General features: G+C 31.6%; 3 protein-coding genes across 5 annotated transcripts; 2 read left to right on the top strand and 1 right to left on the bottom strand.

The window, feature by feature from the left end:
- Positions 1 to 2,391: 2,391 nt before the first annotated feature.
- On the top strand, positions 2,392 to 43,172 carry LOC143076444 (transcription elongation factor SPT6-like). 2 transcript variants are annotated; one of them, XM_076252222.1, is made up of 38 exons: positions 2,392 to 2,458; positions 9,967 to 10,174; positions 11,295 to 11,476; positions 11,832 to 12,024; positions 13,030 to 13,114; positions 13,415 to 13,511; positions 14,230 to 14,313; positions 15,086 to 15,274; positions 15,838 to 15,930; positions 16,639 to 16,728; positions 17,941 to 18,080; positions 18,711 to 18,940; positions 19,512 to 19,641; positions 20,054 to 20,204; positions 20,545 to 20,640; positions 21,008 to 21,106; positions 26,881 to 27,024; positions 27,624 to 27,738; positions 28,003 to 28,018; positions 29,115 to 29,244; positions 29,649 to 29,725; positions 30,849 to 30,984; positions 31,569 to 31,706; positions 32,262 to 32,429; positions 32,927 to 33,054; positions 33,587 to 33,794; positions 34,472 to 34,619; positions 34,906 to 35,054; positions 35,960 to 36,100; positions 36,578 to 36,684; positions 37,082 to 37,170; positions 37,895 to 38,010; positions 38,576 to 38,698; positions 39,096 to 39,256; positions 39,979 to 40,169; positions 40,725 to 40,793; positions 41,528 to 41,703; positions 42,315 to 43,172. In XM_076252222.1, exons 2-38 carry the CDS (start codon positions 9,979 to 9,981, stop codon positions 42,648 to 42,650), a joined length of 5,121 nt encoding a protein of 1,706 aa, XP_076108337.1. In that variant the 5' UTR covers positions 2,392 to 2,458; positions 9,967 to 9,978; the 3' UTR covers positions 42,651 to 43,172. The 2 variants fall into 2 exon arrangements, with proteins under 2 accessions (XP_076108337.1, XP_076108336.1); XM_076252221.1 differs by lacking the exon at positions 28,003 to 28,018 and having other exon boundaries at positions 27,624 to 27,754.
- Positions 43,173 to 60,647: 17,475 nt separating this feature from the next.
- Positions 60,648 to 63,274, bottom strand: LOC143076443 (ras-like protein family member 10B). The gene has a single exon (XM_076252219.1). The coding sequence runs from the start codon at positions 61,433 to 61,435 to the stop codon at positions 60,809 to 60,811; it is 627 nt and encodes a 208-aa protein (XP_076108334.1). The 5' UTR covers positions 61,436 to 63,274; the 3' UTR covers positions 60,648 to 60,808.
- Positions 63,275 to 68,056: 4,782 nt separating this feature from the next.
- Positions 68,057 to 93,173, top strand: LOC143076445 (acyl-CoA dehydrogenase family member 11-like). Of its 2 annotated transcripts, none has more exons than XM_076252224.1 (13): positions 68,057 to 68,332; positions 71,903 to 72,135; positions 73,545 to 73,644; positions 75,528 to 75,648; positions 76,259 to 76,401; positions 80,849 to 80,998; positions 81,347 to 81,441; positions 85,829 to 85,928; positions 87,012 to 87,152; positions 88,927 to 89,019; positions 89,722 to 89,992; positions 91,680 to 91,746; positions 92,722 to 93,173. In XM_076252224.1, exons 1-13 carry the CDS (start codon positions 68,099 to 68,101, stop codon positions 92,810 to 92,812), a joined length of 1,839 nt encoding a protein of 612 aa, XP_076108339.1. In that variant the 5' UTR covers positions 68,057 to 68,098; the 3' UTR covers positions 92,813 to 93,173. The 2 variants fall into 2 exon arrangements, with proteins under 2 accessions (XP_076108339.1, XP_076108338.1); XM_076252223.1 differs by lacking the exon at positions 81,347 to 81,441 and adding an exon at positions 83,750 to 83,844.
- Positions 93,174 to 144,179: the final 51,006 nt, after the last annotated feature.

Here is a 144,179-nt window from a genome sequence, read left to right on the forward strand (position 1 = left end):
TGTTCATATACAACTTGTTTATAATACGGAGTTGCATGCAGTTGACCTGTCCAATAAATGAATTATATAATATATTGAATATAAAGAATTACATATTAACATCAGGTTTTTTTGTGCTGTGTTTGATGTTCCTAGTATATGGTTTTTGCTTTAATAATGTTGATTTTCGTGTTGCTTGTTTCATATGTTATATGCAATTTATTTTGTGCATGGTTGGGTTTTTTTTTTTTTTGGGGGGGGGGGGGGGGGGGTTGCATTTGTTTGTGTTGGTTTTTTTTTTTTATTTTGTTGTGTAATTGTTGTTTTTGTCCTTCACTCAATGGTTACAATTCAACAGATTATGGCTATTTCATTCAAATGAAGGCAAATCCCGAATAATGTCAAGCCGTTTAGCAATTAGCATTAACATTGAACCTGATTGCTCATTGCTCTGGTATTTCTGCAACACTATACTAAAATTGAAAAAGTACAGGAAAGAGCACCGACGCTTCATTTACGAGGATTTCAACAGAATATATGTTATTATTTACTTTTGAAATCACAAATGCCATTTCTAAAAGTAAAATGCATAAGAACCAAGGCGATAAAGGTATTTAGAACAGTAAATAAAGAAAAACCAATACATATTCATAATCGTATACTGGCCGTGTAACGTACCTCTTCAGAATCAGATTCAGTGAGTGCCAAACCACTTAAGAACTGAAACATCTTAATAAACGCATAGCATTGCAATTAATGTGCTTATAGTATTTATTTTATGTGATATGTTACAGCCTTGAAACATAGTAGTGATGTTCATATTTTGTTGGTGCTTTATTCATTGTTATTTGCTTAGACTAGTGTGGTTTTTGTTTTATTTGAATTCGCTGTGCTCATGTGTTTATGTTGCTGCTTTAACATGTGTAATGCATCTTTTAGCATGTTGTTCATGCATACAAGTAGTATTGATATACATGTAGTATTTAAAAGGGTAGGAATGCCCTTTAACGTCAGGCGTCAAACGTTAATTTTCGGCTACTGTTTGGTTAAAATTTACTAATCCTGATTCGTCAGAGGTCTCCAATTAATGATCTTTTTGGGGAAAATAACGTGATTCGTCAAAAACTGTCTTTTCTATCGTCTAAAAGACAAAGAAAGTGAACATTTTATCGTCATGCACCTAAAATAACCGTTCAAGTGGTTCATTTGGCACAAATGTTTACCGATATTCGTCATGAAGGTGTCCCCATTAAGACCCTTATTTTACTTAGTATTTAGTTTTTTATGTTGTGTCTTGTATACTATTATTTTTCTGTTTGCCAGTCTTTTTATTTTTTAGCCATGGCGTTGACGGTCAGTTGGGATTTTCGATCATTTAGTTAAGCTTCTAATCACATAACGATCAGTGTCTTTTCCTGTATAGCCAATAAAAAAATTGTCATTTTGTCACAACCTGTAGCTTTAGGAAATGCGCGGTGACCTATCATCGTTATCATACTGTTGAACATATATCAATATATATATATACTACCTCTTGGCGAGGTAGAAACAAATTCAATCATTTTTATTTTAAACGTCAAATGAATATACTAACTTAATATCAGTATCATTTTTATTACAAATTCAATCATTTTTATTTTAAACGTCAATATACTAACTCGGGCCTATTCGAAGTTTCTATCAGAAGTGCCGGATTTTTTGGGTTATTTCATTCTTTAAAGAAAATGAATCAAATTGGTCGGAAAAAAATAGGGGGTCACGGACCATTTAAGCTCAAAATTTTACTTTTAAACAGGTATGTAAAAGAGACCATTTTCAATGAAATGATAGGGAAAATACAGGTGTTGACATATTTTTATCGGAATATCAAAAAAACGTTCTATGACAATTTGTCCAAAACTGTAATATGAAAAGCTGGAATATAGCTTCAAAGAATGAGCCAATAAAAAACATAGGTCACCGATAAGGAAAAAAAATGATTTTGCCTTAAAACCCAAATTTTGGCGGGAAAATGGTGAAAATGGAAGAAATGTCATTTTGACCCTTTAACAAATACGGATAATAACGAAAATATTCTTTTAGTCACATAACTACAATGATTTAACCTTTCTAATCAATCAAAATATTTAAAAAAATTATATCGAATTTACGACAAATACTTTTGTAATTCATGCGTGAAATTATGCGCAGTCGAATAGTCCCGAGCCACCTTAATATCAGTATTATGGATGTATATTGTGTTTGTTGGTTATAAAAGCTCAAAGAATTTTTATTTATTGTGTCGTGAGATGCCGGCTTAAAAAAAAGCTTCTTTGATTTGGTACAGCGTTGTATAAAAACATGTTTTTTATTAGTTGGTATTAAGTCGCACTTCCAGTTTTTTATTACGACCAATCGAAATCACGAAATTAATCACTTCGCAGTTACATTTCTTTACTTCCCGTCGAAGCTTTTTTATTTTCAAGAAACGCATTTTTAGGTATATTTAAACCCTTTTAACTAAAAATCCAAACATAACTCTTAAAACATATCGAAATAACATTGTTTTAGAATAAGATTTAGTCAGCTTAACTTTCTAAAACGTCTTGAAAGTATCTTCGAAACAAATATAAAACAGGGCAAACAAAATAGTATACCAAATCAAATGCCAGAACATACACACGTTTTAAATTGAACATTCGACTGATAAATCTGTATTTATCATAGACTGACATGCCATGTGGCAAAATTGGTCAGTCAAAGCTCATTTAAAACAAAAAAAACATCGAACAAATGTTTTTTTAGACTTAAGTAATGACACGAATGACATATAAATATATATGGCATTTTGATGCAACAAAACTACAAAATGCAATATGTCCTAGTCATATATTTTAATGTTTTTACATGTGTCATCAAGTAAATTTTTCTGTTTTTTTTTCTTTTAAAAATGTCATGTACTGAAAATATTTGAAATTTGAATGTGTACTGTTATATAAATTTAATAATAATTATGTTCATGTCAGAAGAATAGACCATTGAAAAAAAGGCAGGGTAATTTGGGTAACATTATTATCCGAATAACACTTAAAATTTTAATATTAGCACATATTGGTGACTTTTAAACATTGATTAATAAACATGATAAATGATAATATATATATTATAAGTGTATTTGATAACTTAAAAATGATTTACAGCAAGCAGATAATTTCATAAAGATCGTTATAAATATATTGTCAATAAGTGTGTATATATATGAAACATGGCAACCCTATCAAATGGTATATGGACCATAATTTGGTATTCGGCCTTTGGTTTCTTTTTGTATCCTTTTTTATAAGTTCTAAAATTTTAACTTTTATTTTGTGGGTTGTGTTGGTGTTAGAATAGTATGAATGGAACAATTGAGTTTTTCGAGAAAAAATTAATACATTTTGATTCACCGTTTACGTGACAGGAAACCAAACAGGAAACCAATCTTTATTTTCTTTATTTTGCACAATATAATTCAAAAGGCATAAATAAACACCATTACTAGTGTTACTTGCTTCATGTTAATATTTAAAATCTATTTTCAATGATATATTAAAGTTTTTTTTAAACGTGACAGGAAACCATAAGAAACCGAAAGCATTTTTTTAGTTTTATTTTATTGCAAAATCTGCTTAAAATAATCTGAACAGTATACTTTTTCTTAAAATCCATCTTAAATGTAACAGTATTATAAAACTCCTAAATATGTGCTTGTTTTGAAAACAATTAGTACAATTTATTCAGAATTTTCCATATTTTCTTCATTGATACAGGATACCATAATCGTTGTATCTTGATGTTTTGGCCAAAAAAATATATTTATATTTGGTTTTGAAATTCCAGTTATATAAAATTTATTCCAAATCATTGGCAATGTAAAATTCTTTCAATCCAGTAAAGAAAAAAACTTTTAACTTGGAATTAAAATCTTTAAAATAGGCACCATGTGATATTTGTGACCTGTACACCATCTACATGGTTTCCACATTTTAACCTACTTTAGTGGGCTAAAATCAATAAAGTACTTCCTTTCAAGTCATGCCTGGTAAAAGTTTACTTTTTCTTTGACAAGTTTATTGCGTTTCTGAAAAGCGTTTGCAGAACATGAATAAAAAAAAATAATTAAAAATTGTGACAAAGTTACCAACTTTGTACATTCCTAGTGTAACGGTATATTAACATGCATTTTTCATTTAATTATCTTTATTCACCTGAAGTATCCAGTAATATTTACTGCTGAAGCAAAATCAATCCAACGAACATCGGCACCATGATAAGAGACGTAATTTCGATTGAATTTTCCAAGGACCCTTTACATCGTTATTGGGAAACGTAGTGTGTTTAAACGTCGGTCAAATTTGAAATCGATTTTGTCAAGTCATTGGGCATTTATTTTCACACAAGATTGTATGTAACATTATGCACATAGGAATAATAATAGACCCCCCGGCGCAATCTCTTTGAAAATTGTATTTTCCTTTTTTAAACAAGTCGAAACAAGTCTACAGATTATGTTTGCTAACATCCCGTTGGAAACAAAAACAATGTTTAGAACTAGTATATCGTATGTCCGGCTGTAAGGGCGTGATCACATGTTAGTCACATGTTTCACGTATGACCGGAAATGATTAGAACTTATGGACAAAAACAATTTTAATAAATAACTGGACTTCTGTTTCGTGTGAAATGTAACGCATAACGATAACGTCATTTTCTTACTTAATTATTACGAAGATCAAAACAAGAATGTAAATCATCTCTGATTTACCTGTTTGAACATCTCGCGAGAGTTCATATTTGCATATTGTTTTTAAAGGCAGTGCTTTAAGGCCTGACTTTCAAGTCATGAGGTTCATCTTTCCTTACGCAAATCTTTGCTGGGGGTCATTTTGCAAGAAATAGATCCGGAAATGTTTAAATTTCTCCTCTACTTTTTGTGGTATGTATTGGTTTTTGTTCCTTTCATTTACTTTGGGAAATAAAGAAACGATCAGTGTGTATTGTTCGTTTTAAAAATATGTTTATTAATGTGTCTTTTGCATTATAAGCAGTCAATCTGATTACAAACTATCATTATTCGAATTCCGTGTGGAAAGAGGTCCGTTCAATTTCGAGTACTATTTGCGATCTAAAGATATTTTAAAATCATTTCACTCGTTGATATAACATGATATTATAATTAAATGTCGACTGACCGTGAATTATATTGCATAAGATACAATTTAAAGTATTTCTGTACGTGAAGCCGTATGACGTTATAGTTATTTCGGTCTCAGTTATGTAAAATATGAAATTATCGTTCCTGAATAGGGTTCCACTAATTTAAGACAAGAAGCGTCAAAAAGTGATAAGAAGCGACAATAAAATTAAAATAGCGATAAGAAGCGACAATATAATTAATTTAGCGAGAAGAAGCGTCAAGAAGACTATATAGCGACTATACATAAATAAAATAAATGTCATTGCAACAACTTATTCCCCATAGATATTAAAAAAAACATGCATTATTTTTTATTATAGGGGCGGTTATAAAACATTTTTTATATTACTGTACATTGATAGATAAAAATATGTTTTTATTAAGAAGAAAGGGAATAGTTTTTATTAGATATAAAAAAAATATATATATTATGCACACGCCAAAAATTGGCCATCAAAACAAAAAAATTTCAATTTCCTTTTAAAGAATTTATTGAATCAAAACCATGCAATATCATTTCCTTTCTAACAGTGAAATTCTTCTTTTTCATAGGGACATATTTGATAGGTGTAGCTTCACCCTATCACATCAAATGAGAATAGCCTCGTGAGAGAATTACGATTCGCTTGTCCCTTGTTAGTTATTGTCACTTCGTCACTAAATTAAACTTCTTGTCGCTGTTTGTCTCTAAAATTCTTCTTGTCTCTTATTAGTGAGACCAGTCAGTTCCGTCCTTAACTTCCGTTTTTGCACTGAAAACAATCACACAATTAACGATGTCTAGTCCTTGTTGGTGTGTACCTGAGTGTCATTTAAGAGGAGGACTTGCATTTCTAAATGACTTAATAAGAAGGAAAAGTTGGATCAACGCCATGGCTCAAACGTAGATTGTCATGTGCGATGCAATCGTAGAACCCATATCAATCAGCTGTTGTTTGCAAGGCACATTTTACTGAAAACGACTACGTTCAGGAAACTATTCATGGTAAAACTTTATTTTCTTTAAGAAATATATACTGTTATTTATATAATCGCCATGCAAGTAAACCAAAGTCTGTTTGCAACCGCAATTATCGTTTTAGAATAAAAAGGGGGGTGAATTCTAGACGTCATAACTTTTGGGATTACGATTCAATATCATCTGTTTGACATTTTTTGGTTAATACTACAATTGTATGGTTTTTCTACAAGAGATATATTATACTGATAATTATTTTAGCAGTAATTATGTAAATTTCGGTTGTAATGACAAGAATTCATGAGCTATGCCTCGGGCTTTCTTGAAAAATATCAATGACAATGTAAACAGGAACAAAACATTGACATGAATGATGCTCTCCACCTATGTTATAGTTATTTAGGTATGTGTGTTGCACAAGTCTTTCACAAGTTTCAAAAAAGCTAATGTTATAAAACTTTTTTCAGGGCACATGACCACTTTATAGAGACTTGTCTACTGCCATGCATTCCCATCCTATTTTCATGCACCATTTGTAAGCAAGAGACTGAATGGTTTACAAAATTAAAAATCAGGACGGTGTCCCGTTAAACCAAAAGAACTAAACTGGATGAATATTGTAGGAGAAATCTAGAGGAAAGTTTTGATTTGTGATATTGGTTTTCCTGAACAGATGTACATTCATCCTGCAGGAAAGATTTATAACTGTCCACCACCAACTGACGAGCTAATGTTGAGCTTCACAGATGGAATTACTCAAACACCATAAATGCTTTGTTTTCAGCACAGATTTCACAAATCATGACACAGCTGTGCATTTTTATGCCCCACCTACGATAGTAGGGGGGCATTATGTTTTCTGGTCTGTGCGTCTGTTCGTCCGTCCGTCTGTCCCTCTTCAGGTTAAAGTTTTTGGTCAATGTAGTTTTTGATGAAGTTGAAGTCCAATCGACTTCAAACTTGGTACACATGTTCCCTATGATATGATCTTTTTAATTTTAATGCCAAATTAGAGTTTTTACCCCAATGTCACGGTCCACTGAACATGGAAAATGATAGTGCGAGTGGGGCATTCGTGTACTGGGGACACATTCTTGTTTATACCTGTTAACAGTCGAAAACTAAATATTATTTTTATATAAATAAACATATATTGTGTCATTTTAGAACTTATATTTTTCCAAAGGATGCATGAATGAAAGTAGTGAAATTCATTTTGCTTTGATATATAGATTTGAATTACAATTGTTCATGTTATTGTAATGCATATAAAAATAAGGAGATGTGGCACAATGTAAATATATGATATTCTGTGAGTTTATCAAACTAAAGGGGATAAGAAATGGGTATAAGCAGTTACAGGACTGTACTACTGTACAATCTCCAACAATGAGAAAAACTCATACTGTAAAGAGAATTTCATATTTACAAGTAAGTTTTATTTTTGCATTGAATAATTTTCTTCTATTGTCTTAAAAGCAAATATGGGAAGTGGTTAAAATGCTAATGAGACAGCTTTTATGGCCACCAGATGTCATTGTTACCTTGATTAAAAACTCCTTTTTAGCTCACCTGACCTGACTCATCACTTGGTTTCGTCGTCCATAAACTTTTACAAAAAATCTTCTCTGAAACTACTGTGCCAAATTTAACCAAACTTAGCCAAAATCATCATTGCGGTATCTAATTTTAAAAATGTGTGGTTAGACCCGGTCAACCAACCGAGATGGCCACTATGGCCAAAAATAGAACATACAGGTAAAATGTAGATTTTGGCTTATAACTCTGAAACCAAAGCATTTAGAGCAAATCTGACATAGGGTGAAATTGTCTCTTCAGTGAAGATCTATCTGCCCAGGCATTTTCAGACAAATCTGACAACCCGTTGATGGATTGCTGCCCCCAAATTAGTAATTTGAAGGAAATTTTGCAGAGTTTGGTTATTATCTTAAATATTATTATAGATAGAGATAAACTGTAAACAGCAATAATGTTCTGCAAAGTAAGATCTACAAATAAGTCAATATGACCAAAATTTTTAAGTTGACCCCTTAAAGAGTTATTGCCCTTTATAGTCAATTTTTAACAATTTTCATAAATTTTTGTATTTTTTGTTAATTTTTAAAAAATATTTTCAACTGTAAATACTGGGCCATGTTTATTATAGATAGAGATAATTGTAGCACCAAGAATGTTCAGTAAAGAAAGATCTACAAACACATCCCCATCATCAAAAACACAATTTTGTCATTTTATATGTGTCCGTTGTTTAATATGCACATAGACCGTCCAAGGTGAGCGACACAGGCTCTTGAGAGTCTCTAGGTCATTAATACAGGTAGATAACTTTATCATGTTTATACTGAAAAATAATTTTGCTTGGAGGGAGAATTTTAAAAAAGTTCTGTCTTCAAAAGAGTTGACATGTTACTATGTACATTAACTATTATGTTACTTGATGTTCTAGCAATACACACAGAACGGAGACTAGTCAATCTTTGTGAATTATTTTTCATAGAATAGGAGTAATTGAATATGTGTATATAATCAATAATTAAAAATAGTTTCATTTACATTAAAAAGGAAAAGTTCTTATGTCTTAAAAATGCATTTCATGGCGAGGTACAGAAAATATACTGTAAACAGTAGACTATAGATATAGGTGAACTAGGTACAAGAGAACTCTAAATCTTAAATACTACAAACCACCTCTGTTCTATGGAAGATAATGATATAACTGGACTAGAAATACACACAACCTGTAATTAACTGCCTTTACAGCGCTTTCGCGCTTTGATTAAGAATTCTATTACAACAAAGCAGATTACATCATCTAAAATTTGCGTTACGAAATCGGACACAAAAATCACGCCACTGTTCTTACATCTGCTACATAAATACTTATAGTTCTCGGCATTTTCTTTTCACTATTCTTATTGGTCGATGTTCTTTGTTATTTGAAAGCAAAAGTTACGAATTTGCCGGTGACGATTATCTATAAATCAGTCAGCATTATGCTCTTCGGAAGCAAAAAGTAACGCGAGAAACGACACAAAAATATGGTTGTAGAATCTTTGAAATTCGTATATTTCAATTTTTTTTCTAGGGAAGAGTAGCATACACTTGTATGTTAATAAAAATAATGGCATCTTTAGATGTAGTTACAACTTTTCTTACAGTAATTCAAATTTTATCACTTTTCTATAGTTATAGGAAACGGAGCCCAATAGCAAATTATGGTCCATATATGCGTTATCCTTTGTCTCCATGTTGAATGTAATCACTATATTTATATTGATCTTTAAGAACTTACCTGCTTTTTATATATCATTTTTAAGTTATAAAAACCTTATAATATACTATTATTCAATAATCAATGTTTAAAAGTCACTTAATTAGTAAAATGTGCTAATATTTAAATTTCAAATGATATTCTGTCATATCAAGTGTTAGTCAGATAATAACGGTCTCACTCTGGAAAGTAAGTACAGTTCAAATGATGAATGTGGGGGTTTTTTTAAGAAAAAAAAATCCTCAGATATCCTTTTCCTGTCCTACATGATTTTGAATGAAGAATATACAGTAACCTGAAATAAGTAAATAAAATGCTAGTTTTCATTTTTTCAAAACCTATCCTGGCCTAATTTTAGTAACAATTAAAAACATCACTTTAATTTCTGAAATTAAGGTGTCAGGATGCATCTGTTGAGGTATTATTGACCGTTTTAAAGAAGTCATGGAAGTTTCATTGTTAGATTGCTGACAGTTTTGTGTACAAATTTGTAACAACTACCAAATTTTTGTGTGTTCACAGAAAATATAGAATATGGACTTCCTTGAGGAAGAGGCGGAGGTAGAGGAAGAGTCAAGTTTGTCATCGGAGGGAGAGAAAGTTGTAGAATCAGGGGAAGACGACTCAGATGCTGTAGAGGGAAGGAAAAAGAAAAAGGTGAAAAAGAAGAAAAAACAAAGAATTATAGATGATGATGATTCTGATGAAGAAGAGGACGAAGATGAGGATGGTAAGAGATTTAAAGAAAAGAAGGAAAAAAGGAAGTTTACATTCTCCTGCTAATACTTTCAGTTCTAATCACAAAGAATTCAAAAAAATAAAAAGTATTGCATACACTTTTATATGCATGATATGAGTCTCAAAACAATATTGCACTACAGAAAGTAAAGAGATACTGAGGATTCTTTTCTTTTCTTTGGCATCAATTTTCATGGATTGAGAAAAACTTCAATATTTAATTTCATGGTTTTGCAGAAGTCTGCATAAGAGCCTATAGAAAACTTTTCATTTGTTGAACTTGTTTATTTGTCATGTTTGTTGTTCACCTATATCATGCATACCCACGAAATCCATTAAAATTGGTTTCTAGTGAATAATAATGAATGCACAGTATTTTTTATTATTTTATTTCTTTATTTCTTTATCTTCTTCATTTTATTTAAAGTCATATGAAACGAGTGAGTGGTGAAAAAAAATGTTTATCCAATTCTTTTACCAATGCATGTACATGATGTATATATCATAAACTTAGTCCTCTGTGCACGATTTTCTCATTTTTTACGCAAATATAACGTATAATCGTCAATTTTTTCTCTCTGTCTGTTATGATTTAACAAATATGGCTGCTCATTAAATGCCGTGTTTTGAAGCCAAAGTTTACCGATTGTCACCTTATAGTAAACAAATAACAAAAAGCATGGGTATTGAGCACGTGTTTAACATGTACAATCAGTGAATTGTTTATTTTAATGACAGATTCATGCGTATTGCGACCACCTGATTTTTACGAGGAGGGTTACCCTCTGACAGGTCACTATGCATACAGAAAATATGACAGCGAATTGCTTCCTGGAAGCAATTAAAAATAAGAATACTTCTTCTTAATGTGGACAAATTAAAGGATTTTCCTCAGAAAAAAGTATATGTACATAAGTTCATTGATAATGAAAACTATCCATTTAGTTATGAAAAACATATGCATCATTTTTTTTTAATTTGAGGTTTCTTATGACTTTAATAGCCTCATGTATGCATTAAATGCACTGTTCAATCTATTAGATGCTCAGATTTAAGAAGAAATGAAAGATTTTATTTAAGACATAAAATGTACTTTTTATTAAATCTTGTAGATGCTCAGATTCAAGAAGAAATGAAAGATTTTATTAAGGACGATGTAGAGGAAGAAGCTGAAGAAGAAAGTGGAGATGAAGGAGGGAAGAGGAAACACGAGGACTCAGATATAGATGATCGACTAGAAGATGAAGATTACGATCTTATAGAGGAAAATCTGGGTATCAAAGTCAAAAGAAAGGTAGGATTACTATCTTATAGAGGAAAATCTGGGTATCAAAGTCAAAAGAAATGACATATATTTATTTAAGATTTAAGACTTTTCCAGAATTAATTGTATGTGGTAGCTAAAAGTCACCCAATATTGATTATATGAGGATAGTCTGGTTCAAAACTTTTTTACACAATAATACATAAAGGTCTTTAAACAAAAAAAGAAGAAAGATATGTTATTAGATCATTATAAGCAAAGCATATGTTAACCTGTATTTCAGTCATTTTGTATAACATGTATTTCATTATTAATTTGGAGGGTCCCTTCTTTAAGGTATTTTTTGCAAGAAAGACTTCACCAAATTATGTAAATTTTATTTCAGCCAAAACATAAACGTATCCGAGTTTTATCAGAGGATGAAGACAGTGACAGAGGTGAAGAAGAAGGCGATAAAGGCAGGGAAGCTGTCGCTGAACAACTAGGGTTTGATTCTGATGTTGGTGAAGGGGAGGAGCCATCACAGCCTGCTGAGACCGATTATCAAAACTTGGTGGAGTCGGAGGAAGAAGAAGATGGTATGTAGAAACACAACCAAGATCCCAGGCTAATAATTTGTAACACCAGGCATGCGTTTCATCTACTTAAAACTATCAGTGGATAAAAAGAACAGCAAAATCACACTCAAAATATAAAATAATTGGAAGTTAAACAAAATTTGATTATTTAAGGTGGTTCCTAACACTACAGGGAGATAACTCTGTAAAATCAGCTAAACGTTTTAATTACGTTGTGTTGTTAAAGGAATACTAAGCTTCTCAATGATCAAAATTAGTGTTTGTCAAACTGCTATATAACCAGTGTAATTTTTCTGATAAAATGATTGGTTCAAATTTTTGGAAATTTTTATATTTTTGTCATAGGGTCAAAGTAAATCATTTGTCAAAATTTTATGACAATTAAACGAGCCAAATAAATTTCAGTGAATGTGTTGGGTACCACCTTAAGAGGATAAAATCAATTCAATAAATCAGCATTTTAATGAAGGTGTTTAAAAAAATGTTAATGAGGCAGCAAAGCTACAACACATTATATAAATAAGGAGATGTGGTGGGAGTGCCAATGAGACAGAAAAGCTCGTATGCAATGTATGAATAAGGAGATGTGGTGGGAGTGCCAATGAGACAGAAAAGCTCGTATGCAATGTATGAATAAGGAGATGTGGTGGGAGTGCCAATGAGACAGAAAAGCTTCTATGCAGTATGAATAAGGAGATGTGGTGGGAGTGCCAATGAGACAGAAAAGCTTCTATGCAATGTATGAATAAGGAGATGTGAGTGATAATGAGACAACAACCTTAAATTAAACAAAAGGGTAAGAAAGATCATAACTACAGGTTCGTATAGCTTGTCTGCTGTTACATGAAATATTAATTGGTATAACAGCAAAGTTTCAATGGAGAAACTGATATATATTATATTTACTAATTCACTTTTTGATATTTGTATCATATTTATTTCGCTATGTTTAATAGCAACATTAAATTTACTATATGAATACACTGATGCATTCTTGCAATTTAGAAATGGCAGGTTTTATTGTTGATGAGGATGGTGAACCTATTCATGGCCAGAAAAAGAAGAAAAAACACATCATTCATTCAGATTCGTAAGTAATCAGTGTTATTTGGATTCTTGTTAAAGGTCAGTCATTCCTTTTCTTAGAATTTATATGCAAAGGAAAATTGTGTCTTTATTGAATTAATCATATTTGCTGAATTATGCTTGCCATGAGTACTAAAAGTTGTGGTTTCAATTTTATGTCAAATTGAAAACTTCAGAAATAGATGATTTTAATATATTTATATAATTTACAAACTGCTTTAAAATTAGAAATTCTTTAAAATGTTTTAAAGTTTCTATTAACTATTTCAAAGAATAATGTGATTAAAATATTTTTTTTCTACAGTGCTCTACAAGAGGCCCAAGAGATTTTTGGTGTGGACTTTGACCCTGGTGAATTCGAAGACTTTGGACCTGAAGAAGAGGAAGATTTTGAAGATGAGGTATAAGAGAAAGAGACAATTTCAGAAAATATACTTTTGTTAACTAAATTATCTCCCTTTGTCAATATTTCAATTATACATATAGGTTTAGAAAACAAGATAGAAGATTCTTGTCTAATTTTCATCAATGACAATAGATAGGAGACATCTAGAAAGCTTTTCAAGTTAATGCCATATGCTATCTATTTATAGCTACATGTAATTTCCTAGGCAAGGTTAAAGATATTAATCACATAGAAAGATCAAAGGAAGGTTTAAGGAATTTAAAACCAATTTGATTTCTACTGCTGCATTGAATTTGAGTTAGATAAGATAATTTTCTCTAGAGAGTAAAACTTTTAAATTTAAAGGATTAGAAGGCTTGTCACATATTGATTAATTAAAAAAAGAGGGACGTAAAGGGGGGTATCTGCACGGAAGAACTCGAAATAACATTGCCATTTCATGATGAATGAACAATTAAAAATGTCTTGCACATTCTTCTTTTTACTGATTTCATGACAAACAGTGAATAATAAACCTTTTTCACGGCTGCATGTGAAATAAAAATGGCAAAACATGTTGCACGTTAACCCTTTACCACACTAAAAAAAATCAACTGGTCAGGAGAAGCAGAAATCAGCTTAGTATAAACTGTTATATTACTTGCTATACATCACTATATATACATAAATATTTCCTGTAATAAGATTTGTACCATTCTGTTGCATTATTGTAGTATGCTGATGAAGATGATGAAGACATGGAAGGAAAAAGAAAGAAAGATAGAAGGAAGAAAAGATCAAAAATGGGTATATATGATGTAAGTAATAGAAAAAGAGAGATTTGTTGTATCAATACATTACACAAAATCCCAACAAACACCTGACAAAACCCATAGTATTAAAAAGTATTAAACAAATTAAAATACTGAATTGTTCAAAGATTGATAGTTTTAATTTGCAAACATGAGGACCTCTATTTGTTTCTAGGCTCATTCTAAAGCAGTATACTTGATTTATTATCCTCCCATTCATTTTATAATACAATGATCTGTCTTTCCTAACCTCAGATACATATTATTCATCTTCAATAATAAAAAAAAAAGATCAATCTCCAGGAGAGTCATTTCCTGTTTGATGATACCTTGAATTTTTATTTTACCTGACTTTGAAGTTTTGTCATTGTTTAATTAGTTATCAAAGGTACCAGGATTATAATTTTGTACGCCAGACGCGCGTTTCGTCTACATAAGACTCATCAGTGACGCTCATATCAAAATATTTATAAAGCCAAACAAGTACAAAGTTGAAGAGCATTGAGGATCCAAAATTCCAAAAAGTTGTGCCAAATACGGCTAAGGTAATTTAAAACATTTATACGTTTAAACATTTAAATAAGGATTATTCCAGAAAAACAAAAACATACCGGGGTTTGACAGGTTTTGTTGTGATTTTGTAATATTCTGGATTCATGCATATTGGAAATTTAAACTTCGTTAATTGATTGAATGTTTGGTTCACCCCAAAAATCCACAAATATTGGTATCCCAGGAAATAATAAATCAACTGTATAAATTTATATCTTTATTACAGGTTTATGAACCCACTGAGTTAGAAAGAGGATTTTTCACAGATAAAGATCAGGAGATAAGAAGTGCTGACATTCCTGAAAGATTTCAGTTACGACAGATTCCAGTCAAACCAACAGAGGAAGGGGAGCTGGAGGAGGAGGCAGAATGGATATATAAACAGGCATTTGTCACAACTACAGTCACGCAACAGGTACATAACCTGGAATGGTGATACATTCTATTGTAAACCACTGACTATTGGACAAAACAGTATAAAATATACAAGGTTGGCAGTAAAAAAATGTGATGGGCAGATTTAATAGGATTTAGTTGATTGGCTAATTTTCAAAATTTTAGATTTTTTGCCAAGGGAAAAAACAAGGTAGAACATACAGTGGTTTCGATCTTTAAAAAGGCTTCAAGTGCCTTGAGCATGATTTATTGTGATATTTAAAAAAAATGTTGGTAAGTAAGGATTGCAAATGTGGTGATTATGGAAGGGAAAAAAAATGAAAATTGATGTCTAAGGATGCAAGGGAAGTACAGAAAATATGAATAATTTATTTATTCTCTCTATAAAGAAGCAGATCTTTGGGAGCCAAGCTTTTCTTCCTGTTTTGAAAGTTTGTACAAATGACCTATTTTTTTGACAATTTTCTTGAAAACTCCTGCATGGGGAAGTATTAGGTTTTCTCTATGAAATGCTAATACATATGTATACATTTCATGCATTTTAAAAGAATTAACATGTTATATTTGACTTTTTATAACCAGGGTTTTATGGAACAAGATAACCATGGTAGAAATCACAGTACAGTCAATAAAATCAGGGAAGCTATTAACTTCATGAGAAACCAACAGTTTGAGGTAAAATATTATATAAAATGGCTCTATTGGGTAATATGACACACAATTATCACTAGTTCATTAGCATGATAGGGTTTTTATACTTAAACTTTATAAACAAAGTATGTAGAATGTTCACAAATTTAAATGAAAAGATTCAATTTGAAAAATTAGTGAAATGAATTTGTTCCTTAAAGAAAATGAGGATAAAGAATATCTCGGTTCTTAATGTTGCTTATCAGTTATAGCATTTTGTTTTGGTATACTCCAGAGAAGAAAAAATGCAGTTTTAGACCAAATGACTCATTATCTTATAAACAGACTTACTTGAATATTATTTTTTTGTTTAATAATGAATTTCAAGGACTGAATTTTCGGCTTTCCCTTAACAATATTTGCAAATATGGTCTTGAGGACACGATGATACTGTAAACCAACTTATTTTCGCGAGCGATTTATTTTCGCGACATTCGCGAGTAGAAAAATAACACGAATATAAATCATTGCAAATATGTATAACTTGGATCTTTACTTATCAAACTACATCAAGTAGATAAGAAAATCGCAAAATTAAATAGCCGCGAAGTGGACTAGAAATCGTAAAACGTGAAATAAAGTATCCGCGAAAATAAGTTGGTTTACAGTAGTCCATAACTGAATAGTGGATATTTTTTAAAGACCATCATTATGCAACATGTGCACGTAAAATATATTTTGTTTTAATTGTAGGTTCCATTCATTGCCTTCTACAGAAAAGAATATGTTGAACCAGATTTACACATCAATGATTTATGGAAAGTTTGGCACTGGGATGAAAAGGTAGGAATTATAAGTATTCTAATATTCAATACTTCCCACCAAACTATGGATAAGCTTGTTAAACATTGTCCTTACCTAGTTTCTCTGTCTTATACAAAAAAAGTTGATATTTTTCTGACCCTGACCTTATATTTTATATACTGAAAAAGCAGAAATTTTCGTGGAGGATTTAATTTTAGTTAATTTCGTGGAAATAATATATCAACGAAATTAAACCCCCACGAAAATTGAACCTCCATAAAATACCACTTACATTTAAGGAAACCACGAAATTAAATTCTCATGAAATCTTAAAGAGAGACAAAACCATGAAGTTTTAACCCCCCAAAAATTAATGTTTCTACAGTACATTGTAATTAAGTGTATGAATATTAACTCACCACTCATATGCTCAAGAAATATCACACCAATTATAAGACCACTAAAACTATGGTCTCATTTGACAGTGATTTTGAATGAAATTTTACTTTAATTCATTTTACAAATGTGGTGAAACTCAGCATAAGAAACTATGAATGTGAAGTTACAATGAATTTGATCTGTTAGTAAAAACTATTTTTTTAATTTTCATATAAAAAAAAACATATTACTTATTCAACTTAGTATAGCATGATTTCAGTGGCTGTTATAAACAAAAAGTGATTTAGGTATCGAAACATATTACTGTGAATTCATTTATTTTTGTGGATATCAATTTTTCGTGGATTGAGGAAAACTTGCATTTTCAGGGATACTTGATTGCTGACCTCTTAAAACAAACCCTTTTTGTAATTTGTTGAACATTTAAATTATGGTTCACCTGTACCCACGAAACCCACGAAAATTTGTATCCAACGACTAATAATGAATCCACAATAACCTGGAATTACCCACTGGTAGTAGGACCCATGATTAGGGAACATCTTTTTGACTGTGCTGGATGTACTGGTATGCAGCAAAGTCTTAAAAATAGAGATACAACAAATCTTTGAAGGGTCCCTAAACTGTATGTTGCAGGGAATTTGAAAAAGTAGGTGTCCTTATACCTTCAAATTCAAACTACATATTTATATATTCTGCACACCAAACACAATGGATTATACTGCCTGACAGAAAAGTTACAAGTATTTAAAAATTTATATACCCCCAGTTAACACTTGGCGTAATGTAAAATTGAAGTTAATGATGATTAACAGAAACTTGGGTCTAATCTTGATTTCTTTTATATTGTAGTGGACCCAGTTAAGATCAAGAAAAGAGAATCTCATTGTATTATTTGAGAAGATGCAGAATTATCAGTTTGATATGAACTCTGACCCTGACCAGGTCCTAGCTTCCAATGTGAGGCCTCTAACAGATGAAGATGTTGATAGGTAATTATCAAAGATCAAAATGTACTATCAGAACACAAGATACTTCAGTTAAACAGATTAACATTGTATTAAGGAAGGGCATATCTACCATTTTCAACTTTGGTAGTAATTTGACAAATGAGACAACTATCCCCCATCAAAGGATGAGAATTCAAACAATAAAGGGTCACTGTACAGCCTTCAACAATTAGAAAACAAAATATACCATGTACTTGGCTATAAAAATGGAGGGGGGGGGGGTTGTTGTTTACAAAGCAAGAAAAGTTTTGTATAGCTGTTATTATTCAATAGTAAGTTGACTTCTTGATGTAAGAGGATTCCAATATATGAATAATTATGTCAACACATGTTTGAAGGCAGCAGTGATTAACAATTATATTTAAGAACAGAATTTTCTTACAAATTATGTTAACCCAGTTACTTTTGAGAATTGTGCATTGGATTTGGATGCAACTGAGTGCAATGATAAGAATAGAAATAACAGAGAAAATTGCTATCAACCAGTTAAAAATGACCACTAATTACTAACTATATGACTATAAAGTAAAATCTTTAAATGTGATTGAAAAAACTAATTATTGTCAAACTTGAACATTTTTACATTAAATGGTGTTTCATTTTGAATTTCAGAGTGAGACAGGTTCAGACTTTAGAAGAGTTGAGAGATGTATACCAGCACTTCCTGTTATATTACGGCACAGATCTACCTAAAATGAGGAATGCAGAAAAGAAAAAAGCCAAAGAAACATCAGAAAGTCAAGAAGGAGAAGAACATGAGAAAAAAGATGACGATATTCATGATTCAATGAAACAAGCTTCAAGAAAGAATGGTTATACCATCTGTACCAGAAATAAATTAGGTCAGGAATTGTATGAATTGTTGTCAATTTTTAAGGGACGAGCAACAAAATGCTAAAGAAACATGAAAAATAAAATATGTAGAAAGCATTATATGTGTCGACACCCCAGATATAAAAGAAAGTACAAAAAATGACAATCCCTTCATTATATTTAGATAAGTTGTAAATAAAAGAAAGAATATGATGCATTGATTCTATATCTAAAAATTCTACATCGACTTGAAAAAACTAAAAACAAATAGATTTTATTACAATTTTGACTCTGTCTCTCAGTCTGACATCATTCTCTTGACCAGTATAATAATCATAGTGAAATGTTTATCATGCAATTGATTAGTTTGGGCCATTAAAAACATATTTGCTCTTGAAATATATGAAACAAAACAATTACTGTCTTTTGTTTTGGTAAATATGTGTTGCCTCACTGAATAGCACTTTTTAAAAAGTCAATATTACCACATAATTTACCTCATCAAAAGACAATAATTGCATAATATCATGAATATAAACTGTAGACATATTTTATTGATTAAAAATTACCCATTTTGAAGTTTTTCCATTGTTGTTTTAGATGAAATAGCTATGAAGTTTGGTCTTACCCCAGAACAGTTTGGAGAAAACATCCGGGATAATTATCAAAGAAACGAGGTGGAACAATTCCCAATAGAACCTTTAGAATTAGCAAAAGATTTTATCAGCAAGTATGTATTTCATTATATAATAATCTCAAGATATATATTTGTGAAGATGTGAATTTAATATCAAGGAGAAATTTAGTTTATTAAAAAGAAATAAATCATTCATAATCCAATGGAAATTGAAATTGTTTAAAACTAAAAGGATTTGTAAAAAGAATAATTTTATTTTCATTTTTTTTAAATGTGTTGTATTTCGTCAAAAGTGTTACATAGACATGATAGAGTAACACACTCTCTCAGTCTTTAAGAAAATTGAAATATGATCATTCGGAACACCATATATAGGAATATTTCATTGGAAAAGGCCATACCACAAATGTTGCAAAGTTCCCAATTTAATAGGCAAGCAAAGGGCTGATATTGATAATTTTAATTATATAAAATATATTGAATAATGTTATTTTAATATTTTCAGTCAGTTTCCGACAGAAGAAGATGTGATGTTAGGTGCTAGACATATGGTTGCCATGCAGATTGCCCATGATCCACTAGTCAGACAAAGTGTGAGACAGACATATTTTGAACGAGCCAAGATTAAAGTTACACCAACAAGGAAAGGCATTAAGGTAAAGTTGTTTTGTACAAAATTTTGAAATGAGTTTATCATACCATATTTTCTATTGTTTTGTTATTGTACCAAACTTTTAATTGTTTTTATTGTACCAAATTTTCAATTGTTTGTATTATACCAAATTTTCTTTGTTTTTATTGTACCAAATTTTCTATTGTTTTTATTGTACTAAATTTTTTAATGGTTTGTGTTTGTACCAAATTTTGAATTATTTTTATTGCACCCAATTTTCAATTGTTTTTCCAACCATCATCAACTGAAAATAAGTAAAAACTAATAAATGTTAAATTAAATATTTCCATAGCAAGTACACGTAATTATATTTTTTTTAACAGGAAATTGATGAAGAAAAACCAACATATAGCATGAAGTACTTAAAGAATAAACCAATCAGAGATCTGAAAGATGACCAGTTCTTGAAGCTGACACAGGTATATTAATCAGTCACTTGTGACTCGCTGGGAGACAAAATGATGTACATATATAAATTAATGTTTTACATAATCACCATTCATTATTCTATTTTACTTGTATAGGGAAGGACTTATATAAGCAGAGTCTATTCAATTGCTTTGTTTGAATGTAATTAATTACATTAATTTAATTAATTAAATGTTTGCATGAAAGAAAATAGTTGTTATCATCAGCTATTGATTTCTAACAGAAATTCATATTTACCATTGAAGCTTTTTTTTTACTAAGACCAAACATAACTCAATTATTCATTATGGCACAAATGTTTTTGGTTATTAAAGCAGACAATTTTGATATTGAACTAGTTTTTGTATTCTTAATCAGGCAGAAGATGATAATTTATTAACAATAGAGATGTACATAGATGAACAAGTTGAAGGTCGACAGACATACTTTGAAGAAATTAGACAACTTTACTACAGGGTAAGATATGCTTTTTATTGAGATAAACATATGATAATTCTTGTAATGAAACTCAAGAATAAGAACAGGAAATGTGCCAAAGAGAAAACATCCAGATCAAAGAGCAGAAAAACAAACCAAGGTCACCAATGGGTCTTCAACACATGAAGAAAATCCAGCACCTGGGGGCAGGCATCAGCTGGTCCCTGTACAAAATTGTGTAATAGTTCAGCGAAAATGGAAGTCACACAAAACTCCAAAACATATAAATGAACCAAAATTTAAAAAACATACATGACTAACAAAGGTTAAAATGAAAAGTGCTCTTGAACCTGTTGAATACTGTTAATTAAGAAGAATTGTGAGGTTTTATTATTGCGAAAAACTCGACAGAGTTGTAAACACAAGAAATTAAACTCGCATTTTGAAATAAAATTAAACAGGATTTTTCTCAAAACTGTAAAAATTAAAATCGCATTTAAAATCATAAGAAACCTGAAATTAAAAAAAAAATGCATATGTTTTTTTATAACTCAATGGATAGTTTTCATTATAAAACTTATGTACATATCTTTTTTTCTGAAGAAAATTCTTTAATTTGTTCATATCGATGGGTTAATGCAACAAACTCGTATCTAGAAAGTTGTGACTTTTCAGAAACCGACATTCAAAGTTTGACTGTAAATGTAAATTCTATTTTACTACAGAAATGTATCAAATTAACATAGATTGCTAAAATAGACATAGTTACTATCCTTTTATAATTTGATGCTAATTGGTTGTCAGATAAAAGATATAATTGCACTTGAAACGTTTAACGGATATATGCATTCCATAATGATTAAACAGTAATACAGATGTTTGTGTCACAAGGTCATTACTAGTGATAACATATTTAAGCTTGTGTGGTATATCAAATTCTAAATGTTGTTTGGTAAGCATCATTGCATTTGCAAGTGATAAGAGATTGTTGAATTTGAAAAACGAATTAATATAACTAATTATTTTTTATTTGTTTTGAATTATATACTGTGAATAAATTCAAAATAACACTTGATATAATTAAAAAGATGATATAAATACAGGGAAAACTATACACAAAGTAATCACAGAAAGTGAATTAAAAATAATATATAATTATTCATAAACAACTTTATTTTTTTTTGACGAATTATTTTCCAATCATTTTTTGTTTTTTTTTTTTGTTTTAAAAGGTTACATTATTTTAAAGAATTTATGGTAAAGGATCCTTTTTATTTTTATAATAAATATTATTATTTTCTGAAACACATGATGAAATTATATACACATAAAGAAATTGAATTTATTAATGTATTGTTTGAAGTAGTGCACTGAATCTTAAAGAAGAAAAGACAAAAATTCCAATAAAGAAAGATCGAATGTTGTTAATAAAACAAAATATAGTAATTTCAAAATTGAAATAATAATGGAGGAATAAAGACTTATTTAAACTGTCCCTTTAGAATATTCATTTTATTCCAAAATTAAAAACTTTCTTATGTTTCCTTTATTTGATATAAGTGACAATTAGACTAAAATAATTCCATGTACTTGATCACAATCAAATATAACACAGCAACAATCAATGAGTTTCCTAAGGTTACGTGAATGGAAAATGAAATGCATAATTCACTATATCAGTTAATGTTATAAATGTCGCAATTGTTCTTCTTCCTAATATCCCTTAAGTTGTATTAATATAACTGATAAACCAAGATTGTTAGATTGTATTTGTTTGGAAGACAACTGATGCAGTTTCCAGTCTTAATCATTATTCTTTTTCGGAGTCAATTTCATCCTCCTCAACATCCGGATCTGGGAGTATATTTGGTGTTTTGTCGTCAGATTTTAATCCTTTGTAGAGGCTGTGGTACTCTCTTGGAATAACACCAGTTTTACAAAGATTCAGTAAATCTTTCTTTTTAGCAGCATATCTCTTCAGTATCTCCATTACATTAACGGGACGACCTTTTCTCGTCTGTTCTTTCACTCTCGTTGACATCAGACTGTTTAATAGTTGATTCTGTATCAGGGTTTACAGTGACATTAGCCTGTTGAATAGTTGATTCCGTATCAGGGTTTACAGTGACATCAGTCCGTTGGATAGTTGATTCCGTATTAGGGTTTACAGTGATATCAGCATGTTGGATAGTTGATTCCGTATCAGCATTTACAGTGACATCAGCCTGTTGGATAGTTGATTCTGTATCAGGCTTTACAGTGACATTAGCCTGTTGAATAGTTGATTCCGTATCAGCATTTACAGTGACATCAGCCTGTTGGATAGTTGATTCTGTATCAGGCTTTACAGTGACATTAGCCTGTTGAATAGTTGATTCCGTATCAGGGTTTACAGTGACATCAGCTCGTTGGATAGTTGATTCCGTATTAGGGTTTACAGTGATATCAGCCTGTTGGATAGTTGATTCCGTAGCAGGGTTTACAGTGACATCAGCCTGTTGGATAGTTGATTTCGTATCAGGGTTTACAGTGACATCAGCCTGTTGGATAGTTGATTTCGTATCTGGGTTTACAGTGACATCAGCCTGTTGGATAGTTGATTCCGTATCAGGATTTACAGTGACATCAGCCTGTTGGATAGTTTATTCCATATCAGGGTTTACAGTGACATCGGCCTGTTGGATAGTTTATTCCGTATCAAAGTTTCCTCCAAGTTATCATCTGGGGACCACTATATGTCTGCCATATTCTTTTTTTATATCTACAACAGATACGAAATGTAATGCAGATATTTTCTTTCAAACATTTTTCCTTAAAACATATATAATCTAGTATTATTATATTAAATGTTACATAATTTTTGTATATATGAAATAAGCGTGTACAAGTGTTTTGTATTTGAAATGCTTAAAATAGTAAATAGATATATATTTTCTTACATACTTATGCAGCTTATTTATCTTTTAAAAAGTCATATGTTACGATTTATTTTTTGCATTTAAAAAATATATACTTAATTTGTATGTTTCATTAAAAAATTGATTCATTTTTCAATATACTACTTTTTCCGTATAAACTTACCAAATAATATCTGTAGGCATACATTTTTTTCTTTTTCTTTTTTCTCTTGTCTCAAATAATATAGATGCGACTGCAAAAACAAAACAAAAAACATGCGCTTATTGTTACTAATGAAATTTACAAAGATACAAACATCTTTAATTTATTATCTTTTTAAATATTTTTCTTTAAGAAACAGCTAGGTTTAATAAATTGTACGGTAAATAATTATGTTATGTTATAATTTCAATTTAAAAACGTAAATTAAAATGTAAAGGTTATTAAAGTATAATTGAATTAAAAATTAATTATCTATCTTAGTATGCATTATTTTTAAACAAAATATACAAACCTTTTTTTTTAATTTGCAGCTTTTTTGCTGAATATCAAAATTCCATTTCTAAACCCATCATCAATCAAAACAATTACTTGGTTTAATCTCAATTGATGTTTATATTATCTAATATGAGGTCATGCCAGTAACACTTAATTGACCTTGCTTGTTTGATAACCTGCTGATATTCACATTTCTTTAACAGCTGCAATACATTATCTGATGTTGTGGGGGAAATGGTTTTAGGTGTTGAAATAAATAAATCAAAATGTCAATTGCAATATGAAGGTAGTACTTGTTACAGTGTTGAGGCATATGCATTTTCATACATTGTTTGTTAATAGGAATGCAACACACCTTATAGTTAGATATTTTGTTGAGGCGCTTGGTGCAAGCTATTTAATTTTAAGAATAAATCGTTCATTCTTATAGTAATACGAGATCAGTCGTTCATGTTGGCATACTTTCGTTATCAAACTTATAATAGATTGATGAACATGTCAATTAAAAATTTGTTTTATGACCAATTGCTCTAAAAAATTTCGGGAATATTATATCATACTTTTGTCTTTAAAAAATCATATAATCTCAAAACTGCAAAATTTTGAGTTAAGAGGTTGATGCATTTACCCCTCGATATTTAGAAAAAGTTTACTTTATTTTAATTGCTTCCAGGAAGCAATTCCCCGACATATTTTCCATATGTAAAGTAACCTCATTGTGACCCATCTCGTAAAAATCTGGTGATCGCAATACGCATGGATGTCCTTAAAATAAACTTTTATCTGATTGTACATGTTAAACACGTGCTCAATGTCCATGCTTTTTATGCCCCACCTACGTAAGTAGAGGGGCATTATGTTTTCTGGTCTGTGCCTCCGTCCGTCCGTTCCGTCAGGTTTAAGTTTTTGGTCAAGGTAGTTTTTGAAGAAGTTGAAGTCAAATCAACTTGAAACTTAGTACACATGTTCCCCATGATATGATATTTCTAATTTTAATGCCAAATTATAGTTTTGACCCCAATTTCATGGTCCACTGAACATAGAAAATGATAGTGTGAAGTTCAAGTTAAAGATTTTGGTCAAGGTAGTTTTTGATGAAGTTAAAGTTCCATCAACTTGAAACTTAGTACACATCTTCCCTATGATATGATCTTTCTAATTATAATTCCAAATTATAGTTTTGACCCCAATTTCACAGTCCACTAAACATAGAAAATGATAGTGCTAGTGGGGCATCCGTGTACTATGGACACATTCTTGTTTGCTGATTGTTGACGAACAGGTGACAATCGTTAAACTTCGGCTTCAAAACACGAACTTTAATTACCTGCAATATTTTCACAACAACACTGAACGATTGAAAAAAAATTGACGATAATACGAATTTTATGCGAAAAAAATGATAAAATTGTGCACAGAAGACTAAGTTTATGATGTTTGTATGCATTGGTTCAAGAATTGGAATAACATTATTTTTCACCAGTCACTCGTTTCATATGACTTTAAGTCTAAAATGACAAAATCGCAATAATAAATGAATTTAAGGTAGTCTTGTTACTTTCATATTTGTCCAGATATACAGGATGTAAGCAAAATAAAAATAGGTATATTGAAAATAGCAGGTTTTATATTCTTTCTACCAATTAGGACTGGAATTAATTCACTTATAACTGACAATTGATTATTAAAGATTCACAACCTTTTTCGGGGAAAAGAGCACCACTTTGAAGAACTACAATTTGTTTTTGCATTTTTGAAGAATCTGCAAATTTTAGCATGGCTAATGAAATCAACAATTTTAGACAGCTAACAGTGTTGCAAAAGAAGAAATCACATTATTACATAGGTTGCAATGATTTCCTTGGAAAAAAAATAACCAATATTTTCAAACCAATGATATAAAAATAAGAAAGATGTGTAATTGCCAATGAGAAAACTCTCTACCAGAGATCAAATGACATAAATTTTAACACTATTGGTTACTGTACTTCCTTCAACAAAGAGCAAAACCCATACTGCATAGTCAGCTAGCCTATAAAAGTCTCTGAAATGAAAATTGTAAAACAATTCAAATGAGAAGACTAACTGATGTCATACAGTCATGTGACAGTAGCTAATGTCAATACATTGTCATTGATGTTACATGAAGGCAAATTAGGAATTAAAAAAAATATTAGTTCCTTGAATTTTCTATTTTATATCTATGAAAAATTGCGCTGACAGTGTCAAAAGATTAAACATTCCAAGATTATGAATATAAAAAAATGTTCAATTCAGTTAACTGATGGGCTATGCCAATTCATGTATTTGATACTGTGTTGTGTGGTCACTTGTGAAATGATTTTTTTTAATGTGACTTCTTAGATAAGTTATTGTTTTATTCTGATCAAAATCACATGCCAGTTTTTGTATTACAGGATGAGTTCAGTCACTTGGTACAGCAATGGAACTCTCAGAGAAGTGAGGCTCTAGAGAGAGCTTTAACAAAGATCTTATATCCTCAAATGGAGAAAGAACTGAGAGCTAAAATGTTGGGAGAATCTAAAGAAGGCATTGTAAAGGTATGTTAATGTTTGGCTATACAGAATATAACCTGGGTGAGAGATGGCTAGGGCTGTTCCAGAAAACATTATGTTCCCACCAGGGACGTCACTTTTTATTTAACCCCCACCACCCACAGAAATGAAAAAAATAAATTAGAACAAAACTCCCTTGCATTTTGGAATTTTAAAAACAACCTTTCTTTTTAAAGGCCCTTTGTAAATTAAGTAACCTTAAGGGACAAATTTAGAATGCCACTTCAATTTCATAATACAAAACAATATTTGACAATCACCTATAATAAAATTAGGAATGAAAATGGGGAAAATGTCAAAGAGACAACAACCGACCAAAGAGCAGACTAGAACAGAAGGCCACCAATGGGTCTTCAACTAGCAAGAGAATCCTGCATAGGGATGTTCCATGTATCCCAAATATGACTTCATAAACCAGCGCTTTCATTCTTTAAAAAATGTGTCACCATTTTGTGAAGGAAGGTAATTCAATATTTATGATTGCTTTTCGTATGATTAAATGGCTTTGAAATAAATAACAGCAGTTTCAAATATCTACATGTATGTCATGTTCCTTAATTTACTTACATTTTCTCTTATTGTAGGCCTGTTGTAGAAAGTTATACAATTGGTTAAAGGTTGCCCCATACCAAGCTGATCAACAGTTATATGAAGATAATGACTATGATGAAAAAGATGGCATCCGTGTGCTAGGCATAGGTTTCTCTACTGACCAGTAAGATAACATTTATATTATATAAGATGGCATCTGTGTGCTAGGCATAGGTTTCTCTACTGACCAGTAAGATAACATTTATATTATATAAGATGGCATCCGTGTGCTAGGCATAGGTTTCTCTACTGACCAGTAAGATAACATTTATATTATATAAGATGGCATCCGTGTGCTAGGCATAGGTTTCTCTACTGACCAGTAAGATAACATTTATATTATATAAGATGGCATCTGTGTGCTAGGCATAGGTTTCTCGACTGACCAGTAAGAAGTAAGATTACATTTTATACAATGCTATTTAATTTGTTTATTTGAGTTACTTTCTTTTATTATAGTTTTTCAAAGTAAAAAAAAAGACTTAGGTATGCTGTTTCAGGCAGGGAAGGCATAATCTATGTTTTAATTTGTGATTTAGTCAGTTTTGAGGGGAATCATTTTTGGTATGTCGATGATATGTAGCCATTGTATAGGAATAGACGACTTTCGATTTTGCCCTTCACTGGAAAAAACTCTTCAAATATACACGCCTTTATGACATCATTTACTAGATAGAGGGGATCGTCTGTATCCCTGCACTATTAACATTCATCAAGCATCTTAGTGATCATCATTGTGCAGGATAAACCAGAAATAATGTTTGTTCTGTAGGTACTTAATCACAATTCTCTAATGACACCATTCAAAAATTTAATTTACTGAATTATTTGAAAAAAATATCGCATCATAGTTTTCCAACCACTCGTTCAACATGGGAATGGAAGTAACGATGCCCCAAAAGACATGAATGATGTTCACTGAAACCAAAATTTTTATTGGAAATGCTATTAATTCGAAAGTTATTTATTGGATCATCTAATTGACATGAAGACTGTTTGGCATCACCTCTACAGTCATGATTCATTTTGCTTATTTACATATTAAGGTTTGAATTAGTTAGTTTAAGGGGGAATAACTAGCAGTAGGTCAATGGTATTTGGTATGCAATTGTATAAGGGCTATTCCAGAAAAAAATGTATGGGGGGGTTGGAAGGCACATTATATTAATAATACATGGGTGATGGGTATCAGAGCAACTTTTCACACTATAATGCACTATAATTTTCAATTACAATTGTCTGGGTGGCGGGTGCTGACAAAAACTGCCTTCCAACCCCCCAACCCCCCCACACATTTTTTTTCTGGAATAGCCCTAAGCATTTGCTCATCTCATTTCCAAGGAGCTTATTTTTCCTACATTTTCAGTCAGGATACAATGACAATGAATTTTGTTATTTAAAAAAAAAACAATTGTCATACAAAATTTTCCTAAAAAGCTGATTTAAATTATGCTGCTGTCTGAAAGCTTTTTAATTCCTTACAGCGATAGAGATGTTGATACTGCTTCTTTTGGTGCTTTAATTGATGGAGAAGGACAAGTCACAGATTTCATTAAACTTGTTAGTTTGATAAAGAGCAATCGTGCCTGGAGAGCAGTAGATAGGGAAGGAAAAGTAAGAATATACCTTTTTAAAATATTTATTCTTTTATGGAATTTGTTTTTTTTTATAGAAACAATGAATTTTGGTTCATAACCCATAGTTATTTCTGTAAGGCATAAATAATAATGATTATGGAATTTTTACTTTTCTTTAGCACACATTTTAATTTGGAACTGTTTGCAGGTTGGGCATTTTTATTAAAATGGCAAATTTAAAAAAAAAAGATTTGGTTGGGATTGTAATCAGAGTGTTTATTAGGATTCAAAATTAGGGAGTTAATTACTTGAATATGACCATACATTTTTGGTGTTAGCCTCTTGTTAATTGTAAGGTTTTGTAAATGTTTTGTCTCTTGAAATATCACTTTCAATTATATTCACTCATTGTACGTAATGTGAATATGTTTCTGTTTATAGGCAAATGATTTGAAGAGACTGAAAGAATTTATTGCAGATAAGAAACCACATGTTGTAGCAGTCACTGCAGAATCAAGGTCAGTAGTTATAAAGATCATTTATCACTATTTTACAAAGTATTCTTTTGATCTTACTGACTGATAATTTCCTTTCTCAGCACATTAGAGTGATATGAAAAATTCTCGCTAGAAACAAAAGGTGCACATGCCATTGTCAATGTAATCATCAATGCTTCATAGCCAAAAAAGGAATAAACAGATTATCATTGGTCATCCCAACTTGTACCGGCTCAAGCGTGAAAATCAAATTCATTGAGATGATAATCTGTTTATTGAAATCAATTATTTAAGGTGTCCAAGAAGAATTTTGATTCAGTTTAATTTTGAGTTTAAAATTCAGTGTGAATTCTTTGAATAATATGAATTAATTATGTTGTGAAGTTATATGCAACTAATTGACACCAAAAATAAATGTATACAGAAGTAAACATGCAGTTTTCAACTGTAGATTCATTTCTAAATAAAATCACTCTGAGAAACTTTTTGTTGAATAACTGATCAAAACAGCATCGCCCCCTTAAAGGAATATAAACATGCATAATTAAAGAATTTTGTTGATGAAAGACATACACTTGAAGATTTATTGTTGAATGTCTCGCATCAACGGATAAATATAGATTCTTACATTGATACCAGTGGATTATCAGATTTATCCAATCAAGATAGTTAAATTATCAATTTTAAAGTCCGAGCCTCGTGGATTATCAGATTTATCCAATCGAGTTGGTTATATTATCAATTTTAAAGTCTGAGCATCTGTGAGGACTTTAAAATTTTAATTTAACTATCGAGATTGGATAAATCCGATAATCCATGAGTAACTATGTAAGAATCTGTTTCTCTAATGATTAAAAAATAAATTTTCTTTTTTTGTTAAGCGAAAATCCCCTTCGAGTGCCCTTTACATTCCACGAAGTTGTCAATTTCATTAACATCTGTTGACATATTTTGATTCATTCAATTAGCTAAAGAGGTTATGACCCTTAAAATCATTTAATCATCTTTTGAGATCACCAGCAACCACACGTTAATTAAATTTTTTTATACAATGGGTTCGGAAAGGGATAAATTTCCATAGAATTAGAGAAATATAAATATCAAGACAAATGAAATCTTTAAATAACTAATGTTTATCTTGCAGGGATGCTTTGTCGATTATAGAAGATATAAAGAAAATAATAGATGATTTGTGTCAGGAACAGGCCATAGCTCCCATCAATGTGGAACTGGTTGATAATGAAGTAGCTATGATTTATGAGAATAGCAATAAAGGAAAGGTAAATTATTTTGGTTAAGGTTTATTGACATGTTAGCCTTACAGGGGTCTCGATAACTTTCATGTCTTTGGGGCAAGTTTTTGTTGCCAGAGATTTAGATGAAATTGTAGATGTCACAAACTTTGAAAAAGCCTCATGCAGAAATTTTTGACCTTCTCTTCCTATAGTGATTTGTTGAATGATATTTGGATAAGTAACTGACAAAGCGTTTTCAATTCCATTTGATGGAGCCCTTGTGTTATCTTTGCAAACAACAGAAAGCTTAAGTAATTTGTACAATCTGGTATTGAATAGGTATCTTAATTATCCTGTCACAAAGGCTTCCCTAAAGCTAATTCAGAATTAATTTTTTTGTGCAAATGATATTTGATATATACACATATATTTAGTAATTCATTTGACATTTCTTTGAATGGAAATAAAAATGTATTGCCAGTTCCCCCAAGAAACTTTAATATGGCAGTTATTTTTCAAGTATTAGAAATGTTTGAAAAATTAAAAACAATGTTATATTCAATAAAAATAAAACATATTTTAAGTGTTCTTTCTTTTGAAAATACTTTGAATTACTGTTTTGTTTGTAGAGTGATTTCAGAGAGTACCCAGTAGTATTACGACATGCTGTCTCCATAGCCAGACGTTTACAGGACCCTTTGATAGAGTTTGCACAGCTATGTAACCCTGATGAGGATATATTATGTCTCAAGTACCATCCAATGCAGGTTAGTTCATAACTTCTTGGTCTTTAGCTTAATCAATTTCTCTTTCATGTGTAATCGTTGATCGAGAATTTTAAAACTACTGTATTGCCTATTTTTCGAAGAAAAAAAAAGAGCAGGCTTATGCCTCTACAAGGCACGTCTGGCACCAGCAAAGTGGAAAGGGATTAATATAAGTTGTAATTACTTGTTTCCCAATCCACTATGAATAAATATATTTAAACTAAAGTGCCTATTTTTAATAGGTATTTGGCAGGTTCCAGGTAATTTGTGAGCATATGGTGATTTTGGTGATTGCACAATAAATGACATACATACAAGAGAACCGGTAGTCATATTGTATTTTAATAGGATTATTTAATTATGTATTTCTTGAAATCACAAAAATTAATCTTAATATTTTTGTCCATTTTTTTAACATTCACAATTATAAATGCCGGCAGAAATTTTTGAATTGACAATGAATTGTATGTGTTTATATTTGAAAGAGGAGAACATCAACTTAGAAAAAGACTTATGGTGGAGAATTAATATTCTTTTTTTTTTATTTATGTATAGGACTGTGTAACAAAGGATGAACTACAGAATGCCTTGACCCTTGAGTTTGTGAACCGTGTGAATGAAGTGGGTGTAGATGTGAACAGAGCGCTGGACTATCCACATACATCTCTACTCTTACAGTTTGTCTGTGGACTGGGACCAAGAAAAGGGAGCAATCTCCTCAGGGTTTGTACTCGATAACATTGCGTCTATCATGTTTGCAGAACCCTACATTTACTTTTGGTATTTTTGTTTTCTTTTCAAATGTTTGCTGCTTTACAGCAAAACACTGTGGATTTAATGTGAACAGGGGAACCATGAATTTAAGTGTTCAACACATTTTCTAAAAGCATGTATATAGACCTTGCCAAAAAAACACAAAATTAGATATCCACAAACATGCAAGTTTTCCTCAATTAACAAACATTGGTACCCACCAAAATAAATGAATTCACAGTAGTTCATTATTCAGTTCTGAAACTTTTTATACATCTTTGTGATGAAGTGACATTAAATCGTTTATAGTCACATAATTTGAAGAATGTTTCAATGTCTGAAAATTCACTGTATTCATGAATGAAGTTTTAGATAAAAAATACTTGACATGTTATATATGTATGATAGTTCATATTTCAGATTATTTTACTTATTTGTGATGATAACATGTTTTTTTTTAACTGCAGATATTAAAACAGACGAATCAGAAGCTAGAGAACAGAACACAGCTTGTCACACATTGTCATATAGGACCTAAAGTATTCATTAACTGTGCTGGATTTATCAAGATAGATACTCTTAAGTTCTCAGATTCGTAAGTTTATTTACAAAAATGTTCATTTTTGTAATTCCTTATAGAAAATGGCATAATATTCTAGCTTTATTTTACAACTTAAAGTTCTAAGACCCTTATAAAATTTAAAGTAATAGGGCCATAATCAAGATGGTGGTCTTGATGATTTAAAAAAAGTAAATGAAATCAGACTATAAGTCAATAACTTTATTAAGACTCATTCAATGTTCCTTTAAAATGAAGGCAGTGTGACTGGCCTTAACCACAAATCTTTAGGACTGATGGTTGAGTTAACTTGAGGGAAAATTGGGGGAAATTGATGTATCAGTTGTTAATATAGTGGAATTTTGAGGCGATTCTTTTTCAAACAGGTTTCTTGCTTTGGCATGTTTGCTATAGATCAGTTTTACTGCACTTAATACCCTGGTCTGATTTCAAAGAATATTTACTTCCAAATCATTTTTTTAATTTTTGAATATTTAGATCTTTGCCAAAGTAATATAAATTCAGCAACTAACAGCTATATATAATCCTACAATCCTATATTTAACAGTACAGACAGTTATATTGAAGTGTTAGACGGATCTCGTGTACATCCTGAGACATATGAATGGGCACGTAAGATGGCTGTAGATGCTCTAGAGTATGATGACACGGCTGAAGGAGCTAATCCTGCTGGAGCTCTGGAAGAAATTCTAGAAAGTCCTGAAAGACTCAAAGATCTCGATTTGGATGCCTTTGCTGAAGAATTGGAAAGACAGGTATGGTCCGGTGGTCAACAAATTCTGCTTTAAGGTGGTACATAACTCTGTAAAAATCAGTTGAATGTTTAAATCACGTTATATTGTGGAGGAAATATTAAGCTTCTTTATGATCAAAATAAGTGTTTGTCAAAGGGCTTCATATCCAATGAAATTTTAGTTAAAGTGGGTAGTTCAAGTTTTTTGAAATTTTTATATTTTTGTCAACGTAGATATTTTGTCAGATTTTTATGAAAATTAAACCAGCCAAATTAATTTTAATAAAGGTGTTTGGTACCACTAGAATACCTGTGTACAATAATCAATTCGTTGTTGTTGATATTGATTTGATAATCTCTGTTAAATTTTTTCACAACTTTTCTATACTCTTTAGGTTTAGAGCTTGACTATATTCTTTCTGACTATGCCTGTTGGCAAAGTATTAAGCAGGGTTCAGATTCATATCGCATCAACAATTGTTCATCCTAATATGCATTGGATATTTGCCACTGGTCATTAAACACCAAACCATCAACTAAAAATGAACAAAAGTATAATTGTGTTGCTTATGTATTGAATCAGGCAAAAAGATTACCTATAACATAAAATGTGGTGTTGCAACATTCTGCTCCTGTAAGTTAAAGGGTAAAAGAAAATAATTATTTATTTATCATAAATGTTTTATTTTTTACTTTCAGGGTTATGGGGATAAACACATCACACTCTATGACACAAGGGCAGAATTAAATCATCGGTACAAAGATCTGAGAACACCATATCGATCTCCCTTGAATGAAGAAATATTCAATATGATTACAAAAGAAACACCAGAAACATTTTACGTTGGTAAGAATTTCTGAAATATTTACATCGATTAAAAATCTATCAATCTTCTTTTGCCAAAATATTACTCTTAACATGTTACAAAGATAAAAATTCTATCAGAGAGCTAGCTTTTATTTTTCATTTCAATGCATCCATTTTTGGTGAATTTAATTGTATTAACAAGTTGTTCATTGTGTTATCCTGTTATCCAACTAGTTATTGAAATATAAGTGTGTAAAAATTTACACAGGACTTGAAATATCATAAATTTTAAACTTCCTGTTAAAACTTAAAACTTTTTCTGTAGGTAAATTAGTGCTAGCTAGAGTTGCAGGTATTGCCTACAGACGACCTCGTGGGGAGCAGTTAGACCAGGCTAATCCAGTCAGAGATGAGGAGACAGGGTTATGGCAGTGTCCTTTCTGTAACAGAAATGATTTTCCAGAACTTAGTGAGGTACATTGTTATGTTGTATTTTAAAGTATTTTTTATCTAATTTTGGTATTTCAGTATTCATTTGAGATAGATATAAGGAAAAATCCTTTAGCTTTTAAAGCTCTTGTCCGACCAAAATTAGAGTACTGCTCAACAATCTGGGATCCACATCAAAAACAGCAAATTACACAAATCGAAAAAGTTCAGATTAGAGCAGCACGCTTCTCATTCAACCGCTTCCTTAAAACCAGCTCAGTTACTGAAATGATGACAGACCTAAATTGGTACCCACTCGAAATTAGGCATTTACGTTACAGACTTGTTTTCTTTTACAAAATTATTTATGAAATTGTTGCAGTCCCTACACATAACCTTTTGATCCCACTAGACAATAGAACCAGATATAGCAATCCGCACTCATTTAGGCAAATACAAACATCTCTTTGCAATTATTTACAATTATTACATTGATTGTAATGAATTACATTGATTCCCAGTTAAATAAAAACCGATAATTTCACATGTGAAATAAACCTGGTTATTTCACTCTCTGACTTCATACAACAATAGGCGTTGTCAAGACGTTGATAATGGCAGATCTAAACAAGTTGTGAATGTGTAGAAAAAAGATATAGTTACTTACATGTTTTGCATTAATTTCTTTAAAAAAAGCCATTTGCCAATGTAATAAAAAGAATAACTAATTAAAGAATTCAAATATCGAAAAATATTCAACTCGTGACCAAACAACACTGATAATTAACTCATGCGCTACACGCATTCGTGAATTAATGTGTTGTTTGGTCACTCGTTGAATAATTTTCTCTATTTGAATTCTTCGATTAGTTATTCTATAATTATTTATTCCCAATTTTTTACAGGTATTTATTCCCCAATTCTTTACATTTATTTATTCCATGTTTTAGGTATGGAGTCATTTTGATGCAGGAAGTTGTCCTGGTTCAGCGGTCGGTGTGAAGTGTCGACTAGATAATTCTGTCAATGGTTTTGTTCATACCAAAAATATCAGTGACAAAAAAGTAAAGAACCCTGCTGACAGAGTACAGGTTAGTTTAGAAACAAAGTCAACAGATCAGTATTCAATAAATGGAGATTTTCTTAGTTTAAGTTGTCGAAGGCGTTTCATTTTACAAAGATATTTTCTTTTTAATATTTTTAATTGAACATTTATTACCTAATTTAAGCTCCCCCTTCAGCATGGGAAAAAAACTTATCAATGCTTTGTCATAAATATTTGTTTGCCATGTTTTCTGTTTGAAATCTTTATTTTCACATTTTATGTCAGTGTATACAAAGCTTAAATTGTTATTCTTGTCCCTCTGTCCCAAAATGGGTCTCTGTTCTCTAGCTTTAGTTTGCCTCAAACAAATGGTTGGGGGGGGGGGGGGGTCATCTGTGCCCCATGGACTCATTCTCCATTTCTTTCAATTTAATTACAGTAAAACAATAAGGTTATTTAAATGTATGAAATTTAACTGCTGATGTGATTCTAGATAACAGAAAATGTATTGATTTCTTTCTAGATTGGTATGACTATTCACTGTAGAATAACTAAGATTGATATAGACAGGTTCCAGGTGGATATGACGTGTAAATCATCTGATCTGTTGGACAAGGAAAACCAGTGGAGGTAAGGAGTGCAAACTTGGAAAATAATGCAATATTTTTTTATTGCAAAAAATTGCAATGAGATGGGTGTGTCTCAAAAATGAAACTTAAATTTGATAGAATTATTTGTACCTGGATTTTTTTTAAATATCAATAATTTAAACTCAACAATTGAAATAGATGCAGACAATAAATTCTGAATTTACAAGATTCATTTATCTATTGCATTTATATATTGTACACCAATTAATTTAATTTTTCATGACCAAGTAGAAAAGTAACCTGAAAATTAATTGTCATGAAAAATGTCTAATTTGAATATTTTCTTTAACAAATATATCACTTTTTTTTCTCTTTTCACTAAGTATTGTTTGCTATAATTGAATATTTAAATGACAATACATATTTGTTATATTTAGGCCTCAGAAAGATCTATACTATGATGCAGATCGAGAAACAGCTGATAAAACAAAGGAAGAAACAAAGAAAAAACAGCAAGCTAGACAATGTAAGATTTAGAGAAAGATTTCTTAGTGAAGCTTTAAAATTTGACACTTTTCCTGTTTTTTGAGAAAAAAGTCGATGATTGAAGTACAAATCAGTTGATTTTAGAGGGGGTATGTGACGGTGTCATCCTGAATTCCTGATGATAATTATCATTAATTCCTCAGCTCTGATAAGTTCCAACAAAATAACAACCTTAATCTGACATTCCACAAATTGTCTTTCAGCACCTCATGTCTTATATATAATTAAATTTGTAAAAAAACAAACTTTTATATCATGTTTTACACATTGGAAAGGTCAAAGTACAGAATAAAAGGGGCAACACATAGAGAAGGAATCAACATTTTATAAGCTACTTTATGAATTGTCAAAATGCTGAAGAAAGGATGACCTAGGAAGGAGGGCAGGGTATAGAGTGACGCACGTGTCTATCTGCCCATTTACTCCCAGTCACACTTGGTTCAAGCTGATTAACTTGTGTCATTGTTTGGCATTTGTCTTTTACTGTCGTCATCATCCTCTGTTCATTAACTTTTACAGAGAGCATCTCCATAGAAACTACACAGCCACAATCATCAAAGAAATATCCAGTTAAAAAATATGCCTGATCCCACCCCCCCCCCCCCCCCCCCCCCCCCTCCTGCCTACAAACATGACAGATATAGCTAATTGTTACCTTGATCAAAACTCTCATTACATAAAACTGGATTGTTTGTCTATTTCAGCATATGTTAAGCGTGTCATTGCTCATCCTTCCTTCCACAATATTGGTTATAAAGAATGTGAGAAAATCTTGGCAAACATGGACCAAGGGGAGGCAATCATCAGACCAAGTAGTAAGGTTGGTATATAATTTAGAATTTTTGGGCTTGCTTCACTTGAAATAAAAAATACCTCAACTAATTCACAGAGTGGCTCATACTTTAAAGGATGAGGCTAAAATACCTGAGGGACATACAAACTCATAGATTGACATCAAACTGACAAGGCCATGGCTTAAAAAATGTGGATTATTGTTTGCTTTGTGTATTGGCTGAAAAAGAAAAAAGACAAACAATAGTACACAACACACTTCATAGAAAACTGAAGACTAATCAACAAGAACCCCATTAAAAACTGGGGGTTATCTCAGATGCTCCAGAAGTGTAAGCAGATACTGCTTTACATGTGGCACCCTTTTAAAGCCTTTTTTTTTGGCAAATAAGTAGCAAATTAAAGAAGTAAATAATATAGAAGATTAGGTATGATCAGCCAGGAATAAACTTAAGTTTTGTTTAAGCATTATTATTCATTGGTTACTAATTTTTGTTATAAATTTCATGTGCATACATTACATGTAACCATGAATTTTATATCTTTCATGAAGTACTAATATCAACATTATAAATATTTGATTTATATTATAGGGAGCTGATCATTTGACTGTTTCATGGAAGATAGCAGACGACATTATACAACATATTGATATCAAAGAAGAAGGCAAAGAGAATGCTTTCAGTCTGGGATCATCATTATGGATAGGAGGAGAGGTATGCAATTCAATGGTATAGTTTATGAAATCTATAAATTGTTTGTAGTTACATTCATGCCATTATATCACAAAACAGGGACCACCGCAGGCTATTTATAGGTGAAGTACCTCCACCCTAAAATTTCCATGACCGACCTTGGAATATCATATAGAATAGACATTTATATTTTATCATCTATTTTATCAGCTCCATCGTCCTCTCAAAATAAATTCTTTATTGGTTGTATTGTCTGTTCTACATCTCACTAAGTAATAGAAGTAAAATGTCAGGAAACAAGATCATATTGTGAAAATACAACTAGTAAAATAAGCAATATCAGTTGAATTCATGTTTATATTAAAAACATATTAGTACTTGTGTTGGTATATGTAAATTTTATTGTTAATTTTTGTAGGAATTTGAAGATTTGGATGAAATATTGGCCCGATTCATTCAGCCAATGGCAGCCTATGCACGAGATATTTTAAACTTTAAATACTACAGAATGGCAGAGAATGGTAAAAGAGAACTGCTGGACAAAGTATTACATGAAGAGAAAAAGAAGGCACCATCAAAGTTAGTGTTTAATAATTGTTAAATCAAAAACGTTTGATAGTATTATGGAAATAAGGAGATGCTGTATGATTGCCAATGATACTTTCCACCAAAGTTTAAATGAAATGGATGCAAGCAATGATATAAATCCATACAGCCTTCAACAAAGAAAAAAACTATATCTTATAGAGGGTGATAAATGGCCAGACATGAAAATATGAAACAAATCAAGAAAAAACCAACTGCATCATTTATAACAGAATAATTTACGAAAAACAAATATGACAGACATGAACCAAGAACAACCACTAAACTACTGGCTCGTGATTTGGGACATGCACATTCAGAATGATTTAAGTGCTCAACACTCCCCTAACCTAGGACAGCAGTGTAGTATCACAACATTAGAACTAACTATACAAATCAGTTGAAAACAACTATTTTATCATTTTATTGTATGTCATACAAGAAAGATGTTTAGCTAGCTATAAAACCAGGTTTTTAATCACCATTTTCTACATAAGGAAACGCCCATACCAAGTCAAGAATATGACAGTTGTTTTCCACTTGTTAGATGTGTTTGAGCATTTGATTTTTCCATTTGATAAGGGACTTTCCATTTAATTTTCCTTGGAATTTTTGTTATTTTACGTTTAAGTACAAACCATTTGGGTTCATCTGTACTCTGTTAGAAATATTTATAAACATGAAAAGGAGTAAGATTTTTCTTCTTTATTTTTCAGGATTCCCTACTTTTGCAGTTTGTCTAAGCAGTACCCAGGAAAGTTTCTGGTATCGTACATGCCAAGAACAAAACCAAGACATGAATATGCCACACTCTCATCCGAGGGAATCAGATACAGGAACCAAATGTTCCATTCACTTAATTCTATGATGAGATGGTTTAAAGAACACTTCAGAGATCCAATACCAGGTATGCACAGAGAAAGAGATTGTAAGGCCCAATTCTGTCTATTTTTAAAATTGTTAGCAAATTTTAGCTCACCTTGGCCAGAGGTCCAAGTGATATTTTCTCATCACGGGCAGTCTGTCGTCTGCTGTTGTCGTTATCATCGTCTGTTAACATTTACAAAAACTTTTTTCTGTAAAACTACTGGGCCAAATTTAAGCAAATTTTGCCACAATCATCATTTTGGTACCTAAGTTTGAAAATTTGTTGGATGGCCACGCCTGCCAACCAACATGGCTGCCATGGCTAAAACTGATCAGCAAGACAAGATGTTCAAAAATCAAATGGTTGAAATCACCAGTAGACATTTTTGGTGATCCTGCAACTTGTCACAAAATCAAGACAGCAATCTTAATCACACTGAAGATAACATCAAAAGTAGCCAAGACACTGAGTTTCGATGAACCCTTAGGAATTTTATTTTTGATTAGTTTCTTTCTATAAATATGTGAAATATTTGTCAGTTGACATGCTAGATAACAATGAATCAGTTACTTATGATTTCCAACTATCATTTAGGTACTCCTGCAAGTAGAACTCCAGGCATGGCATCATCAACATATGCTACACCCAGTATTAATTTACAAGGTTAGTATATTAAGTTAATGAATAATATTATGCATTTAAGACTTTTTCAGAATTAAATACAGAATTTTATAAGTTTGAATGAAAATGAGTGCACACAATTTATCTTTGGAGCAGATCTGCTGTATCAGGTTTGCATAATGTAGATGAGCCATGTAACCATGGTAACATTTTGTGGAATCAGTATACGTCTTGCTGTTAAATTATTAAAATGTCTGTTCCTTTGAGAAAACTGTTCTGAAAAAGTAAGAAGCTTTTATGTCACCCTTCATTGATATTTTTATGCTTCATGGCAGTCTTCATGCTTTACCACATGTCTAATGCCCAAGGCTTTTGGGTCTGTAAATCCATTTAATTGGCTTGTAATTGCCAATTTGGGCTTCATGCCTTTAGATTTAAAAGTTATCTTGACAACCGCCATGGTCTGCTTTTGTTTATAGTATCAAAGACAAATAGCAATGCTATGTAATTTTTATTTTACGAAAGAACAGTTTTACTGTATTTGGTATAGTGTATCTGCATTTTGTAAATGCTGTTCCCTGGGGTCCCCATCTATAGAAACAAATTAAAATTTCACCTACATTTCCACCATGCAAAAACACACCCTTCCATAGTTGAGAATTGGTAGTGCCTTCCCTGGGTCCCATGTATGTTTCTTAGGTACAGCCATAAGGCAGAATACCATGCATTTTAAGTATAATTGACATCATATAAATCCAATATTTGTCTTATTTCAGGTGTGGATGCTGCCACCATACAGAGAGCAGCTGCTGGGTTACCTAATAATATCTATAACACCCTGGCACAGGTGGCTGGAGCCACACCACGAGTGGCCACCCCTAGAGTGGCTAGAATGACACCTGGAGCCACACCACAACAGTTCCCTCCTGTGGCTGGGTTCAGTGGAGGCTTTGTAAGTTTGAACTATTTAATACAAATGCAAACTTTAACAATTAACAAGATTTTCATGAATGCAATGAAATCTTGGGTTTTTTTAAAATACATTTTTGAATGTAGAAGAAAACTTTTTTTTTTTTAATCCTTCACATGTTATAATTTCCCAGCCTCATCATATAATTTTTTTTAACTACAGTCATATCTGTCATAAAGATCCCCACTGTTCAGCAAAAATGTATTGTCTGTTTTAATAGCATCTTTTAGTACATGTTTGCATTTTAAACTTCAAGTTAAAAGTTACCTCCCTTATAAGGTATGTTTTGTCTGATTGTAAGGGTGATTTTTTTTTCAGGTACGACTATATAACTGATTTCTTTGAATTCAGATATTTCTTATAACCCCATGCCATATATCAAATATATGCTTTTCATGTCATTAAAAAAAGAATTGTGTTTAAAATAGTTAAAGAATAAAAAAAAAAATCCATCCATATTTTAAAAATCCTTAGATTTATTTGCATTTGGTAGAATACCCTTATCGTTTATTCATGACATTTAAATGTTCCAGGTTACAAGATTTCCAATTAACATGTAAATAATTTTCATATGAAGTTTATTTTTATTTCAGGGTCTTGGAGCCACCCCTATGATGACCCCAATGATGACTCCCTCTCATCACATCACAACACCAGCTGGACACCCTACCCCATCATACAACCCCACCCCCAGACAGCCACACACACCAGCTTGGCCTGGACACACACCAAGGGCCACACCACGAACACCATCACATCCACCATCACAGAGAGCCATGGGACCCACAGCTGGAACAGACTGGGCCAAAGCTGCAGAAATGTGGGCTAAAGGTAGACCTAGTAAGTCAACTCCTAGGGCTAGCCCAGCTGTTCACAGAAATAGTCCAATGCCTACTGGAGATTCTACGCCGTTGTTTGACGAGCGGTGATACACACTGGATAGTGACAGTTAAACGTATAAGGACTTCTGTTTGAAGCCAATATTATCGCAGATTATTTTGATATCTGCTAATAGGCTTCTTTCATATGTTTGAAGCCAATGTAATTGCAGATTGTTTTGGTATCTGCTTATACATGTTATAGGCTTCCATTGTGGAAAGTATTGACTGAAACCAGACAAAGGCATTTGTTGTAACTGCTATGAACAAGTGCTTCTCCACATTAAGGGGTCATGTCATGTCTATGTTGTGTACATCATGTGTATTTATAAGTCTTCAGCGCCTGTACATATATTGTGTACATCATGTGTATTTATAAGTATTCAGGGCCAGAGCATTATAGAAAGTCATCAGATATCTGTATTTTGTATAGTTCATGTAAGGCACAGTGTACAAGTCATCTGATATCGGTATTTTGTATAGTTCATGTAAGGCACAGTGTACAAGTCATCTGATATCGGTATTTTGTATAGTTCATGTAAGGTACAGTGTACAAGTCATCTGATATCGGTATTTTGTATAGTTCATGTAAGGTACAGTGTACAAGTCATCTGATATCTGTATTTTGTATAGTTCATGTAAGGTACAGTGTACAAGTCATCTCATATCTGCATCAAGTTTGCCATCTTATTAAAGTATCATTACAATACAGTTATAAAGTTGACACAGTGACCATCAAAACTTGGAATTTTCAATGAAGGATAAGTGGTTGATTATATTACGAATACATTAGGATATATGAGTGCTTTAATTTATTTTAGATGTAAGTAACATTGAGAAATATTCAATTATTCTTTAAATGTGTTTTATGATAACAAACCGTTCAGACCAGTATTAAAACTTTTTTTTCATTTTTTATACTGTTTCACTTAAACTTTACAATATTAATGGTAAATTGTCAAAACAATCTCTGTAGATGCATTTAGAACCTTTTTTGTTAATAATAAATCTTTCTTCATAGATTGAGAAATTTATGTATAATGTTACAGTGGTACCATACTATGTTTGTTAAAGGATTTAAGGATTGGTTGTAAAAACATGTCTTCCAAAAAAATTCAAATGTAAGTTTCATCATTTAAAATTGACTTTTCTTAATTGTATTTTAACACAAATTGCACCCAATTAATTTCAATACAAACTGGAGTCCATTAAAGACAGAACAATGTAGTAGATTGCATGGTATTTGTTGATTGTGGGCTGTACATTTCTTTGTTAACATTTTATTATACTATCTGTTACTTGTATTATTATAAGAAGTTTAAGGTAAACTTTACAGTTGTGTATTAACTTAAGGTGGTACCTAACACTACAGGGAGATAACTCTGTAAAGTCAGCTAAACGTTTTAATTACAATGTGTTGTAAAAGGAATATTAAGCTTCTCAATTATCAAAATTGATGTTTGTCAAACTGCTATATAACCAGTGTAATTTTTCTGATAAAATGGTTGGTTCAAAATTTTTGAAATTTTTATATTTTTGTTAAAGGGTCAAAGTAAATACTTTGTCAAAATTTAATGAAAATTGAACGAGCCAAATTAATTTTAGTGAAAGTGTTGGGTACAACCTTAAGTATGAATAGAAATTCTTCAAACATTTGTTTATTTCTATCCAAACTATTAAGGATTTCCTCACATTGGTCCTGAACATTTTGATACATATAACATCAGTTGAAGTGATGATTTTTGAAAAGAATAAAGTAATAACTTTTTATTGTATATACATGTACAAGTTATAATGTGTTTGGCCATGCTTATTCATTGTATAAACATGTACAAGTTGAGATGTGTTTTACCTTGCTAAATCATTGTAAAACAACATTATGAGGAAATTTACCTCAATAAAAATATGAAAAAAATGTGTTTATAAGTTTTTGTCTGGCCATGAAGGCAAGGTAGTGATGGTCTGTGAAATCATTATGATATGTGTCGAAAGACAAATCTGATTTCAGACAGTAACTTTAGTTAAAGTGAAATTTTACAAGAAAGTTCAATACCTCAAATGCAGGTTGGGATTGATTTTAGGAGTTATGGTACCAACAGTTTAAGAATTAGGGGCCAAAAACAAGCATTTTTTGTACTTTCATGACAATAAGGATGGGAGCCAAACATGAAGGAATAAGGGGGCAAAAAATGGACCAAAAACAAGCATGTTTCTAGTTTCTAGACAATAACTTAATTGTTTAATTATATGAATCTCTCTAAAATTGTACATCAAGGTTCCATACCACAAAGGGATCACTGGGATTGAATTTAGGGGTTATTGCACCAACCGTTTAGGAATTAGGGGCCAAAAACAAGCATTTTTTGTAGTTTCTGGACTCGAACTTGTGTGAAATTGTACCACAAGGTTCCATATAACAAATTTCAAGTTCTTTGACTACATTTATTCTGTGTCAGACATTTATTCTGTGTCAGACACCTATAATCGACTACATTTATTCTGTGTCAGACACCTATAATCGACTACATTTATTCTGTGTCAGACACCTATAATCGACTACATTTATTCTGTGTCAGACACCTATAATCGACTACATTTATTCTGTGTCAGACACCTATAATCGACTACATTTATTCTGTGTCAGACACCTATAATCGACTACATTTATTCTGTGTCAGACACCTATAATCGAAGTGCACAAGAGGACATGTGAACAGAATGTGAGCTATCCTTGAAATCAAATTACCTCTAAAACATAAGTTTTACCCAATCCATAAAAGTCAGTTTCCAGGAAAATAAATAAATCAACAGTATTCATTTCAATCGCCAGGGACTATAACATAAACTGTTAATATAAAGTAATTTAATTTAGAGCTAAACGGAGAAAGGAAATCCTTTCCTTGAACACAATAGCTTTATCATTAGAAGATTCTGTGTATCAGACTGTTGTCTTTAAATTACCATATGTATTCTTAGTACGAAATATGTACTCAAACTTGATCTTGGACCACACAAAGCAACATCTCCAAGCCCACAAGCAAATATTATACTACAGCGAACAACAACACTTGGTCCAGAGAGACGATTTTGGTACTTTCACACAATTTTGTACTAATAAAATTGAGAATGGAAATGGGAAATGTGTCAAAGAGACAACAACCCGACCAAATAAAAAACAACAGCAGAGGGTCACCAACAGGTCTTCAATGTAGCGAGAAATTCCCGCACCCGGAGGCGTCCTTCAGCTGGCCCCCAAACAAATATATACTAGTCCAGTGATAATGAACGCCATACTAATTTCCAAATTGTACACAAGCGACTAAAATTAAAATAATACAAGACTAACAAAGGCCAGAGGCTCCTGACTTGGGACAGGCGCAAAAATGCGGCGGGGTTAAACATGTTTGTGAGATCTCAACCCTCCCCCTATACCTCTAACCAATGTAGAAAAGTAAACGTATAACAATACGCACAATAAAATTCAGTTCAAGAGAAGTGCGAGTCTGATAATCCAGTTTGAAGCATACACAGACATATAAACCATTTGTGAGGGGGGGGCAAGGGGTTTAGCTGTTATGCTGTTATGGGACATTTTAATTCTTTGTTATCTGTTATTCTGAAAATATATTTGCTGTTAGCTGTTATTGTCTTATTCTTTGTTAGCTGTTATTGGGCTGTTAACTGTTATTGAAAATTGGAATGTTAGCATTTTTTTGACAGCCAAAATTCGGTAGAAATTGAAGATCATTTGACAATAGAGTCTACCACTACTAATATGTTGGTCCCGTATCCGGAGAAGGATTCCATTAACATATATCCAGAAAAATTCCAGTATATCTGATGATTGTCCTTTGTAATATATTCCATTTTTTTTAACATTTATTTAGAATTATCCCGTACGAACATATCAAATTAGAACAATTCTTAATATGACAAAAAGGGAAACATATGGCCAGGAATTTCTGACAAGGATTTCAATTAAGGACTATATCTTCTTCTTCTTCTTTATATACAGAAAAACATCAACTGGTTGATGATTACTTTCCGGCGCATGCCTGGTTTAACAATATTGTTAATGATTAAAAATATATATTTTTGGTTTCTTAATAATTTTTCAATTTTTATGATACAAATGTATATGTAAGTAATATTTTTCAATTTTTATTTTTTAATTTTTGGTATAAGATAAAAACAAGATACATATTATACATGTAGGTGTTTGTAAGTGTCAAGGAGCATCTCTCTAGTGAGTTTCTCCTTGAAGCACTCAGTAGTGGTGCTGCAGGCTATTGGTTCTGGTAATTTGTTCCAGTCTTTTATAGTTTGGCAGAAAAATGAAAATTTGTAACTGTCTTTGCTGCATCGAATTTGTCGGTATGTTTGTTCGTGGCTAGACCTGGTGTTTGATTGGCTTTTAATTAATATGTCAGTATGTGGTATGGCAATTTTGTTGTTTGTTATTCTATGGAACATATTTAATCTGCTTTTGAGTCTCCTTTCTTGTAATGTTGGCCAGTGGAGTGTGTTAATCATGTTTGTTACACTTTCAGTATATTTGTAGTTTGAGCATACATATCTCGCTGCACGTCTTTGAACTTTTTCTATGGAGTTAATGTTCTCTGTTGTGTAGGGGTCCCAGACAGTGCAGCAGTATTCAAGTTTTGGTCTAATAAGGGCTTGGTATGCTCGGTCTTTGATGGTTACTGAGTTTATTTTTAAGTTTCTTCTGATGAATCCAAGGGTCTTATTTGCTTTAGATGTCATGTTCTGAATGTGTTTGTTCCATTTTAAATTTGATGAAATGGTTATACCTAAATATTTTGCATTTTCAACTGACTCAAGAATGTGACCGTGCATGTTGTAATAAAAATGGATAGGTGTTTTCTTTGTGGTCACTCTAAGTATGTTGCATTTATCAGGGTGGAACTGCATTAGCCAGTCTTGTTCCCATTTGATTGCTCCTTCTAGGTCTTCCTGGAGTTTAAGGCAATCTGATGGTGATTTTATCTGTCGGTAAATGATGCTATCGTCAGCAAAGAGCCTGATTTGACTATGATGTAAGTAGTCAGGTAAGTCATTGATATATATCAAAAATAGTATTGGACCTAATACAGTGCCCTGAGGAACACCTGATGTAACTGGTATGTTATCAGAGGAATGGTTTTCTAGCATAACTGTTTGTGTACGGTTTGAAAGGAAAGATTTTATCCAGTTTGCGGCTTGATCTGATACACCGAAAAATTTAAGTTTATATAGTAAACGGTTGTGTGGAACTTTGTCAAAGGCTTTTGCGAAATCCATGATGATAAGATCGGTTTGTATATTTTTGTCGTTATTTGAACATAGTTGGTGAATTAGTGATATTATTTGGGATTCGCATGATCTATTTGCCCTGAAGCCGTGTTGCAAGTCATAAAGTATGTTGTTGGATTCAAGGTGTTTCATAATGTTGCTTGCAATTATGTGCTCTAGTAATTTGCATGAAATACATGTAAGTGAAATTGGACGATAGTTACCAGGATGATGTTTGTCTCCTTTTTTGAAAACAGGTGTTACATTTGCGTGGTTCCAATCGTGAGGTACTTTTCCTGTTTGCATTGATTTTGCAAAAATTAGAGTGAGTATGTCTGTGCATGTGTTGATGTTTTCTTTAAGCACTATTCCAGTGATGTTATCAGGTCCTGTTGCCTTTTTTGGGTTTATATTTTTAATTAATTTATAGATGCCTTCTCTGTTTATGTCTATGTCGTCCATTATTGGATGTGTTGATGGACCTTTGTCAGGGATAACTGTATTGGTCTCAGATGTAAAAGCTGATTTAAATTGTTCATTCAATATGTTAGCTTTTTTCAAGGGATCTGTATGAAGTAGACCTTCACTCCTAAGAGGTGCAATACCAGTGTTTTCATTGTTTTGGCCTTTTATGTATGAAAAGAGTTTTTTAGGTTGTTTGTTAAATCTCGAATTTTCAGGCTCTTGTATTTCAATGTCAAAAATCATGTTTTCGATATAATTCCAATAGGCATTTCTCATCTCTTTCTGTAATTGTGTTTTAATTTGTTTAAATTTTTTAGTATGTTTGCTATCATGTTTTTTCTTTTTATAAAATTTGTTTTTCTTATTTATCAGTTTTTTCAATTTTGAGTCTATCCATGGTAGGTGGGTTTTATTTCCTATTAGCTTAGTTGGTATATGCTTTTGGATACTTTCTGTTGTTCACACACCTCATTAAATGGGCATATAAAAAAGTCAGAATGTGAATATATATATATATATCTAGGTCCTTACAACCAGTTAACCTTTTACATAGACTCAGCTCTTTTCAAAGCAGTACAATCAAAAACCTGATAAAAAATTGTTCAAATAAGGCCTTTGAAAATAGTGAAATAAATTACTTTTGGAGTGTCAAAATTGGTTCGAGGTACTTGACAAATTGCATGCTTATAATTGGTGCTTTTGATTTTTCTACCCTATATCATCATGACAACTTTTCCTCATAGTCTTATTCAGAAAAAATCCCACACCTCATTAAATGGGCATTTAAAAAAGTCGGAATGTGAATATATATATTCAAACTCTTTTAGGTCATTTTTAAGTAGCAACAAACACAAGAACTATGTCAATTAAGCCTACTTTGATACCGTAACTGCCCTTGAATTTTTACAAGATATTATTTTTGTCTCTTTGACATATTCCTCATTTCCATTCTTAATTTTATTACACACTATTTAATTACAAGCATGTGTGAGTTTCAATAACTGTACAAAAATAAATGCTGAAAAAAGTATTCTATAACAAATTAACAGCTACGCCATGAGCGCATGATACGCCCGTCATATTTTTGAAATATTCGATAACTTCTCAATGCCATATCAGATATTTATAAAAATCAGTCAATATATATTATGTATATAAACAATACATCAAAGTTTCATGAGAACTGCTGAAAACATTTTTGAGTTATTGTCCGAAAACTGGAGAATACCATCTTTTTTAATGAATAAACCCCTTAACTGAATAACATAAAATCGAAAATTAATAAAAATCGAAAGGGCGCTTACAACAGTAGAAATTAAAAATTCAGCAAAGTTCCAGGAGAACTGCTGAAAACGTTTTTGTGTAAATGTCCGAAAACTAGAAAATCCCCCCTTTTTAGCCCACCTGGCCCAAAGGGCCAAGTGAGCTTTTTCCATCACTTTGCGTCCGGCGTCCGGCGTCGTCCGGCGTCGTTAACTTGTACAAAAATCATCTCCTCTGAAACTACTGGGCCAAATTAAACCAAACTTGGCCACAATCATCATTGAGGTATTTAGTTTAAAAAATGTGTCCGGTGACCCGGCCAACTAACCAAGATGGCCGCCACGTCTAAAAATAGAACATAGGGGCAAAATGCAGTTTTTGGATTAGAACTCAAAAACCAAAGTATTTAGAGCAAATCTGACAGGGTGTAAAATTGTTTATCAGGTCAAGATCTATCTGCCCTGAAATTTTCAGATGAATCGGACAACCCGTTGATAGGTTGCTGCCCCTGAATTGGTAATTTTAAGGAAATTTTGCTGTTTTTGGTTATTATCTTGAACATTATTATAGATAGAGATAAACTTTAAACAGCAATAATGTTCAGCAAAGTAAGATTTTCAAATAAGTCAGCATGACCGAAATTGTCAGTTGACCCCTTTAGGAGTTATTGCCCTTTATAGTCAATTTTTAACCATGTTTCGTAAATCTTAGTAATCTTTTACAAAAATCTTCTTCTCTGAAACTACTGGGCCAAATTAATCCAAACTTGGCCACAATCATCTTTGGGATATCTAGTTTAAAAAATGTGTCCGGTGACTCGGCCTACCAACCAAGATGCCCGCCATGGCTAAAAATAGAACATAGCGGTAAAATGCAGTTTTTGGGTTATAACTTAAAAACCAAAGCATTTAGAGCAAATCTGACATGTTGCAAAATTGATATTCAGGTCAAGATCTATCTGCCCTGAAATTTACAGACCAACCAGACAACCCTTTGTTGGGTTGCTGCCTCTGAATTGGTAATTTTAAGGAAATTTTGCTGTTTTTGGTTATTATCTTGAACATTATTATAGATAGAGATAAACTGTAAACAGCAATAATGTTCAGCAAAGTAAGACCTAAAAAGAAGTCAACATGACCAAAATGGTCAATTAACCCCCTAAGGAGTTATTGCCCTTTATATAGTCATTTTTTAACAATTTTCACAAAATTTGTAAAATTTTACTAACATTTTCCACTGTAACTACTGGGCCAAGTTCATTATAGATAGAGATAATTGTAAACAGCAAGAATGTTCAGTAAAGTAAGATCTACAAACACATCACCATCACCAAACCACAATTTTGTCTTGAATCCATCTGTGTCCTTTGTTTAATATTCACATAGACCAAGGTGAGCGACACAGGCTCTTGAGAGCCTCTAGTTAATTAATAAAACCCCTAAACTCGGAACCTTAAAATCTAAAATTTATAAAAATTGAAAGGGAGCTCATGTCAATAGATATAGTAAACAATTCACCAAAATTCTTTGCAAATTCGTGAAAGGATTTTTGAGATATCAGAAAACTGAAAAAAAAAAACACCCAACATTTTTATTGAATAAAAACCCCATTACTTGAAGAAACTTGAAATCTAAAATTTATAAAAAAAACAAACTATAGGGAGCTCATGTCAATAGATGTAAATAATTTCCCAAAGTTTTATCTAAATTGGTTAAAGAGTGTTTGAGTTAATGTCCGACATATTGACGACTGACAGACAAGAATATACCAAATACATATCTAGATACATAATTCTAAAAACCATATTCATAGAAAATGGAATTTATTACAAAGGATTATACCCGTAATAAGAAATACTGGATTTTGTCAAGGACCCGACTTATTTTAATGTTTCATTTACTGTTATCTGTTTTTGTCCATTTTAATTCCTTGTTATCTGTTATAAGCCAAATCAATTTGCTGTTTTGCTGTTATTGGGACCCTCCTTGCCCCCCCCTCATTTGTCATAAGAGAAAAGCACACAATAATATGTCTGATGGTCTGCATTGCTCATTAAGGAGGCTCGCGGGTATAAGATTTTCAGAAAAAAATTAAACATTTATTTTTCATTACAAATTTTTTTAATTACCTTTAGTAGTTGTTACTTTATCATATGGTACAAAATTCTTCCAAAAAATCAATTGGTGTTGACCCCAGGTGACTTTTAAAATGTAGATATCATTGAAAAAGCTCCAAATTATCTCCCTTTGGTGCAAAAATGCCATTTTTGTCGAGCCTGCAACTTTTGTTGCAGAAAGCTCGACATAGGGATAGTGATCCGGCGGCGGCGGTGTTAGCTCACTTCTTAAAAGCTTTATAATTTAGAAGGTGGAAGACCTGGATGCTTCATACTTTGTATATAGATGCCTCATGTTACGAAGTTTCCGTCAGTCACTTGTCCAATGTCCTTGACCTCATTTTCATGGTTCAGTGACCACTTGAAAAAAAAGTTCAGATTTTTTGTAATGTTGAATTCTCTCTTATTATAAGTAATAGGATATCTATATTTGGTATGTTCGTACCTTGCAAGGTCCTCATGCCCGTCAGACAGTTTTCACTTGACCTCGACCTCATTTCATGGCTCAGTGAACAAGGTTAAGTTTTGGTGGTCAAGTCCATATCTCAGATACTATAAGCAATAGGGCTAGTATATTCGGTGTATGGAAGGACTGTAAGGTGTACATGTCCAACTGGCAGGTGTCATCTGACCTTGACCTCATTTTCATGGTTCAGTGGTTATAGTTAAGTTTTTGTGTTTTGGTCTGTTTTTCTCATACTTAATGCAATAGGTCTACTATATTTGTTGTATGGAATGATTGTAAGGTGAACATGTCTAGCGGACAGATGTCATTTGACCTTGACCTCATTTTCATGGTTCAGTGGTCAAAGTTAAGTTTTTTCAGTTTTGGTCTTTTTATCTGATACTATACGCCATAGGTCAACTATATTTAGTGTATGGAAATATTTTATGATTTAAATATTAGTCGCGCAGGTTTTATTTGACCTTGACCTCATTTTCACGGTTCATTGCTCAGTGTTAAGTTTTTGTGTTTTGGTCTATTTTTCTTAAACTATAAGTATTAGGTCAACTATATTTGTTTTATGGAAGCATTGTTAGAAGTACATGTCAGCCTGGCATGGTTCATCTGACCTTGACCTCATTTTCATGGTTCATTGGTCTTTGTTTAGTTATCTTGGTTAATGTAACGTTTATGTGACAGTTGTAATAAAGCTTTATACTTAGGACTATCAACATAATATCAATGATTAGTAAAGAAGGCGAGACATTTCAGTGTGTGCACTCTTGTTTGGCATTAAAATTGAAATATCTTTTTTAACTCAACGGTGACCTATATTTTTAGCTCACCTGGCCCGAAGGGCCAAGTGAGCTTTTCCCATCACTTTGCGTCCGTCGTCCGTCGCCGTCGTCCGTCGTCGTCCGTCGTCGTTGTTAACTTTTACAAAAATCTTCTCCTCTGAAACTGCTGGGCCAAATTAAACCAAACTTGTCCACAATCATCATTAGGGTATCTAGTTTAAAAAATGTGTCCGGTGACCTGGCCAACTAACCAAGATGGCCGCCATGGCTAAAAATAGAACATAGGGGTAAAATGCAGTTTTTGGCTTATAACTCAAAAACCAAAGCATTAAGAGCAAATCTGACAGGGTGTAAAATTGTTTATCAGGTCAAGATCTATCTGCCCTGAAATTTTCAGATGAATCGGACATTCCGTTGTTGGGTTGCTGCCCCTGAAATGGTAATTTTAAGGAAATTTTGCTGTTTTTGGTTATTATCTTGAATATTATTATAGATAGAGATAAACTGTAAACAGCAATAATGTTCAGCAAAGTAAGATCTACAAATAAGTCAACATGACCAAAATGGTCAGCTGACCACTTTAGGAGTTATTGCTCTTATAGTCAATTTTTAACCATTTTCCGTAAATCTTAGTTATCTTTTAAAAAAATTTTCTTCTCTGAAACTACCCGACCAAATTAAACCAAACTTGGCCACAATCTTCATTCAGGTATCTAGTTTAAAAATTGTGTCTGGTGACCCGGCCAACCAACCAAGATGGCCGCCATGGCTAAAAATAGAACATAGGAATAAAATGCAGTTTTTGGCTTATCACTCAAAAACCAAACCATTTAGAGCAAATCTGACCTTTGGTAAAATTGTTTATCAGGTCAAGATCTATCTGCCCTGAAATTTTGAGATGAATCGGACAACCCGTTGATAGGTTGCTGCCCCTGAATTGGTAATTTTAAGGAAATTTTGCTGTTTTTGGTTATTATCTTGAATATTATTATAGATAGAGATAAACTGTAAACAGCAAAAATGTTCAGCAAAGTAAGATCTACAAATAAGTCAACATGACCAAAATGGTCTGTTGACCCCTTTAGGAGTTATTGCCCTTTATAGTCAATTTTTAACCATTTTTCGTAAATCTTAGTTATCTTTTACAAAAATCTTCTCCTCTGAAACTAATAGGCCAAATTAAACCAAACTTGGCCACAATCATCATTCGGGTATCTAGTTTAAAATTTGTGTCCGGTGACCTGGCCAACCAACCAAGATGGCCGCCATGGCTAAAAATAGAACATAGGGGTAAAATGCAGTTTTTGGCTTATCACTCAAAAACCAAAGCATTTAGAGCAAATCTGACATGGGGTAAACTTGTTTATCAGGTCAAGATCTATCTGCCCTGAAACTTTGAGATGAATCGGACAACCCGTTGATAGGTTGCTGCCCCTGAATTGGTAATTTTAAGGAAATGTTGCTGTTTTTGGTTATTATCTTGCGCAACAACAAAACAACTTCACAACTTTCTCATTACTTTGCATTTCTTGTTAGATAAATTTTACAAAATTCTCCCCTGAAACAACTGTCAAATTTAAACAAACTTGGTTTAAATCACCACTAGGATATCCAGGGACCACTGTGTATGATGACCCTGCCTGCCCACACGGCTGAAATAAAACATAGGTTTCAAACGCACTTTTCAGTATTATATCTCTGAAACTAAACGACAGTACAACAGTTGCATTTATCATGCATCAATTGTAAATAAAAATATCAGGTGAGCGACACAGGGTCCTTGGACCCTCTAGTTTTTTTCGATATTACCGCTATTTCTCCTATTAGTTCAACAGAAAAAAAGGACATTAACAAAAATGTATGCTTCTTTCGAAGGCAGATTGTGAGCGTAAATGAACGGTGACCCCAATTTTTTATTTCATTTTTCTATTAAGAATAAGATAAAGTTCATTTATAGAAAAATATAGCGAAATCTTATATTAAATAAAAAAATTGATTTAGACCCACGAGCCCCCTTAAGCATACATCCCTTCCAGTGACCTCATACCTCATTGATTGTCTATCTCGCCTATATAAGTTTGTTTTTCCCTCAACAACATGAAAGGACAAGACTGGCTGTTTCCTGCAGTGGTTGCATCATTGGCTTGATGTAAACAATTTGTTAAGCTTGTGATTTTGTTTTGAAGGGGAACCTTTGATGGAAATTCAATGATATTTGGTATGCAGCTGTATGAGCATTGGCTCATTTCATTTCATTTAGATTTGGTCTAGGCGCCTCACACAGAGTCTATAACACTTAGTTTAAATGCTAATTATTGTGATTAAGTTAGTTGAAGCAAAATCATTTATGGTAAACCAATGACATTTGGTATGTAGTTGTGTCAGATTTGGCACATTTCACTAATATTGGTATGCTGTCTGTATTCTTTTGGTTCAATCAAGGCAGCTCACATATCAAGATTCTACACATTTTTTTTAGATGAGTGGGTTTTTTCTGCATGAACAGTTTTTTGGGTAAAGATTGTATAAAATGCAATAAAAATCCTGTTACTGATTTGATATCTATATCTTCTAACAAGTAATCACTACTGTTAATTCAGAAATTATTGCGATGATTTTATTAATGCGAAAAATTTGACTGAGTTATAATCGCAATAATTTAAACTTGCATTTAAATAACATTAATATGAATTAAACAGGATTTTTTACCTATTATATATTAATCGCAAAAATTAAAATTGCATTCTAGTCTAAAATGACAAAATCGTGAAAATAAATGCACCCAACAATTTCTTAATTTTCAGTACCTTTTTGATACACAAAATATAGAACATTGATCATAAAATTCTATACATCTTATCCATGAACATTTTCGGAAATTTATCATTGTAATATAAGCTCAGATATTCAAGTCACAAAACAATGTTACACCTGTCAAGAAAGTCATCTGTTAAAATTGGAGTTATCTCCCATTGTCCAGAATTGAAATTGAATCAATTTATCGACAATGCAATATTTGATTGGTCAATTAACTGTTATGTTAGGACTTTGGGACAGGAACATAAAGAATGGTTAAGCATGTTTATGAAAACTCAATCCTCCCCCTTATTTGGAACAGTGGTGTAACAGCACATCAACGCAACAAAAGAAGTAACTAAATAACAGGCTTGACTCATTAAACCATTACTAAGCACACACTCAAAATTAGCAAAAAGACAAAAAAACAAGGTGTCCATCTAATAACACTAATAATAGCTTGAAAGTAGTTCAAAAACATTGCCAACTATTAGATAAACAGTCTGATAAGTCAAACTTTTGAAAATCTTGGGTATGCTGATACGGTTCAAATATTCTTTTGTTTGCTTGAAAAATTCATATCCTGTTGTCACTCATATTAAGTACCAAATTTTGGTTTAGTTTGTGTTACAAGACATAATTTCAATTTAAAAGGCCCTTTTTACACATCTAATATGTAATAGAGGGTCTGGGTTGGGTTTGTAGAACAGATCTAGAGACAAGAACAAAAAGAATAAAGAAAAATGGTCTAAGCAACTTAAGAATCAAGAAATGAAATATGTATGCATATTTACGTAGATCCCTATGTTCTTCGAACACCCCTCGTGAGCTGAGAGGGTACCGTGGAATCCGTGTACACTCTCGATTGGGATTAATGGAGATGTGTTTCTAATTTATTTACATTTCTTAATTTGCAACAGTGCAAGTCGACAGTTGGACGTCTGAGAATAGCAACTTGTAATTCAAAATTTTTATTCTTGTCTTCAGTTCTTTGCATTGTAATTCAAAATTTTTATTCTTGTCTTCAGTTCTTTGCATTTGTGATACATATGCGCTTGTAATTTTGTTATCATGTTATCTGTGCTGATATCTAAATTCAATTTTATGATTAGAAAGTTCTAATACGTTAATTGCCCGCTTGCATTTATGTTATCTGAAAATCGACATTTAGCTGACGTGTATAAACCGGCAATATTAGTATATCGATCGTTGTGTTATACCAGTTTGATTCCACGCTAGAAAATGCCCATTTAGTATATAAGAATACTTCACGTATAAAACCAAACCTTCAGAAAGTGATGCAAAAAAATAATGTTGCTGAAGGCCGTAACATGGTAGCTGGCTTTGACTTGCGACGGACCAATGCATAAAGCCGACCAATAAGTCAATACAAAAATGTGTAAGGGTTTCGCGGAACCCAGTGTCTCGCCTACGTTTGCTGTTTATCGCAGACTCAACTAAAATAAGGTAAAAAATCAATAAATATATTCCTCTCCATACTATCTTTTGATTGTAAGAAGCTTCTGTCCAAGTTTGATAAATCTCCAGGATAGTTTATGAATCTAATAAATGTTTTTAAAACTGCAGACTGTATGTAATATTAACTGGAAGAAAAATTAAGTTTATTTATAAGAATAATACAGATAAACAGGTACAAAATTTTGACAAAATTTCCTTTTGGATACTATCTTATGATCATAAACAAGCTTCTGTCCAAGTTTGGTACAAATCTAGGATAGTAAAAGTTATTAAAATTTCAAAAACTTTAACCACAGAGTGAATATTTGTGACGCTGTCGCCGCCGACGCCGACAGAATGTGGGATCGCTATGTCTCGCTTTTTCGACTAAAGTCGAAAGCTCGACAAAAAGCCAATGATTGTATATATTACTTTAAGATAGATTTTTATGTGGAACCTATATATATGTAGGATCCTGGCCGATCCTGGATAACAAATCAGACGAATTTCAAACAATGCAAAGATTTAGAGCTATTTTCCTAATGCATGTAGTTTAAAGGTTTAATTGGCTTCGCTGCTTTATTTGTATAAATGTAACTGTTTCAAGCATCCAACCCTAATCCATAATACAAGCTGATGGCAATCTTAATTACAATGCTTAAGCCAACATTTATACACACAAAGCAAGCAAACCAACCAAACCTTTGAACTACAAGCAATAGGAAAATAGCTCTAAAGTTTGACTGATCATAGTTAATAAAAGGACGTTGTATGTACGCAAACGATACAGCAACCTATAGACAAAAATGAAGAAAAAAAGTGACGGAAATCTTTGTTTAACGGTCGCTTCTAACATAATCATTTATTTTACTAAGGTTTTAAAGGTATATATGTGAAGTAAATACACTTCGGTGATTTGCTGTTCTACTTGGTTTTGCTCTGAAACACTTATTGGTTTAAAACTATAGTGCATTATAACCATTAAAACAATATGTTTTTTTCCTATACCAAGCACCGTAATTACTGTCCACATGACAAATAAATCAGTCCACCGGGTTTATACCAAAGTTTATCAACCCACCACCACCCAAGGTGCGGATCCACCCAAGGGACGATCAATGCATTTGAAAGGGGACATGTAGTTGGACCCCCCTTTTTGTCCTCGGTTAGGAACTCCCCTTTTTAAAATGGCTGGATCCGCCCCTGCACCCCATTACCCGAATAATCTTTTATATCGGAAAAGCGAAACCATCAAGATTCATTTTTTTTTTTTTTTTTTTAATTAATTGATATTTAATAATTATTGCCTCTCGCCACGTATTTTTTTCTTTTTAATGTTGTTAGATTTCAGGATAGTTTGGAAGGCGTTTCACAGAGCTAGCACTATTTGACGAAACTAAAGAATGATATTACTAGGCATGCAAGTTTAAGTTTTTTTTTGTGAGTAATTTCATGAGACTTTGACTCAAAACTGGGAGAGTTGAATAGATCAGCTTTTGCTTCTGGTGCATCGCTTCTGTTCGATTGTCTTCCAAAAATATTTTGACGCGATGACATTTTTCAATTGACAGTAAACTATGGAAGTCGAGGTAAAATTAGGCACCCATAGATTCTCGTCATAATTTAAAATCTCTTTGGAAAATGGAGATATGTGTTTCTCAAAAACAAACAATATCTGCAGTCATAATGCGAGAAATAACATTGCAATCTTGATTATAATCTCTGTTACCACTTATTCTTTTAAACATTTCATTAACATTCCAAGAGCTGATAGATAATGCGTTGATACTTTTGATATTTGATATTTTAAAAAAAATGATGAAATTATGAAATAACTTTTAACATGCACAGGAGTTGGTGGATTGCGACACAGACAGAGAGAAAACAAATTAATTACTAATTGTAATTTACAAACTAAAACTATACTTGCTATAATTACTAAAAAACATTATTTTGTTTACTACTTAAGTGAAATCTATATTTGCTTGATTTTTACAAGCTTAAAGTTTATTTAATATTTTCAAAAAGTATAACTGCGGAATCAACACCAAGAGTAATTTCCTCAGCAGTTGAAGACAACAACGCTAGATCGACATACGTGAAAGTCATCAATTTCGAAAATAACCTCTTTTGTCATGAGAAATAACAAATTAAATATGCAAACCATTGGTTAAACGGTTCCAATCCGCTATTGTGTGTCTAATCACTATAGATAAAACTCATCAAGGTACTTAGAGGACTACCAAAGACGGACTAAACATGTGGAGCAGGATCTGCTAGCCCTTCCATAGCACCTGAGATCACTGTTGCTCAGTCCCTTTTTTTACCATGCCGTTGTCAGTTTCTCTTAGACTTATGAGTTTGGCTTGTCTCCTTTGTAACTTCGAACACTTAATTTCACAATTAATTTCTCAGAAACGACATAAAGTACGTGTCATATCGCAACCAAGGAAGGAACAAATTTCGGAGAATACTGAATGTATAAGTGTGATTACTTATTAAAGTAGTACAAGAAACTATAGTGTTTTATCCCTTTCGCATATTTAAGCAGATACAATAAGTGTAAACTAACAAAATTCATACGACATGCAAAAGTAAAGAACGTCAATACAGAACCTTGAAATTTTGTTATTATAACATATTAAAATATATAAATCATCTCTGTGATTTCTTTTAATGGAACCACTTTGTCCGTTTATACGTTTTTCCAAAAGATTTTCATAATACCTTCTCGGAAACTACTTCTGATTTCACATTTGGTCGGCAGCTTGGCAGTGCTGATAAGTAACGCGTGGGTACTTCACGGATATGCCATGCATACATTCTCTTTGCCGATACCGTAATTTTTTTCAATTATGCTGATTGAAACATATAATATCGTCAATAATTTCTCTAATACTATACCAAACAGACTTATTTCATATTTCGTCAGCACATCAACATTTAATGAGTTGTAACATGTGTGCACTTATCGGATATGCCCCGTTTCCCAATACTTAAAACTACGTGTGGAATATATTTTCCCAATTGTCTATATAAGAAAATGCCTGTACAAGGTCAGGAATATGACAGTTGTTATCCATTCGTTTGATATGTTTGAGTAAGAGCGTTTGATTTTGCCATTTGACTACGGACTTTCCGTTTTAAATTTTCCTCGGAGTTTGGTATTTTTGTTGTTTTACTTTTTATACACTTAGCACGACAACGGGTGTGTTCTTGTCCAAAAAGCTTATTTGCTGAAAGGCTCTTTTTTATTCAACGCAAACAGATGGAACCGCAAGCCGGCCGTGCTACCCCAAATTAATAAACCGATTTCCATCGGTAAACCCTATTTAAAATAGATCACCGCGGATAAAACCCAGACCTTAATGTTAGATCATTTTATGGTGATAAAGTTTTTAAAAAATCAATAAGTATGAAAAGTAACTTCGTTATTTTATTATTGAAGAACAATAAACGTCTTTTACCTGTGTCTAGAGTTTCTTTGATTACAAGAAGCAGCTGAATACGCATGACTGAAATGTTTACTTTTTATAGCACAGACCAACACGCAATCCATTTGGCGAACACGAAACCCTCACATTACCGAGCACCTGTTTCTTCGCAAAGCATCCTGAACACGCACTGCTGTCGGTTTGTGACCATAATCAATATGATCTATTGCTTTCATTAATTCTTTGAACAGAAATATTATATGCCAGTTATACTTTGCCGAACATTCAACATGTATACATTTTCGATGTTTTTTCACCATATTTATTACATCCCGCCTCGAGACTCCTCGGTCGTCTGCTAAGTCATATTTGTTTCCGACAATGATTAACGGAACATCGTGCATGTCTCGACTATCCAGAATCTGTTCTCTTAAAGCTTTCATATAACTGAAGCTTTCCTCTGAAGTTATATCATAGACCAAGACATAAGCTGTGGCGATGCGAAGATTGAAACCCCGAAAATCCGACCATTCTTGTAAGGAATTAGACGGAAAGTACGGGATATATGGACAGTCCACTATTTTTAAGTCGTACACGTGTTCGTTGATGACAACTGACGGGAAATAAAAAGATTTATCATCTGAAGGTTCATAATCCTCTGTAAACGTATGGTGTACAAATTGTTTTACTATCGATGACTTTCCTACACCGGGAGCACCCAGTATTACAATAGTCACTTTCTGATGGTCTGTATAACCATTTGAAGTCATACTTGTTTGTTTCACCTACTCATAGATTCTATGTTTTGCCTTTATTTATAACTGATTTCCGTACAACGAGTATTTCTCTGGAAGTGTATCCAGTTAGAATAAATTTATCTCTCGAGTATATCCTGTTTAAACAAATTTATCTCTCGAGTATATCCTGTTTAAACAAATTTATCTCGGGAATTGTATCCTGTTTAAACAAATTTATCTCGGGAATTGTATTTTTGTATCTTGAAGTGTATCCTGTTAAAACATATTCATCTCTTCAATTGTATCCTGTTTACACAAATTGTATCCTGTTAAGACAAATTTATCTTTGGAAGTGGATCCTGTTGTGTAAACATTATTTTGAAAGCGAATCCTGTTAGCTTCACTTGTCTCTAAACGAGAGTCCTCTAATGAAAGGATTGTATTTTAACTTTATTCTCGTTGCATGCTTATTTCTAATTGTAAATATGGCTTAATTGTCAAAGTATTACTTTTCAGCTCATCTGAATATGAAATTCAAAGTGAATTCTATTCGATCCTTAGCCGTCTTATGTTGTAAAGCCTGTGTAAAACGCTGAACTAACAGACATTAACTTATAAATTTAAAACCTTGCACTGTAAGCTGTAATGTCACAACGCAGGTCTATTTCATCGGATTAGTAAATTAATGACCGTTGCAACATTGCAAGAAATCTCTACTGTAATAAACTGTTTTCTAAAATTCAATTATAAATGCTCTTGCGTATACAATTATTGATCGTTGGTATATTAGTCCCGGCAGAACTCGTTGTTGTATGTTTTTGTTTTGTTAAATTGATGTCAATTTCAAAATTGAAATAGATTCCGTATAGTTTCCATATATATTTACATCCCCGTTGTATTAAATCAATTTTTTGGATGAATGATAATTATCTAAATTGCAAGTGAAATTGCTCCAACACATGCAAGCTTCCGTGGATATTATATTGACTGATGAATCGACTGTTGACCGTCAATAATTCCTAGAAACTCATCTAAATAAAGCAAAATTTTAAGTCTTCATCATATTGACAATACATTTTTGTAGATATCCAAAGGCAAATCACATTGTCACAGATGTGCGGTATGTTGATGAATAATAGAGATAGGTAAATTAAGTGGCATCATCTATATATAATTGCTATTAATTTATAGCAAACATGGCATATATTCCATTTCATTTCGGTAAGTTTTAAAATCAAAGGTTCTACGTTAGTATAACAATAATTGAAGATTCTTCAAATTCTTATAGCATTCTGAAATTCTAGATGAAGTTGTATTTCCTATTGATAAAAAAATAAATAATAATTAATCCACATATGTTCATATGTTCAGTAGAGCCTATATACGTATGAAATTGGATCCATTTGCCTCTTGCTTAGTTGACAATGCTTTTTGTTTTGTCAGGCAAGCTGCATGCAAATAAAAATGTCTCAACAACCTCGCCTGTATTTATCAAACAAACTCAATACATATAATTCCTTCTCATATTTCAGCATCATACCATACATTTTAAGTCGACAATGAATACTAGTACATTCTGCATCAAGCATATCTTTTTAAGATTAAACATTGTTCTTACGAAGATCTTTACAAAGACATATAACAAAACGTTGCAATGCACAATTGACAATGTTCGATGTCATCTTGAGGCGTCGACTTCGTGTTGTCTAATGGCTTCTTTTGATGTTTCTGATCGATTGTAAGAGACAGTTCTTATACAATTGATTTTTCTCTTTGTTGATGAGGTTTTTCTATTCTTCTTATCGATGTTAGGATATGTAATCTAAAATTAAAACTTATTTAGTGTGTCACTGTTTATAAACATAGAGATCGAAAGCCGATAGGGAGTGACGAATTAACCATTTAACACCAGAGATTTTTAATTGATCTTACAACTTAATAAATATTATTAGATGAGGGATTTTGTTCTGTAATTTGTTTCATTTTGGAAATAGCACATGGCCAATAACAAGTCTTTGATCAATATTTCTTGAAACGATATTATGTTCGTCTGTCAATCACAGCACTGGCAGACGATAGATCGTGATTGTAAATCAATTTCCATAATAATCTTTAGTCAATCGATTCCAAGATCGATGCTGATAGGGAAAATTCCTCAACACAGACCATTCTAATTAAATTGAAAGCTACTTTTCGTTTTTTCATCGGATTTCAATTTCTTCGCGACTAAATGTAGAATAGCTAGAATGTAAGAGATAACTACATTTACTAATGAAAGTGGCATTTAAAAGTTTTTCATCTTTTCTCTCAAGTTTTATGCATATAAGTTTATACCTTGAATTCTATTTTGCGTTTATAAAAAAAACATATTTACTCTCGTATTTAACTAATCTTAATATATTTCAATCCCCTTGAGTTTTCGTCGCTGTTTGTGATTAGTCTTTCAGTTACCAACGTTTTATGTACAAGTTTATATTTACGAAAAAGTTCGGCTTCGTTTAGTACAGCTAATGGATTATTTTTAGTACGACAGTTATAACATGGGTAGCAGGACCACTTGTTAACTAAAACAATTTCGAGGACTTGTACTTTTAATTTAGTGAATGCACCTTACTGAAGGGACGACTTTAATTGATATATTGGTTTTCAATCTAATTAAAATATAGATCTCTGATTACGTTATACTACATATGAGCTCATATGTAGTAAAACGTAATCGCTCATATGTAGTATAACGTAATCGCTCATATGTAGTATAACGTAATCAGAGATAAATATTTTAATTAGATTGATTGGTTTTGAAAAGTTGTAAATATCATTGACATATTCTAAATCAAACATTTGCCTCTAGCATGCCTGATAAATCGCTAAAAGTTATAACTTATTTATAGAAATAGCAAAATGCAATCTGTGTCGAATCTATGTTCCGAGTAACACTGTCTTCCGTTTTGTAATGTTATTCATTTTTATTCATGACTCAAACATGTAGTTAATAAAAAAGAATCTGGACATTTTGTACTTTTCCTGTATCTAACTTTGATTTTGATAAATTATAAATTACTTATTGAAATATCAGGTAAAAAAAAACTGTAGGAAAAGCCTGCAATAGATGGCCTGAGATTCTTGATTAAGTTTAGACTTTTCTCTATTTTATCAATATGTTCAACATGCAATATTGATTTTAACTGAAATTCAAGCCTTGAATCCGGAAACACATGGTGAATGCATGGAAACCATATACATGATATAGTTTACGACTCTTAGCCAAATTACCTGAACAAATATATTTTTACAATTGTGGATGAATTTCAATCAAAAGAGAAGTACAGATTTGACAAAACTATCATCGCTAAAATTATAAATAGTGTAATACAGAACATATATAGATCAACATAGTTCAAACCGTCTTCAAAAGTAATATATAAAAACAGAAGATGAGGTATGATTGCCAATGTATATATAAGTAAGTTTTTATTCGGCAATTGTTTACTGTAAAATACATAATATGCAATATATAAGTTCTTGCATGCGACTACAACAGACAGTATTCACAGAATAAATACAAAGACAGTATATATATAAGATCAAAATAAGCAAGAGAAATATATAGATATATATACAAAAAAACATTTATAACAAATTCTTAACCTACTGAGTGAAATTGAAAACATTTTATTGTTAATGCGGAGATAATTGCATTGTGTGTATCACATGTATCATACCAACACAGTTTTAATATCTTGTTTTGTTGCAAATTAAGACAGGCATTTAAAGGCATATTGTCGCTCAAAATCGTATTTTTTACATCATTGAAAACAAAAGTCTCTTTTCGATCGATATTCGTTTATTTTATATAGGTTTGACATATAATACAATATATGTCTCTGGTTTGACCAAGCTAAATGATTTATGTTCTAAATATTACTGTATATAATTCCTTGGGATTACTATTGGGTAAAAAATCTTCCAGAAATAGGTTACCATCTGGATGCAGAACACTGGTTTATACCTCTTCGACAAAATTTAAAGGAATATGCATTCATTTTAGACTTACTTTTATGTAAAGTTTTCAGGGTGGGGTTTTAGGTAATCAAGATTTTATTATAAAAATGTTTTTCTGTTACAAATCATGATGTATTGTTTTATGTGTACATGTTATGCTGCCCATCAAGGGCCCTTGATTGGAATAATAAATATTCTTATTCTTATTCTTATTGTTATACGAAAAACGGATTCAAGTGTACATTTCAAACATGAAGCAGATAAACCAACCTGTGGTTATTACACAATGTGGACCATTACTTTTACTATTGGAGATATTTTTTTTTAGAATGCAAACTATGATTCGTATTGGTATTGATGTCAGACAAATGTGAAAGAGTGTGGCTATAATTAAGTATATTCGTTCAAGGATTGGTAAAGTGCAAATCCTTGATTCGTTCTAAACCATATCTAGTTATTAACAATCAGTATGACTTTGTATATTAGATTGCATGTGTTAATTGTTTAGTGGATATATTGTATGAATTTTGTAATTTGTGTTGATTTATATTTATTTATATGCTCTTTATGAGCCCTTTTATTAGGAATAAAGATATTCTAATTTATTTGTTACTTGGGATTGCCAATTTCCATGGAAAAATTCAACCAAAAAGTCCTCGGCTAATCAAATGACAAATCAAAAGCTTTTAAAACATATCAAGCGAATTTGAATGGGACCATGCAACTGTCATATTCCTTACATCATATATAAAGTATGGGTAGCAGCTGCAAGCTCTAATATATAGAATGAGTTGGGAGATGTACATCCTATGTACAGATGGTGTAGGTATATTGCTAGCCTACTAAGGTTGGGGAACTTAATAATAATTTTGAAATTTAAAATCGTCTCGTTTGTCATAGGTTTTGGTACTAAAATGACCGCTTATGTCAAATTCGAGGTAAAAGTATAAAATTTAGACAGAGGCAGCCATGAATTATTTCCTAATCTCTACTTTTGGAGGGAATATTAATGGAACCCAATCAGAAAAGTTTGGATTGTTAATGAACTTAAATGATATGGCTTCTTTGCTTTTTTTTCAAGTGTCTGAATGAAGTCCGACTCATATGAAAAAAAATGGCCAGCAAGAACAGACACACAGTTCGTATCCATAAGAATGCTGGCATCTTGTTGGAAAAGTCTACACAATGGCTTCAAATTCAACAGACATGCTGATCCTGTGAATAAGAAACTATTGCATAAAAATCATTTGTTGTTCTATGTACAATCCAACATCTAAGCCCGAGAAATCACATCAAAATGATGTTAGACTTATCATCTGCACCACTTACAAAAACACCATAATTTCAAATTGATCTGTTACTCCAATTAAAATTAGTTAGTTGACAGGAACCACATGTTATGTTATTGTGATCCAGAAGTGGTAATTGTTGCATAAATAGGTTAGTAGTAAATACACTGTCTCCCCCTTTTTTGTAAGGTTTTATATAAGAATGACCCTCTTTTTATTACATACTATGAAAAATGCATTAACGTTTGATAAATATATATTGATTTGGGGTATGTAGGATCTTCATATCATATATAATGATATGCTATTCGGAATCTCAAATTATTAATGGTCAATATTATTAAACCAATTATGTAATTTGAAAGTTCACCTTCCAAAGAAGTTCCCCAAAGACCTGGGAATTTTGTCACCTGATTTGTGTATAAGTTTATTGGTCATTCGTTCTTAAATATTAATATAACTATCAAAGGCGGACCCAGGGGGACCTGTGGGCCCTGGGGTTGCCCTCCTCCTTTTTCATGGGAAAAACTTGGTTGATTACATAGGGAATCACTGAAGCTGGACTGGAGCGGGCCTTCTATTAGGTCAGTCATCCCTCTTTAAAAAGTTCGGGATCGGTCTCTGACTATAGGTACTGAACCTCAGTGAATGCAACACCCCTACCATAAAAATAGTGAGGTGTCATTTAGTATCAATGGGGTTTATCCCCTACAAGAGGATTATACCCAATTGTTTTTACATATTTTTTTTCTTCATCTAACCATCTTATGACGATCAATACAATCAATACATGCAATAAGAGGGTGTGGTTCAGAGCGCTCATAGTATTTAAGTAACAACACCTTTCATGTATCTGTATTAATGAACTTAATTAAGACGTTGAAATTTACCATATATTAAAGATTCAATGCTTAGATATAACATAAAAAACTATGAAAAAATAATACATTATTAAAAACTTGTGCTTCTTTTTTTTTAATATCTGATGAGGTAATGTGAAGCTGTAAAACTAAATCAAAATATTTACTATTTACTTCGTAATTTCTTTACTTGATGGTTTATCAAAAATTTACACATTTTAAACATTTGTTTAATGTAATATTATCTGTCCCCTAATCAGTAGTGGATGACAGATTTATATCTCTACTTAACCATTTTAAAATTGAGAGAAGATATTTTCACTCTGAAGGGCTTAGTTTCAAGACTGTGTAGCATATTTACCTTTTTTGTTAATTATTAACAAGTATTTGTTTAGTTTTACTATAGAAATCCTTGCTATTACGATATGTATTTTTATGTATTTTTTATGCACCCAGTTTCTGGGTTCTGGCTCGGGATCAGCAGTTTGAATATAGCAGTTAATTGTAAGGGAAGTAACTCAAAATGTAAATAAATAAAAGAGAAAATGCAGAACTTCTTGAAGAAGTTTCCAACACAACGAACGACAAGAGTGACAAGAATTTTGACACGAACAGCTTACACAAAAGCAACTACATTAAATGATAATGAATTTGAACACACTGTTCCATTCTCTAGTGCTCGTTTAGGCCACTTTACACAGCCAAAACCTAAGTTGGGAAATTTTCTGAAACAGGACCAAACTTTGTTGAAAATCCTTGAGAAGAATATACCAAAACAGGTATAAGTTGTACTAGCACATATTTAAGGGAGCTACCATTTGAGTTTATAGGGGGAGAGTGGGCGTGGCTAAAAAGGGTGGGACAGTAGTAACCCAGTTTTGGCTAGAAAAAATAGACAGGATAAGACGGTATCAGGTCCGTTCGCGCCCAATATACTTTCGCACCCTACACGTTCGCACCTCGCACGTTTGCACCCAAGGTCTGTTCGCTCTCTACACGTTCGCGCCCAATTTTAATTCAAATTCCAGTTGAATAATTGGAAAATCATCCTTGTTGTTTTTAATTGGTTACGTGTAAATACAGAATGTATTTATAGCTTGGTATGAGTAAAAGATTGAAGATTTTAAATGAAAAACACAAAAGATAATTGTTTTTAACAGCTTGGTCCCTTTGATCTGAAACAATGAAACAATAAAATATAGCAATACAATATTATAACCAAAATCAGAGACATATATACATGATATACATATATGTCTCTGCCAAAATATGATAAAATTAAATCAACACACAAAAAAAAAAACGTAGTCAGAATCTCACTGCATTTTGAAACAAGTCAAAGTTATAGTAATACACTAACCAAAACATGAGTTATGAGTTATTAAACACAAAATAAAACGTTGACAGAATCCCACTTTATTTAGAAATGAATATTATTTTTTTTTAACAATACACTATCCAAAACATGATTAAGATTTATTCAACACCAAAAAAAATGCTGTATCACTTTATTTTGAGACAATGAAAACAATAATACTTATAAGAATACTACTTGATTATAAAGTTAAAATTGGGCGCGAACATGAGTGGGTGTGAACGTGAATGGGCGCGAACGGACCTGGATTTGGATAAGACAATTTGCAATAAAATAAAAAGCAGGATGACAATTTATGTAAAAAAGTCAAGTTAAACTAAAAGATAAAGGCATCACCATATAGATTGAAAAATAAAAAGGCAGGACAAATTACCCATATGCAACTATTCCAGTCATAATTACGTTCGATAACTCTGCATGTTACTGGTTTAATTTGGATTATGTAAAATTTACTGGTTACCCGATGAATGATTTAAAGAAAATTAAACAATATATTTATTTCACCTTGGTAATTTAATATCCATTCGAGGTCTTTTTTTATAAATATAAAATAATATCGTAATAAATTTCATCGAGAACACTAATTAATCTACAGTCACGTACATTGGTATTATTATTATTTATTATTTACGTATTGTCAAAACTTACATCGTGATTAGTTGCCATGTTTGTTTTCGATCTTTGATCACGTTGATTTTATGACTTAATTAGTATCTCCTTTATCTAGCTATGCCCTTGGCTATCATTATAGTGACTATAACATGTCATATTTAATTGCAATGTAAACAGTGAAATTAGATTGAATTATGTGCATGTACAAAATAAGTGTCGAACATCGTCCACGTTTGAAAATTATTTGGTCGCCATTTTTTTTCAAAATTTCATAAAATAAACAGCATGTAACAGCTTTATCAAAAGTAACCAATGTTTGATTCTATGCTGCTCTAAGGTAAGACAATGACTGAAAACGCGAGCATCCAACGGTTATTTGATTTTCAATGTAACAATCTTACAAAATATATTTTTACCAAGTCATCCCATGCTGTCAATGAGGTCGCCATCTTGAAAAAAATACCAGATTTTCTGAAAATGACTTCAATGTAACAATCTTACAAAATATATTTTTACCAAGTCATCCCATGCTGTCAATGAGATTGCCATCTTGAAAAAAATACCAGATTTTCTGAAAATGACTGATTTTCAAATCAATTTGGAAGGGACATGATAAAAAATTAAGCTATTGCATATACGATATTTCAAATATTTATGAATATAGTAAAAAGACAATTATTCCATCTGTTTTGTTTAAATCGCAATTTTAGGGTTAACACAACAGAAAATCCAATATTTATCGGAGTTGGATGATTAACAGTGTGAACTTATCGAGGCAGCAAGACAAATTTTCAAAAGCATTTGGAAGGGAGAAGACCAAAATTTAAACTTTTTCAAAAGGCATAAATATATTTCTTAATATATGAGGAATTACTATATATTCCCACACTTTTTGTATCATGAACTTAAAGTACTTTATTTTATCGATTCTTGAAAGCTCCTGTGCATTTCTATACATTTTACTTGGGCTTAATACAGGTGATGTGTGACGTCATCAAAGTCACGTGATGACTGCTATAGTTGGATATGCTAAAAAAAGTCCAAGAGCAAATTTTTCATCCTAACCTATCCCCCCTCCAAAAAAAAATTAAATAAATAAAATAAAATTGTAGCTTCCTAAGCTTTGCTGGCCAGTTTAGTTTTTTGCATCTGTTGGCTACTATACTTTAAAGCGTTAAATAAAAACTTCTGATAAGTAACATTATCATAATTGCATGAAAAGCTGAAACCACTAGCACTGGGCCCAATACATGCAATAGATAACTTTCGAGTTCGATGCATTTCCGTCAAAAACTCTGGTTTTAGTAAACGACATTTGTGCGTTTAGGGGCTTCGTCACTTCCATTCCAATGTTGATCGAGTGGTTGGAAAACTATATTTCTATATTGTACGAATTATTCAGCAAATTGAATTCTTAAAATTGACAATCAGCATTGCTGTCATTAGGGAATTGTCATTAAGTACCTACAGAACAACCATTATTTCTAGTTTATCCTGCACAATGACGATCACTAAGACGCTTGATGAACGCAGGGATACAGGCGACCCCCTCTATCTGGTAAATGACGTCATAAAGGCGCGTATAATTGACGAGTTTTTTCCGGTGATGGATGAACTCGAAAGTGGTCTATTATCAATGATTATTGCAACATATTTTTTTTGGCAGCTGGTTTAAATAAAAGTTTTCAGTGAAATTGGACAAACCGAGTAGTTGTCCCTAAAAATTTTAAAATGTCCATTTAAAAAAAATTCTGAATTATGTCGATTAGTCATGTTCATGATGTTGGTAGCTAATAAAAATGTATATGAATTTATCAAGTTGTTTGCAAAAACTACAATCATGATGATATAAAGAAAGATATATTAGTTAGAATGTGAAATTGTTTTATAAGTTAAACATCTTACAAAAATTATTGCCCTTGAAAGCAAATTTTACCTATTTTTGCATTTGTGCAGAAACCATAATCATGAAGGTAGTATTTTTGTAGCCCTCTACCGTCAGGTGTCTAATGTTTAATTTTTTTTTACTATGATTCATCAGTATATCCTTATTGTTATTCGTCAAAATATCCTTAACCTGATTAGTCAAAATATTCTTATCGTGATTTGTCATAGGTCTCAAATAATTATCTTTACCATTATTTTTGGAGAAAGAAAATAACTTATTTGGAAGCCAGGCATTAAAAAAAAACTAAAAGAATTTAAACATTTTGATTAATTAAAAGTTTGATAAACATGATAAACAATTTGAATTTTGAATTCAATCACATGCATGACATGCCTGTCAGAGAAAATGTAATTGTAATATTCTGGGTATAGTTATACAGAATGTAGTACTTATTTTACATTCATACTTTTTTAGCATTACCAAACAGTAGAAGATGATCTACTCAGATTTAGTGAGAGAATTTCAACAGAAATTGATGACCTTGGTTTTCAATGTGAAAAAGAGAAACCATATGTACAGACATTTGATGCATGGGGTAACAGAGTAGATCAACTGGTTACCTGTGAAGCATGGAAGAAAATGCACAATATTTCAGCAGAAGAAGGTCTTATTTCTTTAGGATATGAAAACCCAAACGAAGAATGGAGGTTAGATGTTATGTATTTATTAAACATTTTGTGGTGTCAGTTCTAATACCATTATTCATGTTTGTGGTGTCAGTTCTAATACCATTATTCATGTTTGTGGTGTCACTTCTAGTACCATTATTCATGTTTGTGGTGTCAGTTCTAATACCATTATTTATGTTTGTGGTGTCAGTTCTAATACCATTATTTATGTTTGTGGTGTCAGTTCTAATACCATTATTCATGTTTGTGGTGTTAGTTCTAATACCATTATTTATGTTTGTGGTGTCAGTTCTAATACCATTATTCATGTTTGAGGTGTCAGTTCTAATACCATTATTCATGTTTGTGGTGTCAGTTCTAATACCATTATTTATGTTTGTGGTGTCAGTTCTAATACCATTGTTCATGTTTGTGGTGTCAGTTCTAATACCATTATTCATGTTGTTCAATAACAGTTGCATCAGAATGGAATTAAAATTATTGTGTTTAAAATTTTGCCTCCATCAGTTAATGATTTGATGGTTGCAAATACAACAATAATTTACTAAGGTGTAGCCAGTACACTTGCAATCAGCATGATCAGTAACAAACATGACAAAGCCAATCATGAAAATGTAGAATACTAATTTACATGTACTATCAAATTTTAAAGTTTTATTATCCCTTATTTTACAATTATTTAAATTTAAGGGGGCTTGTGGGTCTAAATCAACTTTTTTTCTAATATAGGATTTTGCTATTTTTTTCTATGATTAAACTTTATCTTATACCTAATAAAAAGATAAAATAAAAATATGGGGTCACCGTTCATTTAAACTAACAATCTGCCTCCGACAGAAGCATACATTTTTGTAAAGGTCCTTTTTTCTGTTGAACTAATAGGAGAAATATTGGTAATAATGAAATAAAAAAAGAACTTAATTACTGAAACCACCGCTTAAATTTTACAATTATTTAGTTTATGTATAGCTAGTTTGAAAACAATAATAAAAAAGATAGGTCACAGATGATTTAAAAAAGATATTTCAATTTAAACTTAAAAAGTATGCAATTTTTGCACCAAAGGGAGATAATTTGGAGCTTTTTCAATGATATAAATAAACATTTTTAAAGTCATCTGTGGCCAAACCATATTGATTTGTCTGTGTGATTTTTGTACCATGTTATAAAGTACTAACTAATAGTGTAATGAAAAAACAAATGTTTAATTTTTTGCTGATTTTTTTGTACCTGCGAGCCTCCTTAACAAGAATATGTGAAACAATAGAGTAACACTGTAGTTTAATTTTAGACAGTACATGTATATCAATCATGTCACAAAATTGCTATCTTTTGTTCTTAAGTGAATCCCTGAAGAATTTTATTAGAAATAGCCTATTAGTGTATTGAACACTTTTATTAAATGATAACTGTAATTTGTTTTTCAGACGTTTACATCAGATGTCTAAGCTGTACATATTTGCCTCATCCTCTGGACTTTATAGTTGTCCATTGGCTATGACAGATGGCGCTGCAACAATTATAAGGGTAAGTACTTTTTACTTATGCATTAAGTTTCCAAATTGATCATGTTCTTGTATCACAGATTTGTGATTTGAAGGGGTCATGTTATAAATATTTAAATATATGGAAAACAGTTAAAATTAAAAAAAATCACCGTATATATTTTCTTTTTTCCTGCAATCTTTTCCTTTGAGCATTTAGTTTTAAAGTGGAACAAATAAATTATTCTGGCACCAGAATCTTCTGTCATGTGGTGTGAGATGGTCATACCTTTTACTAATACATGTTTAAGAGTAGAAAAAAAAAAAAATAGCTGTATATATGTAACACTCAGAAACGTGTCCTTCCCCCCCAAACGTGTCCGATTCCCCCAAACGTGTCCTAATTGACGTCACTGAAATGCAAAACATGTCTAATTAAAAACATCGCCAAAGCGTGTGATTGTATAAACACCCAAACATGTCCATTTCCTAACTAATCCCAGAACGTGTCCAATCCCAAAAAACGTGTCCATATCAAGCGTTATTTGGTTATTGCTAATTCATTAACGTAAACTAATTTTACCATTTCATTAAAAATATAGATAAGGTACGTTAGTTCTTTTTTAAACCGGCAGAAAAAAAACTGGGTAAAAGTGGGGGCGTCATTTCGGCTATGTCGTATGTAAATTTTAAGCAAAAATGTTTAGTTACACTGTACAGTTAACGGGTCAAAGTGTCCCTTTCTCTGCACATTAAAATTTGTATGTTCTTTCTAAATATCGTGCAACACCGGCAACTGGACAATCAACAGTCTAAAGTAAATTCATACAGTACAAATGTAAAAAATTAAAAACTTAATTGTAACCTATGTTCTCTATAAATATGCATGAAATACTTGCAACTGGAAATATGCCATCAGCAGTCTAAAGTTAATTTATACAGCAAATGTAAAACCATTTCTCTCTAAATATGCATAGAGTACTTGCAACAATATGCTATCAACAGTCTAGAAAACGAATTTATACAGTACAAATTAAACTTGCAATTACGGTAATCACTAATAACCGGCGTTGATCACATAACATTCATATTAATAAAAAGAATCTATAAAACCAATGCATGAACTATTTGGCACTGGACGTTATGTCTCTTGATCGTGTATCTTTAGTGATGCTGGAAACTTAAAATTTATGAAAAAACTGTATAACCATTTTATGATTTGATGAGTTTTTGAAATACACACAAATTCAGATGGAGAACTATTAACAAAAGTGAGAAAAAAATGCTGCTTAACGCCAGCCATGCAATATTCGGATAAATATGAAAAGCATTATCAGAGTTTATAAGTACAAAATAATTTACAAAGTTACTGATTAATTCCACTCTATAATTATTTGTAGGTTCGCTCTAAATGAGTATGAAATACTTGCAACTGAACAACAGCAATTTCAGTTAAAAGTTGATTAACAATTACAGATTGAATTTGGAATTATGATATTCATCAAAAACCTACATTTAATTAACTAATAAAAGCTAATAAATGAAAACTTTGTCACCTGTGTTCCCATCATAGAATAGCCGTAAACGTTATCAGCGATTTTATTTAGGAGATACATGTATTAACGCTAAAAGACGTGAGACGTTATGGTGTTAAATATTGGACACGTTTTGGGAATATTGTACATTTCAGACATTTTTAGGGAGAAAAGACACGTTTGGGGGAATCGGACATGTTTGGGGGGAAGGACACATTTGGGAGTGTTACATATATATTTGGTTTTACACTAAAATTGTTCTATTTTAGCAGACGAAATGTATTGATTGAAAATCTTTATGCGATTTACAATCATTGACTGTATATTACTGTAAGCCACAATTTATGTTTTTATGCTTTCTCTGTATAATAATTTATGATATTTTTTGTAGAGAATAGAAAATCCAACAAGTCAATTACTGAAGGCTTTTCAAAACTTAACTTCAAGGAATCCTGAAGAATTTTGGACATCTGGCCAATGGATGACTGAAAAGAAAGGAGGTTCTGATGTAGGTAAGGGGAGACAACTTTAGAGCAGACAGGAAAACCATACAAATTTCAGATGCCAAAAGTTGGATTTCAAGTTGCCTTGGATCTGAAAACTTATTAAGGTTATCCCGGACATTAGGTTACACAGGATTGATTACTGATAAATCATTTAGAATTAAATGAAGTAATACAAAATTAACAAGATTAGAATATTAGAAATGCATAAAACTAAGGGTTTTTTTACTCATCTTTTCGTGTAAAAAAAGCATATTATTTGAGAACAGTCTTGACAAATAAAAAAAAACAAAAACAATAATCTTACTTTATAAAGAGAGATGATTTGGTAATATAAAAGAATTTTCTTTAAATATGTCTACTTTTTCATGAGCAAGAAATAATTATGGTAACCAAATCTTGTTCTTTGCATCTTTAAGGACTTTATTCATGTTATTAGAGCTTACTTATTTTGAATCCTTATTTACTTATGGTATATATCCATTCTCCAAAGTTGTTTAACCTCTAAAATTGGATCTGTCTTGTGAAATTTGTGTTTTTGAATTTATTTATATGCTACAGAAGAATCTTCTCAGCTATATATCCTTCAAGTTCTGTTCAATAATTGTTTTTCATTCAGCTAGTGGTACAGAAACAGTTGCTGTTGAACAGGATGATGGAAGTTACAGATTACATGGTTACAAATGGTTCTCGTCAGCCACAGATTCAGATATGGCGTTCACATTAGCTCGTGTAGTTGATAAACAGAATAATGTCACAGAAGTAGGTCAAAAATGTATATTGTATACTATGAAGATGACCATTTTATTTTCTGAGGAAAGGGGGGGGGGGGGGGGGGGTTGGACTGAAAAATGCATTTTAAATGAATAATTGTTGATAAAGATGCTGTCAGAATCTATATTCTGACCCACAAAATGCTAGATATAAGTGTGAACAAAATATATAAAATATAAATGGTAGTGCAAAACAAATTACATATGAATAAAAGTGATGTGGGGTATACATCAATGAAACAGCAACTCAATGCAACAAAGCTTTAACAGACATCTACAAGATCAAAATGATGTAAATGTAATCAAATAGAGTCAAGCTTTACATAGTCTAAAGATATGAACAAAAATAACGGAGGCTATCAAAAGATATACTGTTTAAACCAAATTCATTTTAAAACATTTTGTTGAATGACAAGAAGTATTAAGATATAACATAAGACAACCATGCTTCAATTTACAATTTCTGAAACAAGCCAAATGTTAGGAAAAAATCAGCACTAACATCCCTGTTATTAACAAGGGAACAATATATGCAGTATGAGTTTTGTTCATTGTGGAAGAATATACAGTGACCTATAGCTGACTGTGGTATGTGCTTTGCTCATTGTTGAAGGCCACACATTGCCCTATTGTCGTTAGTTAATGTGTCATTTCAATTTTTGTGAAAAGTTTTCTAATTGGCAATAATACCACATATTCTTTTTTATACCAATGAACAGTTCATATATATTTATCAGGTGTAAATTGATATTTTTATGCAGTTAAGCTGCATTATGCAAGCACCCTAGATTTATGTTCTACCCAATAAATGCTGAAATACTTGCCATTGTTATTAAGGGGACGAAGTCCCCTATTACAGTAGAAAAATTCAATAAAAAAAAAAAAAAAAAAAAAAATCTGGAAAATTTCCTGAATTTTTCATTGTACTAATGAGCTCAAAATCGTTCAATTTTTTTTTGTCGTGTTTTTTAATTTCCGGATCTGCGCAGAACACAAAACTCTACTTCCTTCTTCCGGTCTTGTTGTCGTGAGACTTTGATAAGTCTAGTAAAATATAGGAACTCAAGGAACACAATACCAATATTTCATTTTTAATCATTCTTTGTCTTTGGTATGAATAAACTTTAGGCCTACCTGATGCATTGCCTTTCTTTGTTTACATTGAACATGACGTCATAACTTAAATAACGTCACAAGTAAAATCCCTAACAACAGAACCAAAATCGGAAACGTTACGGTATTTCCGTATCTTTTTAGGCCCCACCTACGATAGTAGAGGGGCATTATGTTTTCTGGTCTGTGCGTCCATCCGTCTGTCCGTTCGTTCGTTCGTCCGTTCGTCCGTCTGTCCCGCTTCAGGTTAAAGTTTTTGGTCAAGGTAGTTTTTGATGAAGCTGAAGTCCAATCAACTTCAAACTTAGTATACATGTTCCTTATGATAAGATCTTTCTAATTTTATAGCCAAATTAAACTTTTGACCCCAATTTCACGGTCCACTGAACATAGAAAATGAAAGTGTGAGTTTCAGGTTAAAGTTTTTGGTCAAGGTAGTTTCTGATGAAGCTGAAGTCCAATCAACTTGAAACTTAGTACACATGTTCCTTATGATATGATTTTTCTAATTTTACAGTCAAGTTAAATTGTTGACCCCAATTTCACAGTCCACTGAACATAGAAAATGAAAGTGTGAGTTTCAGGTTAAAGTTTTTGGTCAAGGTAGTTTTTGATGAAGTTGAAGTCCAATCAACTTGAAACTTAGTACACATGTTCCCTATGGTTAGATTTTTCTAATTTAATGCCAAATTAGATTTTTTACCCAATTTCACGGTCCATTGAACATGTAAAATAATAGTGCGAGTGGGGCATCCGTGTACTGAGGACACATTCTTGTTTTAAATACTTTGTATTCTTGAATATAAAAAATATGACCAGAAAAACGTTAAATGATCTTTGAATCACCCAAAAGTTTTGAAGTTACACATAGGAAGTAGTGTTGATTAGGAATCCTTGTGTAGTTTATTATTACATGTGCTTTTGGCTAAAATGTCAAAGAACAATTGTATGAAATATTTAATTGCTGAAAATCTCTACAGACAAGTAGTTTAGATTTCCCAAATGGCAAAAGTTGTAGGGATACTGTTTGTCATCAATACATAGTACAACTACGTCAGTAGTCTATTATATAAGTTCAACTGTTCATGCTGTTGGCGGCAATTTCAAATTAGAAGACGCAATTTTCGTATCTTTTCAATTTGGAGGCAGGGGTGCAAATCAGCGGTGGTCCAAGGTCCGCGACCTTCCATTTTTGCAAGTGGAATTTCGACTTGGACAGTTAGTTTCTACCTACGCCCGATGTAGTCACCTACCACTTGAAAGAAAATAAGAAATAACTTCAAACCTTTTCACCAGTCTCCATGCAAATAAACAATCTAAAAACTTATTTTTATCATTATTATTCATGACAGCAATGTTCATTTTGTTCAACCGCTAGCTTTATACAGAAAATCGCCGACAAATAATGTGTAAATTCGAGTTAAATTGTATCTGATTGACAAAATTAACATTCTAAATACAATAAGAATGGCTGCTGTGAAGAAAATTTTACAATATCGGATCCGATTCTGGAGGCGGATAAGGGTAATTCCGTGTTTTGGGGATCAACTACAAAAAAATTTAAGCAGGTGAAAAAATACATCTATGAATGGTAAAGGAATATAAACACTAGAATTGTTAACCAAAAGATATATATTTAAAAGAAAGAAAAGGCAGAAAATATTTTATACAGAAACTCAAAATTACTTTTTGACAAATTTTAATGTCAAAATCCAATACAATGTGACAGCTGGGAACAGTATATCTAACAATATATATGTTCATGGTGACAGTATACATTTTCTTTATCAGTGATAAATGATGATAATGCATGTGAGATGCTTTTAAAGTGTAAACATAATTATTACTGCAATTATGAAGGGGTATTTTTTCTCAATTTTGAAGGGTCAATTAAAGCAGCTGGCAGCTTCTTACTTTATTTTCACAAATAATGCAACTATATTAATAATACCTGAATGTAAGCAAATCATATGATAGATAGGTGGTGTTCTTTGTGGAACTCTACCCCCTCCTGATGATAACTTGGAAACAGTCGAGATCCCCACCCCTAAAGGTGCTAAAACCATTTTGAGGTAAAATTATCGAACAATATTCTTTATTAAGCTGAGAACAACCCATGCTTTGCAAATTTTAGGGGGGGGGGGGGGGGGAGTGGGGCGCACACCCCTGCCTGAATCTGCCCCTGCATATATTCAAGTATAGGACAATATAATAAATCAAATCAAATATAAGGGGAGTCCCTGGAGTTACCCCACCCCCTCCTTTTTGAGAACTTTGAAACGATCGAGATCCCCACCCATAACTATGTATATTCATGTTTGTGACAATATGAAAAATCAAATGAAATATAGGGAGAGTCACGGGTCACCCCACCCCTGCAGTTTTAGAATTTAAAAACGGTCAAGATCCCCACCCCTAAACCATATATATTCATGTATGGGACAATATAACAAATAAGATGAAATATAGTAGGGGGGAGTACTTTGGGTTACCCCACACCCACCTGTATGAGAATTTGAAAACCGTTGAGATCCCCACCCCTACACCATATATACTCATGTATGGGACAATATAACAATTCAAATGAAAGATGGGGGAGTCCCTGGGGTCATTGTACACCCTCCTGTTTGAGAACTTAAAAATTTTGAAAATCCTCACCCCTACACCATATATACTCATGTATGGGACAATATAACAAATCAAGTGAAATATAGGGGAAATCCCTGTGGTCACCCCACCCCTCCTGTTTGAGAACTTGGGAACGGTTGAGATCCCCACCCCTAAATTATATATATTTATGTATAGGACAAAATAACAAATCATTTATATTTACTATGGGCAGGTCAGTCAGACCTCACCTTTGATCCCTGTAGTAGTGAACAATTGTCTGATTCATGTCTCATAACTTTTTTACTGTAGAACACAAACTCAGTTTTCTCACCAGGAAAACCAGTCCATTCATACTATTACATGTTCGTACTAAGTCAACTTGTACTACTAGCAGTCAACTAAAACCAACGTTAACTACCAAGTATTTTAACTGCAATCATTCTGAACTTGTACCACTGCGGACTCACCATAAAAAATATACATTGATATATGCTTTGCTTTTGAAACCTTGATAACATACAAATCATTTGCCTTAATGATTAATTCATTAGATAAACATAAATGTACTATAGATATAGAAAGATGTGGTGTGAGTGCCAATGAATGTTTAATGTTGAAGCAACATTGCCACAGTTTTCATAGTTACGTTTGCCTTTGTTTTTGGTTAACTGCCTTCAGTGCTTACAGCGCTTTGATTTTATTGTTTTCAACAGGGTACCAAAGGACTATCATTATTTTATTTGGAAACTAAGAAAAACGATGGCAGTTTAAACAACATTCAGATAATAAAATTGAAGGACAAATTGGGAACTAGACAACTACCCACAGCTGAATTATTATTGGATGGAACTTCAGCAGTTAGAGTAAGCATGTTTTATGGAAGAAATTTTTTATTCAGTACTTGAAGATAATGGTAACATTAATTCGAAGAATTACCGTAAAACAAAATTAGTGGTGAACCATTTTTTTTTCTCTTCAAGAAATATTTGAGACATGAATAGAGTCACATTGATGAAAAACATTGCCTTCAATTCTCCATAACTTTGAGTTAATAATAAAGTGGAGAATAGAATTACATCAAACATTGAGATGAAAAGTTTTAAGTATGGTGTTAAACATTGTTATTAGAATTTCATCCCTTACCTCCCTCTTATAATCAGTTCTTATCTCTATTGCTGTTTTTCCTCGTCTGTATATATTTGATATTTTAGGTATCAGAGTTAGGAAGAGGTGTTGCTGAAATTTCCAATATGTTAACAATATCTAGGATACATACTGCGCTCATGGCTATCTCTAATATGAGAAAGTGAGTTTATTACGAAAATGCATGGTTCTCACTAAGGTGAGTCCATGAGTCCAGGACTCATGCAAATCAGTCTGGAATGGCCTTTTTTTCAAAACTGCATCAAAGTTGAAAAAAATTGTATAAGCTGAACACACTTGTCATCAATTTATAGCAAAAGTTTCAATTGCATTGCTCTATATAGGTCATAGAGACTAAAATAATAAATTATATTGCAATAAAATACAGCTTTACTGTTGGACTCACCATGGCCAAAATTGAAAAGTCCCTGGACTCACCTTTAAAATGGTCAACTTTAATTTTGTATATACACCAAGTTGAAAAGTGCCATTGAAGTATAATATCATTATCAGATTAAAGATCAACTCATTTCCTAATATTATCATTCTTATCAATTGTTGGTAATGACATTGCACAATTACTCTAGAGTCTTGGAAGGCTGGCTTGTTTTAAAGCAATTTATTTGTTAATGCAAAGAAATAAAGTACCAAAAGTTTAAAAAAGACAGAAAATACCATTTCCCAAATAAAAAGCTGTTATTTTCTGTCAATTGCTGATCTAAAAAAATAAATATCTTTCTCAGTTAAGCACTAAATTGTAATCAGACAATCAACAATCAATGGCATTTTCATACTTGTTGTAACATGCACGAATTAAGCCAATAATCAGAAAATCATAGCACAATTCATTATTGAAGATAAAATTATCCTCTTAATAGTCCAAATTCTATTTTTGTGGAAAAGATAAAAAAGTTATCAAACTGATCATAATGACTGGAGTCTGATGGATCATTTACATGATGACTCATTGTATATTCAACTTTTTCTCCTAAGTTAGGGACGACATCAAAGATCGATGTAGGCTAAAAAACTTAAATCAAATAGTTTTGGGGTGGGGGTTAAAAGTGCTGCAAGTTTTATCAATCCAAAATCGGTTTTACATATATTTTTCCCAAATTAAGTTTAGAGAAGGGGTGTGGGGGTCAGTGAACAAAATATGTGAATTAAGGTTTTTATCCTACATTGAACTTTTGATGTTTTTCCTTATTAGTATGTAAAATTTAAAACATTGGGAATTTTTTATACAGGTGAAAAGACAGATAGCAGAATGTTTAAAAGTCACTCTATGCCACAATTAAAGAGATTGTGAAAGATTACGTTTAGTTCTTTTACAGATATTTCTTTTCAGGTATTTGTGCTGACAGATATTATTTCTTTTTTTACATATCATCTACTGTACAATAACCTATATTTTTCCTGTCTTTATTCTTATCCAACCAATTTTGCAGGGATTTATTTTTGCGCTTTGATGAAATCATACCAGAGAGGATTCATGTTTGACTCATTGTAAGGATATTATTTCTGTTATTTTTATAGCTTGAAAGTTACAAATTGCTTGCAAAAAGTTGTTGGTTAAATCCACTATAACGATAAGCTGCTAGCTTGACAATATGACATATAAGTCTAATAATATAATGAAGATCACAATATTTTCGCTAAGTATTGATGTTGAAGATGTTGAATATTCAGCAATCTAATTAAAATTAAATCTTTGCACTCACTCATTTTTTATGCTTGATCGCTGCGTGAGTGTTAATTTTATGCCTGAAGTGTAAAAAATAGTAAAATCCTTTCATCCATTCAAAAGTAAGTTAAATTAAATCTTAGTTTATTTGTTTGACGGTTGCTTGCTTAATGATCAAATAATTCAGTTATTATATTCAGCTTCTTTAAGCATTACGCTGGCTACAAAATGGCCTTAATGCCTAGTCAATAAAATTTGTTAATTTATCATAGAGAATTAGCTCTGGATAATACATAAAGATGCCAGATGATTTGCTTATTCATCTAGAGAGCACTAATTAGATTTCTAAATTTGTTGGTACATGTATATGTAAAACCACAAATTTGAATGTTTGACTAATCTACCAAAGGTTTGTATTCAGATTTTAACAAAACCATTAACTACAATTTACTTTAATCCACTAAAATTAATATCCACGGAAAATAAATGAATCCATAGTATATCATCAATAACAACCTCTGGTCAGTTTTTCGCAGTTCAATGTAAATTTTTCAATAGTTATATGATAGGCCCTTTAAATCTTTCAACAATTTCAATATGCATGTAATGTGTGTACATTTTGTATCATGCCCTTTGGGTGCAGCTGTTTATTGAAGTTAATGTGCCACTTTATTTTTAGGTTTATAAAATTGTAGGAAATCTTTGTTCACAGTTCTAACAAAAAAGGCCAAATGGTATGCATTTCATCATTATGTAATGATTTATTTTTGGACGTTTGACTTTGTAGATTTCAGACCTAGGCAAAGGTGTGGCAGGAATTTCCAGTATGTTAACATTGACAAGAATACACAATGCTGTTGCCGCATGTTCAAGTATGAGAAAGTGAGTCTAAATTTATTTCAGCTCACCTGGTCACAGAATCATAGGAGCTGTCTACATAGTCTAATTAACTTTTTTTTAAATTTCATTTGCTAACCTTAATTGGTAATAGGAACATCCCTTTTGATGAAGTTATACACTATACATTCTGAAATTAATGTGTGTATTCATAAATGCAAATCCACTAGAAAAAAATGTGAAATCAAATAATGACATTTAGCCCACAATTTGATAAAGAAAAATCCATTCCGAAATTATGAATGCAAGTTTTTATTAATGTGAACCTAATACATGACTGTACTGTAACATTGTCACATTAATAAAAATATTATAATTAACAGGGTATTATTTGAACTTGGAATTATTTTTAATTATGGAATTTGCATAAATTCTTGTTCTGGAAATTTTTTGATAAATTCCATGTTTAGTCTGTACTTAAGGATGTACACCTCTGAGGAGCCAAAAATTTCTAGAATTAAACTTTTTTTCTTAGCCTGATTTTTGGGTTTATAAGACTGTAACAACATAATTGGTGAAGAAAAAATTATATGGTGGTGCACTTCTTTTTTTGCTACGGCTCTTTGAAAATGCCCAATTTTGAAGATTTTTCCGTTTTTCATCGATTTTTACCTATTTTTGGGCTATTATCGTGAAAAAAATCACAGTTCCACAATTAAACTTTTTTTCATACTTTCTATAAAGATGAAGTGGACCAATCTGAATAAATTTTACTAAAAAAAACTATAGGTAGGTGTTAATATAAGAAAGTTTTATCATATTATGACGCTTTTTTGTGTAAAATTTACCATGCTGTCAATTTTGTATTTTTGTGATTTTTCTCTGTTTTAAGAACAAAATGCATATTATTTCAACTTTTTTGTTATAAATGATAGAAAAAATACATATCTAAGAATTTTGAAAACACCAAAATGATATGGGATGTACATGATTCTTGTAAAATCATTTTTTGTATCCCTAACCCATTTTCTCAAAATTTTGGCTAAAAATACTGACTTGATTGGTCGTAAAATTTGAAAACTGGACTACTCAAAAACCATTTATTGTAAATACACAATTTTTTGACAGAGTTATGTTTCATTATAATATTTTTAAAATCATTGATATTTTCCACTTGTATCACATGTTTTGGAAATAATTCAAGAACGAGATTTCAACGAGACTGAAAAGTCAGAAGATTACATCCTTTAATGTTCTGTGCTGCGCACAACACTTTCTATTACAAAGAAAATAGTACATTTTCAATAGAATGTACTGTGCCGTGCACAACACTCTCTATACAAAACACATTGTATGAAAAGTGTTATAAACCGCTCAAAACTTTATAATTCCAAATAATTACATTAGATGTATGTTATATTATGATACTTTATTCTGATTGGCTAACTGCACATCATGTGTTATTCCATAAGCAATTGCATTGCTCAATAAAACTTTTTGTTCATGATAACATGTGGACCCACAATAAAGTGAACAGGTGAATTAAATAAAACAATAATAAAATTCGTGTTTTTATGCTCATTGCTTAAAAAATGTAATTATAAGAATTAAATGCTTCTTTTTGTAACTTCATAGGGTTCTAAAAGCGTTGACCGTGCTTCATACAAAATGTACTTCGGTCAACGCTTTTACACCCCAATGAAGTTACAAAAAGAAGCATTCAATTCTTAAATAAACACGGAATTTATTAAGAATTTCAAGCACAAGAAAATATACAAAGTTCAAATAATAGCCTGTTAATTTTTGAATTATGGTAATCATATTATATACCTGTACTGGGGAGGCAGTTTAATGGACTTTTGAAAGGATACTAGTGGGAAAGTTTCTTTACCTAGTTGAAATTAAAAATAAAAACAGTGAAGGATTTTTTTGTACCATGTGATTGAGGACCTCCACGAGGGTGCAAAAATATGATCATAGATTTTTAGATTAATATAGCTACTGTTAACATATAGCGGTATATTTTTAGATTATTAATATTATCTAAAGACTACAGTTTAAAGAGAGAAGCTTTTGGTAATCGACTGTACAATTATCCTCTACATGTCCAAACACTGGCCCGATTGGAGGTAATTATTCCGTGAATGAATAAAAAAGAAGATGTGGTATGATAGCCAATGAGATATCTGTTCACAAGAGACCAAAATGACACAGACATTAACAACTAGAGGTCACCGTACGGCCATCAACAATGAGCAAAGCCCATACCATATAGTCAGCTAAAACAATTCAAAGTAGAAACCTAACAGCCTTATTTGTATAAAAAAAAGGAACCAAAAACAAATATGTTACACATAAACAAACGACAACCACTGAATTACAAGATCCTGATGGTCAGTTTGATATTAGATTGTAACATTACCGGTATATCTAAGCCAAAAAAATCTAAAGTAATCAACCATTCGATTTTTGAAAGAAGATATGAAATTTATATACCAGTATTATTCAGCTGATCTTTAATATTCCATTTGTATGCCATATATATCATGTACTGTGTTAAGATGCTGTTATCTGTTCTATGGTCTGGTTGTTGTCTCTTTGACACATTCCCCATTTCCATTCTCAATTTTAGAGAAAAAAATAAAGAGGAAATGTATCAACTGGCCACCGAAATATCGATTTAAGTTAAGACAAGGTGGTCAAATGGTCTAGGGCTCTGGACATAGTGCAAGGCAATTTGGTGCCTCGATGTCTAATTATAAGTAGCATGAGTTCTGATTGCCTGGGAAGAGCAAAAATTTGTGGCGGATCTAACATAGTTAGGCTGTTATTAAGACAAATTATATATACAGAATGTGTTTACAGCCTTGTATCACCATCACTCATGGTGATCAGATGGGTAAAATATGTCGTAGAGGTCCACTGGTTCAGATGTACTTATATATATCAATGAATAAAAATAAAGCAAAAGAGTCAACTTGCAATCTTCAACAGTAGACAATTGTTTGTACAATCTTTAGGGAATATAGAAGTCTGCATGAAAGAGATCATATATGTTTCCTACTAGATTTAATAACGATTTAAATTAGTAAAGAAAAGAAAGGATAGAAAATATAAATATTGTTCATTTCTTTCATTCATTCACCAAAAATATTTTTTTTTTCTATGAAGTAGTTGACTGATGATTAAGAGGTACAATTTTTTATTACCAGACTGAAGTGAGAGCTGCCACCTTATTTGTTTTCCAAGCTGTGTTACTGTTAAGTAAACAAGAGAGTGGAAAAGCAACTGAAGATGAATTACACTTACTAAGATTACTCACACCTCTCATCAAGTTATACACAGGTAAACAGGTATGTTTCAGGTAAACCTACTATAATTTTTGCCTATCTAGATTTGTTGTGTACTTAAAGGTCTGTGCTCATTATCTTTGTGTGTCCACATCTGTATCTCCAAACTGATGGACTTACCGCATGTATTCATATGTTGTTTTTTTAGTATATGTAGGTGAGTCTAAGATACTCCCACTCGTCATATTTCTTGTTTTGAGTTTACTTTGGTATTTTTATGTCCCATTTATGGGCATGATGTTTTCTGGTATGTGCGTCCGTTGATTTGTTTGTTTGTCTCGTTTAATGTTAAATTTTTTGGTCGAGGTAGTTTTTGGTAAAATTGCATGAAATGCAACCAAAACCTTATGGGACTGACTTGATATCTAAATCTTCCAAGGCTTATCTCAAGGCTTATCTCAAGGCTACATAAATAAGGCTGTTAGTTTTCTCGTCTGAATTGTTTAACATTTCGGGCCTTTTATAGCTGACTATGGGGTATAGACTTTGCTTATTGTTGAAGGTCGTCCGGTGACCTATAGTTGTTAATTTCTGTGTCATTTTGGTCACTTGTGACGTTGTCTCATTGGCAATCATACCACATCTTCTTTTTTTTATATTATCTCTACCTTTTTGATCCACAAAATATAGTGCATTGATTATAACATTCTATACATCCTATGCATGAATATTTCCAGAAATTTATCGATGTAATACATGTTAAGATATTCAAGGCACAAAATTATGTTACATTTGTCAAGAAAATAACATAACTTTTGCAAGGTGCAGGAATCTAATATCTGTTCTAAAAATATAAATGATGTCATTGTTAAAGTCATCTTTAAAAATTGGAGTTATCTTCCTTTGTTTATAGAATTGCTGTTAAATCAACTACAACCAATGCAATATTTGATTTTACTTCCCCTGTTAAATTGAAGCAATCTTTACCTTCAGTGCTTAAAAGCACTTTGATTGATGAAGTTGTAGTCCAATCAATATGAAATTTGTACATAGTTCCCTATGATAGGATCTTTCTAATTTTAATGCCAAATTAGAGATTCTACCTCATTTTGAGTCCACTGAACATAGAAAATGATAGTGCTGATAGGGCATCTGTATAATATGGACACATTCTTGTTGAAAGTGTTATAATCAGGTGACAAAAAAATACTGTTGTATTTGGAAAGGTCTGTATGTTTTATACTTTAACAAAAGTAAGTTATCCTACACTAATCTTTAGCTCACCTGGCCCAAAGAGACACATTTTCCATTTATATGTTTTGAGCATCACTGATGAGTCTTTTGAGACATAACACTCATCTGGCATACAAAATTTTAATTCTAATATCTATGGTGAGTTCATTGTACCAGACTAATACATCGAGCCAGATATTTAAAAAGCTAGTTCATAAGGTGGCAGTTGGAAAACTTATGTCACTGTACCTTGACACCTTCTTCTGACTAGGGTCCAACCATTTTCTTACTTGTTAATGCTGCATGCTTATTGAAGAAGTAGCAAAAACCTATTTTCAAATTGACAAATCCCTGAAAATTGATGTATTATTTGTTTTATGATAGCAAACGGTTTCAATTTTTTTAGTAGACTAACTTGCCATTTAACACAGGTAATTTGTGTTATAAAATAAATGTACTAATTCAATCTATACCTGAATAAAGGTCTGTTATCTTTTCCACATATATATCAACTCTTGATTAATACATGTGATCCTCACATCAAGACAATCTTATATTTTCTAATTTAATGTTTTTAATTATTTTGATTTCTAATTTATTTCAGGCTATGTCAGTAAGTTCAGAAGGTTTGGAAAGTTTTGGAGGTCAAGGTTATATAGAGGAGACTGGGTTACCAAATTTTCTTCGAGACGCTCAGGTAAGACTCAATATACCTAGAAATGAAATGTTTGTTTTGAAAAGACCAGATAATAAAATACCAAATAAAATGTAAAATGTAAATGAGGAATGTGTCAAAGAAACAACAACTCGACCAAAGCAGAAAACAGCCGAAGTCCACCAATGGGTTTTCAACACAGTTGGAAAATTCCTCACCTGGAGGCATGGTAGATTCTAAGCTTAAAATTTTGTATGACAGGTAAACAATAAATTTAGTTATACATTTCAGATATGTTCAGCCTTTCAGTCAGTTTTGTGAACATTTTAATGCAGTATATTTTGCCTGTAGTCAATTGATATGTTCAGTGTACTTTCAAGAGTATTTTTACAACTGTTTTTAACAAAGATAAACATTGAACATTCAGTTGTCTAAAAGTTGACTTAACACCATAAGGCATTAATTGAAATGTCATAATCCCGAATTCATTAGGAGAAAATATCTGAAAAATCCTTGAGAATTTTGATTGATATTAACAATGTGACTATTATAAGCCAAATGCATTTACAATGCTCTTCAACTATATTTGGCAGTTTTAACTTTTTTGAAAAAAAAATAGAGAATGGAAATGGGGAATATGGGAAAGAGACAACAACTTGACCAAAGAACTAAACATGTGTCTGGCCTTCAATATTAAAATCAGTTAATTTACTACTACAACTTGTTTCCTTTTTATTTACCCAGGTATTGACTATATGGGAAGGAACAACAAATATTCTGTCTTTAGATGTGTTAAGATGTATCAGTAAATCAAATGGTCAGGCATTGATATCTTTAAAAAATGATGTGGACAATAAACTATCTGGAACACCTCAAGAGTTATCAAAAGAAGCAGAAAAGTTACAGATGGCTTTGAAATCAGTATTGCAGTTTGTTACAAAAAATCAAGGAAATTTGGATGTTTTGAGTTTTGCTGCTAGAGATTTGTCCTATAGTTTGTCTAGAATATACATGGGTAAGTATTCATTTAAGGTGGTGCCCAACACCTTCACAAAAATTAATTTGGCTCGTTTAATTTTCATAAAATTTTGACAAAGTATTTACTTTGATCTTTTGACAAAATATAAAAATTTCAGAAAATTTGAACCAACCATTTTATCAGAAAAATTACACTGGTCATATAGCAGTTTGACAAACTTTAATTTTGATCATTGAGAAGCTTAAAGTCATATGAAACCAGTGAGAGGTGAAAAATAATGTTTACTCAATTCTTGAACCAATGCATGTATATATGATAAACTTAGAACTCTGTGCACGATTTTGTCATTTTGTACGCAAATATATCGTATAATCGTCATTTTTTTTCTCTCTGTCTTTTATGATATAAAAAATATGGCTGCTCATTAAATGCCCTGTTTTAAAGCCGAAGTTTACCGATTGTCACCTTATTGTAAACACATACCAAAAAGCATGGATATTTAGCATGTGTTTAACATGTACAATCAGATGATTGTTTATTTTAATGACAGACCCATGCATATTGCGATCACCGGATTTTTACGAGGAGGGTTACGCTCAGGTCACTATGCATACGGAAAATATGTCGGCGAATTGCTTCCTGGAAGCAAGCAATTAAAAATAAGTAAACTTCTTCTAAATATGGACAAATTAAAGAATTTTCCTAAGAAAAAAGTATATGTACATAAGTTGTATAATGAAAACTATCCATTTAGTTATAAAAAACATTTGCATGATTTTTTTTAATTTGAGGTTTCTTATGAGTTTAATATTCACTTAACAACACAACATAATGAAAAGGTTTAGGTGATATTACAGAGTGATCTCCCTGTAGTGTTAGGTACCACCTTAATCTGATTTATCTTAATAGATTTATTGTCAAGTTTGTAAAGAACATATCTGAGTCACTTTTGACTATTTTAGTGTGAGTTCACATTACTATAAGACATATCACAGTACTTTTCTATCCCAAATTCATGTACTTGGTTTTGATGTTATATTTGTTATTCTCATCGGATTTTGTCTAATGCTTAGTCCGTTTCTTTGTGTGTTACATTTTAATGTTGTGTCATTGTTCTCCTCTAATATTTAATGTGTTTCCCTCAGTTTTGGTTTGTTACCCCGATTTTGTTTTTTGTCCATAGATTTACAAGTTTTGAACAGCGTTATACTACTGTTGCCTTTATTGAATGCAGAATTACTAAAAAGATTTGTCTTATTGAAATAAAATAGTTATGAATGATGCAGAAAATTTCAAAAATTCGAAAAGTTTGATGTAAAAAATGCAATTTTATGTGCAGTACTTTTTATTCAAATAACTGAATTGATATTTATTTTCATTGTAGTTATTTCTGTGCATCTCTGTTATTGATTTCAAGATTTGTTTTTACTTCAAATCACTTTATTAAATTGGGAGGTTATACAAATACCTGTCAGCCACATAATTTATTTTATCTTAGTATGTTGAAGTTTTAAAGTTCTTTATAACATAAAAGATTTGTTCAGGTTTTTAAGTTATTTTGTTCAGAGCTTAAATGCAAATTTCACATTCCTGTTCAAGCTGGTATTTAATTGTTTAGAGTGCACAGTAAAAGGAAAGGAATGACAGATGTATTAAAAACACGTGCAAAGATTAAAAGTTCTAACAAATGTTTCATGAATGATCATTTCTATGTTAATTTCAGGAATATTAATGATTGAACATACAGCGATCTGTGGAATGTCACCAGTTGATATCTATGCATGTAAAAGGTAATAATTATGTCTATATGATATGAAACAGAAACTAAATGTCTATATGATATGAAGCAGAAACTAAGGGAACATGTGAAAGATATTTGGTTTTATGATGTCAGTACTTCTTGTTTCAGGAAAATGTTATGTGTTTTGTATACAGCAAACAAAAAAATTAAATCAAACTATATGACATCCAAGACGATCCACCATTTGCTTGATTTCTGTCTTTTGAACCATTTTATGCCCAAGCTGTGTTAGAGGGGACATTAAGTTTTACCCTTGTCTGTCTGTACATTCCAAATTTGGTTTTCGTTCTCAAACTTGAGTTTGCTTAAAACAAATGTTATGAAACTTATATAAATTGCTTATTACCAAAAACACAGATCAAGTTTGAATTTTGTTGGCGTCACTTTAACTGTTCCAGAGTTATGCCCCTTTATAAATGGTAAAATTTCAAAATTTTTAGCTTTCGTTCTCTTACTTTATTTTTAAACAACCCATTGAATTAATCTTCGCATATTTTTATATAATCCAGGTAGGAAAAAGTGCCTGTGTTCCTTTTTTTTTTAAATGACATAAAAACCTGTGCTTGATTATTTGTGGCCGTAATATTTATAATAAATAGGGTATTCAGAGTTTAGTATTATGTCCATTTTCACTGTACTAGTATACATATTTTTTAAGGGGACAGCTGAAGGACGCCTACAGGTGCGGGAGTTTCTCGCTACATTGAATACCCATTGGTGGCCTTCTGCTGGTTTCTGCTCTATGGTTGGGTTGTTGTTGCTTTGACACATTCCCCATATTTCCTTTCTCAATTTTATTAATGAGAAAATTACTGAAAAAAAAATCGTCATACGACTCAAATTTATTTATCATTGCCATGACACTTACATCAAACATAGCTTAGAGCTGGACTATATTTAAACTTAATTGTAAAGATTAAGAATAGAAAAAAGCAAAACCTTGAATTCACTACTTTTTTTTTAGATGGTGTGAGCAACAACTATCTTTAGTTTCTAACCAGGACCAATACAGTAAACAAAGCTCAGATATGGACAAAGAACTTGTTTATGGTTGATACTTGTTCTCCAGAAATCTATATATATGTAGATGTCTATATATCTGTGATATTTTTGAATACATAAGAATGACTATGATTAAGGCGAAACTTGTTATTACATGTATGATACTAGCTATATATAGTGAAAACATAAATTGATTGACTGTGATCTCTTTGAAAATATCAGTAATGATTGGTAAGGTCATTTATGAAAACTTTTAGTAACTATTTTATATAAATGGTAGCAAATTATAACAAATGAGAACAATGTTATTGAGAATATGTTGCTGATGTTAAAATCATTAAATTAATAAATGAAGATGTACTCTTTGGAAATATTTTGTAGATTATTGTTAATCTTGATTAAAAATGAATATTTCTCCATTAATGTGTGTTCTATACGCAGGTGGCAGTTAGGTCCGCTGCTGTATGCCCTGAGGTAATCGGTGCCCTCAGGTAATCGTGGCAATAGTCCCCATTATGCGTAGTAATAACATGATCTAAAAATAGAATAAACTAAAAATACATCATTGTACTTTCTATTTCGACTGACAGTATATGTGCGAAAAATAGGAGAAAACAGGAACACATACAACTTTTGACAATAAGTTACGACAAATAATTCACGAAAAAAACCCAGATATTTGGTTAATTTGTGATCTTTGCAACGTGAACAGATATTTATTTAGTGAAACGTAAATGACTTAAAATAATTAAAAAGAAAACCCTTTTTGAATGGCGATTTAAACTTTTATAATAATAGTTGTCAAAAACTGGTTTCATAAAGATTTATGTAAATAAATGTATACAATTATTTAAACTAACTATTAAAGAATAACAGTTATCCACGCATGCCTAAGGCAGCAAACATTTGATTTTCCGGGGGGAGGGGGGGGCTATGGATTTTTTTCCTTCGGCAAAAGACAATATTTTTTGGAGACCAGTCGAAAACATTTTTTTCTTTCATTTCAATTTTAGCATTACATATAGTGGCAGCTGAGGGTGAAACAAACATTTTTGTTTCCTCAGGGTCAAAAACAAATTATTTGTTTCTCAAACAATTAGAAACAAACTTTTAAAAAAAATCCACAGACCCCCCTCTGAAAATGAAATGATTGCTGCCTAAGTTTCGTGAATGTCCTGTTGAAACTTTGACTATCATTGAGTTTGGTAATATATGACACTTACATATGGACAGATAACGCATATATTGATTTTGGTTACTTCTTTTAAAGTAACATACATTGTAAGTAGAAAATGATAACATTTAATAGATAGGTTTTTGAAAATCAGTCCATCTTGTCCGACTGCATGAGGGGCAGTGGCGGATCCATCCATTTAAAAAAAAGGGGGGGGGGTTCCAATCCAGGACACAAGGAGAGGGTTCCAAAAAAAGGGTTCCTATCCCCAGAACACCCCTGGACCCGCCACTGTCCATTGTTCAACTACTAAATTGTCTGTTTTACTTACTAGTACACTTGGTACAATAAAAAACCAGATAATAAATTGTTGAAATAAGGCCTTTGAAAATAGTGGAATTAATTACTTTTGGAGTGTCAAATACTCGTTGGAAGTACTTGATAAATTGCATGCATATATTGGTGATTTTGAATCTGTTCAAAGTTTTGATTTTTCTACCCTATATACCACTTTGCCTCATATTCTTATTAAGAAAAATTCACATCCCTAATTAACTGGGCATTTAAAAAGTCGGAATGCGAGTACATATGTTCAAACTCTTTTTGATAATTTTTTAGAAGCAATAAACAAAGAACTATGTCTATTGAACATGCTTTGATACTACTTATGCGCTTGAATTTTTACTTGATAACATTTTTGTTCGCTTTGGAGATTCCGTATATCGTCAAGTTATTGGAATTCCAATAGGGACTAACTGTGCACCACTTATTGCGGACCTGTTTTTGTATTGTTATGAGTTACAATTTATGACTAAAATTAGCAAAGACCCATCAAAACAACATTTGATACTAATATTTAACAATACTTTTAGATATTTGGATGATATATTGGCTCTCAATAATGACGACTTCCGTATGTATACTAAAGAAATTTATACTGTAGAACTTACTTTAAATAAAGCTACACATGTAATGCTAACAATGACCACTGCCCATTCCTCGATCTTGATATCTATATCATAAACGGGAAGCTGAATACAAAAATTTATGATAAAAGAGATGATTTTTTATTTCCTATTGTTAATTATCCGTTTTTAGATGGTGACGTACCCTTGTCACCATCTTATGGTGTTTATGTATCTCAACTTGTACGATTCGCTCGTGTATGTAACAACGTATTAGATTTTAGCGAGAGAAATTTATGTATTACTGAAAAATTATTACACCAGGGTTTTCGATATTACAAACTGGTCAAAACATTTACTAAATTTTATCACCGGTATAAGGAAATAATTCTTAAATATAACTCAACATGCAGACATCTTATACGTTCAGGTATTTCACATCCAATTTTTATGGAAATATTTTTTGTAAAGCACAAAAATGTCAGTATTCTTCTCAGAAACTAACAAAACCTTTAAATAGACTTATTAAAAAGGGATATAGTTACGATACTTTTGTCAGGTCATCAAAGATTGCATATTTTGGCTTTAATATTGATTCTCTGATAGGGTCTTTGCACTGGAACTAAACACATTTATTTCTAAAAAACAGTTGTTGGCATGACACGGGTTATGTTCTTCTCATATATTTTATGATAGTATGATACTAAACCCCTAACGGGAGGGATTGTGCCTGATATTCATATGATGAACACATAATCTTTCAATCAGTTTAATTGAGGTCTGGAGCTGGCATGTCAGTTAACTGCTAGTAGTCTGTTGTCATTTATGTATTATTGTCATTTTATTTATTTTCTTTTGATACATCTTTTGACATCGGACTCGGACTTCTCTTGAACTGAATTTTAATGAGCGTATTGTTATGCTTTTACTTTTCTACATTGGCTAGAGGTATAGTGGGAGGGTTGAGATCTCATTAACATATGTAACCCCGCCGCAATTTTGCGCCTGTCCCAAGTCAGGAGCCTCTGGCCTTTGTTAGTCTTGTATGATTTTTAATTTTAGTTTCTTGTGTATAATTCGGAGTTTGTTTGACATCCATTATCACTGTACTATTATGCATATTTTTAGGGGCCAGCTGAAGGACACCTACGGGTGCGGGAATTCTCGCTACATTGGAGACCCATTTGTTGCCTTCGGCTGTTGTTTGCTCTATGGTCGGATGGTTGTCGCTTTGACATATTCACCATGTCCTTTCTCAATTTTAATAACTATGTTTGTGATCTAATTTTGTATTCTATAAACGGCATCTACAAATCTACAACTTTCAGTCTATGACTTCACGTGCTGATCTTATCTATATTCATGCATACTATTCATTAGCTGTGTATGCGTATCAAAATCGCATCATACGCGATGATGACCAGCCAGTACACACTGTAAGGATTTTATTCACCAGTATTAAAAAAGAGAAACATTACAGTACGAACAGTAATCTATATTTTTTTCATTTGACATTACTTTGAAAGTAACGTAGTAACAAGCACAGGTAATTATATAGTATATAACTGCTTTTTTAAAATGTTAATTGTCTTAATTAATTTTATTTGTACAGATGTTGGATATTTTCAAGAAAAAACCTCACATCTCCAGTGTACTTTTGTACATGGTCAGATAACCTTAGTTCATCTCTAAATAACTGTGTCTTGCCTGTATCTCAGATCATATCTATGATTGCTCACATGGTGAGGTTACCTCAGGTCACCTCTGTATGATTGAACATTGTGAGGTTACCTAATATCACCTCTGTATTGCTGTACTTGATGAGGTTACTCTGTATTACTGCACATACTCGTATTACCACGGTTTGTATAAACTTTACAAAACACTATTTTTTTAGTTTTCCTCAGGGCACTTCTGCATTTCTATACATGCCCAAGTGCACATGTTAACTAATGTCATCTCTTAACTACTAAACCTCAGAATACCTCTGTATGTTAGAATATGGTGAGGTTACCTAAGGTCACAACTTCATGGTCATTGTACCAGCTGCATGTTACCACAGATAAACTTTTTTTCTGGAAACCTCAGGTTACCACAAATGAATGTTCATAACTCCCTTCATCAGCTTAGTCCAGATTATATCTATGTTCTTTTTTTCACGGACAGGCTACCTCAGGTCATCTGTAAATCACTGTACATGACCAGGTTACCTCAGGTGATCTGTAAATTACTGTACATGACAAGGTTACCTCAGGTCATATGTAAATTACTATACATGACCAGGTTACCTCAGGGAACCATTGTACTACTGTGCATGGTGAGGTTACCTCAGGGAACCATGGTACTACTGTGCATGGTTGGGTTACTTCAGGGAACCATTGTACTACTGTGCATGGTCAGGTTACCTCAGGGAACCATTGTACTACTGTGCATGGTCAGGTTACCTCAGGGAACCATTGCACTACTGTGCATGGTCAGGTTTCTTCAGGGAACCATTGTACTACTGTGCATGGTCAGAGTACTTCAGGGAATCATTGTACTACTCTGCATGGTAGGTTTCCTCAGGGAACCATTATACTACTGTGCATGGTCATGTTACTTCAGGGAACCATTGTACTACTGTGCATGGTCAGGTTACCTCAGGGAACCACTGTACTACTGTGCATGGTCAGATTACCTCAGGGAATCATTGTACTTTGTGCATGGTCAGGTTACCTCAGTAAACCATTGTACTACTGTGCATTGTCAGGTTACCTCAGGGAACCATTGTACTACTGTGCATAGTCAGGTTACCTCAGGGAACCATTGTACTTTGTGCATGACCATGTTACCTTAGGGAACCATGGTACCACTGTGCATGGTCAGGTTACCTCCGGTAACCATTGTACTACTGTGCATGGAAGGTTTACTCAGGATATCAATGTTCTACTGTGCTTTGTCAGGTTACCTCAGAGAACCATTGTACTAATGTGCATGGCCATGTTATCTCAGGGAACCACTGTACAAATGGGCATGGTCAGGTAACCTCAGGGAACCATTGTACTACTCTGCAGGGAACCATTGTACTATTGTGCATGGTCAAGTCTCCTCAGGAAATCATTGTTATGCTGTGCATTGTCATGGTACCTCAGTGAACCATTGTACTGCTGTGTATTGTGAGGTTACCTCAGGGAACCATTGAACTACTGTGCATTGTCAGGTTACCTCAGGGAACCATTGCACTACTGTGCATGGTCAGGTTACTTCAGGGAACCATTGTACTACTGCGCATGGTAGGTAACCTCAGGTAATCATTGTACTACTGTGCATGGTCGTGTTACCCCCAGGGAACCACTGTTCAATTGGGCATTGTCAGGTAACCCCAGGAAACCATTGTACTACTGTGCAGGGAACCATTGTACTATTGTGCATTGTCAAGTCTCCTCAGGGAATCGTTGTTCTACTGTGCATGGTCATGGTACCTCAGGGAACCATTGTACTGCTGTGTATTGTGAGTTTACCTCAGAGAACCATTGTACTACTGTGCATGGTCATGTTATCTCAGGGAACCACTGTACAAATGGGCATGGTCAGGTAACCTCAGGAAACCATTGTACTACTCTGCAGGGAACCATTGTACTATAGTGCATGGTCAAGTCTCCTCAGGAAATCATTCTTCTACTGTGCATGGTCATGTTACCTCAGGGAATCATTGTACTACTGTGCATTGTCAGGTTTCCTCAGGGAACCATTGTATTACTGTGCATGTTCAGGTTACCTCAGGAAACCATTGCAATACTGTGCATGGTAGGTTTAATCAGGGAATCATTGTAATATTGGGCATGATCAGGTTACCTCAGGGAACCATTGTACTACTGTGCAGGGAACCTTTGTACTATTGTGCATGGTCAAGTCTCCTCAGGGAATCATTGTTCTACTGTACATGGTCATGGTACCTCAGGGAACCATTGTACTGTTGAGTATTGTGAGTTCACCTCAGGGAACCATTGTACTACTGTGCATAGTCAGGTTACCTCAGGGAACCATTGTACTACTGTACATGGTCAGGTTACGTCGGGGAACCATTGTACAACTGTGCATGGTAAGTTACCTCAAGGAATCATTGTACTACTCTGCATTGTCAGTTTTCCTCAGGAAACCATTGTACTACTGTGCATGGTTATTTTACCTCAGGGAACCATTGTACTACTGTGCATTGTCATGTTACCTCAGGAAATCATTTTACTACTGTGCATTGTCAGGTTTCCTCAGGGAACCATTGTACTACTGTGCATGTTCAGGTTACCTCAGGAAACCATTGCAATACTGTGCATGGTAGGTTTAATCAGGGAATCATTGTAATATTGTGCATGATCAGGTTACCTCAGGAAACCATTGTAATATTGTGCATTGTTAGGTTACTCAGGGAACCACTGTACAACTGTACATGGTCAGGTTACCTCAGGGAACCATTGTACTACTGTACATGGTCAGGTTACCTCAGGGAACCATTGTACTTTGTGCATGGTCAGGTTACCTCAGGGAACCGTTGTACTACTGTGCACAGTCAGGTTACCTCAGGGAACCATTGTACTTTGTGCATGGCCATGTTACCTTAGGGAACCATGGTACCACTGTGCATGGTCAGGTTACCTCAGGTAATCATTGAACTACTGTGCATGGTAGGTTTACTCAAGATATCATTGTTCTACTGTGCATTGTCAGGTTACCTCAGGGAATCATTGTACTACTGTGCATGGTCATGTTATCTCAGGGAACCACTGTACAAATGGGCATGGTCAGGTAACCTCAGGAAACCATTGTACTACTCTGCAGGGAACCATTGTACTATTGTGCATGGTCAAGTCTCCTCAGGAAATCATTGTTCTTCTGTGCATTGTCATGGTACCTCAGGGAACCATTGTACTGCTGTGTATTGTGAGGTTACCTCAGGGAACCATTGAACTACTGTGCATGGTCGGGTTACCTCAGGGAACCATTGCACTAACGTGCATGGTCAGGATACTTCAGGGAACCATTGTACTACTGTGCATGGTAGGTAACTTAAAGGAATCATTGTACTACTGTGCATGGTCATGTTACCCCAGGGAACCACTGTACAACTGGGCATTGTCAGGTTATTCATAAAGATAGACTAGAATGAGATTTACAGATAATTTGGTAGACTGAATTTTTTTCTGAACTCATTTTTTTCTGTTTGTTTATAGGTTTATGGTGAATGGAAACATAAATATAGACTTTTAAAAAAATCTTGCATCTTTTGGGGATATCATTCCAGGAAAGTGGAAGGATATCATGTTTACTTGAAGTGGTGAGGTATAGTAAAAATAGCAAACAGAAAGTAGAAAAAAAAATGAGTTGACTTCAGGATTGCGTAACTTTTTATTCTTCGTGGCAAGACCCCCTTTTTTTCAATTAAATCACAATTTCACTTTGGTACATACATGATATGAACATGAAGATCAGCTGTTTTGCATGTAAGCCTATGGAGCAGTCAATAACAAGACTGCAACCTTATGTTAATTTGATTTGAATTGATTATATTTGTTGCTATTTTTGGGGTTACCTGAGGTAATCCTGTTATGAAAGAATACTTCGTAGATACTTTGCTGGTATATGCATTTGTGCTGTAATTACACAATTTCTTAATTTAAAATGTAGGACTTCATAGATTTGTATTGTTTATGCGATTATATGTAAATGTTACCTGAGTTCACTTGAATTAAATGGGTTGTATTTGGTGTTATAATTGGGGTTACCTGAGGTAACCCTGTCATGAATGAAACTTCGTAGATACTTTGCTAGTCTTTACATTAATTGTAATAAACCAACTTATTCATTTTGAATGTAGGTCTTCATTGAAGTTATATTGTTTATTGGATATACATGTAAAGGTGATCTCAATATATTATTAACTTCAGTTAAGTGGGTTATATTTGTAATTATATTTGTGGTTATCTCAGGTACCCCTGTTATGAAAGAATGCTTATTAGATAGTTTGCTAGTGTAAACATTTATGTTGTAATCAAACAATTTCTTTGTTTTACATGTAGGACTTCACAGATGTAAATTGTTTATGTGATATTTAGAAAATGCAATCTATCTTAACTTGATTTAAATGGATTATACTTGTAGCTATTTTATGGGTTACCTGATGTAACCCTGTCATGACAGAATACTTAGTAGATGCTTTGCTAGTATATGTATTTATGCTGAAATAAACCAACTTCTTCATTTTCAATGTAGGAATTCGTTGCAGTTATATTGTTTATGTGATGTATATGTAAAGGTGATCTGAATTAACTTGAGTTAAATAGGTTGTAATTGCTGTTATTGTTTGGGTTACCTCAGGTAACCCTGTTATGAAAAAAAATATTAGTAGATACTTTGCTAGTGTATACATTTGTTTTTTAATTACACAATTTCTTAATTTAAAAATGTAGGACTTCATAGATTGGTATTGTTTATTTGAAGCATATATATTTAAAGGTGCCTGAGTTAACTTGAAATAAAAAGGTTATCTTTGTTGTCATTGTTATGGTTACCCGAGGTTATCCTGTGATGTAAGAATACTTCGTAGATAGTTTTCCAGAATATACATTTAAGTTGTAATCAACCATTTACTTTTTTATAAATTTGAACTTTATAGATGTGTATTGTTTATATGATATTTAGGAAAGGCGACTTAAGTTAACTTGATTTTAATTGATTATATTTACTGTTATTTTTGGGGTTACCTGAGGTAACCCTGTTATGAAAGAATACTTCGTAGATACTTTGCTGGTATATGCATTGATGTTGTAATTATACACAATTTCTTAATTTAAAATGTAGGACTTCATACATTTGTATTGTTTATGCGATGTATAGATATATGTTACCTGAGTTAACTTGAGTTAAATGGGTTGTATTTGTTGTTATTATTGGGTTACCTGAGGTAACCCTGTAATGAATGAGTTCTTCGTAGATACTTTGCTAGTGTTTACATTAATTGTAATAAACAAACTTCTTTATTTAAAATGTAGGACTTCATGAAAGTTGTATTGTTTATGTGATGTACATTTAAAGGTGACCTCAGTTAACTTCAGTTAAGTGGGTTATATTTGTTATTATGTCTGGGGTTACCTCAGGTACCCATGTTATGAGGAATGCTTTTTAGCTGGTTTCCTAGTTTAAACATTTATGTTGTAATCGAACAATTTCATTGTTTTAAATGTAGGACTTCATAGATGTGTATTGTTTATGTGATATATCGGAAAGGCGACTTAAGTTAACTTGATACGAATGGATAATACTTGTTGCTATTTTATGGGTTACCTGAGGTAACCCTGTCCTGACGAATACTTAGTAGATACTTTGCTAGTATATGCATTTATGGTGAAAAAAACCAACTTCTTTATTTTTAATGTAGGAATTAATTGAAGTTATATTGTTTATGTGATGTATATGTAAAAGTGATCTGAAATAACTTGAGTTAAATAGGTTGTTTTTGTTGTTATTGTATTGGTTACCTCAGGTAACCCTGCTATGAAAGAATTCTTAGTAGATACTTTGCTAGTGTATACATTGATATTTTAATTACACAATTTTTTAATTTGAAATGTAGGACTTCATGGATTTGTATTGTTAATGTGATGTATATATATTTAAAGGTGACCTGAGTTAACTTGAGTTAGATGGGTTATCCTTGTTGTTACTGGTATGGTTACCTGAGGTAACCCTGTAATGAATGAATCCTTCGTAGACACTTTGCTAGTGTTTACATTAATTGTAATAAACAAACTTCTTTATTTTAAATGTAGAACTTCATGAAAGTTGTATTGTTTATGTGATGCACATGTAAAGGTGACCTCAGTTAACTTCAGTTAAGTGGGTTATATTTGTAATTATGTCTGGGGTTACCTCAGGTACCCATGTTATGAAGAATGCTTTTTAGATAGTTTGCTAGTGTAAACATTTATGTTGTAATCAGACAATTTCTTTATTTCAAATGTAGAACTTCATAGATGTGTATTGTTTATGTGATATATCGGAAAGGCGACTTAAGTTAACTTGATATGAATGGATAATACTTGTTGCTATTTTATGGGTTACCTGAGGTAACCCTGTCATAACAGAATATTTACTAGATACTTTGTTAGTATATGCATTTATGGTGTAATAAACCAACTTCTTCATTTTTAATGTAGAAATTCATTGAAGTTATATTGTTTATGTGATGTATATGTAAAGGTGATCTGAATTAACTTGAATTAAATAGGTTGTATTTGCTGTTATTGTTTTGGTTACCTCAGGTAACCCTGCTATGAAAGAATTCTTAGTAGATACTTTGCTAGTGTATACATTCATATTGTAATTCCACAATTTTTTAATTTGAAATGTAGGACTGCATAGATTTGTAGTGTTTATGTGATATATATTTTATTAAAGGTGACCTGAGGCAACTTGAGTAAAAAGGGTTATATTTCTTGTTATTGTTATGGTTACCTAATGTAACCCTTTCATGTAAGAATACTTCGTAGAAAGTTTTCCAGAATATACATTTAAGTTGTAATAAATCATTTACTTTTTAATTTTGGACTTTATAGATGTGTATTGTATATATGATATTTAGGAAAGGCGACTTAAGTTAACTTCATTTGAATTGATTATATCTATTGTTTTTTTTGGAGTAACCTGAGGTAACCCTGTTATGAAAGAATACTTCGTAGATACTTTGCTGGTATTGATGCTGTAATTACACAATTTCTTAATTTAAAATGTAGGACTTCATAGATTTGTATTGTTTATGCGATGTATATGTAAATGTTATCTGAGTTAACTTGAGTTAAAGGGGTTGTATTTGTTGTTATTATTGGAGTTACCTGAGGTAACCCTGTCATGAATAATTACTTCGTAGATACTTTGCTAGTGTTAACATTAATTGTAATGAACCAATTTAATCATTTTCAATGTAGGACTTCATTGAAGTTGTATTGTTTATGTGATGTACATGTAAAGGTGATCTCAGTTAACTTCAGTTAAGTGGGTTATATTTGTAGTTATATTTGGGGTTACCTCAGGTACTTTTGTTATGAGAGAATGCTTATTAGATAGTTTTTTAGTGTAAACATTTATGTTGTAATCAAACAATTTCTTTATTTTACATGTAGGACTTCATAGAAGTGTATTATTCATGTGATATTTAGAAAATGCGATTTGTCTTAACTCGAATGGATTATACTTGTTACGATTTTATTGGTTACCTGAGGTAACCCTGTCATGGCAGAATACATTGTAGATACTTTGCTAGTATATGCATTTATGCTGTTATAAACCAACTTCTTCATTTTCAATATAGGAATTCATTGAAGTTATATTGTTTATGTGATGTATATGTAAAGGTGATCTGAATTAACTTGAGTTAAATAGGTTGTAATTGCTGTTATTGTTTGGGTTACCTCAGGTAACCCTGTTATGAAAAAAAATATTAGTAGATACTTTGCTAGTATATACATTTGTATTTTAATTACCCAATTTCTTAATTTAAAAATGTAGGACTTCATAGATTTGTATTGTTTATTTGATTTATATATATTTAAAGGTGACATGAGTTAACTTGAAATAGAAAGGTTATCTTTGTTGTTATTGTTATGGTTACCTGAGGTTATCCTGTCATGTAAGAATACTTTGTAGATAGTTTTCCAGAATATACATTTAAGTTGTAATAAACCGTTTACTGTTTTATAAATTTGAATTTTATAGATGTGTATTGTTTATATGATATTTAGGAAAGGCGACTTAAGTTAACTTTATTTGAATTGATTATATTTACTGTTACTTTTGGGGTTACCTTAACCCTGTTATGAAAGAATACTTCGTAGATACTTTGCTGGTATATGCATTGATGTTACACAATTTCTTAATTTAAAATGTAGGACTTCATAGATTTGTATTGTTTATGCGATGTATAGATATATGTTACCTGAGTAAACTTGAATTAAATGGGTTGTATTTGTTGTTATTATTAGGTTACCTGAGGTAACCCTGTCTCAGGTAACCCTGTAATGAATGAATTTTTCGTAGATACTTTGCTAGTGTTCCCATTAATTGTAATAAACAAACTTCTTTATTTCAAATGTAGGACTTCATGAAAGTTGTATTGTTTATGTGATGTACATGTAAAGGTGACCTCAGTTAACTTCAGTTAAGTGGGTTATATTTGTAATTATGTCTGGGGTTACCTCAGGTACCCATGACATGAAGAATGCTTTTTAGATAGTTTGCTAGTGTAAACATTTATGTTGTAATCGAACAATTTCTTTGATTTGAATTTAGGACTTCATAGATGTGTATTGTTTATGTGATATATCAGAAAGGCGACTTAAGTTAACTTGATATGAATGGATAATACTTGTTGCTATTTTATGGGTTACCTGAGGTAACCTTGTCATGACAGAATACTTAGTAGATACTTTGCTAGTATATGCATTTATGGTGTAATAAACCAACTTCTTCATTTTTAATGTAGGAATTCATTGAAGTTATATTGTTTATGTGATGTATATGTAAAGGTGATCTGAATTAACTTGAGTTAAATAGGTTTTATTTGCTGTTATTGTTTGGGTTACCTCAGGTAACCCTGTCATGAATGAATACTTTAGATCATTAATTGAACTTTTATAAAAAAAAAAAGTTTATAATTTTACCAGCCATCCCCAACCTACACGTACATACGAAATGAATGATCGGTGAATACAAATAATAAAATCATTTGGGAAGTTTGTTGACATCTTTGGTATTTTGTCACATTTAAATTTGGTATTAAGATCTATCTAAATAAGAACTATATTTTCGTGCGTATTTAATCAATGACGCATTACCACGATTACCTCAGGGCACCGATTACCTCAGGGCATACAGCAGCGGGTCCGAGAACACAATTAATTCGTAGTGCATTTCTTTTAGAACATAAATGAAAATAAAAAAAATCCCACCTGCGCTTTCTCAAAGAAACTTTTACAGTGTGTTGTACTACTTTTGGGACAAATTATATCAAATTTATAGAAAACTTCATCGCCTCTAACTCAAAATATGGCCAATTTTATGTTTAGGGCGTCTTGAAATCTTTTGACAGCTTCCGAAGTGCTCATTTTCAACCTTTTTCAGCTGGACCAAATCACTACTTTCCTTTAAAATTCTGGACCCAAATTTTTTTACAGTGTAATTTCAACCCCCTTCTTGCAATTTGAGGCAGTGAACATGGAGAAATAAATTTGGAAGGGGTATAAAAATTAATGGCAAGTAACCCATTGTCAACACTAGGGACTATATTTGTGAACAACGAAAATCAAGGGACGACAATGGTGGTCTCGGACCTAATAGGGTAGAAAGAGTAGACAAATCTTAAAAAAACTTGGTATGAACAAAGCTTAATGCATTATAACACTACTTACAAAGTTTCATGACAATAGGATGTATATTATAGACATTAAGTTTAGTTCTATACTCATCTTTGCGTGTAAAATTTTGACGTTAAAATTGAAAAATTTCAACTATCAACATTTGGGGCTTTAAAAATTTAAATATTGCAAAAAAATACTTGTTAAATGCCTTAATATATAACTTATCATGTACTAAAAGCAATAGAGTACTCATTTGATTTATCAGACTTGGCATAATTATTCATAAGTCAAATTTATATGAGCCTGCGCCTAAAAATTCAGGTTTTTCAATGAAGTGGAGCCTTACATGAAGATGTAATATTTTCCAGCAATTTTAAATTTGTGAAGCTTTTTGGTTATAAATAATCCTTACATATGTATTTAAAGTACTTTAAATGGAAAGAAAAGTTACAAATAACATATCATATTAGTTTAAAAGGGTCTTAGGCCAAGTAAGACTGGAAAAAATTTAGGGTCAATTAAGGCAGTGCCACATATTTACATTTAAAAATGCATATTGAGGCTATAAAAAATAAAAATGTGTGTCTTTTTTATCATTTCTATACTCATGTGACATGATACAACAAATCTGAGCACAAAAAGACTCTTGCAAATAACTTTTCTTACAAGCAGTATGGGCTGAAACAAAGATTTTTGCCTTTTTAGGGAAAAACTTTCATGCAATTTATTCTCAACAGGCTTATATTTAAACCACTTGCTATCCTACAGAAGAAAAGAAATATAGTATGTGAAATGGAACAGGTACAATAGACATTGTAAAGTGCATTTGATACAAATTTAGTGAAGTCTCTAATATGGACATCAAATTTTATATACCAAGCTCCCCACTATTGCCTTCATCCAAACAAGGCGTTAGACAAGGGTCATTCATACAACACATTTTGCACATTTTATCTGAGATAAACTTCTTTTCTGTAGATTCAGAGTTCATAAATAAGTAAAAGAAGCAGGTAAAGGCATAGAAACACAAATATTGACACATAAAAACCTGTCAGATAGAAAGTCAGGATGCCATTTATGCATCAATATTGAAAAAGTTATAAAATGCCTATTTTGACCATAAAATGTCAAAATTGGTCGTTTTGGCAGAAATTCTATAAAATAAAAGTTTAAATCCTTTAGTTTCATGCTATTTGACAAGTTGACACCATCAAATCATTTAGGGAAGTTGCCAGAGTACAAATTCTATATTTACAGATTTCACCTCTTAGGTCCGAGAACACAATTAATTCGTAGTGCATTTCTTTTAGAACATAAATGAAAATAAAAAAAATCCCACCTGCGCTTTCTCAAAGAAACTTTTACAGTGTGTTGTACTACTTTTGGGACAAATTATATCAAATTTATAGAAAACTTCATCGCCTCTAACTCAAAATATGGCCAATTTTATGTTTAGGGCGTCTTGAAATCTTTTGACAGCTTCCGAAGTGCTCATTTTCAACCTTTTTCAGCTGGACCAAATCACTACTTTCCTTTAAAATTCTGGACCCAAATTTTTTTACAGTGTAATTTCAACCCCCTTCTTGCAATTTGAGGCAGTGAACATGGAGAAATAAATTTGGAAGGGGTATAAAAATTAATGGCAAGTAACCCATTGTCAACACTAGGGACTATATTTGTGAACAACGAAAATCAAGGGACGACAATGGTGGTCTCGGACCTAATAGGGTAGAAAGAGTAGACAAATCTTAAAAAAACTTGGTATGAACAAAGCTTAATGTATTATAACACTACTTACAAAGTTTCATGACAATAGGATGTATATTATAGACATTAAGTTTAGTTCTATACTCATCTTTGCGTGTAAAATTTTGACGTTAAAATTGAAAAATTTCAACTATCAACATTTGGGGCTTTAAAAATTTAAATATTGCAAAAAAATACTTGTTAAATGCCTTAATATATAACTTATCATGTACTAAAAGCAATAGAGTACTCATTTGATTTATCAGACTTGGCATAATTATTCATAAGTCAAATTTATATGAGCCTGCGCCTAAAAATTCAGGTTTTTCAATGAAGTGGAGCCTTACATGAAGATGTAATATTTTCCAGCAATTTTAAATTTGTGAAGCTTTTTGGTTATAAATAATCCTTACATATGTATTTAAAGTACTTTAAATGGAAAGAAAAGTTACAAATAACATATCATATTAGTTTAAAAGGGTCTTAGGCCAAGTAAGACTGGAAAAAATTTAGGGTCAATTAAGGCAGTGCCACATATTTACATTTAAAAATGCATATTGAGGCTATAAAAAATAAAAATGTGTGTCTTTTTTATCATTTCTATACTCATGTGACATGATACAACAAATCTGAGCACAAAAAGACTCTTGCAAATAACTTTTCTTACAAGCAGTATGGGCTGAAACAAAGATTTTTGCCTTTTTAGGGAAAAACTTTCATGCAATTTATTCTCAACAGGCTTATATTTAAACCACTTGCTATCCTACAGAAGAAAAGAAATATAGTATGTGAAATGGAACAGGTACAATAGACATTGTAAAGTGCATTTGATACAAATTTAGTGAAGTCTCTAATATGGACATCAAATTTTATATACCAAGCTCCCCACTATTGCCTTCATCCAAACAAGGCGTTAGACAAGGGTCATTCATACAACACATTTTGCACATTTTATCTGAGATAAACTTCTTTTCTGTAGATTCAGAGTTCATAAATAAGTAAAAGAAGCAGGTAAAGGCATAGAAACACAAATATTGACACATAAAAACCTGTCAGATAGAAAGTCAGGATGCCATTTATGCATCAATATTGAAAAAGTTATAAAATGCCTATTTTGACCATAAAATGTCAAAATTGGTCGTTTTGGCAGAAATTCTATAAAATAAAAGTTTAAATCCTTTAGTTTCATGCTATTTGACAAGTTGACACCATCAAATCATTTAGGGAAGTTGCCAGAGTACAAATTCTATATTTACAGATTTCACCTAATAGGGTAGAAAGAGTAGACAAATCTTAAAAAAACTTGGTATGAACAAAGCTTAATGTATTATAACACTACTTACAAAGTTTCATGACAATAGGATGTATATTATAGACATTAAGTTTAGTTCTATACTCATCTTTGCGTGTAAAATTTTGACGTTAAAATTGAAAAATTTCAACTATCAACATTTGGGGCTTTAAAAATTTAAATATTGCAAAAAAATACTTGTTAAATGCCTTAATATATAACTTATCATGTACTAAAAGCAATAGAGTACTCATTTGATTTATCAGACTTGGCATAATTATTCATAAGTCAAATTTATATGAGCCTGCGCCTAAAAATTCAGGTTTTTCAATGAAGTGGAGCCTTACATGAAGATGTAATATTTTCCAGCAATTTTAAATTTGTGAAGCTTTTTGGTTATAAATAATCCTTACATATGTATTTAAAGTACTTTAAATGGAAAGAAAAGTTACAAATAACATATCATATTAGTTTAAAAGGGTCTTAGGCCAAGTAAGACTGGAAAAAATTTAGGGTCAATTAAGGCAGTGCCACATATTTACATTTAAAAATGCATATTGAGGCTATAAAAAATAAAAATGTGTGTCTTTTTTATCATTTCTATACTCATGTGACATGATACAACAAATCTGAGCACAAAAAGACTCTTGCAAATAACTTTTCTTACAAGCAGTATGGGCTGAAACAAAGATTTTTGCCTTTTTAGGGAAAAACTTTCATGCAATTTATTCTCAACAGGCTTATATTTAAACCACTTGCTATCCTACAGAAGAAAAGAAATATAGTATGTGAAATGGAACAGGTACAATAGACATTGTAAAGTGCATTTGATACAAATTTAGTGAAGTCTCTAATATGGACATCAAATTTTATATACCAAGCTCCCCACTATTGCCTTCATCCAAACAAGGCGTTAGACAAGGGTCATTCATACAACACATTTTGCACATTTTATCTGAGATAAACTTCTTTTCTGTAGATTCAGAGTTCATAAATAAGTAAAAGAAGCAGGTAAAGGCATAGAAACACAAATATTGACACATAAAAACCTGTCAGATAGAAAGTCAGGATGCCATTTATGCATCAATATTGAAAAAGTTATAAAATGCCTATTTTGACCATAAAATGTCAAAATTGGTCGTTTTGGCAGAAATTCTATAAAATAAAAGTTTAAATCCTTTAGTTTTTATGCTATTTGACAAGTTGACACCATCAAATCATTTAGGGAAGTTGCCAGAGTACAAATTCTATATTTACAGATTTCACCTCTTAGGTCCGAGAACACAATTAATTCGTAGTGCATTTCTTTTAGAACATAAATGAAAATAAAAAAAATCCCACCTGCGCTTTCTCAAAGAAACTTTTACAGTGTGTTGTACTACTTTTGGGACAAATTATATCAAATTTATAGAAAACTTCATCGCCTCTAACTCAAAATATGGCCAATTTTATGTTTAGGGCGTCTTGAAATCTTTTGACAGCTTCCGAAGTGCTCATTTTCAACCTTTTTCAGCTGGACCAAATCACTACTTTCCTTTAAAATTCTGGACCCAAATTTTTTTACAGTGTAATTTCAACCCCCTTCTTGCAATTTGAGGCAGTGAACATGGAGAAATAAATTTGGAAGGGGTATAAAAATTAATGGCAAGTAACCCATTGTCAACACTAGGGACTATATTTGTGAACAACGAAAATCAAGGGACGACAATGGTGGTCTCGGACCTAATAGGGTAGAAAGAGTAGACAAATCTTAAAAAAACTTGGTATGAACAAAGCTTAATGTATTATAACACTACTTACAAAGTTTCATGACAATAGGATGTATATTATAGACATTAAGTTTAGTTCTATACTCATCTTTGCGTGTAAAATTTTGACGTTAAAATTGAAAAATTTCAACTATCAACATTTGGGGCTTTAAAAATTTAAATATTGCAAAAAAATACTTGTTAAATGCCTTAATATATAACTTATCATGTACTAAAAGCAATAGAGTACTCATTTGATTTATCAGACTTGGCATAATTATTCATAAGTCAAATTTATATGAGCCTGCGCCTAAAAATTCAGGTTTTTCAATGAAGTGGAGCCTTACATGAAGATGTAATATTTTCCAGCAATTTTAAATTTGTGAAGCTTTTTGGTTATAAATAATCCTTACATATGTATTTAAAGTACTTTAAATGGAAAGAAAAGTTACAAATAACATATCATATTAGTTTAAAAGGGTCTTAGGCCAAGTAAGACTGGAAAAAATTTAGGGTCAATTAAGGCAGTGCCACATATTTACATTTAAAAATGCATATTGAGGCTATAAAAAATAAAAATGTGTGTCTTTTTTATCATTTCTATACTCATGTGACATGATACAACAAATCTGAGCACAAAAAGACTCTTGCAAATAACTTTTCTTACAAGCAGTATGGGCTGAAACAAAGATTTTTGCCTTTTTAGGGAAAAACTTTCATGCAATTTATTCTCAACAGGCTTATATTTAAACCACTTGCTATCCTACAGAAGAAAAGAAATATAGTATGTGAAATGGAACAGGTACAATAGACATTGTAAAGTGCATTTGATACAAATTTAGTGAAGTCTCTAATATGGACATCAAATTTTATATACCAAGCTCCCCACTATTGCCTTCATCCAAACAAGGCGTTAGACAAGGGTCATTCATACAACACATTTTGCACATTTTATCTGAGATAAACTTCTTTTCTGTAGATTCAGAGTTCATAAATAAGTAAAAGAAGCAGGTAAAGGCATAGAAACACAAATATTGACACATAAAAACCTGTCAGATAGAAAGTCAGGATGCCATTTATGCATCAATATTGAAAAAGTTATAAAATGCCTATTTTGACCATAAAATGTCAAAATTGGTCGTTTTGGCAGAAATTCTATAAAATAAAAGTTTAAATCCTTTAGTTTCATGCTATTTGACAAGTTGACACCATCAAATCATTTAGGGAAGTTGCCAGAGTACAAATTCTATATTTACAGATTTCACCTCTTAGGTCCGAGAACACAATTAATTCGTAGTGCATTTCTTTTAGAACATAAATGAAAATAAAAAAAATCCCACCTGCGCTTTCTCAAAGAAACTTTTACAGTGTGTTGTACTACTTTTGGGACAAATTATATCAAATTTATAGAAAACTTCATCGCCTCTAACTCAAAATATGGCCAATTTTATGTTTAGGGCGTCTTGAAATCTTTTGACAGCTTCCGAAGTGCTCATTTTCAACCTTTTTCAGCTGGACCAAATCACTACTTTCCTTTAAAATTCTGGACCCAAATTTTTTTACAGTGTAATTTCAACCCCCTTCTTGCAATTTGAGGCAGTGAACATGGAGAAATAAATTTGGAAGGGGTATAAAAATTAATGGCAAGTAACCCATTGTCAACACTAGGGACTATATTTGTGAACAACGAAAATCAAGGGACGACAATGGTGGTCTCGGACCTAATAGGGTAGAAAGAGTAGACAAATCTTAAAAAAACTTGGTATGAACAAAGCTTAATGTATTATAACACTACTTACAAAGTTTCATGACAATAGGATGTATATTATAGACATTAAGTTTAGTTCTATACTCATCTTTGCGTGTAAAATTTTGACGTTAAAATTGAAAAATTTCAACTATCAACATTTGGGGCTTTAAAAATTTAAATATTGCAAAAAAATACTTGTTAAATGCCTTAATATATAACTTATCATGTACTAAAAGCAATAGAGTACTCATTTGATTTATCAGACTTGGCATAATTATTCATAAGTCAAATTTATATGAGCCTGCGCCTAAAAATTCAGGTTTTTCAATGAAGTGGAGCCTTACATGAAGATGTAATATTTTCCAGCAATTTTAAATTTGTGAAGCTTTTTGGTTATAAATAATCCTTACATATGTATTTAAAGTACTTTAAATGGAAAGAAAAGTTACAAATAACATATCATATTAGTTTAAAAGGGTCTTAGGCCAAGTAAGACTGGAAAAAATTTAGGGTCAATTAAGGCAGTGCCACATATTTACATTTAAAAATGCATATTGAGGCTATAAAAAATAAAAATGTGTGTCTTTTTTATCATTTCTATACTCATGTGACATGATACAACAAATCTGAGCACAAAAAGACTCTTGCAAATAACTTTTCTTACAAGCAGTATGGGCTGAAACAAAGATTTTTGCCTTTTTAGGGAAAAACTTTCATGCAATTTATTCTCAACAGGCTTATATTTAAACCACTTGCTATCCTACAGAAGAAAAGAAATATAGTATGTGAAATGGAACAGGTACAATAGACATTGTAAAGTGCATTTGATACAAATTTAGTGAAGTCTCTAATATGGACATCAAATTTTATATACCAAGCTCCCCACTATTGCCTTCATCCAAACAAGGCGTTAGACAAGGGTCATTCATACAACACATTTTGCACATTTTATCTGAGATAAACTTCTTTTCTGTAGATTCAGAGTTCATAAATAAGTAAAAGAAGCAGGTAAAGGCATAGAAACACAAATATTGACACATAAAAACCTGTCAGATAGAAAGTCAGGATGCCATTTATGCATCAATATTGAAAAAGTTATAAAATGCCTATTTTGACCATAAAATGTCAAAATTGGTCGTTTTGGCAGAAATTCTATAAAATAAAAGTTTAAATCCTTTAGTTTCATGCTATTTGACAAGTTGACACCATCAAATCATTTAGGGAAGTTGCCAGAGTACAAATTCTATATTTACAGATTTCACCTAATAGGGTAGAAAGAGTAGACAAATCTTAAAAAAACTTGGTATGAACAAAGCTTAATGTATTATAACACTACTTACAAAGTTTCATGACAATAGGATGTATATTATAGACATTAAGTTTAGTTCTATACTCATCTTTGCGTGTAAAATTTTGACGTTAAAATTGAAAAATTTCAACTATCAACATTTGGGGCTTTAAAAATTTAAATATTGCAAAAAAATACTTGTTAAATGCCTTAATATATAACTTATCATGTACTAAAAGCAATAGAGTACTCATTTGATTTATCAGACTTGGCATAATTATTCATAAGTCAAATTTATATGAGCCTGCGCCTAAAAATTCAGGTTTTTCAATGAAGTGGAGCCTTACATGAAGATGTAATATTTTCCAGCAATTTTAAATTTGTGAAGCTTTTTGGTTATAAATAATCCTTACATATGTATTTAAAGTACTTTAAATGGAAAGAAAAGTTACAAATAACATATCATATTAGTTTAAAAGGGTCTTAGGCCAAGTAAGACTGGAAAAAATTTAGGGTCAATTAAGGCAGTGCCACATATTTACATTTAAAAATGCATATTGAGGCTATAAAAAATAAAAATGTGTGTCTTTTTTATCATTTCTATACTCATGTGACATGATACAACAAATCTGAGCACAAAAAGACTCTTGCAAATAACTTTTCTTACAAGCAGTATGGGCTGAAACAAAGATTTTTGCCTTTTTAGGGAAAAACTTTCATGCAATTTATTCTCAACAGGCTTATATTTAAACCACTTGCTATCCTACAGAAGAAAAGAAATATAGTATGTGAAATGGAACAGGTACAATAGACATTGTAAAGTGCATTTGATACAAATTTAGTGAAGTCTCTAATATGGACATCAAATTTTATATACCAAGCTCCCCACTATTGCCTTCATCCAAACAAGGCGTTAGACAAGGGTCATTCATACAACACATTTTGCACATTTTATCTGAGATAAACTTCTTTTCTGTAGATTCAGAGTTCATAAATAAGTAAAAGAAGCAGGTAAAGGCATAGAAACACAAATATTGACACATAAAAACCTGTCAGATAGAAAGTCAGGATGCCATTTATGCATCAATATTGAAAAAGTTATAAAATGCCTATTTTGACCATAAAATGTCAAAATTGGTCGTTTTGGCAGAAATTCTATAAAATAAAAGTTTAAATCCTTTAGTTTCATGCTATTTGACAAGTTGACACCATCAAATCATTTAGGGAAGTTGCCAGAGTACAAATTCTATATTTACAGATTTCACCTAATAGGGTAGAAAGAGTAGACAAATCTTAAAAAAACTTGGTATGAACAAAGCTTAATGTATTATAACACTACTTACAAAGTTTCATGACAATAGGATGTATATTATAGACATTAAGTTTAGTTCTATACTCATCTTTGCGTGTAAAATTTTGACGTTAAAATTGAAAAATTTCAACTATCAACATTTGGGGCTTTAAAAATTTAAATATTGCAAAAAAATACTTGTTAAATGCCTTAATATATAACTTATCATGTACTAAAAGCAATAGAGTACTCATTTGATTTATCAGACTTGGCATAATTATTCATAAGTCAAATTTATATGAGCCTGCGCCTAAAAATTCAGGTTTTTCAATGAAGTGGAGCCTTACATGAAGATGTAATATTTTCCAGCAATTTTAAATTTGTGAAGCTTTTTGGTTATAAATAATCCTTACATATGTATTTAAAGTACTTTAAATGGAAAGAAAAGTTACAAATAACATATCATATTAGTTTAAAAGGGTCTTAGGCCAAGTAAGACTGGAAAAAATTTAGGGTCAATTAAGGCAGTGCCACATATTTACATTTAAAAATGCATATTGAGGCTATAAAAAATAAAAATGTGTGTCTTTTTTATCATTTCTATACTCATGTGACATGATACAACAAATCTGAGCACAAAAAGACTCTTGCAAATAACTTTTCTTACAAGCAGTATGGGCTGAAACAAAGATTTTTGCCTTTTTAGGGAAAAACTTTCATGCAATTTATTCTCAACAGGCTTATATTTAAACCACTTGCTATCCTACAGAAGAAAAGAAATATAGTATGTGAAATGGAACAGGTACAATAGACATTGTAAAGTGCATTTGATACAAATTTAGTGAAGTCTCTAATATGGACATCAAATTTTATATACCAAGCTCCCCACTATTGCCTTCATCCAAACAAGGCGTTAGACAAGGGTCATTCATACAACACATTTTGCACATTTTATCTGAGATAAACTTCTTTTCTGTAGATTCAGAGTTCATAAATAAGTAAAAGAAGCAGGTAAAGGCATAGAAACACAAATATTGACACATAAAAACCTGTCAGATAGAAAGTCAGGATGCCATTTATGCATCAATATTGAAAAAGTTATAAAATGCCTATTTTGACCATAAAATGTCAAAATTGGTCGTTTTGGCAGAAATTCTATAAAATAAAAGTTTAAATCCTTTAGTTTCATGCTATTTGACAAGTTGACACCATCAAATCATTTAGGGAAGTTGCCAGAGTACAAATTCTATATTTACAGATTTCACCTCTTAGGGTAGAAAGAGTAGACAAATCTTAAAAAAACTTGGTATGAACAAAGCTTAATGTATTATAACACTACTTACAAAGTTTCATGACAATAGGATGTATATTATAGACATTAAGTTTAGTTCTATACTCATCTTTGCGTGTAAAATTTTGACGTTAAAATTGAAAAATTTCAACTATCAACATTTGGGGCTTTAAAAATTTAAATATTGCAAAAAAATACTTGTTAAATGCCTTAATATATAACTTATCATGTACTAAAAGCAATAGAGTACTCATTTGATTTATCAGACTTGGCATAATTATTCATAAGTCAAATTTATATGAGCCTGCGCCTAAAAATTCAGGTTTTTCAATGAAGTGGAGCCTTACATGAAGATGTAATATTTTCCAGCAATTTTAAATTTGTGAAGCTTTTTGGTTATAAATAATCCTTACATATGTATTTAAAGTACTTTAAATGGAAAGAAAAGTTACAAATAACATATCATATTAGTTTAAAAGGGTCTTAGGCCAAGTAAGACTGGAAAAAATTTAGGGTCAATTAAGGCAGTGCCACATATTTACATTTAAAAATGCATATTGAGGCTATAAAAAATAAAAATGTGTGTCTTTTTTATCATTTCTATACTCATGTGACATGATACAACAAATCTGAGCACAAAAAGACTCTTGCAAATAACTTTTCTTACAAGCAGTATGGGCTGAAACAAAGATTTTTGCCTTTTTAGGGAAAAACTTTCATGCAATTTATTCTCAACAGGCTTATATTTAAACCACTTGCTATCCTACAGAAGAAAAGAAATATAGTATGTGAAATGGAACAGGTACAATAGACATTGTAAAGTGCATTTGATACAAATTTAGTGAAGTCTCTAATATGGACATCAAATTTTATATACCAAGCTCCCCACTATTGCCTTCATCCAAACAAGGCGTTAGACAAGGGTCATTCATACAACACATTTTGCACATTTTATCTGAGATAAACTTCTTTTCTGTAGATTCAGAGTTCATAAATAAGTAAAAGAAGCAGGTAAAGGCATAGAAACACAAATATTGACACATAAAAACCTGTCAGATAGAAAGTCAGGATGCCATTTATGCATCAATATTGAAAAAGTTATAAAATGCCTATTTTGACCATAAAATGTCAAAATTGGTCGTTTTGGCAGAAATTCTATAAAATAAAAGTTTAAATCCTTTAGTTTCATGCTATTTGACAAGTTGACACCATCAAATCATTTAGGGAAGTTGCCAGAGTACAAATTCTATATTTACAGATTTCACCTAATAGGGTAGAAAGAGTAGACAAATCTTAAAAAAACTTGGTATGAACCAAGCTTAATGTATTATAACACTACTTACAAAGTTTCATGACAATAGGATGTATATTATAGACATTAAGTTTAGTTCTATACTCATCTTTGCGTGTAAAATTTTGACGTTAAAATTGAAAAATTTCAACTATCAACATTTGGGGCTTTAAAAATTTAAATATTGCAAAAAAATACTTGTTAAATGCCTTAATATATAACTTATCATGTACTAAAAGCAATAGAGTACTCATTTGATTTATCAGACTTGGCATAATTATTCATAAGTCAAATTTATATGAGCCTGCGCCTAAAAATTCAGGTTTTTCAATGAAGTGGAGCCTTACATGAAGATGTAATATTTTCCAGCAATTTTAAATTTGTGAAGCTTTTTGGTTATAAATAATCCTTACATATGTATTTAAAGTACTTTAAATGGAAAGAAAAGTTACAAATAACATATCATATTAGTTTAAAAGGGTCTTAGGCCAAGTAAGACTGGAAAAAATTTAGGGTCAATTAAGGCAGTGCCACATATTTACATTTAAAAATGCATATTGAGGCTATAAAAAATAAAAATGTGTGTCTTTTTTATCATTTCTATACTCATGTGACATGATACAACAAATCTGAGCACAAAAAGACTCTTGCAAATAACTTTTCTTACAAGCAGTATGGGCTGAAACAAAGATTTTTGCCTTTTTAGGGAAAAACTTTCATGCAATTTATTCTCAACAGGCTTATATTTAAACCACTTGCTATCCTACAGAAGAAAAGAAATATAGTATGTGAAATGGAACAGGTACAATAGACATTGTAAAGTGCATTTGATACAAATTTAGTGAAGTCTCTAATATGGACATCAAATTTTATATACCAAGCTCCCCACTATTGCCTTCATCCAAACAAGGCGTTAGACAAGGGTCATTCATACAACACATTTTGCACATTTTATCTGAGATAAACTTCTTTTCTGTAGATTCAGAGTTCATAAATAAGTAAAAGAAGCAGGTAAAGGCATAGAAACACAAATATTGACACATAAAAACCTGTCAGATAGAAAGTCAGGATGCCATTTATGCATCAATATTGAAAAAGTTATAAAATGCCTATTTTGACCATAAAATGTCAAAATTGGTCGTTTTGGCAGAAATTCTATAAAATAAAAGTTTAAATCCTTTAGTTTCATGCTATTTGACAAGTTGACACCATCAAATCATTTAGGGAAGTTGCCAGAGTACAAATTCTATATTTACAGATTTCACCTAATAGGGTAGAAAGAGTAGACAAATCTTAAAAAAACTTGGTATGAACAAAGCTTAATGTATTATAACACTACTTACAAAGTTTCATGACAATAGGATGTATATTATAGACATTAAGTTTAGTTCTATACTCATCTTTGCGTGTAAAATTTTGACGTTAAAATTGAAAAATTTCAACTATCAACATTTGGGGCTTTAAAAATTTAAATATTGCAAAAAAATACTTGTTAAATGCCTTAATATATAACTTATCATGTACTAAAAGCAATAGAGTACTCATTTGATTTATCAGACTTGGCATAATTATTCATAAGTCAAATTTATATGAGCCTGCGCCTAAAAATTCAGGTTTTTCAATGAAGTGGAGCCTTACATGAAGATGTAATATTTTCCAGCAATTTTAAATTTGTGAAGCTTTTTGGTTATAAATAATCCTTACATATGTATTTAAAGTACTTTAAATGGAAAGAAAAGTTACAAATAACATATCATATTAGTTTAAAAGGGTCTTAGGCCAAGTAAGACTGGAAAAAATTTAGGGTCAATTAAGGCAGTGCCACATATTTACATTTAAAAATGCATATTGAGGCTATAAAAAATAAAAATGTGTGTCTTTTTTATCATTTCTATACTCATGTGACATGATACAACAAATCTGAGCACAAAAAGACTCTTGCAAATAACTTTTCTTACAAGCAGTATGGGCTGAAACAAAGATTTTTGCCTTTTTAGGGAAAAACTTTCATGCAATTTATTCTCAACAGGCTTATATTTAAACCACTTGCTATCCTACAGAAGAAAAGAAATATAGTATGTGAAATGGAACAGGTACAATAGACATTGTAAAGTGCATTTGATACAAATTTAGTGAAGTCTCTAATATGGACATCAAATTTTATATACCAAGCTCCCCACTATTGCCTTCATCCAAACAAGGCGTTAGACAAGGGTCATTCATACAACACATTTTGCACATTTTATCTGAGATAAACTTCTTTTCTGTAGATTCAGAGTTCATAAATAAGTAAAAGAAGCAGGTAAAGGCATAGAAACACAAATATTGACACATAAAAACCTGTCAGATAGAAAGTCAGGATGCCATTTATGCATCAATATTGAAAAAGTTATAAAATGCCTATTTTGACCATAAAATGTCAAAATTGGTCGTTTTGGCAGAAATTCTATAAAATAAAAGTTTAAATCCTTTAGTTTCATGCTATTTGACAAGTTGACACCATCAAATCATTTAGGGAAGTTGCCAGAGTACAAATTCTATATTTACAGATTTCACCTCTTAGGGTAGAAAGAGTAGACAAATCTTAAAAAAACTTGGTATGAACAAAGCTTAATGTATTATAACACTACTTACAAAGTTTCATGACAATAGGATGTATATTATAGACATTAAGTTTAGTTCTATACTCATCTTTGCGTGTAAAATTTTGACGTTAAAATTGAAAAATTTCAACTATCAACATTTGGGGCTTTAAAAATTTAAATATTGCAAAAAAATACTTGTTAAATGCCTTAATATATAACTTATCATGTACTAAAAGCAATAGAGTACTCATTTGATTTATCAGACTTGGCATAATTATTCATAAGTCAAATTTATATGAGCCTGCGCCTAAAAATTCAGGTTTTTCAATGAAGTGGAGCCTTACATGAAGATGTAATATTTTCCAGCAATTTTAAATTTGTGAAGCTTTTTGGTTATAAATAATCCTTACATATGTATTTAAAGTACTTTAAATGGAAAGAAAAGTTACAAATAACATATCATATTAGTTTAAAAGGGTCTTAGGCCAAGTAAGACTGGAAAAAATTTAGGGTCAATTAAGGCAGTGCCACATATTTACATTTAAAAATGCATATTGAGGCTATAAAAAATAAAAATGTGTGTCTTTTTTATCATTTCTATACTCATGTGACATGATACAACAAATCTGAGCACAAAAAGACTCTTGCAAATAACTTTTCTTACAAGCAGTATGGGCTGAAACAAAGATTTTTGCCTTTTTAGGGAAAAACTTTCATGCAATTTATTCTCAACAGGCTTATATTTAAACCACTTGCTATCCTACAGAAGAAAAGAAATATAGTATGTGAAATGGAACAGGTACAATAGACATTGTAAAGTGCATTTGATACAAATTTAGTGAAGTCTCTAATATGGACATCAAATTTTATATACCAAGCTCCCCACTATTGCCTTCATCCAAACAAGGCGTTAGACAAGGGTCATTCATACAACACATTTTGCACATTTTATCTGAGATAAACTTCTTTTCTGTAGATTCAGAGTTCATAAATAAGTAAAAGAAGCAGGTAAAGGCATAGAAACACAAATATTGACACATAAAAACCTGTCAGATAGAAAGTCAGGATGCCATTTATGCATCAATATTGAAAAAGTTATAAAATGCCTATTTTGACCATAAAATGTCAAAATTGGTCGTTTTGGCAGAAATTCTATAAAATAAAAGTTTAAATCCTTTAGTTTCATGCTATTTGACAAGTTGACACCATCAAATCATTTAGGGAAGTTGCCAGAGTACAAATTCTATATTTACAGATTTCACCTCTTAGGGTAGAAAGAGTAGACAAATCTTAAAAAAACTTGGTATGAACAAAGCTTAATGTATTATAACACTACTTACAAAGTTTCATGACAATAGGATGTATATTATAGACATTAAGTTTAGTTCTATACTCATCTTTGCGTGTAAAATTTTGACGTTAAAATTGAAAAATTTCAACTATCAACATTTGGGGCTTTAAAAATTTAAATATTGCAAAAAAATACTTGTTAAATGCCTTAATATATAACTTATCATGTACTAAAAGCAATAGAGTACTCATTTGATTTATCAGACTTGGCATAATTATTCATAAGTCAAATTTATATGAGCCTGCGCCTAAAAATTCAGGTTTTTCAATGAAGTGGAGCCTTACATGAAGATGTAATATTTTCCAGCAATTTTAAATTTGTGAAGCTTTTTGGTTATAAATAATCCTTACATATGTATTTAAAGTACTTTAAATGGAAAGAAAAGTTACAAATAACATATCATATTAGTTTAAAAGGGTCTTAGGCCAAGTAAGACTGGAAAAAATTTAGGGTCAATTAAGGCAGTGCCACATATTTACATTTAAAAATGCATATTGAGGCTATAAAAAATAAAAATGTGTGTCTTTTTTATCATTTCTATACTCATGTGACATGATACAACAAATCTGAGCACAAAAAGACTCTTGCAAATAACTTTTCTTACAAGCAGTATGGGCTGAAACAAAGATTTTTGCCTTTTTAGGGAAAAACTTTCATGCAATTTATTCTCAACAGGCTTATATTTAAACCACTTGCTATCCTACAGAAGAAAAGAAATATAGTATGTGAAATGGAACAGGTACAATAGACATTGTAAAGTGCATTTGATACAAATTTAGTGAAGTCTCTAATATGGACATCAAATTTTATATACCAAGCTCCCCACTATTGCCTTCATCCAAACAAGGCGTTAGACAAGGGTCATTCATACAACACATTTTGCACATTTTATCTGAGATAAACTTCTTTTCTGTAGATTCAGAGTTCATAAATAAGTAAAAGAAGCAGGTAAAGGCATAGAAACACAAATATTGACACATAAAAACCTGTCAGATAGAAAGTCAGGATGCCATTTATGCATCAATATTGAAAAAGTTATAAAATGCCTATTTTGACCATAAAATGTCAAAATTGGTCGTTTTGGCAGAAATTCTATAAAATAAAAGTTTAAATCCTTTAGTTTCATGCTATTTGACAAGTTGACACCATCAAATCATTTAGGGAAGTTGCCAGAGTACAAATTCTATATTTACAGATTTCACCTCTTAGGGTAGAAAGAGTAGACAAATCTTAAAAAAACTTGGTATGAACAAAGCTTAATGTATTATAACACTACTTACAAAGTTTCATGACAATAGGATGTATATTATAGACATTAAGTTTAGTTCTATACTCATCTTTGCGTGTAAAATTTTGACGTTAAAATTGAAAAATTTCAACTATCAACATTTGGGGCTTTAAAAATTTAAATATTGCAAAAAAATACTTGTTAAATGCCTTAATATATAACTTATCATGTACTAAAAGCAATAGAGTACTCATTTGATTTATCAGACTTGGCATAATTATTCATAAGTCAAATTTATATGAGCCTGCGCCTAAAAATTCAGGTTTTTCAATGAAGTGGAGCCTTACATGAAGATGTAATATTTTCCAGCAATTTTAAATTTGTGAAGCTTTTTGGTTATAAATAATCCTTACATATGTATTTAAAGTACTTTAAATGGAAAGAAAAGTTACAAATAACATATCATATTAGTTTAAAAGGGTCTTAGGCCAAGTAAGACTGGAAAAAATTTAGGGTCAATTAAGGCAGTGCCACATATTTACATTTAAAAATGCATATTGAGGCTATAAAAAATAAAAATGTGTGTCTTTTTTATCATTTCTATACTCATGTGACATGATACAACAAATCTGAGCACAAAAAGACTCTTGCAAATAACTTTTCTTACAAGCAGTATGGGCTGAAACAAAGATTTTTGCCTTTTTAGGGAAAAACTTTCATGCAATTTATTCTCAACAGGCTTATATTTAAACCACTTGCTATCCTACAGAAGAAAAGAAATATAGTATGTGAAATGGAACAGGTACAATAGACATTGTAAAGTGCATTTGATACAAATTTAGTGAAGTCTCTAATATGGACATCAAATTTTATATACCAAGCTCCCCACTATTGCCTTCATCCAAACAAGGCGTTAGACAAGGGTCATTCATACAACACAGTTTGCACATTTTATCTGAGATAAACTTCTTTTCTGTAGATTCAGAGTTCATAAATAAGTAAAAGAAGCAGGTAAAGGCATAGAAACACAAATATTGACACATAAAAACCTGTCAGATAGAAAGTCAGGATGCCATTTATGCATCAATATTGAAAAAGTTATAAAATGCCTATTTTGACCATAAAATGTCAAAATTGGTCGTTTTGGCAGAAATTCTATAAAATAAAAGTTTAAATCCTTTAGTTTCATGCTATTTGACAAGTTGACACCATCAAATCATTTAGGGAAGTTGCCAGAGTACAAATTCTATATTTACAGATTTCACCTAATAGGGTAGAAAGAGTAGACAAATCTTAAAAAAACTTGGTATGAACAAAGCTTAATGTATTATAACACTACTTACAAAGTTTCATGACAATAGGATGTATATTATAGACATTAAGTTTAGTTCTATACTCATCTTTGCGTGTAAAATTTTGACGTTAAAATTGAAAAATTTCAACTATCAACATTTGGGGCTTTAAAAATTTAAATATTGCAAAAAAATACTTGTTAAATGCCTTAATATATAACTTATCATGTACTAAAAGCAATAGAGTACTCATTTGATTTATCAGACTTGGCATAATTATTCATAAGTCAAATTTATATGAGCCTGCGCCTAAAAATTCAGGTTTTTCAATGAAGTGGAGCCTTACATGAAGATGTAATATTTTCCAGCAATTTTAAATTTGTGAAGCTTTTTGGTTATAAATAATCCTTACATATGTATTTAAAGTACTTTAAATGGAAAGAAAAGTTACAAATAACATATCATATTAGTTTAAAAGGGTCTTAGGCCAAGTAAGACTGGAAAAAATTTAGGGTCAATTAAGGCAGTGCCACATATTTACATTTAAAAATGCATATTGAGGCTATAAAAAATAAAAATGTGTGTCTTTTTTATCATTTCTATACTCATGTGACATGATACAACAAATCTGAGCACAAAAAGACTCTTGCAAATAACTTTTCTTACAAGCAGTATGGGCTGAAACAAAGATTTTTGCCTTTTTAGGGAAAAACTTTCATGCAATTTATTCTCAACAGGCTTATATTTAAACCACTTGCTATCCTACAGAAGAAAAGAAATATAGTATGTGAAATGGAACAGGTACAATAGACATTGTAAAGTGCATTTGATACAAATTTAGTGAAGTCTCTAATATGGACATCAAATTTTATATACCAAGCTCCCCACTATTGCCTTCATCCAAACAAGGCGTTAGACAAGGGTCATTCATACAACACATTTTGCACATTTTATCTGAGATAAACTTCTTTTCTGTAGATTCAGAGTTCATAAATAAGTAAAAGAAGCAGGTAAAGGCATAGAAACACAAATATTGACACATAAAAACCTGTCAGATAGAAAGTCAGGATGCCATTTATGCATCAATATTGAAAAAGTTATAAAATGCCTATTTTGACCATAAAATGTCAAAATTGGTCGTTTTGGCAGAAATTCTATAAAATAAAAGTTTAAATCCTTTAGTTTCATGCTATTTGACAAGTTGACACCATCAAATCATTTAGGGAAGTTGCCAGAGTACAAATTCTATATTTACAGATTTCACCTCTTAGGTCCGAGAACACAATTAATTCGTAGTGCATTTCTTTTAGAACATAAATGAAAATAAAAAAAATCCCACCTGCGCTTTCTCAAAGAAACTTTTACAGTGTGTTGTACTACTTTTGGGACAAATTATATCAAATTTATAGAAAACTTCATCGCCTCTAACTCAAAATATGGCCAATTTTATGTTTAGGGCGTCTTGAAATCTTTTGACAGCTTCCGAAGTGCTCATTTTCAACCTTTTTCAGCTGGACCAAATCACTACTTTCCTTTAAAATTCTGGACCCAAATTTTTTTACAGTGTAATTTCAACCCCCTTCTTGCAATTTGAGGCAGTGAACATGGAGAAATAAATTTGGAAGGGGTATAAAAATTAATGGCAAGTAACCCATTGTCAACACTAGGGACTATATTTGTGAACAACGAAAATCAAGGGACGACAATGGTGGTCTCAACCTAATAGGGTAGAAAGAGTAGACAAATCTTAAAAAAACTTGGTATGAACAAAGCTTAATGTATTATAACACTACTTACAAAGTTTCATGACAATAGGATGTATATTATAGACATTAAGTTTAGTTCTATACTCATCTTTGCGTGTAAAATTTTGACGTTAAAATTGAAAAATTTCAACTATCAACATTTGGGGCTTTAAAAATTTAAATATTGCAAAAAAATACTTGTTAAATGCCTTAATATATAACTTATCATGTACTAAAAGCAATAGAGTACTCATTTGATTTATCAGACTTGGCATAATTATTCATAAGTCAAATTTATATGAGCCTGCGCCTAAAAATTCAGGTTTTTCAATGAAGTGGAGCCTTACATGAAGATGTAATATTTTCCAGCAATTTTAAATTTGTGAAGCTTTTTGGTTATAAATAATCCTTACATATGTATTTAAAGTACTTTAAATGGAAAGAAAAGTTACAAATAACATATCATATTAGTTTAAAAGGGTCTTAGGCCAAGTAAGACTGGAAAAAATTTAGGGTCAATTAAGGCAGTGCCACATATTTACATTTAAAAATGCATATTGAGGCTATAAAAAATAAAAATGTGTGTCTTTTTTATCATTTCTATACTCATGTGACATGATACAACAAATCTGAGCACAAAAAGACTCTTGCAAATAACTTTTCTTACAAGCAGTATGGGCTGAAACAAAGATTTTTGCCTTTTTAGGGAAAAACTTTCATGCAATTTATTCTCAACAGGCTTATATTTAAACCACTTGCTATCCTACAGAAGAAAAGAAATATAGTATGTGAAATGGAACAGGTACAATAGACATTGTAAAGTGCATTTGATACAAATTTAGTGAAGTCTCTAATATGGACATCAAATTTTATATACCAAGCTCCCCACTATTGCCTTCATCCAAACAAGGCGTTAGACAAGGGTCATTCATACAACACATTTTGCACATTTTATCTGAGATAAACTTCTTTTCTGTAGATTCAGAGTTCATAAATAAGTAAAAGAAGCAGGTAAAGGCATAGAAACACAAATATTGACACATAAAAACCTGTCAGATAGAAAGTCAGGATGCCATTTATGCATCAATATTGAAAAAGTTATAAAATGCCTATTTTGACCATAAAATGTCAAAATTGGTCGTTTTGGCAGAAATTCTATAAAATAAAAGTTTAAATCCTTTAGTTTCATGCTATTTGACAAGTTGACACCATCAAATCATTTAGGGAAGTTGCCAGAGTACAAATTCTATATTTACAGATTTCACCTCTTAGGTCCGAGAACACAATTAATTCGTAGTGCATTTCTTTTAGAACATAAATGAAAATAAAAAAAATCCCACCTGCGCTTTCTCAAAGAAACTTTTACAGTGTGTTGTACTACTTTTGGGACAAATTATATCAAATTTATAGAAAACTTCATCGCCTCTAACTCAAAATATGGCCAATTTTATGTTTAGGGCGTCTTGAAATCTTTTGACAGCTTCCGAAGTGCTCATTTTCAACCTTTTTCAGCTGGACCAAATCACTACTTTCCTTTAAAATTCTGGACCCAAATTTTTTTACAGTGTAATTTCAACCCCCTTCTTGCAATTTGAGGCAGTGAACATGGAGAAATAAATTTGGAAGGGGTATAAAAATTAATGGCAAGTAACCCATTGTCAACACTAGGGACTATATTTGTGAACAACGAAAATCAAGGGACGACAATGGTGGTCTCGGACCATTAGTAATAGGGTAGAAAGAGTAGACAAATCTTAAAAAAACTTGGTATGAACAAAGCTTAATGTATTATAACACTACTTACAAAGTTTCATGACAATAGGATGTATATTATAGACATTAAGTTTAGTTCTATACTCATCTTTGCGTGTAAAATTTTGACGTTAAAATTGAAAAATTTCAACTATCAACATTTGGGGCTTTAAAAATTTAAATATTGCAAAAAAATACTTGTTAAATGCCTTAATATATAACTTATCATGTACTAAAAGCAATAGAGTACTCATTTGATTTATCAGACTTGGCATAATTATTCATAAGTCAAATTTATATGAGCCTGCGCCTAAAAATTCAGGTTTTTCAATGAAGTGGAGCCTTACATGAAGATGTAATATTTTCCAGCAATTTTAAATTTGTGAAGCTTTTTGGTTATAAATAATCCTTACATATGTATTTAAAGTACTTTAAATGGAAAGAAAAGTTACAAATAACATATCATATTAGTTTAAAAGGGTCTTAGGCCAAGTAAGACTGGAAAAAATTTAGGGTCAATTAAGGCAGTGCCACATATTTACATTTAAAAATGCATATTGAGGCTATAAAAAATAAAAATGTGTGTCTTTTTTATCATTTCTATACTCATGTGACATGATACAACAAATCTGAGCACAAAAAGACTCTTGCAAATAACTTTTCTTACAAGCAGTATGGGCTGAAACAAAGATTTTTGCCTTTTTAGGGAAAAACTTTCATGCAATTTATTCTCAACAGGCTTATATTTAAACCACTTGCTATCCTACAGAAGAAAAGAAATATAGTATGTGAAATGGAACAGGTACAATAGACATTGTAAAGTGCATTTGATACAAATTTAGTGAAGTCTCTAATATGGACATCAAATTTTATATACCAAGCTCCCCACTATTGCCTTCATCCAAACAAGGCGTTAGACAAGGGTCATTCATACAACACATTTTGCACATTTTATCTGAGATAAACTTCTTTTCTGTAGATTCAGAGTTCATAAATAAGTAAAAGAAGCAGGTAAAGGCATAGAAACACAAATATTGACACATAAAAACCTGTCAGATAGAAAGTCAGGATGCCATTTATGCATCAATATTGAAAAAGTTATAAAATGCCTATTTTGACCATAAAATGTCAAAATTGGTCGTTTTGGCAGAAATTCTATAAAATAAAAGTTTAAATCCTTTAGTTTCATGCTATTTGACAAGTTGACACCATCAAATTATTTAGGGAAGTTGCCAGAGTACAAATTCTATATTTACAGATTTCACCTCTTAGGTCCGAGAACACAATTAATTCGTAGTGCATTTCTTTTAGAACATAAATGAAAATAAAAAAAATCCCACCTGCGCTTTCTCAAAGAAACTTTTACAGTGTGTTGTACTACTTTTGGGACAAATTATATCAAATTTATAGAAAACTTCATCGCCTCTAACTCAAAATATGGCCAATTTTATGTTTAGGGCGTCTTGAAATCTTTTGACAGCTTCCGAAGTGCTCATTTTCAACCTTTTTCAGCTGGACCAAATCACTACTTTCCTTTAAAATTCTGGACCCAAATTTTTTTACAGTGTAATTTCAACCCCCTTCTTGCAATTTGAGGCAGTGAACATGGAGAAATAAATTTGGAAGGGGTATAAAAATTAATGGCAAGTAACCCATTGTCAACACTAGGGACTATATTTGTGAACAACGAAAATCAAGGGACGACAATGGTGGTCTCGGACCTAATAGGGTAGAAAGAGTAGACAAATCTTAAAAAAACTTGGTATGAACAAAGCTTAATGTATTATAACACTACTTACAAAGTTTCATGACAATAGGATGTATATTATAGACATTAAGTTTAGTTCTATACTCATCTTTGCGTGTAAAATTTTGACGTTAAAATTGAAAAATTTCAACTATCAACATTTGGGGCTTTAAAAATTTAAATATTGCAAAAAAATACTTGTTAAATGCCTTAATATATAACTTATCATGTACTAAAAGCAATAGAGTACTCATTTGATTTATCAGACTTGGCATAATTATTCATAAGTCAAATTTATATGAGCCTGCGCCTAAAAATTCAGGTTTTTCAATGAAGTGGAGCCTTACATGAAGATGTAATATTTTCCAGCAATTTTAAATTTGTGAAGCTTTTTGGTTATAAATAATCCTTACATATGTATTTAAAGTACTTTAAATGGAAAGAAAAGTTACAAATAACATATCATATTAGTTTAAAAGGGTCTTAGGCCAAGTAAGACTGGAAAAAATTTAGGGTCAATTAAGGCAGTGCCACATATTTACATTTAAAAATGCATATTGAGGCTATAAAAAATAAAAATGTGTGTCTTTTTTATCATTTCTATACTCATGTGACATGATACAACAAATCTGAGCACAAAAAGACTCTTGCAAATAACTTTTCTTACAAGCAGTATGGGCTGAAACAAAGATTTTTGCCTTTTTAGGGAAAAACTTTCATGCAATTTATTCTCAACAGGCTTATATTTAAACCACTTGCTATCCTACAGAAGAAAAGAAATATAGTATGTGAAATGGAACAGGTACAATAGACATTGTAAAGTGCATTTGATACAAATTTAGTGAAGTCTCTAATATGGACATCAAATTTTATATACCAAGCTCCCCACTATTGCCTTCATCCAAACAAGGCGTTAGACAAGGGTCATTCATACAACACATTTTGCACATTTTATCTGAGATAAACTTCTTTTCTGTAGATTCAGAGTTCATAAATAAGTAAAAGAAGCAGGTAAAGGCATAGAAACACAAATATTGACACATAAAAACCTGTCAGATAGAAAGTCAGGATGCCATTTATGCATCAATATTGAAAAAGTTATAAAATGCCTATTTTGACCATAAAATGTCAAAATTGGTCGTTTTGGCAGAAATTCTATAAAATAAAAGTTTAAATCCTTTAGTTTCATGCTATTTGACAAGTTGACACCATCAAATCATTTAGGGAAGTTGCCAGAGTACAAATTCTATATTTACAGATTTCACCTAATAGGGTAGAAAGAGTAGACAAATCTTAAAAAAACTTGGTATGAACAAAGCTTAATGTATTATAACACTACTTACAAAGTTTCATGACAATAGGATGTATATTATAGACATTAAGTTTAGTTCTATACTCATCTTTGCGTGTAAAATTTTGACGTTAAAATTGAAAAATTTCAACTATCAACATTTGGGGCTTTAAAAATTTAAATATTGCAAAAAAATACTTGTTAAATGCCTTAATATATAACTTATCATGTACTAAAAGCAATAGAGTACTCATTTGATTTATCAGACTTGGCATAATTATTCATAAGTCAAATTTATATGAGCCTGCGCCTAAAAATTCAGGTTTTTCAATGAAGTGGAGCCTTACATGAAGATGTAATATTTTCCAGCAATTTTAAATTTGTGAAGCTTTTTGGTTATAAATAATCCTTACATATGTATTTAAAGTACTTTAAATGGAAAGAAAAGTTACAAATAACATATCATATTAGTTTAAAAGGGTCTTAGGCCAAGTAAGACTGGAAAAAATTTAGGGTCAATTAAGGCAGTGCCACATATTTACATTTAAAAATGCATATTGAGGCTATAAAAAATAAAAATGTGTGTCTTTTTTATCATTTCTATACTCATGTGACATGATACAACAAATCTGAGCACAAAAAGACTCTTGCAAATAACTTTTCTTACAAGCAGTATGGGCTGAAACAAAGATTTTTGCCTTTTTAGGGAAAAACTTTCATGCAATTTATTCTCAACAGGCTTATATTTAAACCACTTGCTATCCTACAGAAGAAAAGAAATATAGTATGTGAAATGGAACAGGTACAATAGACATTGTAAAGTGCATTTGATACAAATTTAGTGAAGTCTCTAATATGGACATCAAATTTTATATACCAAGCTCCCCACTATTGCCTTCATCCAAACAAGGCGTTAGACAAGGGTCATTCATACAACACATTTTGCACATTTTATCTGAGATAAACTTCTTTTCTGTAGATTCAGAGTTCATAAATAAGTAAAAGAAGCAGGTAAAGGCATAGAAACACAAATATTGACACATAAAAACCTGTCAGATAGAAAGTCAGGATGCCATTTATGCATCAATATTGAAAAAGTTATAAAATGCCTATTTTGACCATAAAATGTCAAAATTGGTCGTTTTGGCAGAAATTCTATAAAATAAAAGTTTAAATCCTTTAGTTTCATGCTATTTGACAAGTTGACACCATCAAATCATTTAGGGAAGTTGCCAGAGTACAAATTCTATATTTACAGATTTCACCTCTTAGGTCCGAGAACACAATTAATTCGTAGTGCATTTCTTTTAGAACATAAATGAAAATAAAAAAAATCCCACCTGCGCTTTCTCAAAGAAACTTTTACAGTGTGTTGTACTACTTTTGGGACAAATTATATCAAATTTATAGAAAACTTCATCGCCTCTAACTCAAAATATGGCCAATTTTATGTTTAGGGCGTCTTGAAATCTTTTGACAGCTTCCGAAGTGCTCATTTTCAACCTTTTTCAGCTGGACCAAATCACTACTTTCCTTTAAAATTCTGGACCCAAATTTTTTTACAGTGTAATTTCAACCCCCTTCTTGCAATTTGAGGCAGTGAACATGGAGAAATAAATTTGGAAGGGGTATAAAAATTAATGGCAAGTAACCCATTGTCAACACTAGGGACTATATTTGTGAACAACGAAAATCAAGGGACGACAATGGTGGTCTCGGACCATTAGTAATAGGGTAGAAAGAGTAGACAAATCTTAAAAAAACTTGGTATGAACAAAGCTTAATGTATTATAACACTACTTACAAAGTTTCATGACAATAGGATGTATATTATAGACATTAAGTTTAGTTCTATACTCATCTTTGCGTGTAAAATTTTGACGTTAAAATTGAAAAATTTCAACTATCAACATTTGGGGCTTTAAAAATTTAAATATTGCAAAAAAATACTTGTTAAATGCCTTAATATATAACTTATCATGTACTAAAAGCAATAGAGTACTCATTTGATTTATCAGACTTGGCATAATTATTCATAAGTCAAATTTATATGAGCCTGCGCCTAAAAATTCAGGTTTTTCAATGAAGTGGAGCCTTACATGAAGATGTAATATTTTCCAGCAATTTTAAATTTGTGAAGCTTTTTGGTTATAAATAATCCTTACATATGTATTTAAAGTACTTTAAATGGAAAGAAAAGTTACAAATAACATATCATATTAGTTTAAAAGGGTCTTAGGCCAAGTAAGACTGGAAAAAATTTAGGGTCAATTAAGGCAGTGCCACATATTTACATTTAAAAATGCATATTGAGGCTATAAAAAATAAAAATGTGTGTCTTTTTTATCATTTCTATACTCATGTGACATGATACAACAAATCTGAGCACAAAAAGACTCTTGCAAATAACTTTTCTTACAAGCAGTATGGGCTGAAACAAAGATTTTTGCCTTTTTAGGGAAAAACTTTCATGCAATTTATTCTCAACAGGCTTATATTTAAACCACTTGCTATCCTACAGAAGAAAAGAAATATAGTATGTGAAATGGAACAGGTACAATAGACATTGTAAAGTGCATTTGATACAAATTTAGTGAAGTCTCTAATATGGACATCAAATTTTATATACCAAGCTCCCCACTATTGCCTTCATCCAAACAAGGCGTTAGACAAGGGTCATTCATACAACACATTTTGCACATTTTATCTGAGATAAACTTCTTTTCTGTAGATTCAGAGTTCATAAATAAGTAAAAGAAGCAGGTAAAGGCATAGAAACACAAATATTGACACATAAAAACCTGTCAGATAGAAAGTCAGGATGCCATTTATGCATCAATATTGAAAAAGTTATAAAATGCCTATTTTGACCATAAAATGTCAAAATTGGTCGTTTTGGCAGAAATTCTATAAAATAAAAGTTTAAATCCTTTAGTTTCATGCTATTTGACAAGTTGACACCATCAAATCATTTAGGGAAGTTGCCAGAGTACAAATTCTATATTTACAGATTTCACCTCTTAGGTCCGAGAACACAATTAATTCGTAGTGCATTTCTTTTAGAACATAAATGAAAATAAAAAAAATCCCACCTGCGCTTTCTCAAAGAAACTTTTACAGTGTGTTGTACTACTTTTGGGACAAATTATATCAAATTTATAGAAAACTTCATCGCCTCTAACTCAAAATATGGCCAATTTTATGTTTAGGGCGTCTTGAAATCTTTTGACAGCTTCCGAAGTGCTCATTTTCAACCTTTTTCAGCTGGACCAAATCACTACTTTCCTTTAAAATTCTGGACCCAAATTTTTTTACAGTGTAATTTCAACCCCCTTCTTGCAATTTGAGGCAGTGAACATGGAGAAATAAATTTGGAAGGGGTATAAAAATTAATGGCAAGTAACCCATTGTCAACACTAGGGACTATATTTGTGAACAACGAAAATCAAGGGACGACAATGGTGGTCTCGGACCTAATAGGGTAGAAAGAGTAGACAAATCTTAAAAAAACTTGGTATGAACAAAGCTTAATGTATTATAACACTACTTACAAAGTTTCATGACAATAGGATGTATATTATAGACATTAAGTTTAGTTCTATACTCATCTTTGCGTGTAAAATTTTGACGTTAAAATTGAAAAATTTCAACTATCAACATTTGGGGCTTTAAAAATTTAAATATTGCAAAAAAATACTTGTTAAATGCCTTAATATATAACTTATCATGTACTAAAAGCAATAGAGTACTCATTTGATTTATCAGACTTGGCATAATTATTCATAAGTCAAATTTATATGAGCCTGCGCCTAAAAATTCAGGTTTTTCAATGAAGTGGAGCCTTACATGAAGATGTAATATTTTCCAGCAATTTTAAATTTGTGAAGCTTTTTGGTTATAAATAATCCTTACATATGTATTTAAAGTACTTTAAATGGAAAGAAAAGTTACAAATAACATATCATATTAGTTTAAAAGGGTCTTAGGCCAAGTAAGACTGGAAAAAATTTAGGGTCAATTAAGGCAGTGCCACATATTTACATTTAAAAATGCATATTGAGGCTATAAAAAATAAAAATGTGTGTCTTTTTTATCATTTCTATACTCATGTGACATGATACAACAAATCTGAGCACAAAAAGACTCTTGCAAATAACTTTTCTTACAAGCAGTATGGGCTGAAACAAAGATTTTTGCCTTTTTAGGGAAAAACTTTCATGCAATTTATTCTCAACAGGCTTATATTTAAACCACTTGCTATCCTACAGAAGAAAAGAAATATAGTATGTGAAATGGAACAGGTACAATAGACATTGTAAAGTGCATTTGATACAAATTTAGTGAAGTCTCTAATATGGACATCAAATTTTATATACCAAGCTCCCCACTATTGCCTTCATCCAAACAAGGCGTTAGACAAGGGTCATTCATACAACACATTTTGCACATTTTATCTGAGATAAACTTCTTTTCTGTAGATTCAGAGTTCATAAATAAGTAAAAGAAGCAGGTAAAGGCATAGAAACACAAATATTGACACATAAAAACCTGTCAGATAGAAAGTCAGGATGCCATTTATGCATCAATATTGAAAAAGTTATAAAATGCCTATTTTGACCATAAAATGTCAAAATTGGTCGTTTTGGCAGAAATTCTATAAAATAAAAGTTTAAATCCTTTAGTTTCATGCTATTTGACAAGTTGACACCATCAAATCATTTAGGGAAGTTGCCAGAGTACAAATTCTATATTTACAGATTTCACCTAATAGGGTAGAAAGAGTAGACAAATCTTAAAAAAACTTGGTATGAACAAAGCTTAATGTATTATAACACTACTTACAAAGTTTCATGACAATAGGATGTATATTATAGACATTAAGTTTAGTTCTATACTCATCTTTGCGTGTAAAATTTTGACGTTAAAATTGAAAAATTTCAACTATCAACATTTGGGGCTTTAAAAATTTAAATATTGCAAAAAAATACTTGTTAAATGCCTTAATATATAACTTATCATGTACTAAAAGCAATAGAGTACTCATTTGATTTATCAGACTTGGCATAATTATTCATAAGTCAAATTTATATGAGCCTGCGCCTAAAAATTCAGGTTTTTCAATGAAGTGGAGCCTTACATGAAGATGTAATATTTTCCAGCAATTTTAAATTTGTGAAGCTTTTTGGTTATAAATAATCCTTACATATGTATTTAAAGTACTTTAAATGGAAAGAAAAGTTACAAATAACATATCATATTAGTTTAAAAGGGTCTTAGGCCAAGTAAGACTGGAAAAAATTTAGGGTCAATTAAGGCAGTGCCACATATTTACATTTAAAAATGCATATTGAGGCTATAAAAAATAAAAATGTGTGTCTTTTTTATCATTTCTATACTCATGTGACATGATACAACAAATCTGAGCACAAAAAGACTCTTGCAAATAACTTTTCTTACAAGCAGTATGGGCTGAAACAAAGATTTTTGCCTTTTTAGGGAAAAACTTTCATGCAATTTATTCTCAACAGGCTTATATTTAAACCACTTGCTATCCTACAGAAGAAAAGAAATATAGTATGTGAAATGGAACAGGTACAATAGACATTGTAAAGTGCATTTGATACAAATTTAGTGAAGTCTCTAATATGGACATCAAATTTTATATACCAAGCTCCCCACTATTGCCTTCATCCAAACAAGGCGTTAGACAAGGGTCATTCATACAACACATTTTGCACATTTTATCTGAGATAAACTTCTTTTCTGTAGATTCAGAGTTCATAAATAAGTAAAAGAAGCAGGTAAAGGCATAGAAACACAAATATTGACACATAAAAACCTGTCAGATAGAAAGTCAGGATGCCATTTATGCATCAATATTGAAAAAGTTATAAAATGCCTATTTTGACCATAAAATGTCAAAATTGGTCGTTTTGGCAGAAATTCTATAAAATAAAAGTTTAAATCCTTTAGTTTCATGCTATTTGACAAGTTGACACCATCAAATCATTTAGGGAAGTTGCCAGAGTACAAATTCTATATTTACAGATTTCACCTCTTAGGTCCGAGAACACAATTAATTCGTAGTGCATTTCTTTTAGAACATAAATGAAAATAAAAAAAATCCCACCTGCGCTTTCTCAAAGAAACTTTTACAGTGTGTTGTACTACTTTTGGGACAAATTATATCAAATTTATAGAAAACTTCATCGCCTCTAACTCAAAATATGGCCAATTTTATGTTTAGGGCGTCTTGAAATCTTTTGACAGCTTCCGAAGTGCTCATTTTCAACCTTTTTCAGCTGGACCAAATCACTACTTTCCTTTAAAATTCTGGACCCAAATTTTTTTACAGTGTAATTTCAACCCCCTTCTTGCAATTTGAGGCAGTGAACATGGAGAAATAAATTTGGAAGGGGTATAAAAATTAATGGCAAGTAACCCATTGTCAACACTAGGGACTATATTTGTGAACAACGAAAATCAAGGGACGACAATGGTGGTCTCGGACCTAATAGGGTAGAAAGAGTAGACAAATCTTAAAAAAACTTGGTATGAACAAAGCTTAATGTATTATAACACTACTTACAAAGTTTCATGACAATAGGATGTATATTATAGACATTAAGTTTAGTTCTATACTCATCTTTGCGTGTAAAATTTTGACGTTAAAATTGAAAAATTTCAACTATCAACATTTGGGGCTTTAAAAATTTAAATATTGCAAAAAAATACTTGTTAAATGCCTTAATATATAACTTATCATGTACTAAAAGCAATAGAGTACTCATTTGATTTATCAGACTTGGCATAATTATTCATAAGTCAAATTTATATGAGCCTGCGCCTAAAAATTCAGGTTTTTCAATGAAGTGGAGCCTTACATGAAGATGTAATATTTTCCAGCAATTTTAAATTTGTGAAGCTTTTTGGTTATAAATAATCCTTACATATGTATTTAAAGTACTTTAAATGGAAAGAAAAGTTACAAATAACATATCATATTAGTTTAAAAGGGTCTTAGGCCAAGTAAGACTGGAAAAAATTTAGGGTCAATTAAGGCAGTGCCACATATTTACATTTAAAAATGCATATTGAGGCTATAAAAAATAAAAATGTGTGTCTTTTTTATCATTTCTATACTCATGTGACATGATACAACAAATCTGAGCACAAAAAGACTCTTGCAAATAACTTTTCTTACAAGCAGTATGGGCTGAAACAAAGATTTTTGCCTTTTTAGGGAAAAACTTTCATGCAATTTATTCTCAACAGGCTTATATTTAAACCACTTGCTATCCTACAGAAGAAAAGAAATATAGTATGTGAAATGGAACAGGTACAATAGACATTGTAAAGTGCATTTGATACAAATTTAGTGAAGTCTCTAATATGGACATCAAATTTTATATACCAAGCTCCCCACTATTGCCTTCATCCAAACAAGGCGTTAGACAAGGGTCATTCATACAACACATTTTGCACATTTTATCTGAGATAAACTTCTTTTCTGTAGATTCAGAGTTCATAAATAAGTAAAAGAAGCAGGTAAAGGCATAGAAACACAAATATTGACACATAAAAACCTGTCAGATAGAAAGTCAGGATGCCATTTATGCATCAATATTGAAAAAGTTATAAAATGCCTATTTTGACCATAAAATGTCAAAATTGGTCGTTTTGGCAGAAATTCTATAAAATAAAAGTTTAAATCCTTTAGTTTCATGCTATTTGACAAGTTGACACCATCAAATCATTTAGGGAAGTTGCCAGAGTACAAATTCTATATTTACAGATTTCACCTCTTAGGGTAGAAAGAGTAGACAAATCTTAAAAAAACTTGGTATGAACAAAGCTTAATGTATTATAACACTACTTACAAAGTTTCATGACAATAGGATGTATATTATAGACATTAAGTTTAGTTCTATACTCATCTTTGCGTGTAAAATTTTGACGTTAAAATTGAAAAATTTCAACTATCAACATTTGGGGCTTTAAAAATTTAAATATTGCAAAAAAATACTTGTTAAATGCCTTAATATATAACTTATCATGTACTAAAAGCAATAGAGTACTCATTTGATTTATCAGACTTGGCATAATTATTCATAAGTCAAATTTATATGAGCCTGCGCCTAAAAATTCAGGTTTTTCAATGAAGTGGAGCCTTACATGAAGATGTAATATTTTCCAGCAATTTTAAATTTGTGAAGCTTTTTGGTTATAAATAATCCTTACATATGTATTTAAAGTACTTTAAATGGAAAGAAAAGTTACAAATAACATATCATATTAGTTTAAAAGGGTCTTAGGCCAAGTAAGACTGGAAAAAATTTAGGGTCAATTAAGGCAGTGCCACATATTTACATTTAAAAATGCATATTGAGGCTATAAAAAATAAAAATGTGTGTCTTTTTTATCATTTCTATACTCATGTGACATGATACAACAAATCTGAGCACAAAAAGACTCTTGCAAATAACTTTTCTTACAAGCAGTATGGGCTGAAACAAAGATTTTTGCCTTTTTAGGGAAAAACTTTCATGCAATTTATTCTCAACAGGCTTATATTTAAACCACTTGCTATCCTACAGAAGAAAAGAAATATAGTATGTGAAATGGAACAGGTACAATAGACATTGTAAAGTGCATTTGATACAAATTTAGTGAAGTCTCTAATATGGACATCAAATTTTATATACCAAGCTCCCCACTATTGCCTTCATCCAAACAAGGCGTTAGACAAGGGTCATTCATACAACACATTTTGCACATTTTATCTGAGATAAACTTCTTTTCTGTAGATTCAGAGTTCATAAATAAGTAAAAGAAGCAGGTAAAGGCATAGAAACACAAATATTGACACATAAAAACCTGTCAGATAGAAAGTCAGGATGCCATTTATGCATCAATATTGAAAAAGTTATAAAATGCCTATTTTGACCATAAAATGTCAAAATTGGTCGTTTTGGCAGAAATTCTATAAAATAAAAGTTTAAATCCTTTAGTTTCATGCTATTTGACAAGTTGACACCATCAAATCATTTAGGGAAGTTGCCAGAGTACAAATTCTATATTTACAGATTTCACCTAATAGGGTAGAAAGAGTAGACAAATCTTAAAAAAACTTGGTATGAACAAAGCTTAATGTATTATAACACTACTTACAAAGTTTCATGACAATAGGATGTATATTATAGACATTAAGTTTAGTTCTATACTCATCTTTGCGTGTAAAATTTTGACGTTAAAATTGAAAAATTTCAACTATCAACATTTGGGGCTTTAAAAATTTAAATATTGCAAAAAAATACTTGTTAAATGCCTTAATATATAACTTATCATGTACTAAAAGCAATAGAGTACTCATTTGATTTATCAGACTTGGCATAATTATTCATAAGTCAAATTTATATGAGCCTGCGCCTAAAAATTCAGGTTTTTCAATGAAGTGGAGCCTTACATGAAGATGTAATATTTTCCAGCAATTTTAAATTTGTGAAGCTTTTTGGTTATAAATAATCCTTACATATGTATTTAAAGTACTTTAAATGGAAAGAAAAGTTACAAATAACATATCATATTAGTTTAAAAGGGTCTTAGGCCAAGTAAGACTGGAAAAAATTTAGGGTCAATTAAGGCAGTGCCACATATTTACATTTAAAAATGCATATTGAGGCTATAAAAAATAAAAATGTGTGTCTTTTTTATCATTTCTATACTCATGTGACATGATACAACAAATCTGAGCACAAAAAGACTCTTGCAAATAACTTTTCTTACAAGCAGTATGGGCTGAAACAAAGATTTTTGCCTTTTTAGGGAAAAACTTTCATGCAATTTATTCTCAACAGGCTTATATTTAAACCACTTGCTATCCTACAGAAGAAAAGAAATATAGTATGTGAAATGGAACAGGTACAATAGACATTGTAAAGTGCATTTGATACAAATTTAGTGAAGTCTCTAATATGGACATCAAATTTTATATACCAAGCTCCCCACTATTGCCTTCATCCAAACAAGGCGTTAGACAAGGGTCATTCATACAACACATTTTGCACATTTTATCTGAGATAAACTTCTTTTCTGTAGATTCAGAGTTCATAAATAAGTAAAAGAAGCAGGTAAAGGCATAGAAACACAAATATTGACACATAAAAACCTGTCAGATAGAAAGTCAGGATGCCATTTATGCATCAATATTGAAAAAGTTATAAAATGCCTATTTTGACCATAAAATGTCAAAATTGGTCGTTTTGGCAGAAATTCTATAAAATAAAAGTTTAAATCCTTTAGTTTCATGCTATTTGACAAGTTGACACCATCAAATCATTTAGGGAAGTTGCCAGAGTACAAATTCTATATTTACAGATTTCACCTCTTAGGGTAGAAAGAGTAGACAAATCTTAAAAAAACTTGGTATGAACAAAGCTTAATGTATTATAACACTACTTACAAAGTTTCATGACAATAGGATGTATATTATAGACATTAAGTTTAGTTCTATACTCATCTTTGCGTGTAAAATTTTGACGTTAAAATTGAAAAATTTCAACTATCAACATTTGGGGCTTTAAAAATTTAAATATTGCAAAAAAATACTTGTTAAATGCCTTAATATATAACTTATCATGTACTAAAAGCAATAGAGTACTCATTTGATTTATCAGACTTGGCATAATTATTCATAAGTCAAATTTATATGAGCCTGCGCCTAAAAATTCAGGTTTTTCAATGAAGTGGAGCCTTACATGAAGATGTAATATTTTCCAGCAATTTTAAATTTGTGAAGCTTTTTGGTTATAAATAATCCTTACATATGTATTTAAAGTACTTTAAATGGAAAGAAAAGTTACAAATAACATATCATATTAGTTTAAAAGGGTCTTAGGCCAAGTAAGACTGGAAAAAATTTAGGGTCAATTAAGGCAGTGCCACATATTTACATTTAAAAATGCATATTGAGGCTATAAAAAATAAAAATGTGTGTCTTTTTTATCATTTCTATACTCATGTGACATGATACAACAAATCTGAGCACAAAAAGACTCTTGCAAATAACTTTTCTTACAAGCAGTATGGGCTGAAACAAAGATTTTTGCCTTTTTAGGGAAAAACTTTCATGCAATTTATTCTCAACAGGCTTATATTTAAACCACTTGCTATCCTACAGAAGAAAAGAAATATAGTATGTGAAATGGAACAGGTACAATAGACATTGTAAAGTGCATTTGATACAAATTTAGTGAAGTCTCTAATATGGACATCAAATTTTATATACCAAGCTCCCCACTATTGCCTTCATCCAAACAAGGCGTTAGACAAGGGTCATTCATACAACACATTTTGCACATTTTATCTGAGATAAACTTCTTTTCTGTAGATTCAGAGTTCATAAATAAGTAAAAGAAGCAGGTAAAGGCATAGAAACACAAATATTGACACATAAAAACCTGTCAGATAGAAAGTCAGGATGCCATTTATGCATCAATATTGAAAAAGTTATAAAATGCCTATTTTGACCATAAAATGTCAAAATTGGTCGTTTTGGCAGAAATTCTATAAAATAAAAGTTTAAATCCTTTAGTTTCATGCTATTTGACAAGTTGACACCATCAAATCATTTAGGGAAGTTGCCAGAGTACAAATTCTATATTTACAGATTTCACCTAATAGGGTAGAAAGAGTAGACAAATCTTAAAAAAACTTGGTATGAACAAAGCTTAATGTATTATAACACTACTTACAAAGTTTCATGACAATAGGATGTATATTATAGACATTAAGTTTAGTTCTATACTCATCTTTGCGTGTAAAATTTTGACGTTAAAATTGAAAAATTTCAACTATCAACATTTGGGGCTTTAAAAATTTAAATATTGCAAAAAAATACTTGTTAAATGCCTTAATATATAACTTATCATGTACTAAAAGCAATAGAGTACTCATTTGATTTATCAGACTTGGCATAATTATTCATAAGTCAAATTTATATGAGCCTGCGCCTAAAAATTCAGGTTTTTCAATGAAGTGGAGCCTTACATGAAGATGTAATATTTTCCAGCAATTTTAAATTTGTGAAGCTTTTTGGTTATAAATAATCCTTACATATGTATTTAAAGTACTTTAAATGGAAAGAAAAGTTACAAATAACATATCATATTAGTTTAAAAGGGTCTTAGGCCAAGTAAGACTGGAAAAAATTTAGGGTCAATTAAGGCAGTGCCACATATTTACATTTAAAAATGCATATTGAGGCTATAAAAAATAAAAATGTGTGTCTTTTTTATCATTTCTATACTCATGTGACATGATACAACAAATCTGAGCACAAAAAGACTCTTGCAAATAACTTTTCTTACAAGCAGTATGGGCTGAAACAAAGATTTTTGCCTTTTTAGGGAAAAACTTTCATGCAATTTATTCTCAACAGGCTTATATTTAAACCACTTGCTATCCTACAGAAGAAAAGAAATATAGTATGTGAAATGGAACAGGTACAATAGACATTGTAAAGTGCATTTGATACAAATTTAGTGAAGTCTCTAATATGGACATCAAATTTTATATACCAAGCTCCCCACTATTGCCTTCATCCAAACAAGGCGTTAGACAAGGGTCATTCATACAACACATTTTGCACATTTTATCTGAGATAAACTTCTTTTCTGTAGATTCAGAGTTCATAAATAAGTAAAAGAAGCAGGTAAAGGCATAGAAACACAAATATTGACACATAAAAACCTGTCAGATAGAAAGTCAGGATGCCATTTATGCATCAATATTGAAAAAGTTATAAAATGCCTATTTTGACCATAAAATGTCAAAATTGGTCGTTTTGGCAGAAATTCTATAAAATAAAAGTTTAAATCCTTTAGTTTCATGCTATTTGACAAGTTGACACCATCAAATCATTTAGGGAAGTTGCCAGAGTACAAATTCTATATTTACAGATTTCACCTCTTAGGTCCGAGAACACAATTAATTCGTAGTGCATTTCTTTTAGAACATAAATGAAAATAAAAAAAATCCCACCTGCGCTTTCTCAAAGAAACTTTTACAGTGTGTTGTACTACTTTTGGGACAAATTATATCAAATTTATAGAAAACTTCATCGCCTCTAACTCAAAATATGGCCAATTTTATGTTTAGGGCGTCTTGAAATCTTTTGACAGCTTCCGAAGTGCTCATTTTCAACCTTTTTCAGCTGGACCAAATCACTACTTTCCTTTAAAATTCTGGACCCAAATTTTTTTACAGTGTA

The sequence above is a fragment of the Mytilus galloprovincialis genome, chromosome 5 (assembly GCF_965363235.1).
Source record: "Mytilus galloprovincialis chromosome 5, xbMytGall1.hap1.1, whole genome shotgun sequence".
NCBI lineage: Eukaryota > Metazoa > Mollusca > Bivalvia > Mytilida > Mytilidae > Mytilus > Mytilus galloprovincialis.

Coding starts and splice junctions, on each gene's coding strand:
- LOC143076444 (XM_076252221.1), top strand. CDS start 9,979: ATGGACTTCCTTGAGGAAGAGGCGGAGGTAGAGGAAGAGTCAAGTTTG. Junction 18,081..18,710: donor ACAGATGAAGATGTTGATAG/GTAATTATCAAA, acceptor TTTGAATTTCAG/AGTGAGACAGGTTCAGACTT. Junction 33,055..33,586: donor ACTCTTAAGTTCTCAGATTC/GTAAGTTTATTT, acceptor TATATTTAACAG/TACAGACAGTTATATTGAAG.
- LOC143076443 (XM_076252219.1), bottom strand. CDS start 61,435: ATGACTTCAAATGGTTATACAGACCATCAGAAAGTGACTATTGTAATA.
- LOC143076445 (XM_076252224.1), top strand. CDS start 68,099: ATGCAGAACTTCTTGAAGAAGTTTCCAACACAACGAACGACAAGAGTG. Junction 72,136..73,544: donor AACCCAAACGAAGAATGGAG/GTTAGATGTTAT, acceptor TTTGTTTTTCAG/ACGTTTACATCAGATGTCTA. Junction 89,020..89,721: donor ATTTTCTTCGAGACGCTCAG/GTAAGACTCAAT, acceptor TTATTTACCCAG/GTATTGACTATATGGGAAGG.